The sequence below is a fragment of the Scatophagus argus genome, chromosome 13 (assembly GCF_020382885.2).
Source record: "Scatophagus argus isolate fScaArg1 chromosome 13, fScaArg1.pri, whole genome shotgun sequence".
Taxonomy (NCBI): Eukaryota; Metazoa; Chordata; class Actinopteri; family Scatophagidae; genus Scatophagus; species Scatophagus argus.
The window spans coordinates 16,014,801-16,128,099 of NC_058505.1; the positions used below are offsets into that span (position 1 = coordinate 16,014,801).

The 113,299-nt window shown below is 40.6% G+C and overlaps 10 protein-coding genes and 1 pseudogene across 15 annotated transcripts; 6 read left to right on the forward strand and 5 right to left on the reverse strand.

The window, feature by feature from the left end:
* Positions 1 to 8,751: 8,751 nt before the first annotated feature.
* On the forward strand, positions 8,752 to 13,086 carry LOC124069652 (neuromedin-U receptor 1-like). Its single transcript, XM_046408970.1, has 3 exons — positions 8,752 to 9,462; positions 11,145 to 11,378; positions 11,725 to 13,086. The coding sequence occupies exons 1-3, from the start codon at positions 8,775 to 8,777 to the stop codon at positions 12,027 to 12,029; spliced, it is 1,227 nt and encodes a 408-aa protein (XP_046264926.1). The 5' UTR covers positions 8,752 to 8,774; the 3' UTR covers positions 12,030 to 13,086.
* Positions 13,087 to 18,571: 5,485 nt separating this feature from the next.
* On the reverse strand, positions 18,572 to 23,527 carry LOC124068882 (CPD photolyase). Of its 2 annotated transcripts, none has more exons than XM_046407409.1 (10): positions 23,269 to 23,527; positions 22,752 to 23,086; positions 22,492 to 22,640; positions 22,009 to 22,191; positions 21,630 to 21,788; positions 20,813 to 21,011; positions 19,795 to 19,947; positions 19,557 to 19,678; positions 19,271 to 19,430; positions 18,572 to 19,166 (listed from the first exon to the last, which is right to left on the reverse strand). In XM_046407409.1, the coding sequence occupies exons 1-10, from the start codon at positions 23,289 to 23,291 to the stop codon at positions 19,018 to 19,020; spliced, it is 1,632 nt and encodes a 543-aa protein (XP_046263365.1). In that variant the 5' UTR covers positions 23,292 to 23,527; the 3' UTR covers positions 18,572 to 19,017. The 2 variants fall into 2 exon arrangements, with proteins under 2 accessions (XP_046263365.1, XP_046263366.1); XM_046407410.1 differs by having other exon boundaries at positions 22,752 to 23,063; positions 23,269 to 23,521.
* Positions 23,528 to 23,553: 26 nt separating this feature from the next.
* On the forward strand, positions 23,554 to 27,852 carry LOC124068883 (UAP56-interacting factor-like). Its single transcript, XM_046407411.1, has 9 exons — positions 23,554 to 23,815; positions 24,001 to 24,141; positions 24,254 to 24,420; positions 25,925 to 26,073; positions 26,350 to 26,422; positions 26,581 to 26,636; positions 26,815 to 26,889; positions 27,041 to 27,167; positions 27,291 to 27,852. The coding sequence occupies exons 1-9, from the start codon at positions 23,743 to 23,745 to the stop codon at positions 27,390 to 27,392; spliced, it is 963 nt and encodes a 320-aa protein (XP_046263367.1). The 5' UTR covers positions 23,554 to 23,742; the 3' UTR covers positions 27,393 to 27,852.
* Positions 27,853 to 28,215: 363 nt separating this feature from the next.
* Positions 28,216 to 50,351, reverse strand: LOC124068881 (TSC22 domain family protein 2-like). Of its 3 annotated transcripts, XM_046407405.1 has the most exons (4): positions 47,795 to 50,350; positions 39,379 to 39,453; positions 30,506 to 30,557; positions 28,216 to 30,136 (listed from the first exon to the last, which is right to left on the reverse strand). In XM_046407405.1, exons 1-4 carry the CDS (start codon positions 49,642 to 49,644, stop codon positions 29,780 to 29,782), a joined length of 2,334 nt encoding a protein of 777 aa, XP_046263361.1. In that variant the 5' UTR covers positions 49,645 to 50,350; the 3' UTR covers positions 28,216 to 29,779. The 3 variants fall into 3 exon arrangements, with proteins under 3 accessions (XP_046263361.1, XP_046263362.1, XP_046263364.1); XM_046407406.1 differs by lacking the exon at positions 39,379 to 39,453; XM_046407408.1 differs by lacking the exons at positions 28,216 to 30,136; positions 30,506 to 30,557 and adding an exon at positions 35,911 to 36,908 and having other exon boundaries at positions 47,795 to 50,351.
* A 4,197-nt stretch (positions 50,352 to 54,548) lies between these two features.
* Positions 54,549 to 59,729, forward strand: LOC124069178 (profilin-2-like). 2 transcript variants are annotated; one of them, XM_046408031.1, is made up of 3 exons: positions 54,549 to 54,896; positions 56,365 to 56,557; positions 57,826 to 59,729. In XM_046408031.1, exons 1-3 carry the CDS (start codon positions 54,768 to 54,770, stop codon positions 57,921 to 57,923), a joined length of 420 nt encoding a protein of 139 aa, XP_046263987.1. In that variant the 5' UTR covers positions 54,549 to 54,767; the 3' UTR covers positions 57,924 to 59,729. The 2 variants fall into 2 exon arrangements, with proteins under 2 accessions (XP_046263987.1, XP_046263986.1); XM_046408030.1 differs by having other exon boundaries at positions 54,550 to 54,896; positions 58,140 to 59,729.
* A 1,046-nt stretch (positions 59,730 to 60,775) lies between these two features.
* Positions 60,776 to 65,951, forward strand: LOC124069176 (proline-rich extensin-like protein EPR1). The gene is made up of 7 exons (XM_046408028.1): positions 60,776 to 61,130; positions 61,263 to 61,439; positions 61,577 to 61,698; positions 61,796 to 61,961; positions 63,017 to 63,132; positions 63,237 to 63,831; positions 63,913 to 65,951. Exons 1-7 carry the CDS (start codon positions 60,860 to 60,862, stop codon positions 65,904 to 65,906), a joined length of 3,441 nt encoding a protein of 1,146 aa, XP_046263984.1. The 5' UTR covers positions 60,776 to 60,859; the 3' UTR covers positions 65,907 to 65,951.
* Positions 65,952 to 66,811: 860 nt separating this feature from the next.
* Positions 66,812 to 69,322, reverse strand: ahsg2 (alpha-2-HS-glycoprotein 2). The gene is made up of 7 exons (XM_046408029.1): positions 69,056 to 69,322; positions 68,549 to 68,659; positions 68,311 to 68,392; positions 68,040 to 68,194; positions 67,857 to 67,952; positions 67,575 to 67,646; positions 66,812 to 67,451 (listed from the first exon to the last, which is right to left on the reverse strand). Exons 1-7 carry the CDS (start codon positions 69,251 to 69,253, stop codon positions 67,053 to 67,055), a joined length of 1,113 nt encoding a protein of 370 aa, XP_046263985.1. The 5' UTR covers positions 69,254 to 69,322; the 3' UTR covers positions 66,812 to 67,052.
* Positions 69,323 to 70,330: 1,008 nt separating this feature from the next.
* LOC124069866 (sentrin-specific protease 5-like) lies at positions 70,331 to 74,990 on the forward strand. Its single transcript, XM_046409357.1, has 10 exons — positions 70,331 to 70,576; positions 71,331 to 71,991; positions 72,073 to 72,178; positions 72,363 to 72,510; positions 72,622 to 72,669; positions 73,391 to 73,468; positions 73,649 to 73,786; positions 73,917 to 74,000; positions 74,135 to 74,185; positions 74,274 to 74,990. Exons 2-10 carry the CDS (start codon positions 71,331 to 71,333, stop codon positions 74,388 to 74,390), a joined length of 1,431 nt encoding a protein of 476 aa, XP_046265313.1. The 5' UTR covers positions 70,331 to 70,576; the 3' UTR covers positions 74,391 to 74,990.
* A 511-nt stretch (positions 74,991 to 75,501) lies between these two features.
* LOC124069430 lies at positions 75,502 to 82,385 on the reverse strand (annotated as a pseudogene).
* A 2,286-nt stretch (positions 82,386 to 84,671) lies between these two features.
* On the forward strand, positions 84,672 to 92,787 carry zbtb41 (zinc finger and BTB domain containing 41). The gene is made up of 11 exons (XM_046408066.1): positions 84,672 to 84,826; positions 85,347 to 86,627; positions 87,198 to 87,405; positions 88,181 to 88,250; positions 88,502 to 88,649; positions 88,949 to 89,078; positions 89,209 to 89,304; positions 89,401 to 89,507; positions 89,655 to 89,760; positions 89,904 to 89,992; positions 91,045 to 92,787. The coding sequence occupies exons 2-11, from the start codon at positions 85,379 to 85,381 to the stop codon at positions 91,677 to 91,679; spliced, it is 2,838 nt and encodes a 945-aa protein (XP_046264022.1). The 5' UTR covers positions 84,672 to 84,826; positions 85,347 to 85,378; the 3' UTR covers positions 91,680 to 92,787.
* Positions 92,788 to 93,040: 253 nt separating this feature from the next.
* LOC124069196 (complement factor H-like) lies at positions 93,041 to 110,627 on the reverse strand. Of its 2 annotated transcripts, none has more exons than XM_046408067.1 (11): positions 110,475 to 110,627; positions 110,203 to 110,394; positions 109,437 to 109,616; positions 108,749 to 108,937; positions 107,882 to 108,061; positions 102,506 to 102,694; positions 95,309 to 95,365; positions 94,856 to 95,014; positions 94,604 to 94,774; positions 93,392 to 93,411; positions 93,041 to 93,282 (listed from the first exon to the last, which is right to left on the reverse strand). In XM_046408067.1, exons 1-11 carry the CDS (start codon positions 110,530 to 110,532, stop codon positions 93,271 to 93,273), a joined length of 1,407 nt encoding a protein of 468 aa, XP_046264023.1. In that variant the 5' UTR covers positions 110,533 to 110,627; the 3' UTR covers positions 93,041 to 93,270. The 2 variants fall into 2 exon arrangements, with proteins under 2 accessions (XP_046264023.1, XP_046264024.1); XM_046408068.1 differs by lacking the exons at positions 102,506 to 102,694; positions 107,882 to 108,061; positions 108,749 to 108,937; ... (1 more) ...; positions 110,203 to 110,394; positions 110,475 to 110,627 and adding exons at positions 95,654 to 95,707; positions 96,081 to 96,146; positions 97,431 to 97,619; ... (1 more) ...; positions 98,404 to 98,595; positions 98,684 to 98,844.
* Positions 110,628 to 113,299: the final 2,672 nt, after the last annotated feature.

Sequence of the window (113,299 nt, forward strand, 5' to 3'; positions counted from 1 at the left end):
TTATGTAAAAGCTCAGAATATAGTTTTGATGTCTTTTGAATTCTGGAAATCACTTACTAGACTAAATATTTCAGTGAAAGTTGAAATATGCAATTTATCAAACCTGGTGCACAGGAATTATCAGCCTCAGATGTGACCGAATAGAAACGATAATAAATAATGTAAAAAAAAAAAAAAAAAAAAAAAAAAGCTTGCTGGCAGACAGCCTTCCTACTCTCTCTAACTTCAGTCGTTTCCACAATCAAAGCTAATGGTGGTGGGAGGATGGGTGGGTAGGTGGGTGGGGGGGGGGGGATAACAAATCAAGAAAAGAAAAATATTTCTCAGAAATTAAGAAAGTTGCTTGTGGTGCTTTTATTGTTCTGACCTATATATATTTATGTATCATGATCATTTCATTTCTTCTGCAACAGCAAAACAGAATTTCTGTGCAACAGCATGTTGGTTTGATGCCAGAGAAATGAGCAACGAGGGAGAACAGGGAGAGACAGGAGAGAGGAAGAGAAAAAAACCAACACTCTCCACAATCCCTAACATCAGAGCACAGTTAGAATTATGTCGTAGTTTGGTCTGTCCTCAATCACACAATTTAGAGCAGGTTACAATTAGTATGCAGTTTACAATTAAATGCAGTTACTTTCCGTAATCAGATAACTTGCAATAGGTTACTCTCTAACCAGCTAACAACTCTTAATGATGACTTGTTTGGTCTTTGTTTTGTGTATGTGAAACTTACCCATGCAAAGTATGTAGTTTACAATGAAACACCAAGAGAAAAAGGTTATTGTCAGACTGCAGTCTGATATTATAGGCCTTTCAGTTTTTGTCACTGCAAAGCAAAAATGTACATACACTGGCAGCCAAAACAGTCCAGTGAAAATGGGTACATAGCACATGTGGTGTACCATTAGCTGTCTGTATGGAGTCAGGACACAGCTTCAGTCTGACTGTGGACAGTTCATCTACATCTAGTGTTCATCTACCACATCTGACTGAGTTATGGATGCTATCCATGTTCAGCTGACAACAGAAAGACCAGATGTGTGACAGAGCTGAAATGTGGGATTTTGTTCCCTTTTAGAAGTCAGCTAAAGGCTCAGAATAAAGCTTTCAGTACCTCCAGTGTACCGTGGGAAGCAGCCTTGTAAACAAAGCTGTCATGTTATTGTGATGACTGTAGAACATGGAGGGTGGTTAGTAGACTAAATCCAGGCCTGTAACGCTGGATTAAGAGTCAAAAGCCCACTTTGAGGCAAAAAACTGGTCCTCTCTATATATAGTGGCAGAAATTACAAAGCTAATGTGAGAACTTCAAAGAATTAAAACATTGTTGATTTTTCCTGGAAAGTCTCAGGTTAATGAATAAATTCACTCTGACGAGGTGCTCTGAGTCAGTCGAAGTAGCAAGTGTACAGCACCTGTCACATCTTCTTGCACTTCCATTTAAAGTCCTTCATGTTCAACGAGAGAATTTCTGCTGCTGCTTGACTGTGCTCCTCTCTGTTGAAATGCACCCTCTATGGAGAGTCTTTGTTGCTTGGTTATTTCCCATATGGGAATTATTTGCTATGCTGCCTGCATGCTGCTTTGTATTCCATGCTGTTGTAGTGCTGTTTTACCACAGCTGGGAGCATTTGTAAGAGGAGAACCACGGCAGCAAGTTAGACTGACTGATGACTGAACAACCTTCCTAAGGAATGTCCTTCAGTACACATTCTCACAGTGTTTGAAGCAAATATCACTGCCACGTGATATACTACACTACATCTGAAATAAAGCCTGCATGTCACTGCTGCGCTTTCAGTAAAGTCAGTAGCAATGACAGAAAGTCAAACAACCTCTGCAAAATAGGGGATGAACATAATTATGGATTACACAGTTTTGAGCTGTTGCTGCACCAGTAAGCTGTGCTGCAGCATTTACCTATTGTATATACCCTGCATGACTCTGAGGTTACTTTAGGTCGTCGTGGAATGTGCCTGCTCACCATCATGCAGCGTTTTCTGCTTGAACACAGACACAATATTTATGCTTAATGAACCATAAGTCTGTCATAAATTTATATACAGTAACTCCAGCAGTGTTGTGCAGTGTGTATCTATTTTATACTTTCACATACCTGAGGTGAAATCTTGTACTGAAGCTATTTTTCCGAAACCAAGACAGCAACACTTGATTAATAGCACAAGCGTCATTAAAAGTTTGTTGTGTAACCAGAAGCAGGTGGTCCCTCCAGAGGAGTTCAAGTACAAAGACACGCTAGCAGTAAAAACGTAAGATCAAGGATCTTTTTCGTCACTGTTGTCAGGTTTGCACTTGACAGCAGTGTCAGAAAGGCAGTGTGTGTACGAGAGTGTGTTAGGTAAAATGGTCTTGAATGAATTTTAAAACACAGCATGCACAAATGGGATAATTTTTTTGTCTTCTCACAAATTTGACAGGCAGGCAAAATCTGATTTCACCTGCCTCTGCCCTCCAATCAGGATTTAGAGATATTTAAATTAAATTTCATGACAGTCAGGCCACAGTCTATCGAAAATGATATCACATGAAACACAAAAACCCCCTAAAAGAGCTCAATCCACACCGTGGACAAAAGGTCAGGATGTCTCGTCGTCATTGTTTCAGTTTTGTCTCGCTTCTTTTCTTTTATCTGACTCTTGCAAGTCCCTCAGTTTTATGGAAGTGCAATAATACATTTCTGGAGCACCTGCTGAAGTCAGTCAGGTGTGATGAACGACGTTTGATGCTTGATGTTAGTGCTGGTTTAAAAAGTAAAGCATCCCTACTGCTGCCACACACCTCCTGCAGCGAGCTACATACAGAATGTATCTCATTATATTTACAACCCACCCCCATACCCCAGTATTCTCCATTAGCCTAAAAAGCTTCAGTGTGAGTCCTTCTGATAATGCCTTCATGAACCAACATGACACTTATAGACTGTGGACAGTTTTATGCTGCTACACACAAATCCAACATCCAGCACTTCTCACTTCACTATTTTGTGCAGAGCAGAGCTTCAACTATGATTGTTTTGGTTATCAATTAATGAATAAAAATGTTTGTTTTTTTTCAATTAAAACATCAGGAAATAATAAAAAACTTCTTCAGGTTGCTTCTTTTGTCCATTCAACAATCTAATCTGACATGAAGCAGAGAAAAGCAGCAAATCCTCACACCAGAGCAGCTGGAAGCACTGAGTACGTGGTGGTTTTGCTTGTTAAGTGATTTGAATGGTTATGCAATTATCAGAATTGTTGCTGCTGATCAACTAATCATTTAACTGAAAATTGATTATTTCAGTTCTCAGGTTCTCGGTATGGCTAAATGAAGTATTTTGAACAAAACAACATAATTTGTCGATGCGCTGTGTTTACTGCTCCTTAAAGAAATAAACACTCTCTATCACATGGCACACGCGTGATACATTAACGTTCATATTCATTTACAAATTCATTCTATCTAAAATCAAGGCAAAACAGTTAGTGTAAGCAGCCCCGAAAAAGCAGTAAATCAGAAATCTGTTTTGCTATCTGTGCATGTTAGAGGATTTCTCCAGTGTCCATGCAGTAGCTGGACCTCTGAGGAGCCACCAGCAGCTGAGTGACGCAGGACGCTCTCCAACAGCCTCTCAAACTGTGTCTCTGTCCGTAATGGACACTGTGATGGAGCCATGCTGCTCTGACTGGACAGACTCATGTGGGGTGGGGGGGGTTAGGACACACAAAACATCTCTACTGACCTTTTTAATAGACTGAGTCATTCAAAAGACACTCGCAGACAAACACTTGCAAATGTATGCTAAGATGCAATTAAAACATCGAGACACTGCTCTTAAATGTCAGACGTGTTCAGAAATAGCTGCAAACGCTGCTGTAAAAATGCCAGCGTCTAACTATCCTGCTGCCGTGCTAACAGGTAATAAATAAAGGCCCTTCATTAGAGACTGTCAGTAACTAAATTTAAGGAAACACTCTTTAACTCTTTCTGTAGAGAGCATGAACTGTGTGCCTTTATATGTGTTGCCAAGGTTTTAATGAAAATTAATGAAACCATGAACATACTATAGATTAGTGGATTAGCTGAGTGCTTTACAGCTCAGAAGCACGGTGCTTGGGGAGGTGGAGCTGAATAGATTATAGAGGGATTGTAATGTATCAGTGGGAAACCTGCAGGAGCTGTTCATTGCACATGACCTGCTCAGCTGCCTTTATTCGCTGTAGACAGAGTTCACAGTTTTAAGACTCCACACTGAGATAATTAAAACCTGAAGTCATTATGACTGTGCTGTTCCTTCGTAGACATGATTCCTTCATCACACTCTGCAGGAACAGGTGAACCCCAAGAACAGCTATACACAATTAAAGCAAATCCCCCTGACATAAATCCTCCATTTTTATATGGTGGTGCAAACAAAACGGTGCTGGCAGGAAATGCCACACTGTGAGTTGCTGTCAGCCACTGTGGCATCCTCTGCAGAGAAAGAGAAGCCAGCAATGGATTGAGGGCAGGTGGGCAGACTGGGCAGCTGATTCGAATGGTCTGCAATCAGGAGAGAGCCCAGAGAGTGCCAGAAGGGACGCCGCACCACACAGACAGAAAGACAGGGAAAACAGGAGACATGAGGGAAGAGGGAAACACAGGGGAAATAAGTGGAGGCACAGACATGGCCTTGACACTTCTGCTTTCTGGGTGTTTTTTGGCAGTGGAAGGTAAATGACAGAACTGAATATGGACAGAAACTACCCATGAGTTTTCTGGAAAGGTCCAATCCTACATGTTGTCTACACAAAAATCTTTGGCCTTCTTTTGCTAATCTGTTTTTATGTGTAGGAATATGAAGATAGCACACATCATATTATCATACTGTTGCAAAAAGGCAGTAGAAGTGTAATATGTAATCTAAATCTCTCTTCCCTGAACTAAACCCCACAAGAAGCACATTTCTACTCTTTATAACACACACAATCCCCTCAATAACCAGTACTCCAAGGGTTGAAATAATTGAAGACAGGCTATTAAAAACATATTTAGTGAGTTTCGAAAGAAAATTATAAAAAATTACATGAAAAGAAATCATCAGGGCTGCTGGTCACTGCAGCCCTGATGACAACAACTGAAATAATCATTAATCCTGTTCATAATGACCATTAAAAGATTTCCACTGAAGTGTTTTGTTTGGCACAGTATTCACCGTTAACTTGACAGGAAGACAATCTGTGCTGTAGATTTTGTAAACAAAATTTCAACATTTCATCATGTTTTCTTTTACCTGTGCAAGCAGGTCATTTATATAGATTACTGCATGATGCTGCAGATAGGAATAATAAAAGTTTGGTCTCAGTTTAATTAACAGGGGTGCATATTTTCTCATTTGTGTTCATTGTGCAACAGTTTTTTGTTGCTGATCTTTTTTGTCCCCATATCCAATTGTATGTCTCATTAAAGCCTGATAGAACTGATTTTTCCTGTATTATGTCCTGTCTTTCCAAAATCAAAAATTTAATGTCCAAAAATAGTTGAACTTTCTTTTTTTTCTTTTACAATTTCACACTACTGAAAAAGTGACACCTTCTTCAGCGTAGTTCCAAAGAGAACCGTTGACAGTCAGGTCTGTGGATTAACACGAGCAACAGAGACACAAAGATGCACTGCTAAATATCTCCAAAGGGAAGTGAGAAAATATGAGTGTTGTAATATGGGTGAAGTGACCCATTGCCGTGTCTGTGTACAAATCACAGTGTGAGAATTTCATGTGATCGCAGTTTAGGAAAACAGAACCATCAAATTCTGTCTTAAAACCAGCAATAATCACACACTTCCATGAGCAAGTACACTCTCACCGTGAGCCCAGATTTAGAAAAGGAAGCGTTGACTTGGCATGATGTCACAATCAAAGCCTTTTGTCTCAGTCTGACACAGAAGCCCAATTAGTGATTGACTAAATGGGGGCATGTCAGTTTCCTGCCGGGGAAGTATCGAAGCCCCCGCGTTGGGATTAAAAGCAGTAATTGAATTAGACACCACTGCAGAGGGAGGCGGAGTAATGGGGAAGTGGGGATAAAAGATACACAGTCAAACAGGCGTGTGCAGCCGGCCAAAACTGTAAATGTTCTGCCCTCTGACAGAAGCGATGTTGATGATTTATTGCACACAGAATTCCCATTGGGTTGCTCCATTAGCCAAGCAATCCTCAGCAAGTCAAATATTTCCTCAGTTCTCCCCTGTGCACCTTTTAAAAAAAGGGTCTTTTATTTAATTAGGCTTTTGTTTTTTCAGTGGGGAAAATACTCATTTGACCCTCAAGGATTAAATATTTTGAAGAGCCAGCATGAGAACGTTGCCACAGACAGACGCCAGATTTAAAGACCCTGGAATACTGCTGAATACTGAGAGCTGGATCATATCACCACAGTAATACTAGCAACTACATGCTACACGAGTACAGATAGCTCGGTGGTGAGATGCTGATGTTAAACATATGTGTTTACCGTGGGCACCATTTCAGTTTAACATGTTAGCATCCTGATGAGGGAACCACACAAGTCATTAAAATTCATCCTTAGGGTGATGCGACTTTCTAAACCAAACTGAAACATTTAAGCCGTTAGGATTTATTCTCTAAGAACGAATGTCTATAAAAAAAAATGTCTGTCTAGTAGATGCTGAGATATTTCTCAGGATAAGCAGAAGATTTGACCTGCAGGTAGAAGCGGAGGAAAATTCAGGGGATCATCAAGGCAAAAGGATTCATCATGAGTATGTGTTCCAGATTCATTGGTGATTCACTCAATAGTTGCTCAAGACCAGAAATGTCAACCAGGTGATAGCAGAACCTCACAGTCAGAAGGCTTCACCCTCTGAGAAATGTCTTTAATGTTTTATCAAATTGCATCCATAACACAAAGGTAAAGGTTAAATACATTGTGCATAAATACAGCATTTTTTATTTGAATGTCTAAAATTTTATTTATTAAGACATATTTTTGACATTGAATGACATGACATGACATTTTAATGAAAAATACGATTTATTTTTTTCTTTATTTAACCTTAACATGACCTCTTTGTGTTGTATATTATCGAACAGTGTTTTTTTTTCTTTACTACCTCACTCAGGCCACTTGTTCCAGGGTTAAAGCAATCTCATTCTTAATTTTCACATAGCTGCAATACATGGTCTTTCCATTTGAAAAGTAATAGAATGGAGGATGTCAAAGCAAGAGAGAAAGAGAGAGAGAGAGAGAGAGAGAGAGAGAGAAGCAGAGAGAGGTGGGGGGGGACCTCAGTGCTCAAGTACGGGAAGTCGAGAAGCACTGAGGCACCAATGCAGTCGAGACAAAGTGCCAGAAAAAAGTCCAGGATGCAGAAAAATATGATCATCGCACATCTTCTCATGTTTCTTCCAATCTTGCTCATCTTGTAAATAAGGAGAGGATAAAGCACTCAAGGAGCCCACAAACTGGAGGTGTGTATGTGTGATTGAGTGTGTGCTTTTGTTTTTTTTTGTTTTTTTTTTTCTGACTTGAAGTTATACTAACATTATGACTATACTAACAAATCCAGTGTGGGAATCTAAACAAAAGCCTCTCTGGAGACAATATTCTGCTGAAGCTTTGCTGCTACATTTTCTGTGGACAAGAGACTGTACCAAGTATATTTAAGAAAATGAAAGAAAGCTTATTACATGTCTAAGGTGAGGAGAACATGACAAGTGTCAAACATCTTAATTATCGTTACTGTGATGATAATGCATACATTTATTCAGAAACTGATAAAGATGCTTTTAGTCTGCGTGTTGCAGCCACATATGGGCATTGCTCCTGTGCTAGTGACTGTAGATGAGAGCTGCTTGAAAAAGTCCACTATATGTGGGTTCCCTCCATCGTTGCACTTTGTTGCTCTTTCCTTGAGATTTGTCTCATTTTTTCCCCACTATGTCCATAACCTGAATTAAGTGACTTAGCACAGAGGGTGCTACATGCTGTGCATATTGTAAAGCTTCTAGAGGTAAATTATGAATTGTGATATTGGGCTACAGCCTGAGCTGGTCACATAACTAACACTTAACAATATAGGATTGCTTAACTATATTGTGCCTCTGGGAGATTTTTTTGGGCAAAAGCTATGCAGGTAGCTGTTTTGCAATAGGTTACATTTTCTGACAATAATACTGTTGCAATTAATATACACAGTAGTGATAGAAATCTCTCCAACAAACTAGATGATGTAGTGTTTTAAGAAAAAAATACAGGGAGCCTTTTACTGGGTCTCACCCTTAATTTTTTAATCAGATTCTCCCAATTTATCACAAGATAAACAAGCATTTTATCCAGTGGGCATAACAGTGTAATGTATCCACTCCTTCATAGTTTAAAAGGGTATTCCAATAATTTAGTGTTTCACCTCTGTGAAGAAGTTGAAGAATACATACACACAGACTTGCGTGTAAAAATGAATGGTCAAAACCGAAGCAGCAGAAGGTAACATATCCTGGCTTTTGCTACAAAACAGCTGGATGCTACAATTCCAAAAATACAATTGGCGAGCATCTGTAATTAGACCCTTCCACATGCGTCAAACTCCACACTTACGAGCTGTATGTTGAAGTCACAAGCTTAATCATTAATTGTCATACCAAAGACTGCAAGTGTTTTCACAGGCTGAGTCCATAAAATTGTTGGTGTGCACCTTTAAATTCCATCTTCTCTTTTTCATTCTAACCCTTATGTGTAGAAACCAAGCAGCCTTCTTGTGTTTCAATCAGCAACATGCCGGCACTGAACTGCTCTCTTGCTGCTCTTTTCACAACTGGAGCCAAAGTTTTCAATGACGTAGGCTGCCCCGAGGCTGCTGTGGTGTGTGGGATGAATATCTCCTGGGTGTTGGCTAATGCTACTGCACAAGATCTGGATGACATGTGCTTGAGTGAGGATGAGTACATGGCCAGGCACCTGGGGCCTCAGAGGTCTTCGGTGTTCCTTCCTGTCTGTGTCACCTACCTCATCATCTTCTTGGTGGGCGTACTGGGCAATTCCCTGACCTGTGCAGTCATTTTGCGCTACAGGGTGATGCAGACACCCACTAACTACTATTTGCTGAGTCTGGCAGTATCTGACCTGCTGGTGCTGCTGCTTGGCATGCCATTAGAGCTCTACGAGATGTGGCAGAATTACCCCTTCCTACTTGGGGAGGGAGGCTGCTACTTCAAAACATTCTTGTTTGAGACTGTCTGCTTTGCCTCGATCCTCAACGTCACGGCGCTCAGTGTGGAGCGGTATATGGCAGTGGTGCACCCCTTGAAAGTCAAACACATGGCCACACGCGCTCACGTCAAGAGGGTCATCTTTATGCTGTGGGTGCTGTCCATGCTGTGTGCCGTGCCAAACACCAGTCTGCATGGGATTGAGGTCTTGCCTCCATGGTTTGGACGCCAGTTTCCCCGATCTGCTATCTGCAGTACGTATAGAATTTTATTTTTAGTATTTTTAATCCATGCTAGCATTTCTGTGAAGCTAAGAGCCACATCAGCCTTCTAATGTGGTCACAATGACAAAGCTAACATGTTTATGCTGAACAGATGTAGTGTTAATTTAGCATGTTAGTATGCCCTTTTTACCAGTTGCACCAAACAAAAAGTACAGCAGAGGTGTATTAGCAGGTAGTTTTGCAGGTACTGGACTAGATGACAAAGGTCAGGAGATCCCTTAAGTTTTTTCAATTCATCATGACAGGGACATGAATATCTGTACAAAGTGAAAATACAAGCATACACATTCAGAATTCAAGTTTCTCTCATTTACTGAATGAAGACAAGTGGAATTGCAGAAAAACAGGAACAGGATGGAAATTAGGATTGCATGTGTAACATACATGCCCCCTTTATTACATTTCCATTTTCAGATGTGGTCAAGATCACCTGGATGTACAACTTGATCATTTTCTTTCCATGTTGGTCTTTCTGTTCCCACTGATCACAATTAGCCTTGAGTGGCCATTGGCTTGCGACTGCACAGGGAGAGGGCGATGACTGTGGAGAAAACTCGGTGTATCTTTGGACTGGAAGGCGTGTCACATAGCAGTTTGTCCTCTGGGTCTATCCCATGGGATAATGTGCGGTCATCTTCATCTCCCCCTTTTAAAGAGTAACTAACATCTCTCCAGTTGGGAAGGGAAGAAAAAAACAAAAAAACAAATTTTAAAAAAATTTGCAGAGGACATTCCCCCCTCAGGTCCAGTCCAAAATAAACACAAACAAAAATGGAGATATTAAGGGTTAGAGTTAATAGCACATCTTAAACACCACTGTCAGTTGTGATAGCTTCTTAGCTTCTTCCATTCTCACAGTTGTTCATATTAAGTTAGCATCACTGTGCTCGTTTTTTTTTTTGTTCTTTTGTTTTTTTATTTGGGGCATGTTCAGTTTACCCTCCCATTTTCTCTTCTTTCCTCCTATAAATAGCTTGTATAAACTAGTACTGGAGTATTAAGACTGTGACACAACATTTTTCAACTGGTGCAAAAAGCTCAGATACTTTAGAGGGAAATATGCTAACAACATTACAGTTAATGTCAGTGTAAGAAAGATGTTATTCAGCGTAAGTGTAAACAATGGTAGATAAATGGAAAAAGGGATATCAACTACACAGTGATTAAACTCTGGCACCACTTCACTGTTTTCATTTTCTCCACTTCACTGTTTTCATTTTCTCCTCGCATACCAGCCTTAGTGGGTGAGATTAACTCTCCACTCAATTCACAGGCAAGCTATTCCGCAAAAGACAGGTGAATCGCAGCACACAGGAGTTCTGCTGTGATTGCATTTCCCCTGATGCTCTTGTGAATACACCAGCAAAGTCAAGAGGGAGAGATTCCCCAGGAGAACAAGAAAAAGTCACAGTTCATATAGTCCAGTATCATCATTTTGTGTCTTTAGCCATGCAAGCAGCATGGCTTCAGAGATGACAGTATCAGACTGACAATTTATCCATCACTTTGGCTGAAGTATTCCATGAATAGCCAATTTTTGTACAGACATTTGTGGTCTCCAAAGGATGAATCCTAATGATTTTGTTGCTCCCCTTGATGAGGTTCACACAGGTTTTTATATCACACTGAAATATTCTCATTCTCTATCTCAGATGTGGTCAAGCCCACCTGGATATACAACCTGATCATCCTGATTTCCACAGTGGTCTTCTTCCTGCTCCCCATGCTGATAATCAGTATTCTCTACCTGCTCATTGGCTTGCAGCTGCACAGGAAGAAGGTGATGACTGTGGTGGACACTGGGAGTAACTTTGGACCAGAAAGTCTTTCCACGTCCGATAAGCAGAAGCTTAGTAAACGCAATCTGCAAGTCACCAAAATGCTATGTAGGTGTCATTTCAGTCATGTTTTCTCCCAAGAAGCAGAAAACTGAATTTAAATTGACTGTGTGTGTGTGTGTGTGTGTGTGTGTGTGTGTGTATGTATATATGTAAGTCTTTACACCCATAGTTTGCATATAAATTTGTAATTTTTCACACATTTTTGTTCTGCTTTGCTATCTCAGCTTTGTCTTGTTTTGGCTGACACATGCTGGTGTTTTAATTGATGTCAAGAATTTCAACATGTATGGGACTATCATGTGTGTGTCCAGCATGTCTACATTATGCGTGTGCCTCTGTTCACCTGTTATCAATCTGTCTTTCACCTAAACTGTCCCTCTGGCCTGTCCAGGTGTGCTGGTGGTTGTGTTTGGCCTTTGCTGGGCTCCCTTCCACGTGGACCGCTTGACATGGAGCTACATTGACACCTCACATGAACAACATCTCAAGGTGTTTGAGCATGTCCACATTGTCTCTGGAGTCTGCTTCTACCTGAGCTCTGCCATCAACCCCATCCTCTACAATCTCATGTCCACAAGGTTCAGAGAAATGTTCAGTCATGTTACCTGTTATTCTAACAACCAGTCTTCACGTTCCAGCTTTCGGATGACCCAACGCACCTCCTTGAGTGAGAAAACATCCAACAGTGCAAAATAGGCCGAGTCTCTTGTAAGCCAGTCTGGGTCAAAGGAAGTCCAAGAACATTATACACAGTAACAAATTAAAGGAAACATTGAATAGATTAGTTTAGAAACACAGCTAATTCAGGGAATGAGGGGTCGCTGAATGGTTCAGTGAGCCTGGAAATTATGTGTCGTATTCCATGGCCATGCAGTCAACAGAACTTATCACAAATGGACATGTATGGGAGATTGTGGAGTGGCCATTACCATCATCAACATACCAAATGACTGAATATCTTTTAGAGACTGAAGAATCCATACCAAGAGGCCTTGAAACTGTTCTGGCCCAATATCTTACAATGACATTCATATTGTTTTTTCCTTTAACTTGTTGGCTATCCATACACATAAAGAGCTCATAGGCTTTCCAATGGGGAGGCCCTCTCTCAGAAGAGAACCCCTGTAAGAGGTAAGGGGTCCTCTGATGAAGCAACCTGACATTACCTGAGTGAACAGAACCAAGGTACTTGACAAAATCTAAGAGACATGTTTAAGAAATAATAATAATAATAAGCATACTTGCATGCTGCAGAGGCTTCTTTCATGTCTGGACGTCCTCTAGAAATATCTACAAAAACTCAAATCCCATTTAAAGAGAGGACCAACAATCTTTCTGAGGCACATGTTTGGATGAACAATGACATTATCATTTAAATAACACAACAACATTTTCATGCATGGGAAAAGTGACCCATCACCTTGTCTGCTAAGCAAATTTATTTATTGTATATACTGTACGTGCATTGTATAACAAAGAATGAATGCACAATGGCTGCAAGTACATTTGTCTGGGAATGAATCAGGGATGAAAATGAAGGTCATTTTAGTGAAGCAGGAAAATAGGGACAAGATGGTAAGTTTGTATGAAAGTAGCTGCGATATAATTGTATCATTTGGCAACTTTAAGGAACACTGTATTGTGTGATTACTTATACAATGAACAACAGTAGTAATTCTGCATTGTATTAAAAGCTTCATTAACTAAATATACATCAGAATTTTGGAAATTAATTTTAATTTCCTGATAGTAAAACTTGTGTTAGTGTTGTTGTACCGAATTAATTGCATGTATAAGTGGGATATAAATATTTATTGAGTCTTTTATCAATGCACAGGATCAGATGCAGTATTTTCTACTCTCTATGAAAGCATGTATATTTTTCTCAGTGTTTACCCTTTAAAGAGTATATATAATTTCTGCTTTTGAACATCAATGCTGTTACTAAGATGTGCTACCAGAGTTATTGTTCTTATTACTGCTTCTGACTTCTATTGAGAACCAGGTCCAAGATGGAGATGTCTTGCGTGTCTTAAGTGTAAACATCATAGTTAAAGTGCTGTCCAAACAATTAAAGTTATTTATGAGTAATGAGGTTTGCCAAGATGAACAAGAGGTTTTCCACTGCGCTTCCTCATCTTAACTTTGGGTCGCACACAGTGCAGCAGAAAAACTCATTTGTACAAATGCAGATGATGATTATGAGGGGTTGAGGCTAAAAGGAACGATGAGGTCACATGGTAAATAATACGGAAAAACTAACATAATAAATGACTTAGAAGCAGCAGGAGGACAAATGATAAGTAATGCGTAGTGACAAATTATTTTTCTGTGTAACAGTGTGCCACACTAACACTAATGAACAGAAATCTACTCGTAGCGCCATAACCTAACACACTGTTAACCCTCTGGCTCCACAAATAGACTCATTTAAAAGGCTGCATCACAGTATCGTCTTAATAATGGCACTCACTCAAGAAGGCGGTTATCACAACCACCCGTGGCACTTTGATATCACAATGTGAAGCATATTTTATCATTTTATTCGACTTTAAAGAATTATGAGAGCAGAATGGGGGCACTGTGACATTAAAGCACAAAACAACCCAAATGAGAAATATGATGTGTGTGTCATTTTGTGTCATTTTACTTCCAGGAATGCAGAGAGATCTGGAAATTTCACTACACTTTGAAAACCATAAAATCCCAAAATTGGAAACAACAAAAAGTCAGTGTGATGCTCAGTAGTTTTTAGACATTACATCACCGTTTTTCAAGTGAAGTCATTTAAAATGTGTCATCCTGCTATGTTTTGATTCACACCATGAATGAATTAGACTTACAATTTTTGTTTATTACAAATAAATAATTGTATACTAATTGATAATTCAGCAATAATTGATATAGTTTACGTAACAGTAATCCTATAGAGCACCTCTATTAATGGAGCAGATGATAAGAGATGAAAACCTAAGCCCTGCACCACTTCAACAGTATTCTTATGACACCAATATGATCATTTCAGACAAGTGTTAGGACAGCAGATAACACAGAAGCACAAAAGCATATGAGAGACAAGAGGATGGAGGAGGAGGATTCACTGCAGTGAAGCTGAAGTAATGTGTGTCATAATGACATGGGTTTTAATGTATTGTGAGGATGGGGACTGACACTGATGGTCTGACAGGAGCTCGAAGATCATTCTAAGAATAGCAGTTGTGAAGAACAAGACATGAGACTGATATGACCTTGACCTTATGTGTTAAGCAGAGACAGAAGCTTGGGGGCTGGTCTGTGGCTCCATCAGCAGCCCTGTACACCAGCAACATAGTTTAAAATTCAACACCAGCATTACAGACTGCGGAAGAGGTGTTGTACCCTGTTCTCATGTCAGTCCAGGACAGTCTCCACATTCACTCCGTTTATGTCAGACCAAATAGCATAAGCATTTTGTTGAAATGCTATTTCTGCTGACTTTAAGTGTCTTCAGTTTCAAGAGTTAATTTCAGTCATCAGGAATACATACATTCCTACATACTTAGTCTCTGAAACAGATGTGTGCAATAATTAATCCATCCACTAATCATAACTTGAGGGACTCTAGTGTAAATAGTCTTTTTCTTTTCTGTACTGTGTACAGCTGCTTTTTTCCTGTGTATTTATTTATTTATTTATTTTTTGAATGCACATCCTTCCCTTATCCCTGCATGTTTTGCACCCTCTATATCCTGTTTGCTGCTGTAACACTGTAATTTCCCAGTTGTGGTACTAATAAAGGATTATTTTATCTTATCTTAATAAATATTCATATATGTAGTTTTTGTGCCCTTTTGGTTTGTCTTAGACCTGGCATTTCCTCAGAGCTCCGACTCGACTTCTGTTTATCATCATGAAGCTCTGGTAGCTCTGAGTAAGTGGAGACACTTCCACCTGACAGAAAACAGTATACATGCCTTTATCTTCCAGATAATTTCCATGCACCCACATCCTCTGCTTTCCTACATACAGCGTGATAAAGGTTTTTAAAATGCATGATACAATATGATATGACATGCTAAAGGCAGACCTGCTAGTTTTTTTTTTAAAAAATGTTTTGTTTTTTGCTAGACCCGCTCAGTTCTCTCTCTCTCTCTCTCTCTCTCTCTTTCTCTCTCTCTCTCTCACGCACACACACACACACACACACACACACACACGTACAATTGTCATGCCAATAAAGCCTATTTGAAAAATTGAATGAATGGATAGAAAATGATTAGGGCACAGTTTAAATACTAATGCATGACCAGAGATTCCAGGGCAAATGTGAGCCTGTGAGGAATCAGTTTTATTATAAACAAACCTAGCCAGTGAATGATAACGTAATAAACACCCTTTGATGGCATTTTTCTCTCCCACCTTCCTGTAAATTGCTTGTACAGACCAATATTGGAGTGTCAAGGTTGTGCCGTGACATGATACAGCTGGTGCGATAAGCTCTCGTACTTTAGAGGAAAATGTATTAATAATTTTACACCCAATGTCAGTGTATGAAAGAAGTAATTCAGAGAGTGTAAATATTGGGAGATACATGGGAAAAGGGATATCAACTACACAGTGATTAAACTCTGGTACCACTTCACTGTTTTCATTTTCTCCTTGTATACCAGCCTTAGTGGGTGAGATTAACTCTCCATTCAATTTATAGGCAAGCTATTCCACAAAAGACAGGTGAATCCCAGCACACAGGAGTTCTGCTGTGATTGTATTTTCCCTGTGACATGGCTCCAGTCTAGAGACTGGTCAGTGAATGAATTTTTGCACAAATATTCAGGCTCCAGTGGATGAATCCTAATTTGTTGATCCTCTGATGAGGTTCATGGTGTGGTTATATCAAACTGAAATACTCCTTTTCCCTATAACCATACCAAGTGGTTTCAGCTAACTAGCACAAGGAAATCAATCATGAGAGACTTCTTTTACTTTGGTCTAACTAACAGACTGCATAGCATTGAGGAGATTCCATATTGCAATGCATGTTGTTAGCTGAAGTGGCTGTTTTTATCCACTACTGAGAGTGCAGTTAATTAGATCGAGCAAATGTGTTTTTTGCCTCAGTGCTCAATTAAATTGCAGGTCAGTACAAGCACATTTGTAACTGTGATGTAACCGGTCCCTGCAAGTATGAGCATGTGATTCTGCACGCTTTTGTCTCCTTTGTTCACTATAACCGTGACTATAACCGTGTTTACAGTTGGATATGCAAAGACGGGTGGCGACGTGGTGCTATGGATGGCAACGTCAGTCTGTCCGTCAGGTCACTGCTTTGGTAAAGACTGACATATTTCTGCAGTTTCTACAGCTATAAATCAATGGCAATGACATTGACGATCCCCAGAGGATGAATCATAATAAGTCTGTAGAGTGAAATGTCAATAACTATTGGATAGATTGATATGAAATTTGGTACTACTTCAATGTGACATTTGTTTTCCTTTTGATTGATTATTTCACGTTATTTTTTTATTTATTGCACTTGAGCCAAAACTTAAAATTATCTAATACTCCATTCATTATCTATCACCGCTTGTCCTTTGCAGGGTTGTGGAGGGCTTGGAGCGGGGCGAGAGGTGGGGTACACACTGAACAGGTCGCCAGATCACAGTGATCACATTTACAGCTGTGGGCAATTTAGAGTCACCAATAAGATAGGATAAGATAAGATAAGATAAGATAAGATAAGATACTGGACACAGAAAGGCTGGGGTTTGAACAATGAACTTTTCTGCAGTACTAACTACTCCACCACTGTGTTACACCAATCTTAAGGTAATGTCATTTCAGAAAACAACTGGACACTCATTTTTAGTAAGACACAAACACTTAATTTGATAACCACTGAAGTGATAATGGGAACATGATACAATATTCAGAGACAAGAGTTTATAACCAACTGCTTCTTACTTAAAAGCAGCTCCAGGCTGAGCAAGCCATGTGATTTTACACAGCTGAGCTAATTTCAGGTGTATCTTAATGTGCACACACACAATTGCACATTTTTCTATCAGGTGCCAAATAGCAGGGTGAGCATAAAAAGAGCTGTGATTATTCTTACAAAGCTCTAACTTCTGGTAGTTTTCCGTCACTTCAATATCATCTGCTGTGTCTCATAAAGCAGGTGAACCCGTAGTCCCACTGCAAAAAAGCTTGAAGATTACCAGCAACATCTTGTTTGAGTTAGTGTTGATGTAAAGCTCTGTGTTAAAGTGAAGTACTACAGAGAGTCTGGATAAAGCAGTTATTTATTTAAAACATGGCACATTTGTTTACAGTTGTGGTAGAAGGAGAATCTCTAAATATGGAAGTCCTCGTCAGCTCGTAAGTCCACACTGTTCTCTTTTTTGTAAGCATGAATTTATTTTTGGACGAGGTGAAGAGATGGAATAGATGCATTTATGTCAGCCATAGCATTGAGGCGGAAAACATGACACTATTAAATCAATTTGTGTTGGAAATATAACTGATATACTGTTCATCCACCCTTCCAATGAAGAACTAACTTACTCTTCATCTACAGCAGCATGTGAAGGCACATAGCCAGTATGTAAGGAACCGTTTTATGTGCTGCAGACCTTAAACCAGTAAATTACACTGTGACATATTTAACTTTAATATTCATATTCCCTGTAACTGTAGCAACTGGTTTCAGCTAATTTGCAGGGGGGAAAAAACACAATCTTGGGAGACATAGATTTCTTTCCCCTGAAATGAACTAACACAACAAAAGCCCATAACACAGAGGAGGTTCCATATTGTAATTTGTGCAACGGTGTTAAGTATGTTGTTACCTGAAGGGATTGTTTTTATCCACTACCGAGGGTGCAGTTAATGAGGCTGGGTAAACCTGCTTCTGAGTTTAATTACATCGCTCCTCAGTAAAAACACATTTGCAACTATGGTTCACCCAGACTCTGCAAGTGTGATATGTGATATTGTTCATTTCTGTCTGTTTTTGTTCCTCAATTTGGATTTAAGGACATGAGTTTTTCAAATGTAATTATTTTATTATCCATTTGTTGACACTTGTGGCTGAAATCTTTCTTTTTTTAAAAGTTATGTGCCCAAAAGATTCTCTTAAAGAGTAGTCTTATGTGTGTTTATACTGTATATTCAATTCTATGTGAAATTTAAATGCAGTAAGTTCACAGTGATTGTGTGTGGGTGTATGCTTCTGAGTAAAAATTAATGAAACAAGTCTGTTAAAGGCAACATAGGCTTTACTTCAGGTCTTGCAGCTGAACAACTGTAAATGAATAAAAATAAAACTGTGAACATTAGTAAACAAAAATAGTTTGTGACTTACAGTTGCCATTCAGAGGATGACATTTTTTTGGAAAAGAGGCCTCTTTTGTGTAAAATACATAAAACAATGTAAAAAGCTCTTTCTGCATACTAAGCAAACACCTAAGATCATAATCTTATGTTAAGCAACTGCTCATTGTACAATAAACTACCAGAAAACAGCTTGCAGTCAACATATAAAACATTATTCAGTAAAAGAAACAAGAAACCCAAGCAATGATAAAATGTTTTGAAAAAGAAAATCCACTGCTTGAGAAGCTGTTTAAATGTTCCCTGAGGTAAAGGTGTAGGAGATGTAGACTGTCAAGCATTTTATTCCCATCCTTCAAAAGCATTTCATGCTTCAAGGGTTTTTAGGACAGTACTTTCGCTCAAACTGGGGTACGTCAAACTTCCGAAGGCAGCCTTTGTAGTTCATGTAGCGGATCTTTCCAAAAATGGGCCTCTCTGCCCAGCCTTGGTCGTGGATGCCACATATAGACCACATACATCCTACAGCAGGGAAACACGGTAGGGAGATCATTAGACTGTGAGAAAAGTAATTCAGTTAATCAGTGTCACACTTACATAAATGAGAATTTAATCTATATCCTCACCAACAAACCCGTTAGGGTCCTGCCCGTCCAGCTCATAACGATCGTTCAGGTAAAGAGCGATTGAGAGCGCCTCCTTGGGCGAAGAAGTCCACTCCAAAATCTTTTTGGCCCAGTACATCCTCAAGAAACCGTGCATCTTCCCCTCAGTGACCATCTGGTACTAATGGAGACACGTAATACACACAAACAAAACTTAACATGGACTAGCAAGTAAACTTGTTTAGATGAAAAACACGTACAGGGACCCTGAGATACCTGTTGTGTTTGTATGTGTGTAATGTTGTACCTGAGCAGCGTTCCAGAGTTTGTCGTGTGTCTTTGCTTTCTCCAGCTGTTCACGCGTGTAGATATATGGCCTCTCGTCTTTAGCATGATCTTTCAAGGTCTTCTGAGCCCACTCATATGCACCTGAGCACCACACAAAAATCATCTTGTGAGCATACAATTTATCCAAATCAAGTCACTAATGTGACACTTCTTACAACAGAATGAAGAGGATGCAATTTAAAGCGTTCTCAACTGACCCTCCACGCTGTCGTATTTCTTGTTGTAGAAGCAGAAGTTGTCAGTCAGCTCTCTGCGCACCACCAGTTCCTCAATGAAGGAGGAGACGGACAGACCTGTCTTCTTCCCACTGCGCTGAACCTGCAGCGCCACCCGTTGGGCTGACAGGTGGCCTGACGAGAGGATAAAGAGGTGATTGAAGAGGATAAGAAAAGAGGCAGATAATGATGGGCAAAGTGAGGAGGCGGTGATAAAAGAGTTGAGGAGCTTTCAAAGCTAACCTGTTCTGTCAACTGGAGTCATGGTCGTTCATTTTGAATATCTCTGCAAATTAAATAGCAGCACACGTACACTGATGCTTTCTGGATGTCAGTGATGACTACCCAGTGTTTTCATACACCTCACAGTGGTGAGTGATAGCAGCCCCGAGTGAACCAAGCAGCCCTGTGGTGAATGGTAATGGTTCAGTGTCAGCGGTATGAGCATACAGGGCATCTCCATGATCCAGTGTGGACAGCATAGTGGTGTTTTAATTTTCTAAAGGGAATAACAATTGCTTTTCCAGCTATAACAGTTAGAGGTTCTAAAAGTTCAATATGAGTTTTATAGGATTGTCTGCCATATATATATATTAAATTATAGTATGGATTATGGATTTGGGTGGGAACATCAAAGCCGTTGTGAAAGGAGTACATTTTGGTATTTAATGAGTTCAACACAAGCTTTAAATTAATAACAGGGGAAATGGTCGCAGCACTAATCGCGATCCTTGTGAGAAACCTTTATCAACTAGTTGGGGACTTGATTTTAAACACCTTGAATGTTGTAGCAGTTATTGTACCATGACCAGGTCTAAAGCCTGGCTGAGGACTTTATATTCCTTCTGAAAGACACATATCTGTGAGTTAACCATCAATTCTAGGTTCTCAGATAGGAAAGTTTAGATATATGTCAATAGTTGTTTGAAAGATGTACAAAAAAGTTAATTTATGCATGCACACAATTTACACCAACTATCTTTTTCATGGCACTACTGACCGAAGCGGATCCAGGGGGAGAGCTGGCTGAGGGCGGCGACATTTGGGTTGTTGCGCTGGGTGTCAAACAGTTTAAGGCGTACATCAATGAAGGACTCCAGCATGGCCATCCCTGCTTTGGTGCCTGGCTTAGCCCACTGCGGTTCTCCGACTGATCTGTCAATCTGCAGCGAGTCTAGGGTTTTGTCCCAGTCTACTGGCTGTAAGGTGAAGGTGGGAGAAAAAAGAATAATTCAGCAAAGGTCACAGCTGACAGTGATGAGCTTAAATATACATGGTGGTTTTATGGAGAACTTAAAACTTCAAAAGAGATGAAGAACGTTCTGAACCTTTCACCTAGCTTATGTTACCAGGAGACTCAAACCAGTGACTGGCATATCAATCATGGCACTACAGTGAAAGTACACAGTCCTAAAACTTTAATATCTAGTGCTGGAAAGGAAAACTCGGAACTCTTGGACAGTCAAAAAAAAAAAAAGTCTACTGTTTATATTCACTCATCAATAAATAATGTGCAGAAGAGAGGAGAAGCTGAAGGTTGAAAGGAAGTGCTTTATTGCAGCAGTGTGACTTCCAGCCTCCCCATGAATGAGCTCACTGACAGCCCACTTTCCCTTGTATTGATCTTAGAAAACACTTCCAAAGCAATAACTTTTGTTAGGACAAAACAAATTGTGTTTGTGTTTTCTTAATCGATACAAATGTCATTGAATGTAACATAAGAACATAAATACAAAACTTAATTCTCCTTACAACAGCATAGAAGCGTTTTATCACAACTTCCTGAAAGTACTCTTCACTTTTGCCACAGCACTTACTTTGGCAGTTCTTGTTGCTTTGTAGGGGTGTTTCTCCACCAGAGGAAAATCTGTGAGGAACTCTGGCAAAACTTTGGTGATTTTTCCTCTGATGGTCCTGGCAGCATACTCAAGTTTAGGGGATGCTACCCAGCAGGGAACAATATTGTGGGCATCGACCTATAAAAGGGAAAACAAGATCTTTACAACAGATGATAAAGAAATACAGACAACACAAGAGGTCAATTACATCATTTTTCATATTTGTTTTTTTTTTTGAAAACCAATGCAATGAGGACAGCACAAAAAGCAAGGCAATAATAAGAGAAAGAAAAACAACCAGAATGCAGAGCATCCTATCAACACTCTCTCCTTCTCCAAAAGCAACTTTTCTTTTTACCTGCATTAAAGGAATGTCCTTTGGAAGCTTCTTTTTGACGTCTTCCAACCACTGCAGTGGCTCTCTGAGGGGGGAGAAGTCTGTGACCACAGCCCCCAGGCTGTGGGTGGTCACAAATCCAGGGAGAACTTCACCTGCTGAACCATGCAGCAAGTGGAACTGGATGTCTAAGGTTTTGCATTCCTGTTAGGTAGGAGCAGACCAACCAACAAAGGTAAGCCTCAGACACTTGGTTGTGGGTTCAAGCAGCTAAATCATGAGGTACTGAGAAAAAGTGCCAAGAGATTGGATGTCATGAGTGAAACGTTTTTGCATTTAAATGTTCGGTAATATCATTTGATCTGGGTGCTCTACTAATGGAATGAATGCCATTTCTGTCAGTTAAATGCATAGAGACAAACTGACTAATGTACTTCTGAGGTTTACAGGTCAGTGGTCAGTGCATTTAGCCAAAAAAAAAAAAAAAAATCATTTTAACAATACCTTTGCAACTTCCTCCAGGCCTTTCATCATGAAGCTGTAATGCCTCAGAGTGGACAGTTCTGATTTTGGGACAAGCAGGCACACACAGACATGAAGAGGAAGGTGCTCCTTCACAGCAAGCTGCTGAGCATGGATCAATGCCCAGTTATCTGTAACACGGAGGGGAAACACACAAAACATGTTGCCAAAGGAGACACGGAGAAAACACAAGCCAAAACAGTTGTCTTACTGCACTGTTAGTCGTTGTTTTAAGTATTTACCTTGCACTCTGTGGTCTCTGAACATCCAGTACAGGACACCCTCTGAGCCCTGCTTCATCTTCTCAGTGTCAGATATAAAACGAAGGCGCTTTGTGTTGAACTCCATCTCCTCATCTCCCCCGGCTCTCTCCTTCTTCTCCCCCTTCTCCTCCTTCATGGGAGCCAACTTTTGCTGTTTGGCACTGGATTCCTTAGCAGCAGATGTTGCCTTGCGTTTTTTGCCAGACATGATGGTTTGACTGGTGAGTGACTTAGACAAGCAGGATGAGATGGGTTTCTGCTTGCTGTGGGCAATGAGCCTCAAGAATGACCCTGGTGTAAAGAAAAAAGACGAGCTGCAGGAAAACCATGACAAATGTGAAAAACTCGAGATAATACCGTGTTAAGATACAAATGTCGGACTTAATTATGAAGAGAGAGTGCATTTTGAAAAGCAAGCCAGATACTGAATAACAGACAACGTCGACGATGATAGAGAAACCTGTGCAAATACCGTCGCGTTAAAGATATAACTTACTTCCTCCAAATGTAGTGCAACATGCAATGGATAAACCTTGAAGTCGCAGAGAGTTAGTCTAAAGTTAACAGACAAAAACGGCAGACGAGGTAGTTGTCTTTTTAGTTACGAGACACACGTAACGTACTTCTATCTATGCAGACGGTTACATGAGCACACTGCTGTTGGGTTTTGTAACATACAGTTTTTGTTGAATTGAACTACATTTCCCACAATTCACATAAAAAAAACCACCAGTACCAGTATGACGATGGGTATGGCGACGCTGTGGATAGTTTCGTAATTGAACTTCATTTCCCACAATGCAGATGGAATTTGTTTGGAGCGCATGCGCAGCGCCGTTTACGTTCGGAGGAGGGTCGACTTGCGCCTGTTGTAGCGTAGCTAACCTCTAAAGGGACTAACAGCTTGCACCGTCGTCAGCTATTATTGTTTTCTCTTTACGCTAGGGATTGTTTATCCTAGATTTAAAGTATGAACAAAGATGATTTCACACGAGGGCGGGGGAGGAAACCAGCGGTTCCCGATAAAGTCGACATGTCGTTAGGTAAGTTAAGGTCTTCGATGGCTAACACAAACGTTACTAAAATAGAATACCAGCTAATGTTGCCCAGCGGTTACTAACTTAACTGATGAGGGGTTTCTGTAGCTAGCTAGCTAGCTAGCTAAGTAGATCTCATTTGAGCATGCAGACCACCCTATTTATCAATGCTTCTGTGGTAAATTTAACAGATGACATCATTCGGTTAAACAAAAAAGAGCAACAGTTAAAAAGGAGACAGGCCACTGTGAACCGCCGACCAGTCAAGAAGAAAGGCCGTTTGACCCAAGGAAAGGGAGTTTCGTCAAGGGTCGCTGGAGCAGCCCTGAGAGGTGTGTACAAATGCTTTCTCCCTTGTTACCTTTAATGGTGACCTTTTCCTTTTTTTTCTGTCGAAATAGTTCTGTACATGTGTAATGCCTCTGTTATTGTTATCTTTGCCAGGAGGTGGCGTACCTCGAGGTGGAACAGCACCTAAATTAAAAAACAGAAGGGTCCCTCCACCACCGGGTCGTCGACGGGGTCAAGGAGTTATCACAGGACTGGCAGCCAGGAGGCCAGCTGCCCTGCTGAAACGAGTCGGCACATTTAGCAGAGCAGCAGTCAACCAGGTAACCGAGCGCATGCTGCCAGAGTGCACACCAAGGCAGCCGCGTCCAGGCTCTCGTAATTGTCTCTGACATTGGCTTGAAATGTCGTTATAAACTGCAGGCAACACTGGCATTTATATACACATCTTATTGTGGGTGTGTAACATTAACTGACTGGTATAATTAAAAGAGCATTTGTTCAGAAAGTAAGCTAGAAGTCCCTCCTTTTAGACTGTCTCTCTAAAGGTGTAAGGTGTTAGAGGACAAACATGTTAAATGTTTACTTTGTGCCTATGTTGAAAAATGCAAAGTGTAAGTGTAACTTGTAAGTCTGTCTGTTTTTCAGAAGGCATATTGTCCATTTTTAAGTAGGAGTCAACTGTTAGCCCTTCTCGTCATGTTTATATGTAGCCTCTTTTCCCTGAGAGGAAATGAGAGGTGTAAAACTTTTTGGCTACATAAAAGACAGGAGAGGGAAAAGCAGAAGAAACGGTAACATTAATTATAACGTTAATTTTGGGAGTAGAATTTAATTTTATCCACATGGTGCTGGTATTGCAAAAAAATCTGACCAACTTTAGTAGGACCTTATACCTGTACAAGCTGACAAAGAGAGACTCAAAAGGCAGATCTCACATACTTTTCAAAGACCTTGTGCATTATTAAGTTGTCTTGGTAACCTTGGCTAGTTTTGCTTGCTTTGTCTACAAGCAAGCACACCAACGTACTGTACTCCTCCTGCTTTAATGACCTGATCTGCCTGACCTTCATCACGCCAACAGGTGGTTTTCTCCACATCCTGCCACCTGACAGCAGACATCAATGGCTGCTGTCTGATGTTTAGGACCAGCTGGTTTACTCCTTTAACTGCCCCTGATGTTGTCTGCACTAGACGACAATAAAAACTTTTCCGTTTTGTTTTCCATCATCCCAGAACTATCTGTTGAAAGGGCTTGATGAGAATCTGACCGGATGTGATTGGAACTTTGATCTACCAAAGCCTGCCACAGTGTCCTCAACATTTTTTTTCCTTGTTTAACTTAATATTCAGTTATCTTATCCCACATGGACATTGATTGACTTTTTCTAATTCTTATCAAATTATATTATACTTTAAATTATAATTTATTTCCACAGCCTTTATCTGGCCTGTAGTTGAAAATGAATCCACTGATATCTTCTGTCTGTTCAGTTAATTTCAGGTTTTAGTATCAGGCTTAATCACACTTAATTTCAGTCATTCATAGATTCAGCATAGTATTTTTTTATATAAATTACAGTTTGAGTGGTGGTTTTGTTTTCTGTGCATGTAAGAAAATGCCTTTAATATGGATGAAATTTCAGCTGAGTCTGTGGTGTGAAATCAAGTATTAATGCTGGTTTGAAACACGGTAAAAGAACAAAAATAAAAAAGGAGACTTCTCCTTTTAACCAGTTCTCGACCTTAAGATTGCGATTGGCTTCCAGTGCTTGTTTTGCATTTGTTCATAGTGTATCTGTCCTCCACTGCACTTCACCTTTTCAGAAAACAAGACAGAAAACAAAACCCTTCATCCAGCGCCCTGAAACCCAGTACAGGAAGCCAGAGGTTCAGAGGCGGCCGTATAGGCAGCCGGATCCACAGAGAGGCCAGAATGCAACATCAGTCAGGAGACCATTTCAGCTTCAGCGACGGTGAGAACACCTTTACAGCAACTTGTGTACAGTCCTGTAGTGCACTTATACAAATATATAATTTCCTTTAAAACAAGGGTAATTATTCCACTGACGTTAGAACTTTTTGACTTAGTTTTACAAGGTGCAGCCTAGAGTGGGGTAAAATGTAAATCTACTACTTGATGTGGTTAACTATGCGGCATATTTGGTGTTTCATACCATAACACACTTTGATAGACCTAGTCTGAATACTTGGCCGTTATTTAGCACACTTTTTGTGTTGCACTCATGCAGACCGCTGCCAACTATCCAGCAGACTCAGAGGGAAGCGCGCCAGGCCACATTTCTTTTTCGCAGAGGACTTAAGGTACACTCTTATATCTGTGTGTGTTGCATGTGTGCCACTGAGAGTTGTTGTTTTCTCTTGGCATATGTGTGGCCTGTAATATCTGCCACCATCACACAAAATCCAAATGTTAATATACCAGTGCATTTATTCTTCTTGTCCATTGTTCCCTGTTGCAGATACAAGCCCAGGTGCAAAAACCAAATCCTCGCACTCCTCCGGTCAGAACTCGCCAGTGAGTATACTTTGTCTTCTTGCTGTAGTTGCTAAAATGCTTAATTGCATGTATTACACTGTTGTATGTTTCACTGAGAATATGAATCACTTGGAGGGGAAAAAAGACCATTGTGTACCATTTTAGGGTCAGTGTTCATCGCATTTGTGTGGTTAAGATACGGCTTTTCTGTCACCAGGTGGCGCACGTCAGCAGCCAGCAGCGGAATCCTGACTGTCTCAATTGACAACCCCACAGCCAGGACTCAGCCTGAGTAAATATCACAAACCCTTCAACACCAGCTTTTAGACATCATTTAGGAGATCCTTTTCATAAACACATCTTTTTATTCACAGTATGAAATTGGGAAATATGCATTTTGGTTATAACCTTCACACCTTACTCATTCTGTGACTTCTTTATAGACCTCCCACTGCTTGGACCCTGCATCCCCCAGCTGCCACCTCTGCTCCTGTCAGGGTGGAAACGGTGGAGAAGAAAATACCAAAAGGAGTGCCTCTGCAATTCGACATCAACAGTGTTGGGAAACCGGTGAGAGCTGTATGGTTAAATACACAGGCATAGGACCATTATAAATACAATTGTTTATAACCCCATATTGTCTTTAAAAAGGAGTGCATTAACATTTCTCTGTTCTGTGTTTTCTTTCCATAGCAAACATCGATGACCCTGAATGAGCGATTTCGTATCCTAAAAGATCGGCGTGCCGCCACAGCACAAAGCACTAGAGGCAGCCGATTTGTTACTGTGGGTTAGCCAGGAAGTAGACTGTGACAAGGAATGCTCGGAAGCCCGTCTGTCCTGCTCAGACCCACACGGTGAACTCCACCTTTCTGATGGATGGGACGTGCTGACCCTCTGACTTCACTAATGGGAAGGAGTGGGACAAATTAGTCCAACTTGCACAACAGCTCAACTGAGCCCGACTGTACAAGTGTCAGTGGAAGAGTTTGCTTAAAATTAGTTCCCATTCATTGTCCATATCATTGCTCTCCACTGTTTATATTGTGGATGTCCTGTACTGGGAAGGAAAGAGCTTTTTTTGTTCCCCACCTTTGGACTCGGAGCTTTCGATGGTATTATGAAGTCTGCTCGGAAGTTTATCTTCTAAGAGAGGTATTTGACAGTGTGTCACGTATGTTCTCAATATCCATTTTCTGACATTTTTGAGAATTCTTTTGTAATGTTTCTTCAAATAAATCAGTTTCTCTTTAAAGATCTGGCACAGCTTCAGATCAGTTTGTGGCACAGCACACATACTGAAGATCTCTCGTAACTGAACAGTGCCATCTGGCTGTGGAAGAGAAACCTGCCATCTCCTTCTCACATTTTCATGTGCAGTAGTTCATGTATCACTTACAGTGTATCCTGGTGTGGGTGTTGGGTTTATAAATGGTGAGAGGATCTATCGGTGCTTTATCAAGAGCAATTTAAGCCTTCCAGAATTTGGCACATATTTCAGATATGTTTTCCAGTGAACAGTAAAAGTTCTCCCATCTCAGAATGAGAAAATATTTTACAATGTCTTGTATCAATGAACTGTTTTCTGGGACTTTGTAACACAAGAAACTGACATGTTGGAATCTGAATATTGCTTTTATTTAAATACATTAAAATTTGCAATGTAACAAAACTATTGGCATATGAAATTCAAACACCAATTTAAATGAACAAAACATGGCTCACTTCATTTTTCTGTGACTAGTGTCAGTAACACTAGGTTATTTTTCTCTCAGCCTCTGCTCTGCGTCATATTTCCCCATTTACACTGTTCACAGACTATCTTACAATACGAGTGCTGAATAAAAATGAGGTAAGAAAGTGGTTTGAAGATTACAGATCATGCAGAACATGCTGAACAGCAACAAAATATTTTGTGAAGGAGCAAGTAACAAAAAAAAAAGGAAAATACATGAGTGTGCATTTAAAAATAATCAATTTACACAGCTTTTGCATCTTTGGTTACAAAGTAGGTTGAATGATTTCACAGCTTTCCCCCCTGGCCACCCTCAGGAAAAACCATGGGAAAACAACATGAAGGAGGGGGTGGGGGTTATGGCAACACTAATTCATTTTTTTTAGAGAAAATTACCAACTGAATCTTCATGAAATGCCTTCTGCAGGTTCACGTTAAGATTTGATGTCCACGGATGAAGTCACCCATCAAGGCTCTTAATACTTTATACAAGAATGTACATTCATACTGGATCTTGACTTGAGCTATCAATTGGCAATTGCAGAGTAAATTTAGAGTTAGTGTTAAACATTTGTCAGAATTTTGTTTTGTTTTTTTATTTGCCTACATTTTAACAATTAAATAAAAAGCATTGCCCTGGCAAGTATGGCCAATCTGTTGAAACACTGAGAAAAAAAAACTGGGCTATTGTTAAACAGATTTCATGAAATTGTTCATTTATGAAAATAGCAGCCCTGTAATAAATAAAACACTTAACAGTAGAACTCAAAAGACGGATGCAAGGGTTGAAGTTGATGTAAAAGTAACGGCAGCGGTGTGGCGCTCCGAAAACCAGACTCTCTCCCACTTACTACTTTACAACATGAAACAGCAAGGCTAAAAATACCCCGTTACCCACTCAGTTATCTCTCTTTTAAAAAAATAATCGCTCTCTTTTTGACAGTCGCTCCCGTTTGTCCCTTATGTGAGGCGATGCCCCTCCCTTTCCACAGCCACGGCTTGAGCCGGTTTCAGGTTAGGTCGCAGGCCTGTCTGGCTCAAGCCCGGTCCAAGAAAAGATATCTTGTCCACAAGCTTGGACCCAGCAGTCAACCCATCCGGGAACATAGCCAAGATGGAAAAAACCCCCACAAACCACTCTGACCTTCCCTGACACTCGGTCTCTGCACACACTTTCTCTCTGTCTCTCTCTTGATGATTGCATTAACACTGGAAAGGCCCACAGTACAGATGCACGCACACACACACTTACATATCACAGTCACCCTTACTAACTCACTCTGATACACACACTCACACACAAGCACTGTACTCTGTGGTCAAGCTGGTGGCTAAGAAGACAAAGTTTTTTTTTTCTTCTTTTTAATTTCACATACACTAATTGTAATAATTTGTAGAGAAGATGCTCTTTTATTCTCTGCCCCATGCCAAGCAGGACAGATGCATTTCAAGCAGAGGTGACGTTGGGTTGCAGTTGTGGTTGTTGGCCAGGATCGAGCTGGGGCTGAGTCTGGAGCTGGGGGTGTGACTGCTGCTGAGGCTGAGGCGGAGGCTGAGGCTGGACTTGAAGCGGAGGCTGGGCCTGTTGCTGAGGCTGGCTGAGTCCCTGCTGGGAGGGCGTGGTGCTGGAGCCGGTGGCCGACTGGGCAGACAGCTGAGATAGCTGCTCGCTGTTGGCCAGGGATTTCAGCACGGCGTTCTCCCTCTCCAGCACAGAGTTCCTCTCGTACAGCTCCTTGATCTGCTCCTTTAAGACCTCCACCTCTTCGCGCACTGCATACATCAGATGGCTTTTCACCAGGTCCTGCAAGACAGGAAGACACATACATGACCCGACCAGAAGCAGCAGAATCACAAGGAAGCTGATTTATCATGTTCAGACAAGGACATCAGCTCAAAACTAGTGGCTACATTTGTTTATGTCTTCAGTGTGTGTTGATGCTTGAAGGCAAAGCCAAACATAAAAATAAAGACCCTATAGCAAAAAAACAACAAAAAAACTAATTCAAGAAGAAAAAATGTGTTGAATTCAGCATGATAGTTCAGTATTGTATATGTGTACAGATTCCGGTCCCCATCTTTCCATCTGAATAAATTCCTACTTCATCTATTTTAAATTAAAAAGTGAGACAAAACTTTACTCGAGGAAGTGTATGATAAATGAATTACTCACCATTGCCTGTTCAATTTTATTATCAATGGCAGCAACGTTGGTTCCCGAGGCCCTATGAAAGATGAAGACGGATAAGGTCATGTTAGAAAAATAATCTTGTAGGTTTCAATATTTAACACCTCTTAAAGAGAGTCATGTTTTTTTTTTTTTTTATTCGTTCTTTGGGGTTTCTTGTCTTTCCCCTAACAGATGGTAAAAGCAGGAAACACTGGAAAACATACAAATGAACGTAACTGGAAACAAATAAGGAATAGCAAAAGCCCTAAGACACTGGTTCTCAATTAATCAAAGCACCCACTCACTACTGGTTCACCACAGGAATCTGGGGCAGACCATATAAAATAACCTCTCATCACTCTTGGTCATTCTACATACATTAGAGCTCAAATATAGGTCAGGTCACTGAGTCTGCAGAAAGAAGCTCAGCTGAAACACAGCAAGTCTGAGCTGGTGACACTAACTCAGAAACGGCCATATTCAGTGTAGATCTGATCACGGCACCATGACATCGAGCAGTTCCATCTGGCGGAATATACGTATATAAAATATGAGGATTAATACCATATATTCTCTGATCACCTCTGAATCTATGACTATAATGACCCCATTTCTTTGAGCAAACTAATTTCAACTGAGATCTCAGAGCACCTGCTGCTGTGTCACGCATACTTTATCTAATCAACTCTGGCTTGACAGTGTGAACCTGATACATTTAAATAAGCTCATTTTAGACAAAAAAAATTAAACATAACTGTCTCAAATGCATAAGAACACACTGATAAAATACTCCCAACAGCTTGCTTCAAAACATATTAAGAGATTTGTTTTTCACAGGAAACTTTCCACATTTCAGACCTATCTTATAAATAGGCGTTACCTCTACTAAATCACTGATGATTTTAAACTTTAGGTTTTTATTATGATTGATTAACTTGACGAAGATTATTGTTGGATATTGCACAGTTGTTCGTCTTAGAAGTCACTATTACAAAAATACAAAATCTGCAAGTTTTCGTTTCAGCTGTGCATGTTCCCACGAGAGACATGCGGTCCTGTGCGGGCAGGCAGAACCCCGCAGAACCCGGCAGAGCCCGTTACCTGCGGCGTGTGAGGCGGGAGAGCAGCGGCTGGCACGCGGCGAGCCTGGACGGGCGCGCGGGGCAGCCCGGCTGACTGTAGGAGAACGTGCACGGCATGGCGCTGACTGCTGCCGGAGCTACATCGGTAGCGACGGAAAATGAGGCCACCAACCCGGAGGTGGATCAGTGGGCTAACTGTGACCACATTTAGAGCAATGATGAAACATGAACCAACGGGTGGAGAAGGCAGGGGGAGGCTGACAGGAGGCGGAGAAACAGCTCTGCTCCGCCCGCTTCAGAGAACGCTAACAGCACAGTGACAGCGTAGACTTCATGGCACTTAGTTAATGACTCCATTCACAAGAGGGCGAATAAATCAGATGTATTCGATCTTCATGTTACATTTATATTCACAACGTTACTGTATAGAGGGGGACTTACAAGCTGCCAGCCTGTAAGTCTGGACCCAGACTGCTGTGAGACAAATGTCACAGACACTGCCAGGTTTGTCAGGTCTGACTACCAAACTCATTACAGCAGTGATGGATCAAATCACTTAGAACAGCAAGTAGCCAAGCTTGTTCACAGCTTTAAAGGCATTAATATTAAGACACGAGCTAATTCTGATAAGTCATTGGTTTTGCAGGTATTTTCATAAAGCAGTATTGGACAAATTCAGAATTTGACCCGCAGGGTGGCGCAACAGTAGAAATCAAAGGGCTCACCAAAGTAACTGGAATTTATTCTCCTGGGAACTGCCATCGTCTCTTCTAAATTTAGCACCAATCGATTGAAATGTGGACATGTTTCACTGGACTATTAATCAATCTGATCTGTGAGTTGATCATCACAGTCATAAAGATTAATCGATTGGAGACTGTGAATATCGATATTCAGTTTCATGGAAATCCGTCCAGTAGTTGGCGAGACATTTCACTCAAAATCAAAAATGATCTCTCTAGTCTCTCCTCCAACATGGCTAAAAACGACTGGTCATTTATATACATAAAGACATTACCTAAAGCACGTCTTCCACATGTTTAAGGTAATTTGGAAAAGTGGCATTACTAAACAGTTTCTCCACCAGAGGGCACTGCCAAGCTTATTTTTCTAACTGTAAACTGTTGGCTGTGGACTCCACAAGAAGACACTATGTTCTGTTCCTCAACACCATTTCATTTATGTGTGTGATGTGAGCAGAAGTACTCAGTAGATTGTTATCAGTGGAGAGGACTGGGGAAAGAATGTTCCCCATACAGCTGCTGCTAAGAAACACAGTCACTCACAGACCCTGTCCTACACTGCCGCTTTTGATCTGTCGGATCTGACAGTGTCTTACATGAGAGTCCAACAAACCAACAAAGAAGACGTCTTGACTAAAACACACATGGTGTCACTCAGCCTGTACACACAGATGCAAATCCACGATTGGCACTACTCACTCATTAGAACGAGGCGACTGAGAGTGGATATATATATATATATATATCCATTGTTTAGTGAACAATGCAGTGATACTCCTGAAAACGTCTGAGATTTCCACAGTGCCCCGAGCCAAGATTCCGCTTCAGAAATCATGGGGGTTTGGGTGGCTACTCTTTACTTCAGCTGCAAATGTATGTAAATATCACACTCATAATTTATGGATAAAGCTGACTTTCATTTAAATATAAATTACTTTGATGAACATCCCACCGTGAATGCTGAAGGCTGCACTGGCCCACTGCTGGAGCCAAGTTCCACAGATAACAATACTAAAACATCCTATCATCGCCGATAAATCTGTCAACTTCTACTCATTAGTATCTCTTTCTCCCCCCGCACCAACCTCAGCTTCACCCTGTACCAAATATGTGTTTAATTTAGACGAGGTGTCGCACACAGGCTCTCCCACAATTTCCTCCCCTAACAGGAGTTTTCAATAGGCCTGTGCCTGGAGGAATCTCTCACTCTATAAAGTACAGACCTTGAGAGGACCATTTGAACTACACCCTTTTGCTTCACCAGTGGCTTCAGACAGTACAAAAACATGCTTTATCATAAAAGAATTACACTCTGTAGCAGTGTGACATATTGCACACAATGTTTTATGCATAAGTTGTATATTCAGTAGAGGCCTGTATTACTATTCAGTCATGGCCCAATATTATCCTGCCGATCTTGTTCAGACTGGTTTTCAAAAGGTCAATTCACACTTTTAAACCCTTTCCCAAACAGTTGTTTCTTTAACTCTAAGTTAAAGAGAGGGCATACACTTCTGTACACACACACAGAGCTGTGGAAAGATGGACACACTCCAACTACTTTTAACTCATTCAACTGTTTTGAGACCAAAATGGAATCAAGCAGGGTCCACAAGCAGTAAATAACTGCACAATATGAAAATATGACGATAAAATGCTAATTCATAAAAAAATAGTTATGATAAACAACATGTAAAAGCTGAATATTTGGTTCAACATGGAGAGGGACAGTCCTACCAAAGAGATACATTCAGATGCCAGGAATATTCGGCGATGGCTGTCCGGTTTACATAACTGAACTAATGAGAGCAGTAAAGACAAATGAAGTAAAACAGGGACAGATATGAGACAGATGGGAAAAATTAGGAATGAGTGCAGTTGTTAGGATGTCATAAAGGCAGCTGTTCTGGAGACACAAACTCTAAGAGGCTTCACACAAGAGTGTTTCTACATGTTGACATGACATCATTATAGCAGAACTTGGCCAAAAATAAAAAATCCACTTGGGGATGGGAAACGTGGACCCAAACGTCATGTGAACTGTGAAAATGTCCCTGATGATTTCCTAAAAGGCAATCTGATTAATTCAAATTGCTTATTGCGTCCAACCAAAACCTTAAAATATTCTGTTTATGTAACAAACAAACAACTAATTGATTTATTTTCTGGAAGGTGACTACTCAATAATCATTTCAGCTCCTTTGTCATCTGTGTTTGACACTGAGATTATAGTTTCTTGTCTTAATGACTGTGAATTACCACACTAAACTTAAACTTAACTTAAAGCAGGAATTTTTTTTTCCACCTGGCTTCAGTCCAGGGAAGAACAACATGGAGTGTCGCTACTTAGAGAATAAAAGGAGACACCCATGTGTGCTGCTGCTGGGACATGTGACAAATTAGTGACGGGTTTATAACTATGGAGACTGAAAAACACCAACAATACAGTAAAATACTTCTCAAAGTGTCTGAGATTCTCACAGTGCCCTGAGCCAAGACGTTGACAATAAACTGCAGTTCTGCTTCAGGGAGTCAAAGTGGTTAAAGATGATTTTGTTAAGTCATGGTGGTTTGGGCGGCTACTCTTTACTTCAGCTGAAAATGTACTAGTTACATTGAAGGAAGCATGAATAACAATAAAGTCAAAACCATATTAGGACACCATCTGGTGCCCCAAGTAAAACTTCCAAGAAAAACTGGCACTGGGGAGAAATTTTTGGAAACCACAACGTGAGCAAGTAGTGTTTTGGGCCTCTGCCTGGTCAAAGCACTGTTCCTGACGCACATCATCTTGTATAGGCCTCTAGATCAGATGTCAAAGCCGAGAACCTGTTTGAGCGCCTGACTTTAATAGAAAACGTGATGAATGCATGGTAAAGCCTCCTCCTCCTCCTCCTGTTTTCCAAGTGCTACAAAGCAAACAGTATACAGTGTAACTCCTGATGTAAGCAGGCCTAAGGTCAAGCCCCAGAGGACTAAGGGGCTGGGCTGAGATCAAACAAACACGTTAACGCTAATGAGCATTTGAACTTGCTCTGCCACTGTATATACAACCAACACCACTGCAAACTTCACCTTCTACATTAGCTGACTGACATTTCTAAGTGGATTTTGGAGTTTCCCCATACCGACTTAGCTATAAAATGGCAGAGTCAATAAAAAGTCCATTAGAGGCAGAAAAGTTTACACAGACAAGTGAAGCAGGGAGGGAAAATAACTCATTTGAACGCTGAATAGTTGTCTTTCCTCGCCACTGGCAGAACTGCTGGCATATTTAACAGCAGCAGGTTTCCTCTTCCAACACAGTAAAAACAAAGCTAAGGCTATTTATCTCGGCCTGAGACATGATAAGGCAAGTTCAGAGCTTAGGAGGCGACGCCTGATCAAATGCCTAAGGACAACAGGTGCACAAGTTAATCTTACCTTGACAGTAGTGACATACAAATGGCTCTAATCTTAAATCCAGGTCTTTATAATATAAACTTTATTTTTATATCCGAGTATGTTGCACTGTAATGCAGACGTACAGGGCCTGCCGACAGTAAAATCACAACAGCTACAGCAACACAGAGCACACAAGTATCACATGTGCATGTGTTTACTTTTATCTGAGATCTGACAACTTCCACTGTTTACATCACATTATATTACACAGTAAGGAAGCATCAGTGGTCTGCTAGTGGAGAATAAATGAGGAAGTGACAACCTCAAATGTGTCAAAACTGTTGCCGGTATGGCAGGGCTCGGGTCCAATTATGAAGTGGGGAGTGGGGGGGGGCAACAAGACGACTACAACTTTACAAAGACATAATTGATGACATCGTAGATGGAAGAGATAACTGTCAGACTAAAGAAAACATTTACGGTAAGTAAGGAGTAAAAGCAAATTAATGTTTGCACTGTAATGTGTGTACCAGGATTCGAATAATTTGTTAAGAAATTTTACTAAAACAAAAATGTGAACCTCGTGGTGGTGCTAAAGGAAAAGTCAGATGATCACCACCAAAGATAGTTGGAAACTTGCTCTGGGATGAATGAATGTCTGCACCAATCACAATCCAGATTTATACTAAGTTTAGACATTTGGGCCAAAATGGAAGGTCAACAAGCCAACGCTGTCATCCCTGCACTACTTCTAGACTATGGAAGCTAAGTGTAAATTTGGACTCTGATACAAAGTCTGATACAAAAGTCTGTAGAACAGAAGATGAATCAGGATAATCAAAGATAACACATCAAGCAATTTATATAAGATTCCAGTAAGTTCAGTCATGGGATCCCTGAATCTCAGCACATATGTTAATTTCTTTACAAATTTAAAAATACTGTTGAAAGGCCAAATCAAATGTTTTATATACTGCATTATTTTCTTTCTGGGACAAATGTTAAGTCAAGACTGATGAGGAAAAAAGAAAAGAAAAAAAAAAGAGACAGAGGGGGGTGGCATACTACAAATAATCCTCTGCAAGAAGTGAGTGTGCCAAGTGAGCCACGAGGATGCCCATATGGGGGACTTTTATTTTGACAGCACAAAGTTCTGCAGTGCATCTGGATATGGCTCTACTATGCAGCTGGTGAGGCCTGAAAGACATGAAAGTTACACTCCAGTGATATAACTTAGGAGAGCTGAGACAGAAACATTTCCATGTAAACAAACGTGAGTTTATTAAATATTTTCTTCCCAAGCTTTTTTTCTTTATACTGCAGGAGCCTTGCTATTAGCTGAACACATAGGTGGACATAATTTTCATATGGGAGCTTAAATAAACAATATGTAGTGAAGTAAAAGTCAAGAGTCTTCTTTTGCCAAAATATCACATACAATTGAGCACCTTGTCATGTTCACAACCTCCTCTATGACTTCAGACATGATCCCACATAAACCTGAATAAATTTCAGGTCAAAGCCAAAGGCCATCGCCATGAGCTACCAAACACAGAGTCTCAAACAAAGCCTTGGTTATCTGTGCTTCCATGAAAACAAAAGCAGCCCTTGGGAGAACAGTGTATCCACAACAGCACCACTTGGAAAAAAAAAGGGAGGCACGGGGCCTAAAACAGTACTGTCTGTGCTATCTTACTGCTTTGCTGCCTTCTGTTAAGTGGAAATCACCTTCAATTGGGCAATTATAGCTGGCACAACACTGGGCCTTAATAGCACTAAAACAGATCTTGAGTTTTCAGCTACCAACACTTCCAACATCTAAGCTCACATAATAACATTTTAATATATATATATATATATATATATATATGGTTGTTTTTACATTTATAGGGCTGTTTTTATATTTATAGTTATTTTACGTATTCATAGGTTAATGGACTTATATCGGGACCAGGGAAACTAATTTCGTTCCACCTCGTTTTTTTTACAAATGACAATAAAGCTCCTTGAATCCTTGAACATATGTTCGTTGGCCGTTGCTTTGTAGCAATTGCCCCTTCAATTGCTTGCGATGTGTGTGTCAGCTTTTTATTTCTCTAAAAACAGTTTCATTTCCTGTCACTCAGATATGGTTTCACGTGCTTCCCTTTTTCATTTTTGTAAAAGGCATCATAAAACATTAAAGGTGTTTTCTAATTCTGCGGGTGGCTATTTTTGTGAGTCACCAAGTGTCTGCATGAACCACACACTGCAGTTGTCATTTATCAATTAAAAGCTCATTGTTGAATTTAAAATGAGACAGTGAACAAATTGACAGAAACAGTGACACAGTGGGAAGAATGTTGCACAGGCTGTTACTGAAATCCTGTGTTACAGATAGCATGCATGCACTCTTCAGCCTCCTCAAGTAGCTCAAAGCAACACGTTTAGTGGATGTTAAAAGTTTTCATTTCTAACAACATTGTTATTTTCAGATTTTTGGCCATTTTCTACAAGGCATAAAAACATTTTACCCTCAGAGATGTTGGGACATTGAAACCGTAATGGAGACTGATAGTAAAAGCAACATGAGCCGTCACCTGATCAGACAGGTAGTAGACAAAGTGTTTTACCAGATAACTTACTAGGCAGTGTAAACTCACATGGATGATAAAATCATTACCAGAAGTGCCTGTTCAAAATGTCTACTAGACTGTAGAGCTACTTCCCGATTCAACTATGATCTTCTCGTTGGTATTTATGTCCAGAGTTGTGCAGTGCAACGGACAATTTGCAAGGATATTCAGGGTATGTTCTTGTTCTTGTTTCACTTCCAAACAACTTAAACTAGGGAACTGTGTTTAAAGCTGAAACGATTAGTCGATTTTGCTACTTATGAGCTAGCACATACACCCTTGGGTTGAGTACCAAGATGTACCAAGATTTTGTAAAAAAAAGAAAAGAAAACAAATGACTATATAGATTTGCTTGCAGCCAATCACTGCAATGGTTCATTGATTTAATGCGACATGTGATTGGCCCAATACTGCAGAAGCGTGATGTGTTTGACGGAGTTGGCGTTCCATTCCATTCACATGATGGGTATTAAATGAAGCACTTTATTTGTAGTGGTACAGGTATCAATTTTTGAAATGATATCTACGATTATCATACACCTTCACTCGCTAACATAGCTAATTAATTGAGAAAATACCCTGACAACAAGCATAGCCATTAGTTGCAGCTGTTCTTTGTTTTAAAACCTGTTAACAATCTGTTGAACTGTCTGACTGCTCGTGTTGTTTTACATAGCGGACTCCCTTCTCTTGTTTGTCTCCACACCCAAAAAAAAAAATCAACTGAGCTGGTACACAAGACAAGAGAGATGATGGCCAAACTTGTGAAAATAACACCCCGGCAGTAAACAAAACTGAATTTTTAAGTGACACAGACAATATATACTGTCAAAGAAAGAGTGTGTGTCAAAGAAAGCACCAAACACAGAAGCTGACAACAACAGAGATGTTGATGAGAAGTCTGTTGGTCAATCCCGTGCTTACTGCCAGGCTTTGTTTTCAAACTCAATCCATGCACATGGAGAAAAGCAAAGCTCATTGCTACTGAACACTGCACACATGTTGTTACACTCTTGCAGGTCTGTCCAGTCCAATCCAGTATAGTACTGTACCTATCACTGTGGGCCTTTGAGTCCCTTAATCTGCTGCCAGACTGGAAGGCCTGGTAGAAAGCCTTGGAGGGGTTCCTGTGTCCACCACATTCAAGGAAAGAGAGAGGAGACAGACATAAGGAAGAGTTGAAACAGCTGAAAGCAGACTCAAGTTTGTTTCCTAGAAATGTTTCCTTGCACAGCTTCATTCCCCTGTCAGCCAGCTACTTGGACCCGTTCAAATGGTGCACTTAACGTAGCTGGAGAAAAGGCTCTTTGAGTAAGGCATATGGGACATTGAAAAACAGTAAAAAGTGAAGGAGCTGGAGAAAGTCTCAACACAGGAATGGTATGTTCAAAGGTCGGGCCAGCTTCATATACTTAAAGGGCCTCCCTCAGGCCATTCACATACAGAATGTGCACCATCACTCACGCTTAGGTTGTTTTCTGCACAACCAAACAAGTACTCTGAAAAGAGGGGAAAAGCCAGCCATTACTCCTGGTTTTCAGGTAAGAAAATAAAATTTTTCTGAGTTGTTGAAAAATGACTGCTTCATTCACAAGGTTAAAGTTTACATTTTCTCACTTCAATGATTCAAACACTGTCATGTCTTGGAATTTAACATTACCTCCTGCTTTCCTGGTGAGCCACAAGTACACGGTGTTCTAGGCAAAGGGATGCATATTCGAGAAGGGGAAAGGAAATCCCCACATTGACCCCGACACACACACACACACACACACACACACACACATTTAATCTGCTTCATGCTGGTTCCTTTCAAAACTAACTGCTTCTCTCCTTCATCCACACACACTGACATAAACACATATGCATACATACACAATACTTAAGGGCAATGCAGTCAGAGTTACACACACACGCAAACACACACAGTGTTGATTTACAGCATATGTGTGTGAATTTGATCGGAGCCGATGCTCTTTTCCTAGAAATCACTGGCACAAACTCCCTTCGTCACATTACCTCATGACTAAACACTCTCACAGGCCTCCTCCTATGCTGCTGCTTAATTTCGCTTTGCAGGCTATGGCGCAAGAAACACCACCACACACGCGTGGCATGCACACACTTCCACAGAAAACCTCTCTTTTCCATAGCTAAACTCAGAGCTCTGTGCAAACGAGCTACTGGCTGAAATCATGGAGGTCAGATGACTTTGACTCCAGCAACTTCTTTGTGAATAAGGAGGAGTCATCACTCCCTGTTTACAAGTAGCAAATACTGAGCTCTCAATGGCTCTCTTTGTAACCCTAAAATGTAACATGTCAATATCCATTTCTGAAAGCCCGTCATTGTAAACCGACTAATCGTTGTTTTCAGCAGTGGTGAAAGTCTTCCTCATCAGCACAGCGTATGGTGTTTGAGGACGGCAGAAAGACAAGGGGGTAACCCTCAGTAACGTATCTATCTATCTATCCCAGCAGATATGTGCAAACAGGAGCAAAATCCCTTTTCCTTTCTCTATCCCTCTCTCTAAAATCACATGAGCTCACCTGACACAACAACTAAGGTTGTACACACTCAAGCTTTGCCCCAAAGCAAACATATGACCTGGCAGGAGATGCAAATAACCTTTTGGTGCTTTCTTGCTGGTTGATGTCACACGTGCAACTGGAACATGACAGGGTTTTTCCTTCAGTGTGCGTCTGCACTGCAAAACTGTGGCTGCGTCAAAGGGTCACTTTTGACACTTTTCTGAACCTCTTAATAATCTTGCTAAGCCATTGTGCACAAGAACACCCACGTTACCATTAAGTGATGAGAACAAAAGAGAGAGAGAAAATGGGAGAGAGCAAGAAAACATACAGAGAAAAAAAATGTGTCATGCGTTGTCTACTGTGTTTGCAATGCCAGTGAGCTAGCAAAGCCTTTTCAAGCCCAAACCCTCCCACTCTACTGCAGTGATTGCTTTAGCGTGGCAGCAGCAGTAGGTGGAAAGGCAATCAGGGGTCTGGGGGTGGAAGGGGACAAGTTAAAAAGAGGGTGGTGAAAACTCTTGCTGCTGGTGCTCATGAGGCTTCAGGTTCTCTGTACCATCCATCCATCAACCAGAGAGCAAAAGTAGGTCAAAACTATTTAGATTTCAGCTACCCAATGGGAGTTTCTTTCACTGGGTTTTGGGTTGTGGATGAGGAAGATGGAGCACAGGGAAGATTCAGAGCCACTGTACAATTACAGAATGGCCACCAGAAGAGAGTGGGAGCTGGGACGCCGACACTCCACTAGCACAGGTTTGTGCCAGGACACTAAGGAGGAACTTTATCCCTTTGACCACTGCAGGAACCTAGTTTACTGATCGTGGGCCATAGTTCCCCAGAAGTTCCCCTCTTCCAGGGTACTTATGAGGCACTTCCAAGAACGATCGGGGTGAAAGCTGGTCATACACAAGCTGCTTTCTTTTTGAATGCATTCATGCTACAAACAAACCCTGTTTGCACTATCAGAATATCAGGACTGGGATTTTTCTAAACTGAAAAGCAAACAACCGTTACGCAGCCAACTTCCCAAAACAAGTACAGCATTAACGAGAGGAACTGGGTAAGCAGGGGAAACCCACTGGATTTAAAAATCTAAGTGTGTTTACAGGTCTCGGGAAGTACTACTGCACGTAAAAACCAAAAAAAAACAAAAAACAAAAAGTTCTATTAAGCCTTTTGTGTCTCAAGGGGGAGTTATGTAAATTCCGATCAATCACCCCAACTGATGTCACCTAAGGCAACATAAGCCTCTACCAACATAACACCCACACACCTGAACTGATCTTTATCCCATCTGTCAAAGTGTCCATCGTGAGTCTGACAATGTTAGTGGTAGGAGTCCAATGCTAAATTGCTTGAATGCTTTTTGAAAGGAGACGGGGGAAAAAACAGCATACCCTTGCCACTTTGGTAACAGGCATCTTATTTTGGGTCCTGCATGCCTCATTTGTGACACTGATTCAAGCACTACAGCCGTAGAGCTGCTATAAAGTCTAAGAAAAACGCAGTGACTTTAACTCCCTCCAAGTTTGCTGTGTTGTCTCATCACAGGCAAAAATTAGCAGTAAGTTGCTTTTGAATCAGTTATCTTTATTTGCTGAATTTGTCCAACCTTTCTTGCGGTCGCTGGAAAAAGCATACATGTGCTAAAAGAAATTTGTTAGTTAGTTTAGTTATTGAGATTTTTTTCCCCCAAAACCTCACTGGTCTCCAAATGTCCAAAGAAGTCACTTCTTAAGTAGGTGCTTACATGAAAACGTGTGACAGACGCATTGGCTGCACCAACATCTAAGTTATTTCAGAAACAGTTAACTGATCGACCACACAAGGGACTGAGGACTCAAGTGTGTTATTTTATTTTTAACAGAATTTCTTTTTTTAAATAAATAAGAGTATCATGAAAATCATTATTGGTTTCTGCCCAGCTGGTGACAAGCCAGAAGCAAAGAAAAAAAAAAACAGCTGAAAAGTGAGTCTTGCTAATGCTTCAAGTCACTTAAGTACCACTCTTCAAAAACAAGATAACAAGCATATTCTCAGCTGAGCTTATCTACAGCACAGCACAACACATCCCCAGTTAAACAAGCCATTAAAACCTTGGACTGGGTTGATGACGTTTTTCTGCTTGACAGAACAATGGAGGGCCTGCCTACCTGGGCTAGATGTGATGATTGAACCAAAGCCTACTGACAAACAGACAAGTAGTGTCGGTTGAGCCAGAACAATACATCTTTCTTTTTGAAAATAGCTCGAAGGCTGAGAGCAGCCAGAGGGATGCAGAAGATGAACAACTTCACTAGTATACACAGAGACAGACACATACATATATATATATATATATGAATGAATGTCAGATTTCTTGCAGAGCTATTGTCTTGGACCAGTTTTAGCTGTGTGTACAGTTACAGAAATCTAGTATCTTTGACAGATACTAGATGTGGTGCTGGAAAGCTCCAAAAGTATCACAGCATGAATGGTGGCTGCCAGGTTTAGAGGTCTGATTACTGCTGAGGCTTAAGATGCACAGCAAAAAAAGTTGTGTACTTCTACCTCTTTGACATCTCTGTGAGGCATACTCTGGGTAAAATGTGCCCACTAAATGTCATACGATACGACCAGAGAGCCCCAGTGCGGAAGTGGGGAGCGAGCTGAGGAATATGAAATGAATAGGTGGAGAGCAGTGTGAGGGACTGGGACTGAAAACAGGATACGGCAGTAAACCAGAGGTCATGGGGGGGGGGGGGGGGGCCCCTGTGCCTACATGCTGTCTCTTTGTGTCACTCTCTCATACATACATACACCATGACTGAAAGTGAATAATATGATTTAAGGTCTATGGTGAATATGTCCAAAAAGTAATGACTCAGCTCCTCAGTGAATGCTCCCCTCACCCCCAACATGGATACTTTCTGCACACACTGAGGTAGCCCATCCCCTTTTAAAGACACACCCCTCACCCACCCACACAGGGACAGTCTCTCCATTCACAGTGGCAAAAACTCCTCCACTGCATCGCAGGCCAGGAGTCCAGTGCCCTCCCCTCCCCTCTCCTTCCCTCCCTCCTAAGGAGTCCAATTTTAGATAAGTCCCCATTATGGGTCGACAATAAACTATAACTCCCCAGCATGAGTTCAATTACACACAGACTACAGATGCATTATACTCATGCAAACAATCCTGCAAAATAGAAGCAACTTCCCAGCGAATGCAACAAAGACATTATGATAATCAACCAATGCTATTTTACGCCTTCAGTTGCTGAAACCATCTGGGAAACATTAAACTGAGCAAATCATATTCTCAGAATCTTCAAACCCTATCTCCACAGTTGTGCTTTAATTACTTGCAAGGAAAATTACAGGGTAGAGGAAGATGGGGACAAACATTATCGAATGGCCAAGAGAGGTTTCCCAGGTTGTGCAACCTTGCATAACGTGCAGTCAAAATTGTGTGCATTCGCATATATGATCTTTCTGTGTTAAACAGATTATACATATTAGCTGCTGAAGAAGTCTGCTTGAGGTGAAAATGGAAGTGTTTTCATGGTGCGGTGTGTGGCACAGTGAGAGGCAAAATAAACAGTGCAGTAGAAATGTAGAAATTAAGCAAGAAACAAAAAAAAAAGCTGGGGGGAGGAGGGGTGGGGTTATATCGAGCTAAAATGCCTGCTGAAGCGAGGCACAAGTTTCGCTCTGCAGCTTCCTGCGTATGCTGCTGTTGCTGCTGCAAAGGAATGTCATTCGGCACTTCATCTCTACACGAACAACTGTCATGCCTTGTCTGTCAGTCAGTCAGTCAGTAGGGCGGTAGGTACAAAGCACCGACTGCACTAATGCTGCACCAGTGGTAAAAACTATGAAGCAGCAGTAGCAGCTGAAAGATCAGCCAGATAGAGCTCTGAGTGACTCGTGCGACATGCACACAGCTCTCACAGGGGAGTGTGCGTGCTTACGGCACTTTGGGGTGTGTGTTAAACCAACTCCCAATGCTCTGAACAGAATATACAATAATCCAGCCCACACCGTATTGCAAAACAAAAAGCCACGACATGACAACAAGCACAGTTGGTTGACACACCCCACTGTCAAGTCTCTTATCGACAGAATAGGGGCACAGTGGAAAGACTACTGCACAATGTCTGATAGGACTTGGCTGTCGTAAGACCCCCTGCTCTTATCAGCCTGGGAGCTGGGCCCTCTCACAAGCAATGCATATGATGTGTTTCCACTGCATGATACTGCCCGGCTCAATTCTGTCTTTTTGAGTTTCCATTATCAAAAGTTAAAAGCTAAGTTTCCAGTTGAGCTGAGCCGATGCTAAAAGGAGTGAGAGTGAAAACACAGCAGCCCACTGATTAGTCAGTATAATTCAGTTTCTGTTACAGTGTGATTTTGGATTTCCCTAAATCTCCAGAAAGTCTTTTGTCTTGCTGCCTTGAGCCTTTTCTGAAACAAAGTTTGTGTGCTTTCATTGACAAACGGCCATGCTTTGAATATTTTCCATCCTTCCCATGTTTGTTTCATGTTGAAGATGCTGTTACAGCCTTTTCATGTGATGTCGCTATAACGATCAGCTAAGAACCCGCCTACAGTTAGGGTGTACTATCTGCACTGGAAAACAAATTCGAGAAAAGTAACGGGTACCAAAGGTGGAAACAAGCCTATACTCCAAAAACACAGATGTCAGATGTATTGTCAAATGGCACAACTAGAGTTAAAGTGTATTATCTGAATCAAGTCCATGAGACGTGAGGCAATGATACTGTGCGGTAAGAGGGACAAATGTATACAGGTGTTCTAAATACAGGGTTATCGTATTTGGTCTCTTGATTTGACCCGCTTGTCAACACAATCAACAGCTGGAGATACAGCACTGACACACAACTCGTGGAGGCAGTTCAGGTACTTAAAAACATGCAGTGACTGTTTCCCGCAATTTGAGTCAAAGATAGTAATCTTTCTATCTTTCTGAAAGCCATAACTCCGTCAACTGTGAACACACAGAATAATGTACATAAAGTAGCTCAAGAACACAGAGAACACAAGATGTTTCTTATGAGTCCAAAACATCATGTTTCAAGGTTTTCTTCAATGTCAAGAGTAAATAAGTGGCGACTGTCTGTATATCCACGGGTGCTCTGTAAGCAGGAACCCCTAATGGCAGTTCATCAGCATGCTTTTAAAACTAGAATTAACTAGAATCAAGGTCGCAATCCTCTACACACCAGTCAAGTTAAAGACTACATCCACATCTGTCCAGAGACTCATAATATCATCTTCTTCATCTCATGGTACAAGAACAATCAGCTGAAGCTAAAGATCATTGAAACCAATGAGCTTGTGAGTGACTGCAATGCTTCAAACTTGGAAAATCCCTGGATTTCAGTGTGAGAATGGCTTCTGACACTGACCGTGGCTTTTACAAGCATCACCCCTTGATCCTCATACAGCATAATAAGTGTGTGTAAAGCCACTTAACAACTGAGGTTTAGTTTGTAGACAACAGAGAAAATAAAAACATAGTTGGAATAGAGGCTGAAAAATGTAAGTTTCCATAAAGTGGTGCACAACACACTCAAAACATTGTTTAAGAGATTGTTCACCCACACGTGAAGAAAAAAAACGTGTCAGCGTCCTGCAATCAGCGTACTCTGACTGGTCTATATTCTGAAACACTGTAAATGTAAACCACAGAGAAACTTTAGGCACAGTGTCACTTCCGCTCAAGTGTGCCATCTATTACAAGTGAAACAATGTGCCAAAACTCAGCAATTGAGAGAAAAGTTGCTGCTGGAAAGGAAGCAAATCCCATGACATACTAATTTAATTAATCCAACATTTAAATTCTTAAACTTCTACCATGCTGGGAGTTACCATGAGTTATATTTACCTGTGGGAAATTTCAGATTTGGTTTGACATACACTGTCAGAGGCTATCATTAATTTCAGTGTTCAATGCATGACAGCATTCGTAAACCTGCTTGAAAATCGAAGAAAAAAAAAGCCCTTCTATTTCTAACTCCAGAATTTTGTTATATTAAGTTTTACACAAAAAACAAAATAAAGGCTCACCCAACAACATATCTGCAGTACAGAATTAAAACACTTCATTTAAACAAATACTCTGAAAGCCTGTGTATAAAAAAAAAAAAAAAAAAAAAAAAATCCTGAGGGGAGCCCAAAGAGCCTGAGAGTGGAAACCATGATATCACAAATATGGCGACACAAAATCAAACACTCTTCACTGTGTTTGTATTACAAAGTCTTTTCCAGAGCAGGAACTAAACTATTAAAAGGTCAGGCAGTCAGGAAGTTTACTAAGTGGTCAGGACTAGCTTGAGGCTAATAGAAAATTGAGCTAACTCTTTGCACAGTAGCAACTAGCAACACATCTTGTTTGCAACATATCAACACACGCTGTGCTGAAGGGGGACAGCTTCCATGGGAGGGAAGCAGGTTGGAGACACAAGAATGATTCGACACACCTAACTCAAATACACACTCTTACATACAAGGAATCGCAGTATTACAAGAGTCATGTGTATGTTTAACAAGCTGTTCCCTTACTTCTTTAGGCCCTAATGAAAAACAACAAACATTAAATTTCCTTCCTGTGTGCCACTTCTCCACATTCCCCTCCCTCAAACTAGGGGGAAAACCCTGTTTGTTCATCTGACAAACAGTGATCAGCACTAAAACAAGCATTGCCTTTGCTGCAGCATTCAAACTACTTGTGATCACAGCAAATGGCCAAACGTGCCTGCTGTAACAAGCTTATTGCCCAACTTTACACTGAAACAGACACAGCTGGGCATTACGCTATCTGATAATGTTCAAACTGTGACCCAATATTGCACAGGCATGGTGATGGTGATAATGATGATGATGCTCGAGAGATTTTCTAACACTTCACAGTAAGATTTTGAAACAGTTACCTGTCCACATCCCCATCGACGGGTATGTGGATTCCAAACAGGCTGTTGACAGTCGGCGTGGCGAGCTGCAGGCTCTCAGGCATGAGGGGCTTCACTGTTTCCTTCCCAGAGACAATAGGAGACTGTGCATTGACGAGGCCCTCCAATTTCCCTCCACCACCACCCTCCACGTGTCCAAATCCAGCTGCTGGGAGGTTCTGCGTCCCCAAAGCCACTGGAATCTTGCTATGGGGTTGCTGACCTGGAGGCATACTGGAGGTTGTCACATTTGGCATGGCTGCACTGGAGGCACTGGGCACAGCAGTGGGCACAGTGGCAGGAACACTGGAGCTCACTGCGATGGCAGGCACATTTTGTACACCGGAGGATGTAGGGTGCAGGCTGTGGGGCTGAGGTTGTCCAGCAGGTCCATACTGACTCACACTCTGCTGCTGCAAAGTGGATGTACCAGCCAGTATGGAACTTCCAACACCTCCCAATCCTCCAGTTTGCTGCTGCAAGAGGCCAACTGCTGGCACCCCAGCAGGTACAGATCCCTCTCCCACTCCTGCAACATCTCCAACATGACTTGACACAGAAGCACCTCCAGAGACCGGCGGCAAGGCTGAAGCAGTTCCTTGTCCCACGGGCTGTTGCCCTGCAGACAGGCTGGACACTGGAAGGGACTGGCCAGTGGCAAGCCCTGGCTGTATGGAAGCTGTCTGTTGCTGCTGATAATACTCCGACTGACTGGTTAGGTGGTGACCCATAGGAAGCTGCTGCTGCTGGAGAGGGTATGCAATGGGCTGGGCTGAAGGAGGCATAATGGGAGACTTCTGTATGTGGACACCAGATTGAGGCAGGCCGTTTTGTCCGACAGGCAGCGTGCTCTGGGGAGCAGAAGGCTGGAGACCTCCCACTGTTGGCTGTGCTGGAACAGCTGAAGGCTTGGCACTAGAGAAACCACTCTGTGTAGTTGATCCACTCACACCCTGTGACCGGGCACCATAGTTTTGATGGTGGATTTGTTGCTGCTTCTGTGGTGCAGTCTCCACTGAAAGTATGCGGGATGACGAGAGAGAAGCATCCGCCACAGAGCCCAAGCCCTGACCTGAATGCGTTGACGGGGCAACCATGGATCCTCCCGTGAGCCCGAGCCCACTGTCTCTGTCTCCAGCAGGGTCCAGTGTCGCACTGACATGCCTTATGCTATCTACAGTCCTACTAACAGCAGAGCCCTCAGAGTCTTTCTCATAAAACTCTGTACACGTCCACCTGCCTCTTCGAAAAGGTTCTCCAGTACCATGATCGAGTTTAATGACCCTGAAGCGTGAAGTGCAACTCACCGTGGAGGTGGCAAGGGGAGGAGCAGAACTGGTCACTGCAGCAGGTTGGGATGTGTTCACTGACACACTGGCTGGCACAGCACTGGCTGGCACAGTGCTGGCTGTTGGAGCAGACATTCCCCCAGGCTGGGTGATAAAAGTTAAACCAGATGTAGCGCCAATCCCTGACGGCTGCTGACTACCTTGACTTGAGCCCAACACCCCAACCTTTCGAAACTCCCCAATCGCATTGCCTGACAGTGAAGACAACTGACTGGGTTGAGGTATGTGTGATGGTGCCATAACACTGCTCGCCTCCGGCTCGCCAACATTATTCAGGGCTTCTTCAGATGAACTTCTGTCACACGCGGGATCGTATTCAGCCCGTGACATGTCGAATATTTCCGACGACACATCTTCAGTCCGTGACTCGTCTGGGTCGTCCAGACTCTCCGTGTCGTCCGTGGCTCCTATAGCCGCCACCTGTGCCTGAGTCACACTTGTGATCTGAAAACAGCTCTTTTTCTTGGCCGGCATTTTCGACATATTGACAGCCTGATTCCAAGTCCCGTATGGCTATGTTTATCCTCCGTTAGAAAGGGACGACCTGGTTACAGCTTCTAGAACCTCAGATCATATTAAACAGCACACTTGCATCTATTTTACTGAGCCTAGCAATCTGTAAGCAAGATGAATCTACGCCATCCTTCTTCCTCTCTCGGTCTCCTGTTGCGTTTCATGAGCTCATAACGCAACGCCGCACTTCGTCTTGTCCAGAAATGCGGCTGTAGACACTGATACCAGCAGCCTTTATGATGGTGGATCCACAGCTTTCGGGCAGTCCCGACCGGCCTGCTAATATCCCGGTTGTGCAGTTGTCAAAGGGCCGTTGTCGCAGAGTGTGTTGCCTAGCTGCAGGAGCTACTTTAGGCTGAGGAGGGCCCGCAGCCCTCCACTCACCGAGCTAGCTAGCAAGTCAAGCCAACTGGCTGCTGCACACTCCCCCTACGTCGGAACAAGTATGCGAGACATCTTCCCGAAAGCAGTCCTTTGTACCCGCTCAGTTCAGCAGCTTAAAGTCATTCGGTGGCGACGCTTACTTTACGATCGAGGGAGGAAAACGTTCTTTAATTCCACGCTTTGAAACAACTGAGGATCCAAACAGCGCATACAGTTACCTCCCTCACTCAGTCACTCTTGACAAGATGGCTATGTTGTATGCAACCGCGCTGCATCGTGGGTAGGTAGTGTGCGCAAGGATGTTTACGTACGGGGCGTTTGAGAATTCCCCTTCATGCTGCTTTCAAAACATGCTCGGAAAAATAAGATTACGATACGCGCACTGGCAATCGCAATAAAAAATAAGCCAGTCAACATTTTCTAAGAAAGTGGGTGTCTGCTATACAAGCAATGAATCGCTAGTTTATATTCCTATTGATAATTTAGTAGTGCTGAAACGGTAATATTCCATACTGAGTATTCCAACACCAACATCAGGTACACCAACAACTGTGATAATTGATTAATCATTCATGTCGTTTTTATGTTCTCTGGTACCAGCTTCTCCAATGTGATTTTTGTACTGTACTTGGTTTCTGGGAAGTAGTGATAGGCATTTGACCATAACCGCACTATTATCTTACATAAATACTAATCAGTGGGTGTATAGGTAATGGATATATAATTGCTTGCTGCAACCCTAACTGCTTGGCCCCTGTTCCTCTCCACTCTACCCAAACCCCAGATTTGCTGTGTGGTGATTTGATTGCTTGCATTTACAGAGACATAAAGCTAACACGACGAAGGTCTTAAAACTATATTTTCTAAATATATATTTTATTGTCCATATTCCAGAGCTAGTTTATGACAAAATAGCACAAACCTGGTACTAGTCGTGACAACAGGCGACAGACACAGTCAAGGACTTTTCAAGTATGTGCGGACCATGTGAATAACATCAGAAAGTTCGAATGCTGCAGTGCAGAAAACATTTTATACGCTGGTTGCACAGCAGACATTTTGACTAACAAGAAAAACACAGGTGGACTTAATGTAATGGCGGCTTAGTTTCATAAGTCTCCCAGTAACAGTGATGATGAACCATCAACCACAATAGCAGGACTTCCTGTGAGTTTAATATAGCGATCATTAATACACCTGTGAGTTTTCTGCGATGTCAAAACGTCCTCTGTGCAACCAGTCCTTTTAGTTATTCTCTTGTTTCTCTGACCAATCTTTTACTAAGTTATTCTTTTTACCATAAAGCTCAGACTTTTTTGAGAGCACTTGAAGGCATCAACTCCCTCTCTTCCCTCCCTCCAGTTATTTGTATATGCTGCAGTGCTGTTACAGTATACACAGCCAGAATTACCAGAGCATTCAGACAGGCGCATTTCCAGGAGTCGTTGTATAGTTGTCTCATAAAAAATATATCACAGGATACCCTAACTCTTGGTTTTTTGAGGGTGGATTTTAAAAAAGAAAGATCTTTGTGTGCACTCTACCTGCACACAAAAGGAGTCATGAAATAGGTCATAAAAATACCCTGCTCCTTAATAATGCTCATAATAAGTCTGAGTCTCTGCATAGTTAAAGCTATGAACATTGTTCGGCATGCCTACAGCCTGTCTAAAAGATTGTGGAGGAGGGTCGCTTACAATGTACACCTTCCACACTTTTGCTTTTACAACATTCAGGTAGCCATGTATAGCTGTGGGTGTGTAAAAACCTAGAAGCAATATCATATTGAAGATAATTCAAAATGTGTTGTACAAGGAAATTGATTTATTTTTCTGGTTCTCTCTCTCTCTCTCCCTCCTTTAGAGACTGAAGATTTATTTTGACAGCCAGTACATAACAGAGCCTTAACTCCTGTGATCATCACACTGATGTATTCTTTACCAACTGGTCAAGCAGAACACAAATATTCTAAGCATGCATGCCATAGAAAGCAGTGCGTCCTCGGGGAATTGATTGACGTTGATTTGCCAAGCTGTGGTTGGAGGAACAGTATGCATCATGCATGAGCAAGTCATAGCACTGCATTATATCTGCAGCATTTCTTTAAGTGAAAAAGTGAACTCTATAAGGGATGTTTTTGTTATCTATCAGTTGATGAAATACAAATAATATCTTAAAATTTTTGTAGTAGATCAATCAGAATGCCAGTTTCAGCTCTGTGCTTTTATTTAAAGAGACATTCACTGAAAATCTAATAAATCATCAAACGGTTAAATACCCATTTTAAGAGGTTTTCATAGCCCTGCACCAGAGAAATACACTGTTTGCCAATCGTGGCTGTCCACAAACCGGAGAGAACACTGCCCCCGGTGGCCAAGGAACGATTTGTTTTTTGTTTTTTTTGTTTATTTAATATCTATTTATTTGTTTTCAATTCGAATGTGTAAGATGCTTGTTTTTTGAATGAACCTTGATCTCTGCCCCATCTAAGCTGGCTCACACCCATTAATGCTATTGTTTCATGTCTGTTTTTTATTAATAAATAATAAATTAATAGTAAATGCAAATTCAAGCAGTGATGATGAGTGTTGATCAAAACAGACATGATAAAAGAGATGGGCGCAGAATAATTGACCCAACAATATGGTTAGAAAAGTATCATATTGTGTTCTTATTAGAAATAACATCATTCATTTCACTTAAGGATGCATTTACTTATATATGTCATGTAATTCCATCACAGTCTGACTCTCACTGATCAAATTCTACAAATGACATTTTTACAGCCTCTGTTTCATTTATGTGCTTCAAGTTTCTTTTATATTCTAGCTTTAAATGAATGGAAGTCATTTAGCTGAAAAAATGACATTTGCGATAATTCAGGTATTTGAGTTTACGTTGTAACTGCAGAGACATAAAACCTGGAAAGGCTCGAACACTTTAAAAGCTAAAAAATAATTGGATTTTTTTTGTGTTTTGCTTTTTGTTTGTTTGTTTGTTTGTTTGTTTTCCAAAAGACAGGTTGACAGGTTCATAACATATACACAACTCCAGCTGACTGGGCGGCTTCTGCTATTCCTGAGACAGTTCACACAAATAAATAGTATTGGCTCAATTTGAACTTTGTGCTGGTGTGAGAAGCAAATGATTTCGTAAAAAGGACTCTACAATTTTAAACACTCATTTGCTCGACCAAAATAAAGTTTGGATTTGAACTGCATTGTAATTCATAAACCTTTATCCTATATATGAATCCTGGTTGCATTTACATCATTGACCAAATAGAGTCATGAATAGTCACGCACAAAAGAGAATAACAGTGGTCATTAGGTCCAGATAACTTCACTGAGTCTAAGCACAATGACAGATCTATACTAGTGGCCCAATCATTATATTATAGTTAAAGGACCAGTTTTTCTGACTCAATCTGACCCGAATAAAAGATATGATGCATATATTTCTCTTTTTAAGTAACTGCAGGGATCCTACACTTGTGCACGTGGGTGACGTGATGGAAATGGTTAGATCCACTGTTTTCATTAAATGTGGAATAAGACAAACCTTTACATCATTTAACACACATATTTTGCTCATATTGATTATACTTCCAACCTAACAGAGCTAAATGTGTTTCTGTAAAAAGTAGATCTATCAAGTGGTATCATTAGTGGACCACAACCTGCAGGGGTCCACAATTGAGAAAGATGAATTAGCATAAATAAGCATGAATGAGCAAAAACTATTGTTATTACACCAAAAAAAGATCTTATTTTTATGTTATATGGATATGCCTGAACTAATTCATTCTGTTTGTAATTCATATACAAAGATATACTACATAACGTTAGCTTGAGCTTGATTCAATAGACCTCAAACAGAGCTGATGCATAATTTTTGTAGCAGCCCTCTGAAACATCAGATCAAAATCATTACAGACAATTCTCATTCAAGTAGGAAGACTTGGAAGCTTATAAAACAATGTAAAGTAGGCCTTTATTGTTTGAGCTGGTCCCCAGGACCCCCTAACAGAGACTTTGGGTTACTGCAGATGAAATTTTGAGTGACATTAGGTGTTATTTCAAATACTCAGCAGTCTGCTTCTGATTCAGCAGGGGAAAATTTCTCATTAGTCAGAGATGAACTTCCAACTAGACTGCTGTCACATAAAGTAAACGATATTTTGGTGGTAATTTTATGGCAGCGAGAAGATAATTTTGAATCCCTTATCCACATGCTCCGCAAGGCATTTCCTCTCCCGTACGCACTGAAGGTAACCGCTATCCCTGGCTGCACATACTGATATCTGTCTCATTCCTAGAACATGAAAATACGTTCAGCGAATGAAATAATGAATAACTAAACGATTCAGTCCTTGTTTCCCCAGTCGCCTTTCTGAGCACACCGGTATTTCCACACACTTTTGACTCCTGGCTGAGCTGCTAAGTCCCTCTTTATTCCGCCGCCTGCTGCCATAAAAGCGCCGGGGAGCTCATTGTGCGGAGTGATCTGATGCGGACTACACCCAGCCGCTGCCTCACTGCCGTGGCTTTCTTTGCTGCCCCAGCCTTGGCGTTGGTCAGCGTCGAAGTGCGGGTTAGATTGGAAACTCTAAATTCGTCTGCGGGGTTTCTTCCAATTTGGCTGTCTCTTGTTTGGCAACCATACTCCCAAAACTGTAGGGATTTTTATTTAGCATCAATTTCTTGAATATGTCTTGGCAAAGCTACGTGGAAAACCTGATGGCCGATGGCAGCTGTCAGGATAGCGCCATTGTTGGGTATACGGACGCCAAATATGTTTGGGCAGCACATGCCGGTGGTACTTTCAACAATATCACGGTAAGAAGTCAAAATTAAATAGTTGGGGTGGAAGTATGGCTCCGTTTGACACTGTTGTTATGTACCACCCACGCAGACTCTTACCAGACTGAATAGCGGGTCTAAATGACTAGCAAGCTAACGGTACCGTGCTAGCTTAGTGGGCTAGCTGGTTTATCGGTGGCCTGTGGGCTATTTCCTGCTAAGGAAACGTTGCGGGATTAGACCTCGTGTGGATCAGATCAGACTTCACTCATTGTGGCTTGCACGTACCATTAAGTCTTTAAGCATTTACTTTCCGTGGACGAACACTAATCATAATTTTACGACTCAACTAAACTAACCTAAATTTAATATAGAACAAGCAATTAGACGGGTGTGTGACTTAAGAAAACGTGCATGCTTTTGTGTGCACGGCCGCTTTGATTAGCTAACGTTAAGCTGCTGCTTTGCCGGCTACCTGTGGTTAAAAAGGCTAACTGATGGAGGCTTGTTTAGTCCGTTACGAAGCTCCTTTGTTACGAACGCGAACGATCTAGTTGTAAATGCATACATGTTACTTGTTAACGGGAATGACAATATGTTTTTCCTTTTTTTAATTCATTGAGAGGGATGACATGAGAGCCAGTCCGGTGCATAGACGTCACTTGACTTCCTCTACTCACTGCAGGCAAGGGTTGGGAGGTGAAATCGTGGTGATTTCAATAGATTAGCAGGTGTCCAGCTCCTTTTCACAGGCCGCTTTTTGTTATTACATTTTTATATCCAGTACCAGTGCCCGCATAGCAGTGTTAATGTTTTGTTTAACGACTCACAGCGCAAGATTGTGCATTAAAATTAGTGTCATGTGACAAACCAGCAAACCCTAATTTTTTAGGAAGCTGAAACCAGCAAAGTGCTGGAATTATTACTTTATGATTGACTGAAATCTTTAACTCATCCAGTAGAAAATTTTATGTCATTTAACTGACTAATCTCTAATTTATTTTTAATCAAACGTTTTACAGATGTGTGCATAAAACAAAAACACTTTTGGATCAGACAAAGCGGAAAGCAGGTGCCTCTGATGAACGGGTCAGCAGTGTCTACAAGAAAGCAAATACATTTTCCAAAAGTCAAGCCACACTGCTTTGTTGAGTAAAACGAGTTAAAAGACCTTTAAAAAAAAAAAATAAAAAAAAATGGCTGTATAAAGCTAGTAGCCACTATAATAAATGCTGTTTTACCTTTATGCCTTAACAAAGCTGTACACCTTTTTATTTTTGTGGAGAATTCATGTCATTTTCTATGGACACAAATTAATTTATGTACTAATTAATATTGTGCCTTTTTAGATTTCAAGGAATAATGTAATTATAATTATTATTATAGTGTAATGAATAATAATCATGTAACTTGAAGCATATTTGTTAGATCTGTCTGAGGATCTGACTGACATTGCTCCTTTTTTTGTTATTATTATTTTATTTTTATTTATTTATTTTTTAAGTCTCAAGAAATTGATGTCCTTATCGGGAAGGACAGGGAGACCTTTTATACCAGCGGTCTCACTCTGGGCTCAAAGAAGTGTTCAGTCCTCAGAGACAGCCTCCAGGATGATGGGGACTGGACAATGGACATCAGGACAAAGAGCCAAGGAGGAGAACCTACATACAATATCTCTGTGGGGAGAGCTGGAAAAGGTAAATGTCTAGTTTGTAAATGTTTCATGTCATAGCAATTTTCAAAATGTTGTCTTTGTGGGTTGATAGACCTTAATGTTTTGTTATGAAAGCTACTGCATGGGTTTTGTGACTCAAGAGTGCAGACTGAAAATCTGTTGCCTGTTTCATAGAATTTGCAACATCAGTCCTGGCAAAACATTTGCTGTTTCCACCTTTTTAAATTTGATAATTTTATGCTTTTGTCATACATGACTAACTTTCAATTTCTGGATATGCAAAATTTTACATTTGAAAATTAGTTGTTAATGATGATTAATTAGTAGTTGTTGCCTTATTGCCACTTAATTTTCTTTTAATTGACTAAATGAGTAATCTTCAGTAGTTTCATGTGAATCAGGGGCCCAGAGTCACAACATCATGCAAGTCTCTCAGGCCAAACTTTTAGATGTAGACTAGACATGATGTTAAAATATTACATACATTTATTCAATAGTCTGACATTAGTTGTGAACCTCATAAACCAGGGTTTGCCTACTTGAGTCTGTTTGCCTTTGTGGGCCTCCATGTCTGACATCGCACCAGTGTTTCTCACAGGATAACAGTTTTCTGTCATATAAGACTTTTGACAATTGGTAACAAAAAGACATTGTGTAAGTTTCACCTCGCACCGCATCAAGAAAAAAAATGGTTGAATGTGCTGTGAAATTTTTAAGTGGGAAACACTGTTTGCAATCAAAACCAAACTTGCTTTTGTTTATCCCCACACTGCCCCCTTTTCTGCTGAGATTTCAACCTGTCATCCTCCTGCCTTGCGTGTCTACTTCAAAAGGATAGTCAAGAGCACAAATTAAGTGTTAAATATATTTAATTCTTAATTCTTTTCTTTACATTCTTTACACATATCCAAATGGAGTGCACCTTAATTATTCCCTGTTTGTGGCTTGATTTAACAGAACAAGCCTGTCACTTCTTCACTGTTGTAAACTCTAATGACAAGTGTTTTCTTTGTAATTTCCACTGGCTTATAAGCATTTTACATCTAGCTTGCTGTTAAAAGTGGCGCTCAGTAGGAGCTGTTCTGACCAATCAGTTACACTGTTCTTCACACATTGACAATTTCCTTAATTGTATTTGGTAAAATTAATTAAAAGGTCTGTTAACACATTCCTGTATGAAACACAGTTGAATATCCCTGATCCAGGACTACACACTTCTTATTTAGAATGCCTTTCCTTTACCCTTTTTACTTTTCTTAACTGTCCCTTTTCCTATCTCTTCTCTTGCAGTTTTGGTTCTTGTAATGGGCAAGGAAGGGGTCCATGGAGGCGGATTGAATAAGAAGGCTTACTCAATGGCAAAATACTTGAGGGATTCAGGGTTTTAATGTTTTCAAGCTCGCTTAGATAAAATTGAGGGACAAAAAGAAGAGAAAAGAAATATTGCTGTTAAGATTTCTCCTGCAAGCAGTCAAATGTCTTGGAAACTTTTAATAGCAATGAAGAGTGGTAAGATACTGTTTCACCTTTGTTCCCCCCTTCATCCTGGAGGGGGGAGACTCTTCAAATTTGTTCATTTCTCTTTTTTCCCTTGTGTGCTCCAGTATTGGTTTTAGTCATGGGAAAGGAGGCAGTCCATGGTGGAAATCTTAACAAGAAAGCACATTCAATGGCTGATTACCTGAGGAAGTCTGGATATTAAGCAACCTCTCCACCTATCCATCAACTTAGCAGCGCACTCCCACCCACTGCATTGTGTTGACACTACTTCCAGGATTAGATGGCATACAATGTTACTTCCTCTCCAGTCTACTTTTATACACAGCCTTTTGTTTGCTGCACTCCCTGCAAGTTTCTTTTTTTTTTTTTTTAAATAATAAACCTTCCCCACTTAACATTGTACTTCTCATGTTTTTGGCACTACAGTAATGGCATGTTCATTGAGGTGTTTATTAACTAAAAGAAAAAAAGGTTCACAAAGTGTAACGCAGTTTTGGACTTGCCTTGACTTTACTTAGAAACTGGTGAATTTTCTAAGGGGAAGTACACATGTAATAGTGGTGATAGTTTGCATAGTTATGCTTTGTGAGCATTATTAAAAGATGCCAGTGTTCTGTTTTTTTGTTTTTGTTTTCTCTCATCAGCATGTGGGCATTTAAAAGTTGCATGCATACCTTCTCTGTCCCAGCGTAATATTCCAGCCAAAACCATCTTCTCATCTGCCTCCATCAAAGAAGATTTCCTCTGACAAAGTCCTGTATGTGTATATCAATTTACCACCCTCAAGCACACCTTCTTTTACCCTTCATCACATGCTCTTGCTGTTGTACCTGAATGTGGTCTTAAAAGTTAATGATGTGGTGTTGGGCTGTTGTTTGAGTGTAATGTTACGGTCAGCATTGCTGAGGTCTCAAAGATAATGTCATGATACTTCACCACATCCAGGAGTCTCAGTGGACATTCCACCTCTGTTACAGCTAAATCATATGTCAGTTAACTTCTGATATTTGTATTTTATTTTTCCTGTTAATCATTACACATATGTGAGGTTTTTTTAAACCCCTCCCTGTTGGACCAATTGTCAATGTAAGAGGATTATCAGAATTACTTCACTTTATTCTGATTGATGATTGTTGGCATCACCTGTTGACTGTAAAACATTAAGACAACTTCAGATGACTGTAAAAAAAACTATACTGCATTCTTTGACATCAACACTACTCAAACTTATCACTAATTGATTTGTTGCTAACTTCATATTCATTAACCAATGAAACAGCAATGTCATTTTACTACAGTATGAATACATTTTGACTGTAAACCCAGGCTGTTGGGCTGCAACAACTTGGAATTATTTGCCTTGTGATTTAGTCATCAAAAGTGTATTCACAAATTGTCATAGTACGGTACTTAGAAGTATATTTAAAAGAAAAAAAGATGCTGTGTACACTAAACATATTGAAAATGGTGTTGGTTGGAATAAGAACATTTGTAAGTTGTCTTGTGAAAATTTCTGAGAATAACTGTGTATTCTGTGCCATAAAATCAATCTGATCTGTTGCTACTACAGTTGGATTTTTAACTGCTTCCCCATCAAGAAGTAACTTTTAATGGCACTTTCCTAAGGGATATTTTGGCATCAGTAATCTCCAGACTTTGTGGAATATGTACAGAATTAAACAACAGAAAAATAACTTTGCAATATTTTGTCTTTTTTTTTTAAGTTGGAAATTCTTTCTGCCACAAAATCTGCTATTTCAAATGCCATGAATTGATAAGACATCTTGTTTACAGACAGATCAAATAAAAGATATTCCAACCAGAGGTGCAGCAAACACGTCCTGTCTGTTGCCTGGTAAGAGTAAAGGGGAATGTTGGCTATAGGTTTAATTCAGGTGTCTAGTTGAAACTTGTACTAATGATGCATCACACTACCAACACGCAGACTAATTTTCACTTTGGATCTTGAGACTAAACATTATCAAGCTAATTCCACCGTTCTTTATTGTTAGTCGTGTACTTTCTCCCTGAGGTCCTAACCGTTAGTTAATCCCGGAAATACCTACCCTGCCCAGGAAAATCAACCACATTTTCAGTCCTGATGACAAATGAATTCCTTCAAAAAGACACAGTTCAATTCAGTCAGAGAAGAAACACCCATCTAAGAACAAAAGATGCTTTCTTGATCCGACTCAAGTCAGGAACACGTGTTGATTTGACCGAGGGTATAAACTATAAACTATTGAGCCTTATTTCCCAGAACAAACCCCACACAATCTTTTCCCAGTCTCCTCCCGTTAATCCCTTTGCTTTAGGGTTATTATTCGGTCACACCCTACCATGTAACTTATATAAATATGATTGTTCCAGTTCTTTGAAACTACATAATGATTATATTAAGTGAAAGATGTGCACAGTGGATATATTGTGTTTTGAATCATTTTAGGCACACTTATTTGGCATCAATGGGACAACCTTTACATTAAAAATAATGAATCAGCTGTGTGCGCAGGGAGAGTTTGTGACAACTGGCCTAACAGTGGCTTGCGTCTTATATGACGCGAAGATGTTGTCCACAGTTGGGCTACCAAAAACAACAACAACAACAACAACAACATCCTACATGGGGTGTTTATAGCCACAAATTGACACCGAGCGCTTAATTGCACGGCTGGCAAGCTGCTGCCGTCAGGTGTTTGATTAGTCGTAATTAGGACCAAGGTTCAGGTGCTCAGTCTTTAAAGCTACCTGTTCAGAAGGGAGTTCAGTATTTGCGGCACGCTGCTGAGGCAATCTGCCTGTGCAGTGCTATTTCTGTGTTCCAATGGCGTGTGGAGAGAAAGGGGGCAGTACGATTTTGTTATGCCTAGGGCTTGTTTTGGTTGCTTGTTGTCACGGCACGATATTTACAAAACTAAAGGCGTTGGATAAGTTAAGAGGAAACTCTACGCTTAGCCATGGTCAATCTACAGGAAGTGCGCTGCGTTATGGGAGGCTCTTCATTGGGCGAAATCCTGTGCAGCGGGCTAAACTTAAGGGAGCCAAGACCACAAAGAGCTTACTGGATGTTGATAAAGATTACCAAGCAGACATGGGTATGTAAAGACTTCTACTACACTGTACAATTTGTTTATGACTTGAACACCTTTAACTTGGTCTGTATCCAATATTGTTTAAATATTAATGAAGTACCTATTTAAACTTGACCAAATCCTTATTTTTAAAAGGTCGGGGGCAGCCCAAGCAACCAGAAAAACAGGACTCTTCATGGCTGGAACCAGATGATGCAGCTGTGGAAAAAATCCTTAAAATGGCACCTAAAGTTGAATGTACAGGAGACTCCATGAAGCTTCAAGTCCGAGGTTCTGTTTCTACTCCAGGATCTCTGTTTTTTGTTGACAGGGGTAAGCGTTCAATCTCCTATGGCGTCAGTAATTCAATAACTCATCATTTATACAAAATACTTTGAAGTATGTGAAGATCAGTATCACAAAAATGTGTTTTATTTTTCTTCTTTACATCTTTACATTTAATTGCACAGGAAGTCATCTGTCTCCCCTGCCTCTGTCCAAGTTGCCGTCCAGCTGTGGTTATACCATAAGGTCGACACGGAGAGATTTGGTCTTAGCTGCACCTTATGATGGTTGTTTTGTTTCTCTTCAGGTGGGATAGTTTATTACAAATGCACTGCATGACTGAACATTCTTCACTTGCACACTTGTAAAATTTTTTTGTTTGTTTTGTTTTTTGCTGGTTTCAGGAGGACAGCTATGTTCTTCCACTGCTTTGGCTGGGGTTACCAGTGAGGATGTCATGCCCTTTGTTGAAGCATTCTTCACCTAATCCTCCGATGGTGACTTGCCATGTTGAGGGCATGGTGGTGAAAATGGAATGGACAATCTCTGTTGCTAAAATTAAAGTACACTGTAAGTTTTTCCTATGTTCTTTCTATTTTCAGTATTTCATGACTTAATTTCAGTTTCAGGTAAGAAATACTGACGTGGCGCACGGTGGTGCAGTGGTTAGCACTGTCGCCTCATAGCAAAAGGGTTCCAGGTTGGTCTGGGCCCTTCTATGTGGAGTTTGCATGTTTTCCCTGTGCCTGCGTGGGTTTTCTCTGGGTACTCCGGCTTCCTCCCACAATACCAAAAACATGCCCATTAGGTTAATTGGCTACTCTACATTGGCCCTAGGTGTGTGAGTGTGAGAGTGTGTGGTTGTCTGTCTTTGTGTGTGTTGGCCCTGCGATTGACTGACCAGTCCAGGGTGTACCCCGCCCCTCGCTCGTAGTCGGCTGGGATAGGCTCCAGCTTCCCACGACCCTGACGGATAAGTGGTATAGAAAATGGATGGATGGACGATACTGAATAAATGCATTTATTAAGTGACACCTGCTTTTCCTGCTCTCCACTGTGACACTCTGGAGCACACGACACACTCCATGCATAATTCTATCATTGATACAAATTTAATATTGTGATTCTTTATGAACTATGACTTGTTTGAACATCTTTTTGAGGCCAAAGGATGTTCTGATCCCTTTATTTATTTTTCAATTTTACTTATTTTTTTTTTTTTTTTTTTTTTTTTTCCAAACTTGAGTGATGGGACTAAATTTAGATTACTGAGAATTTCTTCATTGAGTTAAAATAAAGAAAGAGGGAAAAAAAGGGGGGGGGGGTCTCAGTATCATGTATAATAGTGCTCACCTTACAGTATATAAATTGGAAACCTTTGGAGTGAGGATATATTCAGACCTGGCTTCAAGCTAACAGGTTTTGACTGTGGGCACTGTTCTGATGCCTGTTTAGTTAAAGTTAGTCATTGTGACTGATGTTTTGAGGAAAAACTAATTGCTAATGCTTTGGCATCTTATTAAGTCAGAGAGAAAACGCTCTTTAAAGTAGAGAGCATGAGTATTTCTGTCCTGTGGCTTTATTTTTTAGAATCTGTGATGTCAGCAATGGATTTCTTTTTACAGTGAACGGTAACTGGGAGCCACTGATGATAGCCTCTCCAAGATGTGGATTCAGTGTTGTTGAGCACCCTGAAGGGGTTGTCATCTCGGTTCGCTATACACCCTGCCTGGCAAAGAAGGTATAGATTACCTTCTATTATAGATAATACATTTCTTGACATGTAGATTTTCTTTTCAAAAAAACAAAAAACAAACAAGTCACCCATAGCATTTTCCATTCCAGGATGGAATGTTCACCCTGGAACTGGCTGGAGATGTAGAAACTAAAATTTCCTGTCCATCACTGGCTCCAGCTCAACTTGAACCCACAAAAAGCCCATCAAAGGGTCCAGAACAGCAAACCAAAACCCCAAGTGAAGGAGTGTATTTCTCCAGACCATCACATAGTTCTGCTTCAATCCATTCTCCTGAACCTCTGAAAAATCTTGCACAACCTGCTGTTCCCCAGGAAACAGGTTTTCCTCAAACCCCAGAGGAACCAACTGAGAAACCAAGTCCAGGTCCAAAGGATATGCATCAACCTCAGTTACCTTACTTCCCTTTTTACCACAATTTCTTTTACCCTTCCCCCTCAAATCTAGACCAAACTGTCATTCCTGCACATGTGCCATTGAAACCCTGGGCAGCCCAACCTGAGCAAATACCCATAGAAAGAGAAAATCCACAGCCTCAAGCCACCCACCAGCCCAATGGCCAGCAGAAACTACCCTTTTACCCATTTCCATTTTATGATAGAGCATCTTATCCTGACAGTGTCCCTCCTGCATCCAGGCCTCAACTGAAACCTTTACCTCCTACAGCTCCTCCAGTTGTCAAAACTACCAAGGACCATAGAAGGCAACCTTTTTACCCTTTTCCAGTTTATCCTCACCCACCTAAGCCTGAAGCTCCCCCTACAGAGCCACCAGTAACTAAACCACCAAAAGGAAAACTACAAGAATATCTCCTTCCAAATCCATCTTGGCCTCCACAGGAACCTGTAAAGCCATTTGCAAGCCAACCCGAGGGCAGAGAACACAGACCTCTTTATCCAATTCCAGCTCCAGAACCTTCAAAATCACCACAGCCTGAAGCTCCTCAAGGCCAAGTATACCTACCTTTTTACCCCAACCCTTTCTACCCACAGCCAAAGCCTGATATTAAACCAACTACAAAGCCAACAACTATTCCAGAGCCGTCAAAATCACCACAGCCTGAAGCTCCTCAAAGCCAAGTATACCTACCTTTTTACCCCAACCTCTTCTACCCACAGCCAGAGCCTGATATTAAACCAACTACAAAGCCAACAGCTATCTCAGAGCCTTCAAAATCACCACAGCCTGAAGCTCCCCAAAGCCAAGTACACCTGCCTTTTTATCCCAACCCCTTCTATCCACAGCCTGAAATTCATCCATCTAAAAATCCCACTGCTGTTCCAAAGGCCCCAGCAACTGAAACACCTACCACCTACCATCAACCATTCAAGATACCAGGTGCTGGAGCAGACAGTAAAGCTTCTGCTGAAAAGTCAGTTCCCAGTGAATGGCCTACACTTATGAAACCTTCAGAGGGCCAGCCACCTCTGCCCTTCAACCCATACTACCACCCACTGCAGCCACAGCTTCCCCAGCCTGTAACGCTGCCTCCTGCTACCTTCATGCAGCAACCACAACATGTCACTATTCCATCCAGTGGTCATACCCCCCAGGAATCTACCAATTCCCTGCCTAGCAATGGTGGTATAGTCCCAAAAGACCCTCAGCTAGGCTCTAATATGCCACCTGTATACTGCTCTCCATTTTGCCCTTCTGGATTTTCTAATTGCTGTCCACAAATTGCTTTTCATCAGCATCTCCATCACATTGTTCCTGCTGGACCTGCCACTAAAGATGTACCTTCAGTCTACACAGGATTGCCATTCCTGCCTTCAGTGGCATATTCTGGGTTTGCCAGTGGCTTTGGTCCCACGCCTCTTCCACTTAAGCCAACTGAAGCTACCACAGCGTCTACCTTTGCACCTGTTTCACATCAATTCCTTCAATCTGGAAATGAGAAGCTACATTTCCAGCCACCAGATGGCAACCCTGCTGCACTACCTGGAAGTAATCCCAGCAAGCCTACAAATCCTGAACAACAAATTTACTCTTATTTTGTGCCCAATTTACAATATCCTTATTTGCCATATCAACCACAACAGGAGGAGTCTGAAAATTTACCACAAAGGCCATCCCCAGCTGACTATAGTGTCCCCTCTAAAATTCAGTCTCCAGGTAATGAACCAGTAAATCCAATGGTGCCATATAATATTCAGCTGCAAAATCAGCAAAACATGGCTTGGGACATGAATAACCCCTCTGGACCTAATTTAATGTCTTTTATCAGCCACCTACAACAGCAGGATTCAGCTGATGGCCAAGGACCTACTTTTAAAAAGGTCGTAGTCCCTAACAGCAACTCGACACAACCGCAGACCAGACATGAACAGACTGTGAATGCCCATTCTGAGCCAAAGACTTATGTGCTGCTACAACATGGCCCACCAGGCAGGGAGCCTAGCAGTTTCAGTCAGAATTTAAGTCCTTCACAGGAAAAACCCCAACGCCCCAAATGGCTGGGGAAAGGAATGCCCTATCCCTTACCTGATGTCAATTTGATCCCAAGGCCTGGAGGTAAATCGGAAAATTTGCCATTTCTTGTCTCTGCTCCTAGTGGCCCCCATTTTGTGCCTTTGCACCAGGACCCCTCTATCAGTATGGCACATTCAAAGCCTATGTTCTTTAATTCATTCAAAGATTTGTGGAAACCCATGACACTACAAGGCACCAGCACAAGGATTCCGCCTCATATTCCTGGAAAGTTATTTCAACAATGGAGCTCTGCAGCTGAGCAGCAAGAAGGTAGAAAACAAGAGTAACAAATTTCATTTGGTGTGAATAAATATTTGAAACAGTTTACCTGAGCTGATCTGCTTTTTTTTTTTTTTTTTTTTAAATGGGTTAAGGAGTTTACTACATGTAAGGGTTGCAGTTTTTTGTTTTAAGAGTGGGTGGAGAAACAAATTTACAAAGTGTAAGAGCAGAATGTTATAAAAGTCCTTATCTTGTGGAATGGACAGTCAAGGACAACCTTTTTTCTGAGTTTCAAAGTTGACACTTTACTCTGTACTCACTGGCGTTACATCCACTGTTCAGAATCAGAAGGTGCATTGCCCTTGTTGAACTCATTTGTCTTGCTTATTTTGTTTTACCCTGAACTGTTACTTCCTGAACATTGACCCACTGATGTAAATACAGCTACTAGATTTTGCCCATTCAACAGTGGCCTCTAAATACAACATACAAATCCTTCTGTGTGTGTACTTAAATTCCTGTCAGTATAACATGACCAAAGTTTGATGGCCAATTGTAATATCAGTTTATATTAATTACCTGACTAAAATTAGTCTTAAATATATTTTGAATATCCTTTAACCTTTAATGTGCATTTTAGATTTTAATTGTTTGAATTTTAAATGGATACCCATAACTTGTGAATTTCCTGCCCAAACGGATCTTTAAAAAATCTTTTTGGGTTAGAGGAAATGTTATTGATTTCCAGGAAAGTCATTGGCATGAGTCAATACATTCTGCAAACATCACTGTTTTGCAATCCCATAGCATGAATGATTAATGCATTTTAGACCCTTGTGTTTGGTGTAGTGGTTATCACTTCATCAAACCTGTAAAAGGCCTTGAATAACTATCCTTCATTAACTGCTTCTACTAAATGAACTGAAAGATGTTCCAATACTCTTTAAAAGAATGCATGATGATCAAAAGGTTTGACTTGAGATATTTATTCAGTGGCATCATTTGCAAATTTCTACATACAACCATACATTTTACAGAGTTGTTTTGCAATGCATACTGCTCTTCTGTGATTTCAAAAGGGATCATTCCTTCTTTGTAGGGTGTGTATTAGAGTCTACCTATTACAGGATGTGTTCATTTATCAGTTAGTCAAAAATCACCATCACCAGTGTAGCTGAGTGAAGAACATATAGAGTGCAGGACAGGAACACTTAGAAGAATCTGACTCTTCCTGGGCACACTGGCACAAGGGGAACAGGGCCTGTTTGAATCACAGTTGTGTCAACTATCACAGGGGCAGGTGCAGCAGGTACATCTCTCTTGACCACAGCAACAGGGACCTCAGCACTGTTTGAGGCATCAGAAGCTGGTGCACTGTCAACAGCTGGAGTAGGAGCTGCAGCTGTAGCAGTAAACACTGCAGGGACTACAGGTACAGCTTCAGCTGACTCTGCTGATTCTGCTGACAGAAGGCCGCTTAAGTGAGGGTCATGGATAGTTGTCAGTTTGTGGTGTCTGAGACCATGCTTGTGTGACAGGCTGTCAGTATGTACATGGATCACTGGTGGCAATGCAGGAGCTGCAGTGCTGTTGGCATCTACAACGGGCATCTGGAAAAAAATTAGGCATAAACAGAGGTTTAGGAGAAATATTTATAAACTTACTACACTGATGTTTGTGACTTATTCTGGCCATCAGAAAGCATATGGAGAAGTTAAAGAATAGTATTTTACCAGAGTGGTGAACATTTTGCAGTCCACTGTATGATCAGCATTCAAACCTTTTGCGGAACAAATACCACGTGCCTGGTTGACAGAAAAAAACAAGGTCTTTTCCTCAGTTGTGTTTATTTTGAAGCGTTCTAAGGTGACTAAGGTATAGTGACCACATTTATCATGTAACGATCTTCTTCAAGAGGCTTACAGAGGCATTTAAGAAATGATTCCATTACTATGCTCTTTTTTAAAAAATGTCTATTCCTTGTCAAAAGCTAAACTGATAGTTTGTGTACTTACAGCCATGGCATCACTCAGGGGCAAGCAGGCATCATCAGTGCAATTAGCTTCAATTACAACATATTCTGCGAAATAGATTGGCCCACCAGACACAACCTGAAAAAAGGTATTGATAAGTATTGTTGGACACACATTAAAATGTGCAAATGCAGACTGAGCTGAATGGATTATGCTTGAGCTCACCTGTGATGACATTCTTCCAACCTCCAGAACAGTGTACGTTACATTCTCTGTCCTGTTGTTGACGGTTGCCAGAGAGGCATGGACAAAGCCCAGTGCTGCAGTGTCATTTAGGGGAAGTAGGGTACGACAGCCCAAGCACAGGTCCTCTGTTGATTCTGTATGTCATGAAAGAAATACACATGCAAATGTAAGATGTCCCTTGTGTGGCATCTTCTGGATGTATGCAGGTGTCTGTGCTCATATGGCTCAGAGTGTGAACTGAAGGTTTTACCTTCTGTTTTACACTTGAATGCTGTGACAGTCAGAGCTCCGCCAACCTTCTTCAGCACCACATCACAGTCTCCTTCTACTGCCTGATTGGAGATAAAGAATCAGTCCCAATAATACAACAGTCAGACTGGACATTTTCTGTTCTCATTATGTTATAACCTCAAGTTATCATCATTTTTACATTTGGTTGAATTCCTATAGCATGAGATCTTCTGCGCACGAATGGTATGCAGTCTCACCGTAAGTATTTTGGGTCTGACTGTGCAGTTGGTAACAGGTGTGGGGTCCAATACATGACAGTCTGTCTCCAGTAAGTCAACTTCCAGGACGTATGTATCGTCTCCATCAGGCTAAGGAGAGGTCAAATGAAACATTATGTTGCTTTTTTTCTTTTGACTTTTCAATGGAAAGAAAGAAAGAATGAATGAACATTCTACTTTATTTGTATATCTGACTTTCCGGTAAGTTTCCATAATGTTCCATAATTTCCAGATCCAAATTCTTCATGTTTGTCAAATAAGTGTTTTACTATTCAGTGTTGTATCTCCATTATATTCGCAAAAAGTGACATATCAGAGCTTATAGTTTGATCTTTCACACTGAATGATCCTGTTATCTAGTTGCTAAGAGGAAATAAATGTGATGAGCATTTTGTTGTGTACTGCATCCGGTGTTCCTGCCTTAAAGCTGAAAAACAAGAAAAGAAATGCCTGTTCCTGGAACACGCTCTTCACCTGCTGGCTTACCTTAGTTAAGATCTTGATGTCCTCGATCCTGTTCAGTGCGTACTTGTAGCCATGAGTGTGCTGGCTATTGAGGTAATCCTGAGCAACCAGAGCAGCCTCTTCTGCCTCTGGGGAGTCACACTGAGGCCGCACCACATTCACCTGAGCCCATACCCCAGCCAGCAGTACCAGAACCACAGTGGTGCCCAACACATTCATTTCTTCGACAGATGTGCAAGCAGCTTAACAGAGCAGGCAAGCTGTTAAGAGTAAGGAGGAGAGGCAGAGCTCATGCAGCCAGAGGTTTATATATCTCACACTTCAAACAATGAAACGGAGCCAAGTTAAACACCATGATCATCCCTCCTGACTCCTGCGTCACATGTGGGTTGTACTCTGTTTTCACAATGCTGCCAAAACAAATGTAAGCGATCTTCCATAGACTGAGTGGGCTCTAGTTTAAATCAGTGGTGGTTCACTGTGTTTTACGTTGAGACATGCAGAATCATCTGCACTATTTGTGATCTGGCACAAACGTGTCTTGAAATAAATATCATGTGAACTGCGTGAAAAGCCTCATGTTAAAACGACCATATTGTGTAAGCAGCTGTCCCTCTCTGCAGAGGTCAGGCTGAGTGTTCAGCTACAGCTGCAGGGCCCCACTGCCAGCAGGGATTTAGTGACTTGCTCAATGACACTTCAGCAAAGAGGACAGTTGCTGACCGGGGGAGGCGGGGGGCATAGTTTAGGAACAGGGACACTCATTGCCGTCGCCCACATATTTACTGTATATTGCGCCATCTGCACAATACACTGGTTCTGCTTCAGGTCAGCACCAGGATACAAACAGAGATAGGACCACTGATGAGATAAATACTTTTTTACTCAAACAGATGTCAGCAAAAAAGCACTGATAAGTGAACCCACTAAAACACTTATTCTTTTCACTTCACTATTTTTTACACATTTGTAAAATGAAAATGTATGCTTAACGCTGAAGGTTTTAAAACCTCAAGAGGAAAAACGTTTATTAAAGTGAAAATGTGAGAAAATGATGAAAGGCGTAATGGAATTTCCTTTGATTTTCAATTCTGTTATTAATTTAGGTTATTTATTGGCGTCAGATTCGATTAGACTTCACTGAATCATTATGTGTAACATGTTGAGATAAATTATTGCTTTAATGCGATTCTTTAGTCCGTTTTGGTCGCGCCAAGCATCGCTACCGTAACTGCGGAAATAGACGCGCATCGGAATCCATCCGGCAGCAGCCTTGATCGAGTTTTTGCCTCTCACAAATGGCTCTGTTGTCCGCAGTAAGTGACGCATTTCACACGCGACTCTCAATGTGGAATGGATCGGAATGGATTGTACAGATGATGCTAAATGCGCTGCACATTTAGAGGGTCAAATAGCGAATAATGATGTCTTAAAGAAAACGTAATTTGATTCTTCGAGCGTTGCACGCGGTGACTGTTAGACCTTTTCCAGACATTAGTTCATCCCAGTTTGAAGTTTCAGTGTGGCAACGAGGCAGAAACGGTAAGACAGACGGTGGTTATGGTTACATGCCCTATCAGTACACCAGCCGTGTTAGCTGATTTAGCCAGGGTCTTCGCTTGGAATCACGTGTCAAGAAGAATCCGTGAGCCATGTGTGGTCTCAAAGCCTGGAGGAAATCAATTATTAACGTTTATTAACTCACCTGCGTGGTACACGAGTGCTGCACATGCTTCCACGCAGTGAGGTCTTCAGCTGCCCTGCAGAGCTCTCACCACTTTAGTCTGCATTGATTACCTCGGGATCTTATAGCCTAAAACGATGCATGTTTGTTCGAACATTTGTGGAAATAATGTGGACTAATTCATCTGTGCACACTTGTCTGTTTTAGGAAAACACAGGTGCCAAGTTGTTGTGACTTAACCTAACATTAATTGCATTGGTGGAAGCAGTATGCAGGTCCTTCACTTACTTAAGAGAAGCAGCAGTAAACAGTACAACAGCAATGCAGAGATGATTGGCTTGATGTAAATATCCTGTAATCAAACCCTTCCTTCAAAAATATATAAGCAAAACGTACTTAATTCATCTAAAGTAAAAGTAGGCAGTAAAGGGAAAGTTCAAAAAGAGTCTTTGTGGACCACAGCCTGGAGAGTGTGTATCTCCCTGTCATAAAGAAGTCAGAATCCAGATTGAGCCCTGTTGCATATGAGCTTTCAGACTGGCTGAAAAGATACCCACAAGTCCATGCTCTCATGTGACCCTTCATCACTCACTTTAAACAATCTCATCCCAGATGCTCCAAACACAGAGCCACCAGTGCAAAGCAAAATACCTCAAGAGGAAAAAGGGATCCATGTCATCAATCAAGGGAGTTTTTCATCTCACCACGCGAGCCAAGAGACGCTTGTACTGTAAATTACAGCTATGGATGTGGAGGAAGCGGAGAGAGAAATGCCGTTTTGCCATATTTAGAGCAAAGAAAAGAGCATGTGGGGCCAGCCCCGGCTCCTGCCTCGGTGTAAAGACACACTCACTGAAAAACAAAAGCAAAATTGTGTCACCTCTGGGATGTGATGCCGGAGGTTCAGAAGACAAGCCGGGAATGCAGAATTACCTGCGGACGCTGCGTCAGTCTGTCAGTCCATCAGAAACATTTGTTGGTTCCAGTTCCTCGCAGATCCTGGTCACAGACACAGGAGTTAGTGAAATTATGGACCCTGTAAAACTTTCTCGCACTGTCAGACCTCTGCTGAGGACAGACTGTGATGAATGTTTTAAAGAACCAAGGACACTGGTACTAGCTCAGAGTGTTGACGGCCCATCGGGACAGTTGACCGCTGTCCCTCCCGGTCGGGACCAGGCTGTGAACACTGATACAGATGAGACAGTCATCAGTGAAAAGCCAGCGTCCTCTCAAACTTCCTGCCTTAAAGTACTGACAAAGGACATCCATGGTAATTGTTTTTTCTTTTTTTTTCTATTTCATTTTTGCTTTCACGGCTGTTTGAGATGACAGTGTTTACATGTTTCTCTAGAATTTCTTGATGACTTCTACAGAAAGTATGGAAGTTTCATCCCACTCCAGAAAAGTGATGTGCTGAGACACCTGAAGATGAGGTTTAACGTTGATTTCAATGACAGGTACGTCTTTGTCAAAAATCTGTGAATTTCATTCTCTCCGTTTGCGTGATTAAAACCTCTTGACACAACACTAGTCCTTTTTAGTTGTAAGCTTTTAAAGGTTATGTGTTTGTAAGTGGAATATTCAGAGTGGTATCTGTAGTGATCTTATTCCTGGACCAGTTGTATTTTCCTACCTTTGCAGGAAGAACGTTATCTTCCCAGAAGTTACCGAGTACCGAACTGCGCTCATTCAGAAACCTGCTCCCTCCTTCCAGGTGGTCTACAAGAAACACACACTGACCCTGGACGACCTGGCCACACTGGCAGATCAGAACTGGCTCAACGACCAGGTTGCCATCTAACACACAGTTTTTGGTGCTGATTTCTGAGTGGAAGGATTCATGCGCTGAATAAAAGGCGGCATGTTTATGCTGAATGTAACTGATGTGTTTCTGCTTAAGGTCATGAACATGTATGGAGAGCTGATAATGGAATCTGCCTGTCACAAGGTAATCTTAAATAGATAACAGACTTTAGAATAGCATGTTTTTCCTTTTTTTTTAACTGGAATACCAGATGGATGAATATTACCAAGGAACAATTTGACATTTTTACTAATGTTCTGGGAACTTTGCATTTTCACTTTCTTGACTAAAGTTACATGCGAAGGTTGATACCACAGTACCTTCAACAATTTCCTGCGGGATCAATAAAGTTCTTATCTTACCTTGGCCAGTAAGCTCAGTCGAGCATAAAGGCTGGAAACCAGAGAAGAAATTAGCCTGGCTTTATTCAAAAACAACAATCTTTGCCTACCAGCACCTGAAAACTAAGTAATCAACAAATTCTAAATGACCAGGATTTATACGGGGCTATTTCTTAGACACATGACTTTCTGGGGACTTGTCATCACTGTAAGTTTGCCACGATATGAACGCTTCCCCAAACTCAAACTCAAACTCAAACTGTCAAGCTCTTCATTTGCGTTCGCGTTGTCCCATTTCTTGAACTCTTTATAGAACCTGAAGAACTTCACGACAGCTTTGAAAGGCAGGTTCAGGTCTATTGTTATTGTTTGTTTGTGTTTTTTTTCAAAGTTTACGCAAAATGTTTCAGTGTCATGGTGTGACTACAATAAAAACACATGAATTTAGGCTAGATTATTTTAGTTTTATAACTGTAGAGTTCTCTTTTTTTATTATTATTTTTTCCTTTTGTCTCCACTCTTAGGTCCATTTTCTCAACAGCTTCTTCCACAGGCAGCTCATGACTAAAGGATATGATGGTGTTAAGAGATGGACAAAGCGGGTTAGTGGTGTGACCATTTATCAGTGTTTGTCATGCATAGATTTAGAAAAAAAAAAAAGGTTAAATACAGAGTCAGCCAAAATAATGTATACACACACACGCTTTCTGGGTGACTCTGTATTTAACCTTTTTAGAGAGAGAGCAGAGTGAGCATCCTTAACCCTGACTTTTTTTGCACAGGTGGATTTGTTTTCTAAGAGTCTGCTTTTGGTGCCCATCCACCTGGAGGTTCACTGGTGTCTGGTGTCAGCTGACAATGTCAAAAAGAAGATCTGCCTGTACGACTCTCAAGGGAACGCTCTCCAGAAGGTTGCAAGGGTAACAGCTGATTTTCTCTGTCTTGTGTCACTCTATTACGCTTCTCAGAGGCTTTTCCTGGAGTAGCTGTACGTTTCTAAAACAGTTTTCGTTCTAAAACGTTTTCCTCTGTGTGCTTTGCTTTTAATAGAACATCCTGAAATACTTGATGACAGAAGCAAAGGAGAAGAATCAAACAGCTTTTGAAAATGGTTGGGCTGTGTCATTTGATGAGGTATGCACTGTTGTCAGACTGCAAAAACTAGTGGCACAAAGGAGCAAAACAGATCTGAAAGAGGCCACATCTGGAGATTCACCTGTCTCGCTCACTGACACGATGTCTTGTCGCCCCCTGCTGTCATTTTACAGAAAATCCCACAACAGACCAACGAAAATGACTGTGGAGTTTTTGTCTTGGAGGTACTGACCTGCTTTACAAGACTAATAAACTTTCTTGTTTCAGCTGTTCACTCATTACATAATAACTGAATCTGGTTCTCCTTTTCAGTATTCTCGATGCCTTGCCCTGGGAAAACCTCTGCAGTTTTCACAGAAGGACATACCAAAGATTCGCAAGAGGATCTACAAAGAGCTCTGTGACTGTAAGCTCCATGAACAGGGCTGACCAGTGTCTTCTTTGTGTGTGTGAATGTACTGCTGGCATTATGTGCAGCTTCTGATTAGGGAAGGAAATGAGCAGTCCACTCTGGTCTCTGTGTCGGGTTTCATTAGCAGTTCTGTGACAATGTTACAACACTATGAGTGCATATGGCTGATCTCTGCAGGTGCGCGTCAGTTGTACATCAGGTGCACCGTTGATATTTTTATTTATACGATCGATATTTATTCAGGCATGTTATTTAAGAAAATGTCAGACGTTGACTTTGAGTTTACACATCTGCAGCGCACCAACAGAGCCTTACTTGTCTGGACTGCCTGTCGAAATGGATGTAATGTGTCAAGGTCTTCATCTGTGTGTCACTCATTTTCTGTTAAGATATATACACACCTTATTTGCACATTTCATGTGTTTCATTTTGCGTCGTTTGACATTTGTTTGCATCATAGTTTACATGCTAGTACCATATGAATTAAAACTGTGTATATTTTGTTTGTTAAGAAAATTAAGTTGTGCGAACTGAAATTGGTGTCCAGGTTATTACTTATGTTTGTTGCATTATAGAGATATGTTTGTAAAGTTTTAAATAAAAGCAGTTTCCAAACATTTCAACAGGTTTATTTTCTGTTTCCGTTGTACAGATCAGTTACTGTATGCACTGCATGCAGAGCAACGTTCATCAAGTTACATTAGATTGCATTACTGTATGTAAATACACAACATCCTAGATATGGATGGATATCTTATTAATATCCAGGAGATTACAGCCGTATGTGAGTGTGTCCCTGGACAGTTATAAAACATACAGTGATGAGAAAGCAGTGCTCCAGGTAAAGAGTGAAAGTTTAAGGCACAGGACAACTAATGTATGGTTTTCAGTATGAGAACCAGATAAAATGCATTAATGTACTGTAATAAATATGGTGTAACATTCATTAGAAAACAAATCCAGTCACTACAGACACATTTCTATTAGTGACCTTGTCAGTACACTGAAACAACAAAATACAGTATCACATATAAATGTGTAATTATTGCAAGTCCCTCATTTCATGGGTGTCAATACATTAAAAAAATATTAAAGCAACAACAATAATCTCTCCTTTCAAGAGCTGGGAACAGGTTTTGGAACATAGCCTCAAGTGACTGAGAAAACATTGTTATTGCAATGAGGATCCAGTTAATGCTGCACCAGATAGCAAAATTAACATCAACCTAATTCACAAGAGGCCACTGAGACCATGTAGGTAGATATATTTGCTCATACTGTCTATGTGGTACACACAAAAGTGACAAAGAACAAGTGCAGACGTTGTAGCTCTTTGGTATAAAGCACCACAGATGAGCTTATGTGCTCTACATTTTAAATGTAATCCGTTATGATACTCAGTCTGGACTAAGTTTAGTTCAATTTAATTATAACAGACAAGACGGGGCCTAATCATTGACGTGGAATCCCCACTCAACTTCTGGCTCATCATCAAGGCGTATCACAAGATAGGACACCAGCTGAAAGAGGTTCTGCCACAGGCCCAAGAAGACGTACAAGTAGAAGTCGCTGACGTCTATTTGGCAGTGTACGCCCGAGTAATTCATATCACACACGCACTCAAAACTGTTCACGTAGTTGACACAGAAGCCTCCGTTCATACACGGGTCTGAGGCACATTCATCCACATCCTTCTCACACCTGGAATGCAAAATAAGAACAGAAGAATTATAGAGCAAAAGCATGAAAAACATAATGGTAGAAAGTTAGGGCTAGCTTTGGCACTCAAAACAAACAGACAGAGCCTAAGTGAAGGACATTGAGCTTTTATTTGACCCAGGGGTGCACTATGTTGTGAGAGGTGTGGGCAACAGCTGAGGGAAAAACAAGGAAGAGGTGTGCTATACATGTCTAACAAAGTATACAGAGTCAGCCAAAATAATGTATACACACATCAGGAAAAGGGTAATGCCATCTGTTGGGTACACAGTACACAGTGTTATCGTAATTTGATCAAACTTCGAAAGAGGTATTTATTAGAAGAACTTATACAAATTAAATATTTATACATGTTTTTCTTTTACTGATGTGTGTATACATTATTTTGGCTGACTGTATTTAATTTCTGCCCAGAATAAAACAAAAAGTGAAAACTGTAACACTTACTGCAGTAATTGTTTTGTTGGCCACTTGGGGGCAGTAAAAACAAGCTACAGTGACATACTGTCAACTTCTCAGTTGGTATGGCCTGTTTATTAGTAGACACTGGCTTACTTGCACAGCCATTCATTTGAAATCTTGCTTATGGCCACCTGATCAATGTAAGCCTGCTTTACTTGGACTCTACCAACAAGGGAAATATCTTGCTCTCTAGCTGTTCAATTCTTTTAAGTGTTCTCTTGCTAGTCGCTAACTTTGGTTGCTGGCAGTTTAATGCTGGGCAGATGTATAGTTATTTTTATTTTTTTTCTGAAAAGAGTTTCCTCTGTATCCTAAAGATTGAACCAAATCAGTCAAGCCAGAGGCCATAAAACCAGAACAAATACCTGAACAACACGAAAATTAAAACAAAACAAAAAAACATGGGACAATGGGACCATCAGGTGCTGATGGTTGAATCAGCCTTTGGGGTAAAGAGGATAAAATATCATGTCATACCACTGTCCTGTAAAACCTGGCAGGCAGTAACAGGTGTTGTCTGCTTCAGAGCAGTTCCCTCCATTAAAGCAGCTGTAGTTCCATCTTGTACCCGTGCATGTTGATACAGGCAGCTCAGGAAGTCTGAACAGACAGAAGGGCACAATTAGAAACATTAATGCTGTCCAGTTTGGCACTGGTGATTTTATTATTTGCTTTGCTTAAAATGTGCTTGTTTTCAGTGTTTTATGTAAAAGCACTTACGGACTGGTCTCAATGTACCATGGGATTTCAGGAATTTTCTCACTGTAAGAGACCAGTTTGTAAATCAGTACAACTCAGTTTGCTGTCCTTTTATAGGCCTATGCTACTGTATGTCTGGTGTCACAAACAGGTTAATAAACTGTTGTAGAACTCACTCGCAGTATTGGCCTGTCAGATTCTGAGGGCAGAGGCACGAGTAGCTTTCAAAACCTTTAAGGCATGTTGAGCCATTGCCACAATTGCTGTTTTCACACATATCAACTTCCACCTCACACTGTTCACCGGTGAACCCCAGCTCACATGCACATTTGAAACCCCCCAGTAGGTTGGTGCAGTTTCCATTCAGGCAGGGGCCAGAGATGCAGGTATTTGTTGACTCTTGACACAGTGGCCCTGTCCACTCGGAGGGACATGCGCAGTGATGCAGGTCAAAAAGATCCTCACATACACCCTCATTCTCACAAGGGTTGAGTGCACACACACTGGCTCCCCAGCAGCCGTACTGTGGGGAAGCATTGCTGTTTATCCTTGCAAACTGCTCCTCTTGAGGTCTGGGGAGGTTCAACTCTGTGTCATAGTGGAAAGGGAGAAGAAGGCCTCCAATCTCCACAGGACCCAAACAACCAGACAGCTTCTCTCCAGCATCCAGGCTCAGTGCCCCCAGGAAGATGTCTGCTCCCTCTGTGGGAAGGCCAGGTCCCCTGCAACTGTTTTGGATATGCTTTGCTCCTCCTTGCCTCTATTGAAAGCCATGATCCACCTGGAGGTAGGAAGTGTCTGGTCTTCCATGCTGAGCTCCACAGTGTGCCACTCTCCATCACTGACCGGACCCTGGCTTTGAACTGTCACATTGCTGGAATCCTTGTTAGCCCCAGCATGGAGCTCCATGACCAAATGAGAGTCTAGTAGGGAGACAGTGAGGTAGTGTCATGTCCTTCTGTGCATGAAGTAAGATGGCAGAAGACTGTCTTGTGCGGAAGCTGAGGGATACACTGCTGAGGCTGTGATTAATCTTCCCATTGCCCTGGTAGTGCAAAATGCTGCTTCCCCCCCGAAATGTTACATTAGACAAACCTGGAGGTGAGAAACGGAAGAGACTTAATGAACCGAAATGAAATGTTAGTATTTACAATAGTTGTTCGATTCATTTAATGTACAAAGACATCATCCCCATTCTTACTAGAACTACCGCTGCCAAATATTACACCTTAAATAAAGCCTAGATTTGGTGTTTCATTTTAAAAAGTAAATTAACACCAAGCTGTCTCAATAACATGAAATACAATGTACATAAAGTTAACGTTTTTTTGGGGGGGACTTATTATTTACAGTTTACCACTGAAAAAGAGAAAAACTGCTTCATTAGAACTATGTAAGAACACAGAAATGTGCTCCAACTTTGACTAAAACTTGTGGGTTATGTAAGTATCCAAAGTACGGTACAGCAGACAAAACACATTAAAGCTAAACTGTGTATTGTCATCTGCTGCCTGACATCAAGAAATCCACACATAGGTGGTAAAAGGCTTCCAAAATGCATCAGTAATAACACAAAGACAGAGGAGAAGAGGAGAAAAGAAGCCTTTGATTGTAGAAAAGTGAGCAAACTTAATATGTCGACTATGTGCACAAATACAGGCACCCGATGGAATGAAAAACACATGAAAAAAGGCTTGGATTGGCAGTTACTCTGGATCGACTGCTCCCCTCCTTTTCTCTTGGTGAACATGTGACATCTCCAAGAAGACTTGTCATCAGAAACTTTGCACGAGCATGTGGCGGTAGACCTAATCTGACCAGGGATTACCATGTCTTAGAGGACTCTCGTGTAGGATCCCTGCCTCAACTCAGTTCCCTTCTGTAATCAGCCACACTGTAATTAATCAGTGCCTGCACCATGTGAGTGCAGTACAGGGACCACACACTGCAGACAGTCCCTTCAGTGGATACAAGCCAAGGCCAGGTATGGTCTAGTGCAATACAGGGCTTACGTGTTTACTGAGAATCCTTTTGGCAATGTTTTTACATATCGAGGACAGCCATAGCTATGTGGCTGTATACAATATGCTGGATGCAGTATAGATGCTATTTCTTGGTCATTCTGATCATTTTTTTATTCCATGCATTTCATATATTTTCAACACAATGTTGATTCTGGGACAGGAATTGTACAACAGCAGATCCTCATCTTAGGACGCTCACATTCAAAGCCCTGAGAGCGGGGTTGACAAACAGCAGTGGTGGGGCAGGGAGACAGCTCACACCATTTCACCTCCTCACAGCGCTGCCCTGCAGTGTTGGGAGGGCAGTTGCAGATGAAATCGTCCCACATGGAGTAACACACTCCCCCGTTGAGACAGGGGTTGACCTAACGAAGAGAAAATAGCCCGGAACAATCAATCCTTGTCAGTCATTATTAGTGCAAATAAGGAATACACCTATAGGTCATTAATGTCGTGATTACTCACAGCACAGGCATTGTCACTGCTGCATCCTTGTGCGACGTTGATGAGTTGCTCCACGCTGTAAGATTCCACTGGAGTTTTAATGGGATAGAACTGCAGCCGTTTGCTGTTAATCCGCAGATCCTGGACACATCCCTTGAAGTATCCACCAAAAAAAGCAGAGGCCCTTGAGTCTGGTAGCCCCCCAACAAAAACCAAGTCCACGGGATGGGCCTGGATTGGCCTAATGTGCATAAAGCCCTGGCTTTGAGCTGACTGGAACAAGACTGCTTCCATTGCTTCCAACTTCACAGTCACCAGATGGAAGTGGCCGTCACTGACAACACCCTGACCAACAAGGGTCTCAAAGCTGTTGACCTGAACTTTGACCCTGCCTTCTTCCAGCCACAGGCGGAGGTACTGGCTGGTGCCGTTAGCTAGGATGACAAGCAGGCCACTGGACTGTCTGGTGCGAATGAACATAGATATCGTCACAGTATCACCCGGGTCATCGTCTAGTGAGAATAAAGCATAACTTTCCAGGCTGTTGTTTCCAAACCTTGCAGTGATATACTCTGAATAGGGAAAAAAAGAGGGTGAAAAAATCATGAAAGTCAAAGTTGAAACAAGGCCTGATAAAAAATACACCTTAAAGGCATAACAGGTCCATTTGGGAAATTAATTTATTCTCTTTCTTCTTGAGAGATGAGAAAATTGATACCACTCCTGTATCTGTCTGTTAAATATTAGACTACAGCCAGCAGCCTCTTAACATAACTTAGCACAAAGTCTGGAAACTGGGGGAAAGAGCTGGTCTAGTTCTAAAAGGTAACTAAATCTGCCTGCTAGCACCACTAAAACTCACTAATTAACATGTATATCTAGCATTTATCTAATTCATATAAAAAAAAGAGTAAAAAGGACTTCTTTAAATTCCTTCAAGTTAATATAAGATTTGATTTATCAGTGTTATGGACCATGAGCTGTTTATTAACTCAATAAAAGGTGAAGTTATGGACTTTTTCACACAGCTTTGACATTGCAGAGTGCTCTCTGTTTATTGAAAGGAAAGAACCTGCTGAGGATAACAGCCACTGAAAACGTGTCTGCACGGCGTGACTTCCCTGATTTGTCAAAGTGAAGGCATTCCAGGTGAGCTACTGAAACCCACGTTTTTTTAATCCTGGGCCCAGGTGTTACTGAATGCCTCCTAATTGCATAACTCTGTGCTATTTCTACTAGGACTGTAAGCTCCTTCAAAGTCTACTGACTAACTTTATCAACCTGCAGTGGGGCTCTGTGTATATCTCACACTGAGATTTCTGCAGTGTTGTGACTGACGATGAACTTGACGTGAAGGCTACCTGTTTTCACAGCATGTAAATCTCTTTAAATGCAGCAACTAATTCAAATAAAATTAAGTAATAATAATAAATGTCACACACATAACGTTTGAAAGATCAGTCAACATATTTCTAGAGATGTGCACACATGGTAAAGCATTGTATCTTAGGTAAAGCTAAACCTTATTTTAAACATATTATACCACTGACTCTCACTTTCAAAGTAATCATTGGATGCGTCAAAAAAAAAAAAAATCACAGTTTCATGATCTTCAACTTATTTTAAGATGTAAATTAGGTGTGCTTAAGTAGTTGTGGTTTTCTTTGAAGGAAGAGGCAAAAAAAGATGAAAAGATTTTGAAAAGTCAGCCCCAGTGCTGGTTGGATTAATATTTTAAAATGGCATGCAGTAGTGTTTGCATCTTACCCTCTGCACAGTTGCTTCCCTCATATGGCCTGTGGCACTCACACATGTAGCTCCTCCAGCCCTGGCTCACACAGCGCCCTCGGTTCTGACATGGGCTGTCATCACACTTATCTTTGTCGCTGCATCCCACACTGATATTTGCCTGGGTGTTCGAATCCTCTGGCACTATAACAGGCAACACCAGGTGTGAGTCCACGAACACATCTCTGAAGCAGCCCAGAAAAGCAGGCGGGCGGTCTGCTTCATCCACTGCTCTGCCCAAACCCCAGTCTCCCTCCACTGCTCCTATGAAGAGGCTTTGACGGACTGTTCCTGGCTCAGGGAGAGCAGAAGCTTGCACAAGCAGCTGGATGTCAGCGCTGGAGTCTCTGGTGCAGAGTGCTTCAGTGCAGAGCAGCCTGATGAGGCTGACCACACCGCCCAGAGATGCTTCCACCGTGTGCCACCTGTTGTTGGACAAGTACTCTGGCAGCTCCTGAACCAGCGTGCTAGAGCCTTGACTCCTCAGGCTGCGGAGGCAGAGATGCCCATCCATCAGCTCAATGCTGAGGAGCAGGTCATCCACTCTGCGCTGCAAGAGGGTGCCGACTGGTCTTGCTGACCTGAAGCTGAATGTCACATTTAGAGGAGCCTCTGGGTCTAGAAGCTGAGTCTCTATGTACATGTAACCTCGGGACTCAAATGAGAAGACAGTGGGAGTCTGGCATTTAGGGCCTGTGAAGCCAGCAAGGCAGATGCACGTGTAAGTGTGCTGATTATCGATGAGTAAGGGAGAGCATATTCCTCCATTCTCACACTGGTTGTCATCGCAGCCTGAAAGTGCAGTTGTGCAGGTCTCTCCTCCATACAGGCGCCCATTTTGACTTTGTTGGGAGCAAAGGCATCTGAAACCCTCATTGTGGCTCACACATATACCACCATTTTGGCATGGCTGCTTTTCACATGCACTGATGTCCTCATCGGATAAAGTGCCTGGAGAGACAGAAACAATCCAACATTATGTCTGAAAATAATCAAATCTTTAACTGCGTGCATGTTTTAAACCCACATATACCAGTGAGGATCAGCATGCAGTCACAAAAGTGTGTGGGAGAAAATCAAACCACAGAACAAGAACAAAAGAAAAAAAGAAAAGAAACATAACAAAAGAACAATGTAAAGGAAAAAAAAACTATAATTAGTAATAATAATTGCTTAATTTAAAGTTAAAAATAATATTGACTCAAAGATAGTATATAAATAATAAAATTCATCTCTGATTACAGCATCCAAATGTTACCTGCATAAAGCAACCATAACATCCACAAATGCACGGTGAATCTCAGCATTGTCCTTAACAAATCCTCCAGATTACTAGATGTTTGGCAGTATCTTCATCTCAGGTCAGAGACAGATGGGGAATACTTGTTTGTGCAGCTCCATCTTCATCTCTGCTCCTCTGCATGTATGTGTTCACTGAAATGCTTGGCGCGCTGCAAACCAGATAGGAGGGATTAAGCTAATGCACTTACAGTGTCTTACACATTAAATGTGTTGGTGCAGGGAGGGGTTTATCCTGAAGGCTAGACTGAGCTACTCCAAACATTTTTCCCTGACCAGAACTCCGATGTACACTTATACTAGTGACAACCTTTGTCCATCTGAAAACGATGGGATGTGAGAGTTATGGAAGAGACAGTGAACCTTACCTGAGCAGAGACACAAAATGAAAACGAGTTTCTCTTTATTACCACTTCAGTCCTCTGTAGAGGGGAAGATTTGCACAATTCAACTTCACATATACATCTTGAAAATACACCTGTGCACGTGCAAACACACACACAGACACACACACACACATGCTACAGAGCATGTGCTCGGCTGAGTACGGGTTGGCGGCAGCAGTTGACTGGATGGAAGCTCAGTCTTTGAAAGAAGTAAATTTAGACCTGTGCTTCTAATCTTGGTATTTCGCTCATTAAAACGTCACTCACGTCACCAGGAGGCATTTGTCTGAAGAGCATTCAGCCTACTCATTAGCAGTACTAATGACTTTAGTTTTACTTGTTTTACTGCTCTGACGTTACCATGACATCCACTGGATGTTACAGCACAGAATTTGGGACCGTGATTCAACATATGATACAAAGTTTAAATAAATTTAAATAATAATCATGATAAATAAATAAAAAATAAATTCTTAATTAGTTGCATAAATTTATTCTGAAAATATGTGCCCTGAATTTAAGACTTAAACATATTAGGAAAATGGCAGAATGCATTACTGCAAATCTATCTATCACAGCTTGAACACAACCCATACCAACTTCTGCCCTCTGGTAGGCGCTACAGAGCCAAAAAACAAGACACAGGAGCAAATTCTTTCTACAGGCCATTGCTCTAATGAACAGTTAAATCATCCACATGGTGTCAGAAACAATCTGATTCAAGAGTGCCTCCTAACAAAAGGTCTTTAACATCATCCATAGAAATCCTGCATGCTGTGCTTACTGTATGAAGACATGTTTACTCACATACTGTACATAACCACTCACTTTATGTATATAAATGAATATATTACTTTTTCATTTAATATTTGTTCCTATGCAGTATTTGTTTACAATCTGCAGAACACCTGACTTGTATATACGCACTGTATTTTGTCGATCATTTACATTTACATTTTCCATTTATTTGCATGTACATGGTCATTCAAAGTTATCTTTGTTCAGCGTTGTTGTTTCATTCTGTGTACATACACTGGGAGCTACTAGTGTCAAATTCCTGGTGTATTTGACCAATAAAGCTTATTCTGATATCTAGTAATGGTAATAAGTCACACATAATTAAAATACTCAAGGACCCCAATTGTACTCAAGTGCAAGACTTGATTGAATGTGCTTTTACTGCTGTGAAAGCCTGAGAAATTTAACTGGTCACTAGCAGTGGATGAAAGTATTCTTTTGGCTTTCAGACTACATTACCCATAATACCCTCATTTCGTGAATCCCTCTAGTGAACCTAGTGTTGGACAACACACTCCCCTCGATTGATTCGTGTTTGAATTATTAATTTATATACAAACTAAACTATCAGATGAATTAATGCTTGCATTCTTCGCAATATTTCGTTTCCTGTTATTATGTTTACGCCTATGAACAAGAGCTTCAGAGGACAATAGCTGGAACAGCCAATGAGCGAAAGGTTTATTACGGTGTGCGACATTTCTGGTAGGGTGGGAAGGTGGGGCGTTGCAGATATTCAGGAAATTATTTCTCCTCAGTTTATTTTCCACATTAGTTGGTAGTTATGTTCGCTGCTATGTACGGTGCTTTGTACACCTGACCCGTTTCTCCAAGGTAAGATTTTTTTAAACGTTCCCATATAATCGTTACCCGTTCTAGGGTAGCAGTAAAGGTCGTTTGTCAACACTCTCCTCGGAGGGGGGCCTGCCCGTCAAATGATAACATGTTAGGGGTCCTTGAGGTGGAGAGCGAATTTGCAAATACGACTGTATTTCTTGTTAATCATTCGGGATAACAGTACGGATACTAGCTTTATTGCACATTTCCGCCAGGCCTATATTGTCTATTGAGCGCAGTGTTCATGACAGCTGTTGGTTCTCATACCTCAGATAAGCCGTAATTGTGTATCTTTTCATGCATAATGTTCACATTTAGTATAACTTTTCGCCACAATATTCAAAATAATAACACAAAATCAATAACCATTGTTGCCTTCTTAAGTCAGATATGTTTACATCCTAAGCCATTTGTCTAGCCTCTTGAATATCAAATCTGAATCAGAACACATAGCTTGATAGAGTTAGCGCTGATGCAGGTTCATTCTCAGCACTGTTTCTATTCCTTTGGTATTCAGGAGTAATTCGTGGTAGCCCAACATATACACCAATGAAGAAAAAGTCTTGCAATCCCCTGCGTCCCAAACGCAGCAGGCAGGTCAGTGCCAGCAATGAATGTGCTGTACAGCTGAGCAATGTTCTGGGCTCCAATGCCCCATCAAATTCTGGAACTGTCCCAGAGTCACCCTCACAAGTCAGGCACCTGGCTATGTCGCAGCACAGTCACAACCTCCTCAAGTTCTTGAATGAGGACCGGGCACGACAGAAGTTCTGTGATGTGTCAGTGTCTGTGGGTGGGAAGCTGTACAGTGCCCACAAGGTGGTCTTGGCCCATGGGAGCAGCTACTTCCACGCTGAGCTGTCCAAGAACCCTGCTACAGCACAAGTGACTCTGGACCATGTGGAGGACTCTGTTTTCCAGCACCTGCTTTGCTTTTTGTACACCTCTGAGTGTGTTGTCTCAGAGATGGACCTCCCGGCTCTAACTGAAGCTGCCCGCTTCCTGGACATGATGGATATACTAAAGCTGCTGTGTGAAGAAGGGGACAACAACCCAGTGAGCATGATCCAGGCACAGGAACAGATAAGAGGGTCTCCTGAGGTAGAAATGACCTCCAGTGACTCACCAGCAGTTGACACAGACACCCAAAGCCCACCTGATTTTCAGCACACTATCTGCAGTCACCAGTGTAGCACTGAAAACTCCTTGCAAATCCACTTGGTTCAGAGTGACTCTGATGTACAGCAGGAAACCTCAACTGAGAAAGAGAAGGTGGCGGCTCAGAGTACTGCTACCACACGGAGATCATCTCGCCGGAGGAGAACACCCACCAAGTATCAGAAAGACGACGTGGAGTACACTATTAACATTTCTGAAGAAAACCAAAGCGCTGTATCACCAATAGAGCAAGGTGAAGAAAGAGTGGAAAACACAGGAAAGGTAGTTGTGGAAAACCAAGTGCCCAGACTGGACATGAACAAGACATCTAAACTGGATCAAAGGGAAGACATAGTGGATGAGGAGGAGGAGGAAGGGGAAGGAGACGTGAATGAGGATGCAGTTGACCGTAGGGAACCTGTTCAGATTTGCACAATGGACAAGGGTGTAGGTCAGCAGAGTTCAGATGTAGAAAGGGCAGAACAACAGGCTGCTCAAGAGGTGGCGCTGCATGTGCCAGCAGCAGGAAGCTCTACCCAGAGTCCAGTGTACCCTGAGGGTCTGGCTCCTGTCATCATACAAACCTCCAGCAAGAAGACTCTCAAGTGCCCCAAATGTGACAAGACCTTTGACCGTGCAGGTGGGAACCATAGAGTAAGGTTTAGATGATTAGTGCTATTGTTTGTGTTATCTCTTGTAGTAGCAGTATTAGTGTTTTTTCTAGTAGAGCGGACTGTGATGTTGAACAGCACAATCATCTCTTATTAAGTATCTGGTTTTAATTATTACACTGATATTAAATAGAAAAGAAAAACAGCAAATCAAAAGCAAATTGACACATTTGAGAAACTGGAACAAATACAAATCAGGCATTTTTACTTTATAAATGACCATTAACTATGAGAACTGCATTCTTTCTGTTTTGTAGCTGGTCTTCCTTTGGCTTGTTAGAGGCAGAAGAACTAATCATTAAAATAGCAAATTTCCCTCTACTGTTTCACCTGTCATCAGTGCCAGAAACACTCAAAGCTGTGGCCTGTGCTTGTGTTGGAAGACTGGACGTTCTCCTGCTGTTTTGTCATATTTAGAAACACAACATGTTTCCTTCAACCTAAGTGTAAAATTCAGTAGTCATCATGGTGTCTAATGTGATTACTAATGTGTTACTGAGAGAATACATTAATTGATACATCATTTCCTGCAATTTTAGGGAAGTATGAAAGTCACACCAGAGTGCACACAGGAGAGAAACCATTCCAGTGTGACATCTGTCACCAGCGCTACTCCACCAAATCTAACCTGACTGTTCATAAGAAGAAACACACCAGCGATGCCCCTTTCCATAAGAAGGAACACAAGTGCCCCTTCTGTAGCAAACTGCATGCCAGCAAGAAAACCTTGGCCAAACATGTCAGAAGGTGAGACATACAACATCCAGTCGCCCCAGTGTTCTTTCCTATTTATTTTTCGCTGGTTATTAAGTTGGCCATGAATATACAATGCAATTTTATATTCTCAGACAGAGACCATCTGAACTGAACTCAGCTTACATTTTCTATGTTTTTTACTTGTAAATCAGTCTACAGTTACCATCTGCTGTTTTGATTAGGGATGGGAGTAGAGAACTGGTTTCAAATTGTCTGATCCATCGGAATCACGTGTCTCCGAAAAGATCATTTTTTCTTTGTTGATGCTGACATGTTTTAATGACAGTTGTGCATTGCAAAAGAATGAAATCAAACTTGTGTGTCTACGTTGCTGGAAACTTGCGACAAGAATTCATAGAGGGTCCTTTAGGGTAAATGGTGATGACATTCTCACAGTGACAACATTAACATGGAGTTTTTAGCAGGGATAATATTTACCATGTTTATCATCTTTGTTTAGCATGCTAAACTAATACAGAGTACAGCGAGTCCTATGAGAATGTCATAGTCATGGTTTTAGAATGGCTTTAACGGCTGGTATCTTATCATGTTAGCGTGTTGATGGCTGTTGTATGGGTATGAAAATGATGGTAGTGGTCAGTAAAAGGGACGATTTGTAGAACATCTAGTCTGGTGAAAATTACAGAAAAAACAAGTGCTCATTTGGACTGTATTTGTTGATTTTGCAGAGCTAACACTCCACTAAATCTTGATGATGATGGGTGATACTATCTGATGTTGTCATATATCTTCACTGTCCTGCCAGGTTTCATCCAGACCACATTCAAGAGTTTCTCACCAAGAGGAAGAGGAAGAGTGAAGGCTGGAAATGTGCTGTAAGAATTGGTTTCAGTCATAGTATGCTGTTCATGTTTTGCCTGATGGTGCAAGCTGATCTTGAGTACACACCACTGATTTTTTTTAAAAGAACACAGTCACATGAATATACCTGGAGTGTTCAAATATGTGTTTACATAGAGGTTAGATGATGAATAAATGCATTTTAACACATAATAATGGTACACCCAGTCTCTAGGCAGTTTATTTAGATTTTAATAATCTGCAACCTTTGAACCCTCTGAACCAGATTTGTCTGAAGACCTTCACCCGCAGACCTCATCTGCAGGAGCACATGATACTGCACACCCAAGACCGGCCTTTTAAATGCTCCTTCTGTGACGAATACTTCAAGTCCAGGTTTGCTAGGCTGAAGCACCAAGAAAAGTACCACTTAGGTGAGAAATGTACAGTGAAAATACATTCTTAAGCTCTCAAACTTGTACTCCTGCTAATGAAAAAACGTTTTAACAATTAAATATTTAAATGGAGACAATTCAGATAAGAGATGTGACATTTTTGCATCTTTACAACCTGAATGAATGCCAGCTTTGAATAGTAAAGCTGGCAGTAGAGCATAAACATGATGCCACTTTATAACAATGACATCTATTAATGAGTTACACTAGTCTGGAACCATGTTTCTGTAGCAATCAGTGCATTAGTTGAAAGCATTTGTACTCTTTCTCATTTCCAGGGCCTTTTCCCTGTGAGATTTGTGGTCGACAGTTTAATGACACAGGTAACAGAAAGAGGCACATTGAATGTACACATGGAGGCAAAAGAAAGTGGACCTGCTTTGTTTGTGGGAAATCCGTAAGGGAAAGGTATGTCTATATGTCCCTAAACTTTCCCAACATTTTCCTTATTTCTACAACTCTTATTTGGACACGCTGAGCTGCAAAAACATATGTCTAAGTCTGTGCTGCTGTATTGAGATTGTTCCTCTTCTCATAGGACAACACTGAAAGAGCACTTGAGGATCCACAGTGGGGAGAAACCTCACCTCTGTAGTATCTGTGGTCAAAGCTTCCGTCATGGCAGCTCCTACAGGTGAGTCCCGTGGGTTTGACACAGTGCTTCTGGTGCGGGATACTGGATCATTAATGGAGTTATCTGTAATGTATAATGAAACTGTTCCTCGGACAGGCTCCACCTCAGAGTCCACCATGACGACAAGCGCTATGAGTGTGATGAATGTGGGAAAACCTTCATACGCCATGACCATCTGACCAAACATCAGAAAATACACTCTGGTACAGTGTACAGAAGTGGGATTCTTGTGTTTTTCTGTGACCTTCTTTGGCACTGTCTGCTCTTTCTCATTCACTGAGACTTCATTCAGTAACCATTCACTGCCTCTAGTCAGTGTTTCCTTTAAAATGAGCTCATGTTTATTACAGGTGAGAAAGCACACCAGTGTGAAGAATGTGGCAAGTGCTTCAGGCGTCATGATCATCTGACAGTCCACTACAAGAGCATTCATTTGGGAGAGAAAGTCTGGCAGAAGTATGCTATCATAAAAATCACAGTCACACTTACAGTCTTTTCAGTAGTGGTATAAAAGCGCAAATATTTTCCTTTAGTTGTGACTTCCAAGTTTCACACGTGTTCTTGGTTTACATCTCTGCTAATGAGGAATATGTTCACAGGTATAAAACTGCTGTGCATCAGTGTGAGGTTTGCAAGAAAGAATTTAAAGGAAAGTCCAGCCTAGAAATGCACTTCAGGACCCACTCTGGTAAGGAAACAAAGAAGACAATGGATATGTTTGCTTGAAAACATATATGAGAACAGAAAAGGTGTATTTATATACTGCATGAGGTTTTATCAGTTGACTGTTCATTAAGTCCTGCCCCACCCTAGTTACTGTTGCTACACTTGTCGCGCTGCATATGCAGCTTACACTGACGGCAGGAGCAGCTTTACCACTCAAAATTTTTGTAGTAATGTGTGAAACAAAGGGTCTTACGCACAGAAATAAACAGCAGCAGGGTTTTTATTTGTAACTGATAACTGTAGAATTGTAGACTGTCACAAGCGGTTTTTACAAACTGCGGCTAGCTAGAGTAAGGTGATGCTCATGCTTAAGTGCACTGAAAACTTCATCTCCAGCTAATGTCCTGTAAAAGTGTCATGATGGCCACAATAGTGTGTGAAAATACTGAGGCTAAAGCTTCTTGTCTTGGGCAAAATATCAGCATTCCTACCAGATCACGATGAGGACGTGGTAAATAAGCAGTGCACTGTACTGCAGGATAGCGCTATAGAGTTGCAACTAAAATGTTCTTTGTTCTAATGTAAAACTTACATGTTTTCGATGCTTACTGTGCAAATATCTGGATAAGCATAACATAGCACTGTGTACCGGTAACTACTAACTAAGTTTGACTGTGGTTGTTGGAGTATAAATTTCCCCAAACCAATACAGAGTAGCACAGTGGTTAATTGTAAACTGATCTTTGTGCCCACAAAGTGGATGTTAACATTCCCTGCTAACTCAAGAACACTTAAACGCACAACTGAATTAATTCCTTTTACTCATGAATTTTTGGTTTGAAAAGATGAAACAAAAGATATCACACTTTAAATAAATATTGTGTAGTGCTGTTGTTGGAGAATCTTACTGTACACATACACAGAGACTTAAGTTATTCTGAACTGTAATTGGAGAGTTGTTTGGGGACATTGTTCATCGGTTATATTTTTAAAAACTAGGATGCAATAGAAATGGCTGTCTAAAAATGCTTTTTTGACACTCTCACACTGATGTTCTCTCTGTTCATCTTACAGGTGAGAAACCCCACAGATGTCCCGAGTGCAACCAGACATTTCGTATCAAGAAGACCCTGACAAAGCACATGGTGATTCACTCGGATGCTCGTCCTTTCAACTGCCCCCACTGCAGTGCCACCTTTAAAAGAAAAGACAAACTCAAGTACCATGTTGACCATGTGCACAGCATCCGGTTTACTGAGCAGCCCCTCAGCACACTCAGTGAGGACAAGATAGTCTCCATTCCTTTTGAGGAACCCTCTAAGGCTTACCGTGCTGAACCTAAGTCAGTCCTCCAGAACAACAGTCCTCCTACAAATGTCTGCGTGCCCGTCACTTTAGTTCCCGTCCAGTTGGCAGCAGGAGCTCAAAGCGACTTGAACGCTCACCGCGCCTCATCTCTTTCCTCCCAGTCTCACAGCGTTGTGAGCATGCAGGCTCAAGGACAGCAGCAGAACTCTGGCTACCAGGCTGCTACAGACCTAGCGTTCTTAGAGAAGTACACGCTCACCCCCCAGCCCACCAACATCGTCCACCCTGTGAGGCCAGATCAGATGCTGGACCCCCGAGAGCAGTCCTACCTGGGCACGCTGCTGGGACTGGATTCAGCTTCCTCTGTCCAGAACATCTCTAATTCTGATCACACGCACTGATTTTCCTGATGAAAGCTGGTCCTGTAGGACACAGTCCATCAACTTAAAGAGTCATTTAATACGAAGAATAGAAGTTACAGTATTCAATACGCACCATGACAGAGGCTTTTATTGTCCTTCATGCAAAATGATTCAACTCAAGGCAAAAACTACACTGAACTTTGGCTCTAGTACAGCACAGGATAACTTTTTTGGTATTCAGCCCGATCTCATAAGACATTCAGATGTCATTGTTATCAAATTACATGTATTTGTGTGGATTTAAATCTTTATTTTCTGTTGTAACTTAAGCAAAACCATATATCACCTTAAATCTACTAAAACTGAAAATTACAGGTCTGATGACAGTAAAATGAGATGAATACAAACTTTAAATGTTATCAAACCAGTTTCTATTCTCCACAAGCAGCTGTTGGTTCTTGATATACAGTATGTGTTGCACAGGCTGTTGATTTGTGTATTTTCTTTGTAACATTATTAAAGCACTTTTCAGAAATTGGTTGCCACTGTGAACATCAACATGAGTCTCTGGTTACAACTAATGGTTGGAGTATTTGCTGACAGAATAAGTTGTATTTTAAACATTTACCAAAGTGACTTATTTTATCATTTGCTTGGTTCTCATAACAGTTAACATTTAAAACATTCTTGATTAAACAGTTAATTGGTTTAGCAAATAAATAAATATCCATAGTTTAATTGATGATACAAAGAACAAGGTAACTTTGTTATACTGAGTAACGTTTAAGTGTAGCCTTAACACACATTGTACTTGTGTGTTGCCAGTACAACAGGTCACTTAACAGCGTTGTGTGTTTGTGACTACTCATTCAGTACATACAAGCACAGTGACTGAAATATTAGAAGTCAATCTACAGTTTGTATGTGTGCAACAACCTCATTAAAGTGTTACAGTTGAATCAAGTAAACTGTGATTGAAAAATGAAATAACCTTTTGTTCATTGGGAAATAAAATGCTTGTGGTGTAGAAATGGGAAAACCAGGTGGAACAATAATGACATCACATGGTAAACTACTTGTTGCATCCTGGAATGGTTTTGTTGATAAATTTTAGTCATATGGCGGATATTTGTTGAGAATTAATTGTCAGACAGTTATATTTCAGACTTTGTCACATTCTGAAGCGATCAATAAAATTCGATTTGAAAACGCTGATGTTTGCGAGTTAGTAGCTCTGTGACAGACCAATGGACTGATTGGGATGTATCCCTTCAAGGAGAGCGTGAACAGGAAGTGTGTGTGGATAATGGATGAATTGATTGATGGACGGCTGGATTGGTTCTTAGGGGGTGATTTACAAAAACTTCAAACATCTGCGGATACAAACCTACAAAGTTTGGTTTTGAAATTCCAGTAAAAGACTTTATTCTGCTTTGGAGATGTAGACAAACAGTTTACTCTTGGATTATGTAGGCATTCATAAATTCATATGAAAGGTCAGAAACAATTTGTGTGTGTGACAACATGATCACGGCTTTGTTGTCTCTCAGAAGTTTCCAGGCTGGCATTTGTTTTCAGCTGGTGGTGGGCAAATAGCAAATTGAAAGGCAGCAACAGGCTATCTTCAGCCTTAGCAGAATTTCTACAAGATAGAGGTCATGGAGGTTTTACAAATAATAGACAATGAGAGTATATTTTAATAATAATAATAATTAAGATAGAAGATAACAACAGTACGTGCGTTTACTCACCAACTGTAACCAGCTACGACCTGAAAGCAACATATTGAGGGACAGCAGTAAATATGTGGAGCCTCAAGTGATGTCACAACTATTAAATCACTGATCGAACTGTTGTTGGTTGGCTTGAATTGTGGGTAATGTAGGTAGCTGTTGGAAGTGGAATAAAAAAAGACGATATCTCTTGTTCTGTTGTGTTAATTCTGAGGGGATTTTTATTCATGGTCCAACAATAGTATCTGTGGAGTTTTTTCAAAGGAAAAGCCTGATATCTAAAAATCACCTGTCAGAATCCCTAAAGTTCACAAATTAACACACTACTGAGGAGCCATGTCATCACTGTGAGATTGCCAAGAAACAGAAATAAACTCCCAGAAAATAGCCCAGATATGCACCCCTATATATATGACTATAACGTGTCACAGCTAAGCTAGATGTTTCCCCTTTTCCAGTCTTTTGCTAAGCTGTTACACTAAACAGCTGCTGGCTGTACCTTCATACACTGCCCGAGTCCAGAAGAAGGCAAGACGCATTGCCACAGACCCCACCCACCCGGGCAACAAACTGTTTGTACCACTTCCATCAGGAAAGCGGTACAGGAACATTAAAACCAGCACCAACAGACTCAGGGACAGCTTCTTCCCCAGAGCTGTTAAAGCAATAACCCCCATACAGTGACACACTCACGTCCCACCCTCATACAAGACTTCACACATACACCCTCCCCCGTCTATCTGCATACACACACACAGCATAACATAGACTGGCACTAAGTGCACTTTATCTACCTCATTTTGTATTTTGTATTTTAGATTTTTAGATTTTTTCTTAAGTGTGCAATTTTAATTTTCTGCTGACTATTTATAAGTGTGTTTTTAAGCTGAGAATCTGCACAAAATTTCGTTATGCTTGCATAATGACAATAAAGACTCTTGAATCTTGAATCTTGCTATAGAGACATGAAGGTGGTGGCAGTGTCCTCATCTAACTCTCGGTAAGAGGGCAAATAATCATTTTCCCAAAATGTGAAACTATTCCTATTTTTTATCAGTAACAGAGGCAACAGTAACTTTATTTGACCATTTTGACCAGTGACCATATTGAGCTGAAAACAATGACAATTAGGATTTTTTTTTTTTTGCAGATACTGTCTGCACACCTCCTTCTACAACTGCCCCCTTTATTGGTTTGGTCTGTCCCATGAAGATTCATTTGGATACTTACAGTGAGAAAGAGTCATTCTTCCATTAGTGCACCGGCCCACAGAATAATGATCCGTCCACCAGTGGTCTTGTCTCACACATTCCAGTCTCACTGTCTCACCGTCTCTCACAAATTTGACTCCATCAGGCTTTAACGCAGGATATTCCTCAGTGTTCACAGAACAGAAGGCATCTGTCAGAAGGAACAACAAAAAATGTGTTAACTGTTCCAGCCAACCTCTTTGACACACCTTTAAAATTGACTTGTTTATACCTTTGCAGGTGGGTACTTGTGACCATGTGCCATCATTGTAGCACACCACTTTCTCTGGACCCACTCGTGTGTAAAAAACACCGCATTTGTATTTCAAATACATTGGATAAGTTTCCACAATGCTATTAAGAACTATGGGAGGTGTTCCACATCTGCTGACTGAAATAGAAAACATTGAAAGGTTTATGGAAACAAATATTTCAAGTGCAGAATTAATCAACTTAAAATTTCCCACCACATTTTGATTTCCTCAGCCTTTTACCAGCTGCCTCATTGATGGACCCAATCAGTCCCTGGAGAAGGTTATTGATTTAGAGCCATGTCTATATTCACCTTTGAATGACATGTTCACTACATCTCCCCCCCCCATGTTATACTGTAAACATGTTCTGAATTAGCAGAGATATTATCTGGCATATGTGATGTAAAAGGAAACACGATTAACTTATTTACTTGTGGTGATTTGAGGGTCAGTGTCTCTCCCAATGGATCCAGAGCTGCCAGAAGATCCTGTAAGACACAGTGGACACAGCAGTTAGTATCACCCTGGAAGGTTGTTTGATGCATTTTTTCTATCATGCTTTCAAAACCTTGAAAATAAAAAAAGTTGTGTTTGCTTGAGGAAGCAACAGTGACATTTGAAATGTTATGTTTTTCATTCACATTATAGATACAAATTAAATCCTACCTCCAAAGATTAGACACATGGATTTACTATTTTATATCTAATACAACCCAATAATCGACCTCCAGCTGTAGATTGTGTCCCAGTACCAGGAGCTGTAGTGTGGGACCCACCTGTTCCTTCCACTGTGGATACACCATGTCCAGTACCTACTCCAGTTCCTGTGCCTGAGGGGAATCAATAAAGGCATTAGATTAACAGCATATACTAGGGCTGGTACTGTGTTAAGGTGATAATTAAACAACTCTGACAATTATTTTATCGTGCAGTTGTTTTTATTATGAAAATTGTTTTTAAAGTCCGTTGCCCACTAGCTATCTAACCGTTGCTCACTTGCTCACTAAAAAAATGTCTTATTGCGCGATAAAATAAAAAACAATAATTGTCGGCGTTGATTAATTATTGCGTTAACACATTGACTTGCCTGGCCGTGACGCGTTAACGTGTTAACGTAGTCCCAGCCCTAGTATATACATATGATAAAGAAATATTAGATTCATGGATTTGCTAATTTATATGTTATGCAGCTCAGTAAACAACCTCCTCTTGTCCCAATGCCAGCAGATGTAGTGTGTCCTCCTACTGTAGAACCACCCTGTCCAGGACCTGTAAGAAAAAAAAAGCACACACACATTACACATCCATACCATATGAATCATTTTTTTATTTGATAAAAATTCATTCCTCTGTGTCTGGGTAAAAATCTAATAGATTATCTGTCTGCTTCGCTGTCATTCGTTAAGCCAGTATCAGTTCATTTGTTTGGACAACACGAGGGTAGCGCAACAAACTATTAACACAACACTGTCATCTTATTGCTTTAGAAAATGCGTATGGGGAACTTGTATGTACACATCCTGCACAAACACAGAGCAACATTAACATTCATTTGTTTGTCCCTTTGTTGTAATCCACTGACTGAATTATTTACATGGTGGGAAATAACCTATTGCCATAAGGAATTAGAAACTTACGTAACATAAATTTGACTTATTTTGCTCAGTTAAGTTTTTACATTGTAGAAATGGCTTCTTCTGTCTATGTCCCCATTCTTTTAGCCTTGCTTTTGGGATCCAGGTCATAAAAAAGTTTATAAAAATCAAAGTACTGTATCTGGAAACCAAATAAAATAAGTCAAATCTGTGCTTGATAAATGTGTGTTTCCACAGATCCTTATGACAAAGAAATGTTTTCCACCACATATACACTTCAGTTCACGTAAGCCTGATGTTGCTATACACTCCTCTCTTGAGCACCTAGCTGTGATTACAGCCTGACTACTGAGATTCTGAGTAACTGAGACAATTTTTTTCATTGTATTTCCACCTAGATCATAAAACCTTGAGTATAAAAACAAGTCACCGAAATCTGTTGTAAAATATGAATGTCAGTGTGACAGTGTTTGTTGACAGGCTGGTCTTGACCTTTCCAACATGATGGTGATGTTGATGTAAAATCTGTTGGCCTATGAGGTATCTGTTTCTGTATCTATGGTAACAGCAAACTCAATTCCTCACAACAGCAGTCCACAAAACAATCAGTGATGTCAAAGTGGCTCTGCGATCCACATGATGAATATAAGTACAATATTTATTCTTGACATTACTCACACTCCTTTTCACATTCACTGCCTTTTACAAAGGAAATGAAAAAAACTGTTAACGAGTGAACAGGCCAGATTTAAAAGAGAAACTGGCTTTGCAAATGCTTCATGAGAAAGGATATACAGCATGTTTGGTAGATCTCAAGATTACACACAAGAACAAAACTTCCCTGACAGTGCTCTGTTGAGAGTCACGTGATTCGCTGATGATACAAAAATATTTGTTAGTAAATTTAATGCCAGTTCATATATACATTATTACATATCTCAGTACATTGTTCACTTACTGCACGTTGGGCCTTCACTCCAGTTTCCAGCTATGCAATAGATGGTTTTTTTATCTTCTTCCTTCGCAGTATATCCATGTTCACATTCATACTGCACTGTTGAATCTTCAGCAAACAGCTCCTGGTACTCCTGATGAATGACGACAGCGTGAAGGATTTTAGGGGGCTCGCTGCATGTATCGTTACTTTCTGTAAATAAGAAATTAAATCATGAATAAGAACAGTAGAAGGTGTCCTAATGGATCACTATTTGATTGTTGTAGTGAGTGACATGAGTTTAAGCTGTAGACACTGATATTGCTATTTTCTGGCTTGTTTCACAGTTAATGTGGGGAACACACTGACAGACTTACTCTCACAGACTGGCACCGAGGACCATGTTCCACTTATACATTTGGCTGTCGCATCATTGTTTTTGTGGACATATCCTTTTTCACATGTTATCCTTAGTGTGTGTTCGTTCTCATACCATCCATTTTGGTTTTCAATGTAGTTTGCATTGGGGATAGTTGGAGGAAGGCAGGCTGATTCGACTAAAGAAATAAGAACACAGCAACATTTTCGTGACTTGATTCCTAATAACAGATTTCAAGTTGTGAACAGTTCAGTTTAAGAGTATATGGTTTAATGTCTTTAGATGTCTAAAGGCATTAAACCATACAGCTTCACAATAAATCCATTCTATTACAAATTTATTTGTATTCCATTTGACACAATGTTGCATCTAAAATGAGCAGTATCATCATGCAGATATGTGAAATTCCATTTTTATGTTGTCTGTTTATGGAGTTTCTGGAGTAATCTGATCTTATTTTTGTCTTTTCATTGGAGCTGCTGACTTTCAGTTCATCATGTATTGTGATAAATGACAGCATCAATCCTGAGCAGCACACACAACTTCATGACCACTTTGGATTTAACAGTTTCAAAGGATCTTCAGACAACACAGTACAGATGTCTACAGAACACCTACCGACACATTGTGGTTTGGGAGACCATTTCCCATTCTGACATGTGCTTGTAACCCACCATCCCTCCACTGCCGGCTTCAGTCCATTATCACAGGCATAAGTGAGCTGTGTTCCATGCAAATAAATTACTTTTTCAGGGACAACATAACCTCCTTTCAGGTCAGGAGCAGTACAAGACTGTTCTGCACTTTGTACTGAAATAAAATGTTAAACAAAAGTGCATATTAAACATATATTTAATAAATGACATTGCTTCTAAGTGACAGAATTTAATGTGCTTACCATACAGCACTCCTGGACACCAAACCAGGAGAACAAATCCAAGATATCTCACACACATTTTGTCAAGAATTAAATTAACACGACAAAGCAGAGCTAAAAGACCAGTTCAAATCCAGACTAGTTAATAATTGTCAATGACATTTCCCCAAAGAGCTAAGAAGTTAAGAAATAGTAAACATTACACTGAGTTACTGTCATCATGCTGTTGCTCGGAAGCCAACACACAAACGTCCTGCACTAACCAGATCAGTCACATGTTACAAAAATATCTTGTTCAAATAAGATTTGCAAATGTAAACAAGATACACAGATCAATGTGTTGCTATAATTGTTGTAAAATTTTGACTTCAAATATAATATTTTTTGACATATTAGTACAGACTACCGTGTACACAATGAGCTTATCTAAGAATAGTTAAAAAAAATTCTAGAAAACACTGCTCTCGTTAATTTGTTTAATAAAAGCCCAGAATGACTTGTTTGATTTCTTTCACTGTGTTTACTACAAAAATCTATAAAATTGTTTAAGGTCCAGATTTCAACTGATTGCACAGACTGCTGTGACCAGAGGTCAGTATTATGAAACAAGCACAGTGAAGACACAGGGCAGTCTTTAGAACCAGAAGTGAAGTTCTGTAAAGATACATTTAATTGTAAAATAAAGAAAATAAAGATGGCATCATCACCCATGTTAACTCTTAGTCAGGAGATATTTATTCACCTTGTGGTCACACATTTTGTTTTTGAGTTCCAGCTATCAGTCTTAAAAGGTGTTGACACATCATGGTGGGAAAAATCACATTTGTAACTAATACAATGAATGCTGGCTTAATTACATTCAGCTGGTATTGTGCTTGCTGGCTCACTAACACAATGTCATGGCTCACTGAGACATTTGAATACAACACAGCCATTATTAATGTTATTAGTGACAAATGCCTTCATCACAAGTCAAAGTATCTGCTGTGAAAGAAGCCTTTTGTATTAAACTTATTATAAAGTAGATTTCTGCCCAGTTAGAGCTCCTGCTGTTGATCCTTGGGCTGGACGTACTTTAATGTTTTGGAAAGGCAATGTATTATCACTTAAACTGAAATTATAATACAGCCCTGATTCCAAAGCAGGCATAAGCCTGGTTAAATGGTTAAACTGGTTAAATGTGGTGATGGCAGTTTTAATGCACAGAGATACTGTAACAACATCCTGAGGCTCATTCATCTGCAGCCACCACCTCACATTGCAGCATTATAAAGCACGACCCCCTGTTGCAAGGATCTGTGCACAATTACTGGAAGCTGAAACAGTATTCATGTGTGGGAGGCTCTGGATCAACGTGTACAACAGTATGTTCCAGTTCCCGTCAATATGCAGCAACAACTGACAGTTACTATCAACAACCTGATAGTGGACACCAGATGCTGATATTGGTTGTGATCCATGTGCCCCCCACCCCCATCTTTGATGTATCTGTGACCGAAAATGCACATCATCGGTGAATTTGTGCTTCAAATGTTAGAGAAATAAGTCTCATTTGTGAATAAAAAACTCTTACATTGTTTTTGACATCAAACTGTGAAAAACTGTTCATTCATATTTTGGTTAGCATATGTGTTTAGGGAAAAAGCAGTGAATTCCTAGTAGTATGTAATATTTATTCAATTATTATTCCCTTCATAGATCAAAATGAAAAGCCAAAAGTGGACATTTAAGAAATCCAAAACCAACTTTGTCAGCACATTCATAAACTTTATTTCTAAATTTTCCAGTTGATGATGGGTGGACTCCAGAGGCAGTTGCAGGTTACCCTTTGTGACGCAGCCTTAACAGGTATTCTAGGAAACACAACATTACACATTACAATAATACAATAAAATAAATAACAATGAAATAAGTTGTAGAAGTGCTTCATTTGAGACACTTCAGAAGAACATCACTATGTGTTTCTTTGAAGACCACATCCAGGAGTAACACTCACCGCCTTTAGCTGAATCCAGCTACAACCTGAAACAGTCAGGTAGAAGAACAAAAGTGACTACATGGCACAGCTTATTGACTGAATGTGGAGGTGAGGGCTGATGAACCTAATGTTCTGTCTTTTGAGCCTTTCTTATTCTTTACCCTGCTTAAACCATCACACATTTGCTGGACCGATTTACTGGTAAATAATTCTAATCAAAAGGTATGTGTAAAGTCAGTAAACAGTTAACAGTTGACCAAACAAAAAATCAAAATAGAGACAGAAGCATTATCTTGGAGACATCACAGACAATTCCTTTAAATGTAAATTCAAATGATCATTGCAGTCAATCTATGTCTCAGATGTGTGAATCTGCATGGATCAAATAACTATCTGAAATGCACTTTAACTACATTCTTGAGGAGCGTTCCGATTGAGGTTGTTAACAGTTCACATTCTGCCCACAGGCTGCCCCCTTTATTGGTTTGGTTTGGATTCATTTGGATACTTACAGTGAGAAAGAGTCATTCTTCCATTAGCGCACCGGCCCACAGAATAATGATCCGTCCACCAGTGGTCTTGTCTCGCACATTCCAGTCTCACTGTCTCACCGTCTCTCACAAATGTAACTCCATCAGGCTTTAACGCAGGATATTCCTCAGTGTTCACAGAACAGAAGGCATCTGTCAGAAGGAACAACAAAAAATGTGCTAACTGTTCCAGCCAACCTCTTTGACACACCTTTACAATTGACTTGTTTATACCTTTGCAGGTGGGTACTTGTGACCATGTGCCATCATTGTAGCACACCACTTTCTCTGGACCCACTCGTGTGTAAAAAACACCGCATTTGTAGTTCAAATACATTGGATAAGTTTCCACATCACTATTAAGAACTATGGGAGGTGCTCCACATCTGCTGACTGAAATAGAAAACATTGAAAGGTTTATGGAAACAAATATTTCAAGTGCAGAATTAATCAACTTAAAATTTTTCAGCCTTTTACCAGCTGCCTCATTGATGGATCCAATCAGTCCCTGGAGAAGGTTATTGATTTAGAGCCATGTCTATATTCAGCTTTGAATGACATGTTCACTACATTTTCCCCCAAATTATACTGTAAACATGTTCTGAATTAGCAGAGATATTATCTGGCATATGTGATGTAAAAGGAAACATGATTAACTTATTTACTTGCAGTGATTTGAGAGTCAGTGTCTCTCCCACTGGATCCAGAGCTGCCAGAAGATCCTGTAAGACACAGTGGACACAGCAGTTAGTATCACCCTGGAAGGTTGTTTGATACATTTTTCTATCACATTTGAAAGGTTCCCTTTGCTTGACTGATTGCTGTTCATTTCCAGTCAATGTTAAGTAGGCTCCTTATTCAGCTGTAACCTGATAAGAATAAGCAGATGACAGCAATAACAATAATGTGGAAACTCTATGGATGTTTGACGATTTAGTCTGTCTAAATGCAACATTTTTACTAAGACCAAAGACCATAAATATGTCTGAAATTTTTTCCTGTTACTAACCCCCAAAACAACAGATATAATGACAATTTTTCCATCTCTAGTAATCTGTACATGCAAATATTTGATGAGAGCAGATAAAGATTTTCATTTTCTCTGCATTTTTGGCACTGAAACCTGGATAAAAACAGACACTTTCGAACTCTTTTCATACAGAATATCTCTCTGAATACAGCTCCATGCACACTGTTGGAGTGGAGAAATCCAAAGTTTGACAGGTCAGTCATGCTTAGATGGACGGACAGTCCATGTTCAGGGGAAGCTTTGTCTATTTTACATTTAATAAAGAGTATTTTTATCACTCATATCACAGCGCATTGTCCACTTACTGCACGTTGGGCCTTCACTCCAGTTTCCAGATATGCAATAGATGGTTTTTTTATCTTCTTCCGTCGCAGTATATCCATCTTTACATTCATACTGCACTGTTGAATCTTCAGCAAACAGCTCCTGGTACTCCTGATGAATGACGACAGCATCAGGTATTTTAGGGGGCTCGCTGCATGCACTGATACTTCCTGTATAATAAAAATAAGCAAATAAATATTTGTCATCAAGAGATAAAGACGTTTCAATGACACTGATAGTCTTCTGGTCACTGTGAGAACATCTGAAAGACTTACGCTCACAGATTGGCACAGAAGACCACATTCCACTCATACATATAGCTGTGAAATCCCGGTCCTTGGTTTCATATCCTTTGTCACACGTTATCCTAATTTTGTGTCCTTCCTCATACCAACCATTTGAGCTTTCTGTGTATCTTCCATTGGGTATCTCTGGTGGAATGCAGGCTTGTTCCTCTGAGAGACCAAAAGCAGTTTGTCAGTATTTGCTGATATTTTTAAACTATTTAAGGTAAGTTATATTTCTAAAATTTGCATAAACATTATCAGAAATTGTTTAGTATCTTGAAAGACTTGCTGTTAAAGGGAGAGGAATATGACTGTCTGCACCAGTTTCCATGGCAACAAATCATATGTTGAATATTTCAGTCTGTACCAATGGACTGACCAACAGACTGACATCGTCATTCTCAAAGCGATGGAGCAAACGTATGCAGAAAAGGAAGAACTGGAGATGCGTTTAGGGTACACTTACCGATGCACTGTGGTTCATGAGACCATTTGCCATTTTGACACGTGCTTTGTACCCACCAACCCTTTACTGCGGGTTTACGTCCGGTATCACAGGAATAGGTCAGCTTTGTTCCATCAGAATAAGTCTCTTGCTGTGGGGCAAAGAAACCACCATGCAGTGTGGGAGCACTACAGGACTGTTGTGCTGCAATACAATCGGGAGCAACAGTGACTTCAGGGTGACTTTTTTATGTTGTGAACAAAGCAGGTGGTTGTAAGTTAAAGTATCCAATATTCTTACCGTGTAGCATCCCAGGAAACAAAATGAGAAGAACAAATCCAAGATATCTGGAGCACATCCTTTCAAGAGTGAAATCATCACACAGTAACGTAGAACTGAGAACCTGCTCCACATCAGAACCAGTTAATAATTGTTGAAGGCCTTCAGCCCAAAAGTTTGTGGAGTAAACACTCTGGCATCTGGGAGCCAAGAGGAAGATGGGCAAATAGAGAGCACATGTGCGTGGACACACACACACACACACGCACAAAATATTTGGATGGCTCCAAATTCAGATCAGTCACATTTGTAAACACATCTTGATTAAATGAGGTTCCTAATGAACATGATTTTGTTCATTTATGTGTTATATATGGCTTCTTGTATTTATTGTGTTAATTCCACATTAGCTCATTCATTTGGACGAGGTCTGTGACCATGATTGATTTGTCTCTAAAGTAGAACTTTCAGACCACCAACAGATCATTTACTCTCAAACTCTATCTACGAAAATCAGTTAGATTATGTAGAGTCCAAATTTCAAAATGATTTCCTGGACTGGAGCGATCAGAGACCAGTCTTACTGGCCCTGATTCAGTTATTTATCCAGCCTGGTTCACCTCTGCTTTCACATAATATCGACAAACACTATTTGGCCCTCAGTTACTTCTGAGAACACCACACACCTTCAGTACACTCAGATCTACATGGATATTCTGCCGTCATGTGAGATATTCTAATTTAAAAGTAGAATTACTGCCTTTCAGCGATTTGTATTCGCAAATCAGTCAAGTGTACATCCATGTCAATCTTGACATTTATAATATATGTAGTGAAGATGGTGAAGGAATTAATTTGACAACAAGTGAAAAGCATATTTTTTGGGGAAACAGAAGTTAAGTTATCACTTTATGGACACATATGATCCCTGTGAATAATTTCCAGTGAGAAACCAACAGATTCTTTTCAGTTTAGTGGGTGGACAGTTGGATGAACATGTACGAAATCTGATGATCTCTAAAATGACAGCTTGTGATGCCATAAGATTAAAAGTGTTCAGAGCAAATAACTTTGGTGAAGTCACTGAAAGTTTATTTTATAAAAAACTAAACACGTCCAGTGACTCATCATCTCGTGTGCATTATGAGCGACTTACCTCCACCTGTTCCTGGTGTGACCGTGAATTCAGTGACAATTTGCTCTCTTATAAACAACTGTCTTGACAAAACCAAAATTATTAACAAGAACATTGCCATACTCATTTTATGAGAAGTCTTTAGCTTCAACTTGATCCAGTAAGAGTTACAGATTCCTCATGAAGAGGAAGGAGGAGATGTCACTTTGATCATTTTTAACTAGTTCACTGAACAGTACAAAATGCAGATCAAATCCAAATGATAATTCAGAATGGTTATATGTTGTAAAATATGTGTGGGGGGAATCTTAAAGCAGTCAAATAAAGTTCTGTTGCAAATGGGGAATTATGTCTATTATTTTGAGCTAAATTGATATTTTTTAAGTCCAGTGTTTATCACATTTTCACTGCACTATGACATTCATAATGAGCCACACAGTTACAAGTGACACTTGAAGACAACAAATCTGTTTTAGGTTGCATGAAATCCTGGAACAAAATGCTGACTGGTCATTTGGTTCAGTAATTTAGTTCACACATTCATGTTCCCCTCAGGATGAATTCTTTTAACTTTGTGCAAGGTGTGCCATTAATTTGTGCTGCAGCCAAAAACCTGCAAAACTGGTAGCGTTGTCATCAGCCTTACACGTGCTCTGTATTTAATGCTAAATATCACGTCAGCATGCTAACAGGTCAAACTAAGATAGTTGACGTGGTCGACATTATGCCTGTTTAAAGTCATGCTAGCATGCTGATGTTAGCATTTAGTCCAACATGCTGCTGTGTCTAAATACACAAGTCAGAACCATTAGGGCGGCTGTAGACTCCTGGTCTTGTTGATCCAGAGATGTTTTCCTATTGAGTGGTGGCGATTAGAGAAGAGAATCAGCACACTTATGTGTCCATTAGTGAACAATCATGAATTGCACCTTCTTTTGGCTGGGCAGCCACAAGCTCCCTGAATTGTGTTTGTGTCATACTTTATAATGATGCTGTCTCGTGTGTATCAGAATGGGAAGACTTACAGCTTTATGTCCATGTTTAGTGGAAGGACTGTTGTAAACAGTCTGTTTACAAAATAACGCAAAATAACGCAAAGGTCTCTGTTGAGATTTTTGATGAACATTTTATTTAGACTGTGGTAGGCCGTACAATGTTAATCATGAATTCAAAGTATGTTATTAACTTCAGACTTTCAATCATGAAGATACAAGCTGACTATCAAATAACAATCAGTCCATCCATCAATATGGAAAAAACAATAACTGGGCTGGGAAAAAAGGCAAATGCTGATGTGAGAAATTATGTCCAAGTTGTTTTGTGAATGAGATATTTCAAAACATGGCCTTTGTCGTCAGTCCAGCAGTAGGTCCTTTTTGAGCATTTTATGAGCAAGCACCCTGTGACAACAAAAATAATATTAGTAATTGATTAATTACTGTAAAAGTGCATAATGAAAGAAAGTATTACCAGGCATTAAATACACAAAACAAGTGAAAAACACTTTAATTCTTTGAAAAGTACATCAAAGAAAAATAGTTACCCGTTGACGTTCACGTGGTCGGCAACCTAAAAAGAATAACAGCAGTGAATATATCAGTATGTGGGTCAGTTCACACAGACTTCTGTTACTGAAGTCTAGTTCACTGGCATGAGTGTCTTGAGCTCGGCCAAACCCATTGGATCAATCATAAGCACAGGCATTCAGTCTCTTTTGCTGAACCAAAGTTGTAATAACATCATCAGTTTTTACAAAGTGATTCTTGTATCCTGTAGCGAATCCTGGAGAGTTAGCAGTTTGGTGACAATAAAAAGGTTGAAGCTGAAGCAACGTGGCAATTTAAAATGTAAAGAACTTACTTATATACTTACATGGTGATACAGTTAGTCTTCCATTAGTACACTGAACAAGACTCTCATGAGGATCCCAAGTCCATATACATGGAAAATACTTCTCCTGTCCTTCTGTTAGATATTCAATTTTAGACACCAGAACATTAGATCCAACAGGCTGAGCAGGATCCACGACACAGTTGGCAGCTACAAACAAATCCACAGAAAAGAAAAACAAATGAATAATTGTGGGTAAGACCTCTGATAGACTCTTGGTAAAACAAACAGCGCTATTGACTTGTTTATGCTTCTGCAGATGGGTAGTCGTGACCAGTTGCCATCGCATTGACACAGTACGGCATCTGAACTGATTTGTGAGTAAAAGTCTTTGCATTGGTATTTCAAAAACATTGAAGTCACTTGCACAGGAACACCGTTTGGAATGACGCCATAGTAGACGACTGAAATAAAGAAAGAGGTTATTCAACGTTGTCAGCATGTCAGTGAAATAGTGATCACAGCAACAGTACAACCTCCTGTAATAAAGTGAACTCAGTGCGATCAGCTTGTAAATTTCTCTACCTAAATTTCTCTGCCGCCCTAATCAGTAGGATTCACAAGTGCTGTGATGAGCACATGATCCCTGACTGTCTTCTCACCAGCAAACACTGCCAGTTGTAACCGTTGGAAAGGATATACAAGCCACTACCATGAACTGAAGACCAGGTGCCAGACTGGACCCAAGTAGTCCCCAAACCATTTAGTAAGGCTGTACTGAAATTATACAGATCACTTTAGAAATTTACTCTTTGTTTTACACCAACTAGTTAGCAAGGGAAGACAGATTTCACCAATACATTTCCACCAGGTAAATGCATAAGCATACACAGGTTTGATATATGTGATGTGATTTACTTGTTATTGTGAGTAAAGGTCTCCTGTATCTCCCATTTGAGAAGAGAAGGTGAGAAGAAGATCCTGTCTGAATGGTTTCATACTATCACCTTTTAAAGATTTTGGAAAATTGGAAACTGCATTTAACTTCCAATTAATGATTATGAAATGATGTGATGGAGTGTGAGGAGCGTGCACACGGCAGGTACTGACAATACCCCTTGCATTTGGAAGATAAATTTTGTATGGTGGTTAGGGTGACTGTGCATGTTACATTAGATAGAGACACAGTTTAATCAATTCCTTAAGCTTTTGCTCTGCTGATTTTTTTTTTTGGTTTTTTAAAAAATACCTTCCAAAATTTTGTTATAACAAGCAGACGCTTTCAGCATGCAAATCCAAATTGACAGTGGACACATATTGATAATCTTCTGGTCACTGTTAGCTTTACAGCTTACTAGTATAGAACATGTGACAGACTTACGCTCACAGACTGGCACAGAAGACCACATTCCACTCATACATATAGCTGTGGCATCCCGGTCCTTGGTTTCATATCCTTTGTCACACGTTATCCCAATTCTGTGTCCTTCCTCATACCAACCACTTGAGCTTTCTGTGTATCTTCCATTGGGTATCTCTGGTGGAATGCAGCCTTCTTTCTCTGAGGGAGGAAAAACAACAACAACAACAACAAACAAATAAAAACATTTCTATCATGGTTTACCATAGGAGATATTTACTGACAGTCCACAGCTAACTTTACCTTCGCATCTTAACACTCAAAAAATGTAGGCAAAGCTGCCAATGGCTGGCTAGCTAAGAAGATATATAAATCTGACAAGTTGTGATTTAAGACTTCTGAAAAATATTTAATTTGCTAGATACTGGAGCAATTAAAATCTAATAAAGCAAACAAGTCAAATGTTTATTTTTGTAACCATTTTGGCTTATTACGGACTGATGATATAACTGTTAAACTCTTAGATATAACTACACTGAACAGTATCATTCACAGATGTATTAACTGTCGAGTTTTTACTCAAATCATACAGTGACTTTTGGAGGACTTCATATGTTTGTAGTATTTAAATGCTGAATAAATAATAAAGGTGTCCAAGGGGTATCAAAAAACCATGTGAAACATGAAAGGTGGCGTACTGTTTAAGCTGGACAACACTTTGACAGGACTGCAGCTTTGATAATGTTTCTTTAAATGTTTATTGTTTTTATAAACAGTCATGCTCAGACTTTTGTTACTTTATTGAGAGGTTTAGTAGACGGTCAGCTGTCCTTATGTTCAGTGAAAAGTATATTTATCACTGCATATCTTAGCACGTTGATCACTTACTGCACGTTGGGCCTTCACTCCAGTTTCCAGCTATACAATAGATGGTTTTTTTATCTTCTTCCTTCGCAGTATATCCATGTTCACATTCATACTGCACTGTTGAATCTTCAGCAAACAGCTCCTGGTACTCCTGATGAATGATGACGGCGTGAGGGATTTTAGGGGGCTCGCTGCATGCACTGACACTTTCTGTAAAAAATATGCATATTTGTAATCAGTGTGTATAGATACCTGGAGTGACTACTTAGTTGGCTTGCTTGCTGAATATTGTGGTGAGAAATAAAACCGAGCAGCAATAGCATTACAATATACAATTCTCATTTGAAAAAAAGCTGGGATGCTGTGTAAAACACAAATAAAACAGACTGTGATGATTTGCTGGTTCGTTGGTAACAGCTGATAGGATCATAACTGGGTATGAAAGAGCATCCTTGAAAGGCTTAGTCATTCAAAAGCAAGGATTGGGCGAAGTTCAGCACTGCATCGTATAAAGAGTATTATCACATGGGATCAGGCACACTTTGTAAGGCTACTGTTGATAAAAGCGTTTTGTTTGCAAATGATTGCCTTCTTACATTTTACACATTGTGCCAACTATATTGAAGTAGGGGTGGTGGACACATATTGATAATCTTCTGGTCACTGTTAGCTTTACAGCTTACTAGTATAGAACATGTGACAGACTTACGCTCACAGACTGGCACAGAAGACCACATTCCACTCATACATATAGCTGTGGCATCCCGGTCCTTGGTTTCATATCCTTTGTCACACGTTATCCTAATTTTGTGTCCTTGCTCATACCGACCATTTGAGCTTTCTGTGTATCTTCCATTGGGTATCTCTGGTGGAATGCAGGCTTCTTCCTCTGAGGGAGGAAAAACAACAATAACAACAAACAAATAAAAACATTTCTATCATGGTTTACCATAGGAGATATTTACTGACAGTCCACAGCTAACTTTACCCTCGCATCTTAACACTCAAAAAATGTAGGCAAAGCTGGCTAAGAAGATATACAAATCTGACAATTTGTGATTTATCAGGAGGTGCATATTACGAAAGACTTCAGAAAAATATTTAATTTGTTAAATACTGGAGCAATTTGTGTTCTATCTAATAAAGCAAACAAGTCAAATGTTTATTTTTGTCACCATTTTGGCTTCTTATTACGGACTGATGATATAACTGTTAAACTCTTAGATATAACTACACTGAACAGTATCATTCACAGATGTATTAACTGTCGAGTTTTTACTCAAATCATACAGTGACTTTTGGAGGACTTCATATGTTTGTAGTATTTAAATGCTGAATAAATAATAAAGGTGTCCAAGGGGTATCAAAAAACCATGTGAAACATGAAAGGTGGCGTACGGTTTAAGCTGGACAACACTTTGACAGGACTGCAGCATTCAAACAAACATACAGTGAACATATTATTGAACACTCACCAATGCATTGTGGTATATGGTGCCATTTGCCGTTTTGGCATGTGCTTGTTGCCCACCAACCCTCCACTGCTGGTTTACGTCCGTGATCGCAGGCATAAGTGAGCGAGTGGTTATGATCATATGTTTCACGCTCAGGGACAAAATAACCATCTTTCAGCCTGGGAGCTCTGCACCACTGTGCTGCACTTTGTGCTGAAACAGTGATAAGCAAGTGAGCACTATTCTGAAATTCTTTTCTGAAACACTGAAATGATAGAATTTGATGTTCTTACCATGCAACACTCCCGGAAACCAAACCAGAAGAACAAATCCAAGATATCTCGCACACATTTTGTGAGGAATTAAAATCAAAGCAGAGCAAAGAGTCCAAATCAGAGCCAGTTAATGATTGCCGAAAGCATTTCCTCTGAAAGTTAAGAAATGTGGAGTAAATAATTTGTAACTGTGACTCTGACATCATGCTGTTGCTCTGATCCAAACAGATAAAACAGATAAAATGTAGCAATCGTATACAATTCAACCACAAACACTAAGAGGGAGCAAGACTTTGTTTTGCGTATTGATCTTACATACATACATATGAATCACACTGTTAAAAAAACAATTTGACTTCTAAATAAATTAAAAATGACTTAAAATGAAATAAATTAAAATGATGAATCATTTCTTCTGTTACATAATATGTAATAATTAGTTTAAAATTCATAGAAGGTTTCTCAGAACTATGTGATACTGTGACATTTAATTAGCTATAATTAGAGTCAGAGTAAAGTCAGAGTACAGACATGAAGTGGCAGTTTCTCTTAAATATAAATAGTACAAGAAATAAATGATGATCTAGATGATCTAGATGATCAGATGATCTAGTCTCTGTTATATTAAGCTGTGATATTATGGCTTTAATTTAAACGACTTTATATATTTGATGTATGTACCATTTCAGCTCGGGCTGCAGCAATCTGCAGTGTTTCTTCCATATTTGCTAACACAGAATGACACCCATGACAGGGACTCATTTGTTTAGAGTCCACATTTCAAAATAATTTCCCGGACAGCTGTGATCACAGGTCAGCATTACGAAATACCAAACACAGCCAGGCCAAAGGTCAGATGGCAGCAACAGAGGTGAAATTCTGAAAATAAAGAAAAATTATATATTATCCAAACATTAATGATCCATTATTATATGTACATATCATGGTGTTTGTCTCTGAGACTTTGGGTCAAGTCTTTGCTTGCCATCTGCTGGATCCTCATCAGCTCTGCAGGCCTTCAGTCAACCACAAATCACAACATACTGTGTAGGGAGACATGAGCACACAGTGAAAATCTTTCTTGAGATTTTATTTAAGCATTTTCACAAACATCTTTAAAGAAACATCCTCTGAAAGCAGTTTCCTCAACACACCACTGTCACAGATCTGGTTAAGAGCATTCATCAGCACACTCTTCCATCACCTGTCCAGATAATTTGATGACAAATGTGTGTCTCATGGTCTGCTGAGTTCTGATCCACAAATGCACGTTGTGCTTGCAGAAAACTCGCTCATCTCACTTGGCTTTTTAGGACATTTATGTGGAATTGGAATAGGTGTTTTCCCTAAAAGATAAAATAATTCATAATTCTGTTTTTGTCTCATGCATGTTGGGGTTGTTCCTGCAGAGGTACTTCATATAAGGTCACAAAGAAAATAATCCTGGATATTTCTGAGCTCCCAGTTTACAAATTTGAGCACACAAATTCAGTGAGGAGATACACACCTCTAAACTTTGGTTTATGATTTATAAGGTGGGGGGCACAGTGGTGTAGTGGTTTGCACCATCACCTCACAGTGAGAAGGTCTGGGCCCTAAAGTACTCCAGCTTCCATCCACAGTCCCAAGAACATGCACATTAGGTTTACTGGCTTCTCTACAACAACAAAGCATAGTATTAGAAATCAATCTAACATAGAAAACACATTACTAAATATAAGAAAAACTTTTTTATGTGTTGTTCTTGTCATTGTGTTGTCTGATATGTTAATATGCTTTTCCTCCTTTGGGCTAAAATTCTTTAGGTGACACTGACCTTTGAGAGCTCAAATGAGCGTGGTGTTTTCAATCATGTTCTTCATTTTAGCTTTGAAATTTTCAGCATTTCCAGCTTCTTTTATTAAGCTACTCTTGTTATTGTGCAATAAATAAATAAATAAATAAAATAATAAAAAAAAAACAAAAAAAAAAACATAGATCCACAGAGGAGTACAGTGTCTGTTCCAAGGCTACTTCAGGCATGATGTTGTAAAGAGGAAGCCGAGTCTGGATGCAATTTGTCCTTCTCTGTGTGTGTGTGGGACCCTCAGTCTCCAGAGGTTTGTATTGATTTCTCCTACCACCGTCTGCTTCCAGTTTTGACCTCGCTGATTGATGAGGAAGCTCACTTGCCAATTTCCTCCAGGGTGTTTTTCTCATTTATCATCTGTTTTGCTACACTACACTACATCTTCCTTTGCCCTAGATTTCCTTCTCACATTTTAACTCATCCAAACATCCAAATGCAGTGAACTGGGAACAAGTGAGCCAAAGGAGGATAATATTAAAGCCACTGTGTTGTGCCAGTGTTGGTAATATCGGCATATTTGATGGGTCAGGTTTAGCTCAACAAATCATAAATATATTAAGATATAATGATATTTCATTTGTGCAAATTTCCTCCAGATTCCTCCTGTTTGATGCTTTTTTCCAAATTTAGCCAGAACCCTTGAAACTAGCTCCTTACTCACTTTCCCACTGTGTGGACTGTGCGGTGCTCAGTACTCTTCATTGAAGAAACACCCCCTACAGACTTCATCTGCCAGTACATCTACACTTACACTGTAGGGGTTTAGGTTCCATTACAACAAAATTTAGTACATCAAACATTCAACCTGACCTAGCTGCAAAAAGCCGTGCGCCAAAGTGACCTGAATGTCCATGAGATAAATATGCATCCTCGGGTGTGTGATACTCTTGGCTCCCTTCTCACCCACATGATACACAGCGAGGCGAATGGGTCACACAGTCTTTCAGAAGTGTGTTGATGCCTCTGGCTGTGTGATGTGATTGTTCTAATAAGA

What these genes read in the sequence shown, in the direction of transcription:
- zbtb41 (XM_046408066.1), top strand. Translation starts at nt 85,379, where the DNA reads ATGAAGAAAAAGTCTTGCAATCCCCTGCGTCCCAAACGCAGCAGGCAG. An exon ending in CCAAGAAAAGTACCACTTAG is followed by an intron (nt 88,650 to 88,948) that starts GTGAGAAATGTA and finishes TCTCATTTCCAG; the next exon opens with GGCCTTTTCCCTGTGAGATT. An exon ending in GGGAAATCCGTAAGGGAAAG is followed by an intron (nt 89,079 to 89,208) that starts GTATGTCTATAT and finishes CTCTTCTCATAG; the next exon opens with GACAACACTGAAAGAGCACT.
- LOC124069178 (XM_046408031.1), top strand. Translation starts at nt 54,768, where the DNA reads ATGTCTTGGCAAAGCTACGTGGAAAACCTGATGGCCGATGGCAGCTGT. An exon ending in GTACTTTCAACAATATCACG is followed by an intron (nt 54,897 to 56,364) that starts GTAAGAAGTCAA and finishes TTATTTTTTAAG; the next exon opens with TCTCAAGAAATTGATGTCCT. An exon ending in TGTGGGGAGAGCTGGAAAAG is followed by an intron (nt 56,558 to 57,825) that starts GTAAATGTCTAG and finishes CTTCTCTTGCAG; the next exon opens with TTTTGGTTCTTGTAATGGGC.
- LOC124069866 (XM_046409357.1), top strand. Translation starts at nt 71,331, where the DNA reads ATGCTCCAAACACAGAGCCACCAGTGCAAAGCAAAATACCTCAAGAGG. An exon ending in AACGTTGATTTCAATGACAG is followed by an intron (nt 72,179 to 72,362) that starts GTACGTCTTTGT and finishes CTACCTTTGCAG; the next exon opens with GAAGAACGTTATCTTCCCAG. An exon ending in TGGAATCTGCCTGTCACAAG is followed by an intron (nt 72,670 to 73,390) that starts GTAATCTTAAAT and finishes CTCCACTCTTAG; the next exon opens with GTCCATTTTCTCAACAGCTT.
- LOC124068883 (XM_046407411.1), top strand. Translation starts at nt 23,743, where the DNA reads ATGAACAAAGATGATTTCACACGAGGGCGGGGGAGGAAACCAGCGGTT. An exon ending in GCAGAGCAGCAGTCAACCAG is followed by an intron (nt 24,421 to 25,924) that starts GTAACCGAGCGC and finishes TCACCTTTTCAG; the next exon opens with AAAACAAGACAGAAAACAAA. An exon ending in TTTTTCGCAGAGGACTTAAG is followed by an intron (nt 26,423 to 26,580) that starts GTACACTCTTAT and finishes TCCCTGTTGCAG; the next exon opens with ATACAAGCCCAGGTGCAAAA.
- LOC124068882 (XM_046407409.1), bottom strand. Translation starts at nt 23,291, where the DNA reads ATGTTGCACTACATTTGGAGGAA. An exon ending in GAAATACGACAGCGTGGAGG is followed by an intron (nt 19,679 to 19,794) that starts GTCAGTTGAGAA and finishes TGTGGTGCTCAG; the next exon opens with GTGCATATGAGTGGGCTCAG. An exon ending in AACTCTGGAACGCTGCTCAG is followed by an intron (nt 19,431 to 19,556) that starts GTACAACATTAC and finishes TGTCTCCATTAG; the next exon opens with TACCAGATGGTCACTGAGGG.
- ahsg2 (XM_046408029.1), bottom strand. Translation starts at nt 69,253, where the DNA reads ATGAATGTGTTGGGCACCACTGTGGTTCTGGTACTGCTGGCTGGGGTA. An exon ending in TTGGAAGAATGTCATCACAG is followed by an intron (nt 67,953 to 68,039) that starts GTGAGCTCAAGC and finishes ACCTTTTTTCAG; the next exon opens with GTTGTGTCTGGTGGGCCAAT. An exon ending in CCCTGAGTGATGCCATGGCT is followed by an intron (nt 67,647 to 67,856) that starts GTAAGTACACAA and finishes TCTGTCAACCAG; the next exon opens with GCACGTGGTATTTGTTCCGC.
- LOC124068881 (XM_046407405.1), bottom strand. Translation starts at nt 49,644, where the DNA reads ATGTCGAAAATGCCGGCCAAGAAAAAGAGCTGTTTTCAGATCACAAGT. An exon ending in TCAAAGGCCCACAGTGATAG is followed by an intron (nt 30,558 to 39,378) that starts GTACAGTACTAT and finishes CATCTTTCATAG; the next exon opens with GGCCTCGGGAACCAACGTTG. An exon ending in ATAAAATTGAACAGGCAATG is followed by an intron (nt 30,137 to 30,505) that starts GTGAGTAATTCA and finishes CCTGTCTTGCAG; the next exon opens with GACCTGGTGAAAAGCCATCT.
- LOC124069652 (XM_046408970.1), top strand. Translation starts at nt 8,775, where the DNA reads ATGCCGGCACTGAACTGCTCTCTTGCTGCTCTTTTCACAACTGGAGCC. An exon ending in TCCCCGATCTGCTATCTGCA is followed by an intron (nt 9,463 to 11,144) that starts GTACGTATAGAA and finishes TCTCTATCTCAG; the next exon opens with ATGTGGTCAAGCCCACCTGG. An exon ending in GCAAGTCACCAAAATGCTAT is followed by an intron (nt 11,379 to 11,724) that starts GTAGGTGTCATT and finishes TGGCCTGTCCAG; the next exon opens with GTGTGCTGGTGGTTGTGTTT.
- LOC124069176 (XM_046408028.1), top strand. Translation starts at nt 60,860, where the DNA reads ATGGCGTGTGGAGAGAAAGGGGGCAGTACGATTTTGTTATGCCTAGGG. An exon ending in TCTGTTTTTTGTTGACAGGG is followed by an intron (nt 61,440 to 61,576) that starts GTAAGCGTTCAA and finishes TTAATTGCACAG; the next exon opens with GAAGTCATCTGTCTCCCCTG. An exon ending in GTTGTTTTGTTTCTCTTCAG is followed by an intron (nt 61,699 to 61,795) that starts GTGGGATAGTTT and finishes TGCTGGTTTCAG; the next exon opens with GAGGACAGCTATGTTCTTCC.
- LOC124069196 (XM_046408067.1), bottom strand. Translation starts at nt 110,532, where the DNA reads ATGTGTGCGAGATATCTTGGATTTGTTCTTCTGGTTTGGTTTCCGGGA. An exon ending in TTCTGTGCCAGTCTGTGAGC is followed by an intron (nt 108,938 to 109,436) that starts GTAAGTCTGTCA and finishes TATTTTTTACAG; the next exon opens with AAAGTGTCAGTGCATGCAGC. An exon ending in ACAAGTACCCACCTGCAAAG is followed by an intron (nt 94,775 to 94,855) that starts GTATAAACAAGT and finishes TCCTTCTGACAG; the next exon opens with ATGCCTTCTGTTCTGTGAAC.